Source organism: Herpailurus yagouaroundi, unplaced genomic scaffold (assembly GCF_014898765.1).
Source record: "Herpailurus yagouaroundi ecotype Mexico unplaced genomic scaffold, PumYag 28, whole genome shotgun sequence".
In the NCBI taxonomy this organism is placed as follows: domain Eukaryota; kingdom Metazoa; phylum Chordata; class Mammalia; order Carnivora; family Felidae; genus Herpailurus; species Herpailurus yagouaroundi.
This window is the reverse complement of record NW_024412376.1, coordinates 63,994,696-64,105,829: the sequence shown is the minus strand read 5'-3', so window position 1 is coordinate 64,105,829 and position 111,134 is coordinate 63,994,696. Positions and strand designations below refer to the sequence as shown.

The window sequence follows — 111,134 nt, the reverse complement described above, 5'->3', positions numbered from 1 at the left end:
CACAATGGAATACTACATGGCAATGAGAAAAAATGAAATATGGCCTTTTGTAGCAACGTGGATGGAACTGGAGAGTGTGATGCTAAGTGAAATAAGCCATACAGAGAAAGACAGATACCATATGGTTTCACTCTTATGTGGATCCTGAGAAACTTAACAGGAACCCATGGGGGAGGGGAAGGAAAAAAAAAAAAAAAGAGGTTAGAGTGGGAGAGAGCCAAAGCATAAGAGACTGTTGAGAACTGAGAGCAAACTGAGGGTTGATGGGGGGTGGGAGGGAGGAGAGGGTGGGTGATGGGTATTGAGGAGGGCACCTTTTGGGATGAGCACTGGGTGTTGTATGGAAACTAATTTGACAATAAATTTCATATATAAATTAAAAAAAAATTAAAAAAAACCTGAGAATAAGCTGAGGGTTGATGGGGGGTGGGAGGGAGGAGAGGGTGGGTGATGGGTACGGAGCAAGGCACCTGTTGGGATGAGCACTGGGTGTTGTATGGAAACCAATTTGACAATAAATTTCATATTAAAAAATAATAAAATAAACAAAAGAAAAAAAAAATAAATAAAATGCTTAGAATAAACCTCTGAATGAAACAGTAGATGTAGTGGCCATGGCCCTTCTCACTCTTGTAGAAGTGAATAGAGAAAAATAATATTAAGTCTAGCCCAAATAGATTTCCTAGCTCTATGGAACCACAGTGGATTCCAGATGAGGAAAAAAAAAATGAAGAGTATGACCCTAGATGCTATTTGTTCTAATTTGGTGTTGATCAGTGCTTGGCAAGGTGGTGTTTCTGGACTGTCAAAAGAAATGTAAACAGTGGAAATAGTTGTGGGATTTTAGAACCTTTTGTTTGGTGTATCTATTCTACACGGTCATGGCCCTTTCTGCTGTTTCCATGGTGATGTAGCCTTTACTACAAGGTATATATGAGTTTGGGAGTGGGAATTGACTCCACATCTGGTTCTGTAAGCAGCAAGTGGCCATCCTGCTGTCAAGAGCTAATATTCTAACCTGACTGGTAGCCTTCATAACCCAACCAGGCTTCTTTTTGGAAGGTGAGAGAGGGGATTCTACAATCTTGTTTTCCACGGATGGTTAGCCAGAGAGAGTACTGCTACAGAGAGTTTCACACCTCCGTTTCATTTAACTAGGGGTTTGGCAAAGAACAGGATACTATCTTTCTTTTATCAAAGTTATTTTTAAAGTAATGTACAGTTCTGGGATTGAGGAGTCTGTTAATTTAAAGCTCTTCCAGTCATAGTGACAGATATACAACTGAAACTAGATTAAATATAAAGTAGATTTATTGGCTCTCATAATTAAGTTTAGTGGTGAACCTTCAGGCACAATCTATTTCCCTATCTCTCACTCTGCTTCTCTGTGCTCAGAAAGCACTCCCCAAAGAGTAGCAAAGATGGCCACTGGCAGCCCCAGCCTCAATTCCATCAATTTAAACCCCTGTAGGAGAAGAACATTTCCTTCTGCATAATTACAACAAAAGTCACAGAAAGGTTTCTCCATGCTCTGGCTATGTTATGTTCCCACTCCTAGAGCTCAGGGGGAGGTGAGACCAGCCCCAATTGACCCCAACGACTAAGAGTTGGTCAAGGAGGAATTCTCAAAGAAAAAGAGGGTCTCTAACCAGAGGAGGCAAAATAGATGCCAGACAGACAAAAACAAAGGGTTTTCATTTTTCATTGGTTTGGTTGTTTCTCCTCAACAAGGAGAAAGACGTTTTAGCATTACATGTAGAAGCAACAGAGGCCAGAATATCTGAGCCATTATTAGTCTAGACCTGATGAGGAGAGCAGAAATGGGAAATTAAAGAAGGTAAATAATACAGAATTGGCTAAAACATTGGGACTATATTGAAGAGAGTTGCATTTTGCAGAAAATGATGGTAAACTTTTGGAGGGAGGAGACATGATCAGAAGCAGCTAAAAAAATGGATTATTTAATTGATGTGTTTAATTAAAGTGCTGCAACCACTAGGAGGTTTTTTTTTATTATTATTAGGAAACTGTGTATTAAAATACAGTTCAGGGGCGCCTGGGTGGCGCAGTCGGTTAAGCGTCCGACTTCAGCCAGGTCACGATCTCGCGGTCTGTGAGTTCGAGCCCCGCGTCGGGCTCTGGGCTGATGGCTCAGAGCCTGGAGCCTGTTTCTGATTCTGTGTCTCCCTCTCTCTCTGCCCCTCCCCCGTTCATGCTCTGTCTCTCTCTGTCCCAAAAATAAATAAACGTTGAAAAAAAAAATTTAAAAATAAAATACAGTTCAATGAGTCCAAGGTTGTGGAAGAGAGTTCCCCTTTGCTCTCTTTGTCATGAGAGAAATTCCTTAAGCAGGATGTGGTAAATGGGAATTCAGCACAAGCTAATTGCTGCTATAATTATGCCAAAATAAGTCTGAGACAAGCTCATACATTGTCAAATGTGTAAACACTTTACAAGACACTTTTCCATGCCTCATTTCCTTTTATCTTTGTGAGAATTCTATGGTGTTAGAGATGTTTGAATTTTACAACTATTTCACAGGTGAAGAAATCTGCAGTGTTTCTGGCTTCATCCTCAGCGAAGGATAAAGGTTAACATCGTCCTGGTTAAGGACTCCTAAAAAGGACCCCAGCTAGATTAATGTTACTTTACCAGGATCTAGTGGCCATGGATTCTGTCTATTTAAGGATGCTGAAAGGTCTCTCAGATGTTCGTGTGTAAGCAGGACAGCAGCTAATGGTCCCAGAGCAGGTTTCAAACACTCCCATTTTTGTTCACACTGAGTTCTGTAGCTCCAAAGAGAAGTGGGTTTCCTGGTCCTGAAGCTCCTTTTAAAAATGATCTCAGTAGTGAAGATTTTTGTAAGTCCAGGACTGAAAGAGCTGAGAAAATCTTTTAGACTTTATACCATTTGCTTTTCTCTAGGTGTGGGGTGACAAGGTCCTGACTGACATTTTAGAATTTGGGTGTCTGGTATATATTTGCATTGTTTCAATAGGTGGCAGCATGTCCTCTCCTTTAAAAGGTATATTTTTTAAAGGGCAACCTCAGCAAAAATCTTCTGTTGGGAAAGGAAGACGCACTAATAATATAGGCAAATAATAAATTTTCCCTTTGACCCGCCAAGAATATACTGCTCATGGTCACAACTCAAGTCATTCAACAGGTTTTGATCCCACCATAATATCTTTAGAACACACATTGAAGCATGACATTGCTACTTTGAATTCTAATGCTATTTGGTTCTCCCCTCATCAGTGACTTAGCATACTGGAGAAACTCTGCCAGACAACACTTCCCCACCCACCATTTTGTGGATGATTTTGTTTCCATCCTGGCCACACTGTTCCCTTCTGCACTCTCTTCAGAATGACCAGCTCCAAACAATTTTCTCTTTGTAAAATCAATTTATCTATCAACATATATAAATGTTTTAATTTCATTCACAATGGCATTTCTCCTAAAAGACCATCCAAGAAATGGTTGGTTCCAAGTCTAAACAAACAAACAAAAAAACAAACAAACAACAAACAAATAAAGGGAGACTTACTAGAAGCTTGGAATTCATCAACTGCCCTATATTCTAAGAATATGAATATCTTATTTTCTCAGGGAAAATATCTTCTGTTTGCAGCATGGGAATGATGGCTGCCCTTGGGTAGGGAGTGAAAATGAAGGGCAGTGGTTCCTCATGGTGTTCAGGACTTGGGGTGCACATCATTGGTATCATATTCTTGCCCTAGACAACTCACTCTTTGTGCTGCAAATACATTTCTTTCCAAAACTGGGCTCCTTTAGGTTAAGTGGGCCCTTAAAATTAAATTGTGGCCCCTAAAAGCATAAGAGACTGTTAAAAACTGAGAACAAACTGAGGGTTGATGGGGGGTGGGAGGGAGGGGGGGTGGGTGATGGGTATTGAGGAGGGCACCTTTTGGGATAAGCACTGGGTGTTGTATGGAAACCAATTTGACAATAAATTTCAAAAAATAAAATAAAAATAAATTGTGGCCCCTAAAAGGGAACAACCTATATAAAATATATACCTAATAAATATAACATAATTCTATATAATTCTATATGAACAAATACATCCCAACATTCTTAAAACTGCCTCTGTTTTAATAATAAAATTAATCCTTGCCCTAACCCTTTTTCTTACCTTAGAAAATAAACTTCTAAAAGAAAAAAAAAAATTACTCTTACTGTAGTAGACAGAGTTGGTGCCTGCCCAGATACTCTTGGATCCTTTCCATCAGCTCTATGTATGCATCCTATCTGTGTGCTTTGATGGTAGCTCCAACTTGGGACACTCAGAGGATGGCCATTGGGCACTGGAGTGGCCTCACCTCTGTCCTGAAGTTCCACAGACAAAAAGAGTAATTGTGGAATACAAGAGCCCAGTTCCTGTGTCTCTAGGCAGAACTAACAACTTTGGTGTAATTTAGGCTGCAGGGCACCTTGCAGGATCAGGTGGGATCTGAGACTTCACTTGAATTTACTCCCAGGCCTGGATTTCCCCCTTCCCAACCCTGCCTTCCACACTCATTTCCCACTTTCTCTGGGAGCATTTCCTTAGTAAGCCACTTGTACCACAATCCTTGATTTAGGCTCTACTTCTGGGAAAACCTGACCACTGACCAAGGATATTTACGTTTTGTCTTCTCTTTTCTCCTTTTCTCTCTCTTCTTTTGTAAGTTATATTTGGGATATTGCTTGAATTAAGATTATAGAGGAAAAACACAGCAACACAAACTTTTCTTCTCCAAATTGAAATCTTTCAACCTACTAGGAAGATTGTAACATAATTAGAGCCAATCTAAAAACATAATTTTTAAAATGTGATTTTTGACTGAGGTACCACAATCTAGAGTCTTCTTTTGTGGCAAGTGCTGTTTCTCCTTCCTCCCTAACTGCCTGCCTTCCTTCCTTCCTTCCTTCCTCCCTCTTTCCCTCTCTCCCTGTTATCACTTAGCCAACTGTTTCTCTCTCCATAGCCTTCTGCAAGTTTTTTTATTTCTATAAGTGCCATGTATTGTTAATGTGACAGAATTTTTCTACAAGACCTTTTCTATCAATTATTTTTAATAATTGAATTTTAATTTTATTGAATTATGACATACGTAGAGAAAATGGTATAAATCATAAGTGTACAACTCAATAAATACCTCCCCCTGGGACAAGAAATATAACATTATTAGTACCCCAGAAGTCCCCCTTTATATTCTCTCTCAGGTACTGTTTCATTCTCCTCTCCAAGGATTACCACCATTGACTTTCTAATACTATTAGTTTTGCTTGTTTTGGAGCTTTATATAAATGGAATCATAAAATCTGTATTTTGTGTTTAGCATCTTTTGCTAAAATTGTGTTTCTGAGATTCAGGCATGTAACTACTATCATTTTCTTACTGCTGTGTTGAATCTTTTTATAGGATTATTACATAATCTATTATTCCTCTTTTAAACAAATAATTAATCCTATTTAAAATATCTCCAAGGGGAGCCTAGGGGACTCAATCGGTTAAATGTCCAACTTCTTTTCAGGTCATGATCTTGCAGTTCGAGCCCCGCCTTGGGCTCTGTGCTGACAACTCAGAACCTGGAGCCTGCTTCAGATTCTGTGCCTCCTTCTCTCCCCTCCCTGACTCAAGCTCTGTCTCTCTCTCTCTCTCTCTCTCTAAAAAATAAGTAAACATTAAAAAAAAATTGGGGTGCCAAATTTGGGGTGCCTGCATGGCTCAGTTGGTTAAGCATCTGACTTTGGCTCAGGTTATGATCTCACCATTTGTGAGTTCAAGCCCCGTGTCAGGCTTTGTGCTGACAGCTCAAAGCCTGGAGCCTGCTTCACATTCTGTGTCTCCCTCTCTCTTTCTCTCTCTGCCCCTTCCTTACTCGCACTCTGCCTCTGTCTCTCTCTCTCAAAAATAAATTAAAACATTTAAAAAATTATAAAAAATTTTTAATATCTCCAAAATTATCTTTCTGCTATAAAGAGAAAGCACATCTTTTGGGTGCTATCTTTGCTGTTAGGGCCTCAGAGAGAATTAAATTGTTGTAAAGGGTAATGATCTAGAAAAAGTACATAAATGTACTCATAATTCTGTAGTATATATCATCTCTATCTCCTGGCCATAATATGTCAACATTGCTTTGAATCATTCAGTGGTTCTCAGCCCTGACTATATACTAGAATCACCTGGAGAGTTTTAAAAATATTAATTACCAGGCCCTCAGACATTTTGATTTTATTTTAATTAAATACGAAGTAGTATTTTTTTTATTTTTTTAACATTTATTCATTTTTAAGAGACAGAGGGAGACAGAGCATGAGTTGGGGAGGGCATAGAGAGAGGGAGACACAGAATCTGAAGCAGGCTCCAGGCTCTCAGGACAGAGCCCGACACAGGGCTTAAACTCACAAGCTGTGAGATCATGACCTGAGTTGAAGTTGGACGCTCAACCGACTGAGCCACCCAGACACACACCCCCCCCCAGTAGTATTTTTTATAAGCTCTCCAGATGACTATATGCATGCCAGAGCTGAGAACCACTTGCCATCTTATAGACACTTGTTAGATGATTCATTTGAACTAAAGTCCATTTCAACACTGTACCTCAAAGAGTTCTCTCTCAAAATTTTTATCATCATGTGATTTCTTCTCACCTTTATATTATTCCTCATTTAAGCTCACTGGAAGTAACAAAAAATTCCATTGGATGTAGGTTTTCATTCTAGCTAAAACTTTTCTCCTCATCTGCCCCACACATGCCCCCCAACCATCCCCCTTTCTCTGCTTGTCTTTCTCCAGAGCACTTTATCATCTCATTCAGGATGAATGAATAAAGGAAAAATTTTAAAAAGCGAGAAAAATAAGATAGTTTGTAAAACACATGGAAACTTTCTTGAAAATAATATTTTATTATGAATGAAGGTAGAAAAAGACATTTTTAGAGACTCCAAAGTCGTTGTATGGATATTTTAATTTTCTATTTTTAAAAAAGGAGAAGTGCTATCACTTGAAAAATATAGAAGAGGTGTAGTTACATCTGATAAGAGGATGGGAGTAAATTTGCAGAAGATACAAAATACCTGGAGATCAGGGAGAAGCTATAAGGGAAAAAATTCAATAGTACACAACTTGCATAATAAAGAAAAGGCGAACTATATGTTGGGAAAACCCTGTGGCATAACTCCAATGCCAACTATCCTAGAATCCATCAATTCTTTCTACAAATTTTTCGTGATTTCTATGATCAAGGCATTGTTTTGGGTGCCAGTTATATAGCAGTGAACAAAACCAACAAAAATCTCTGCCCACATTGAGCGTACACTCTGGTGGGGGACAGAGACAATAAACACATAAATTATCAAAATGTATATGTTGAGGATGGTAAGTGCTATGGAGAAAAATAAAGCAGCAGTGTTTGGGGAAGTTGCAATTTAAAAGAGGATGGTAGTCCTCTTTTTTTTTTAACGTTTCTTTATTTTTGAAAGAAAGGGTGAGCAAGCATGAGCAGGGGAGGGGCAGAGACAGGGAGACAGAATCTGAAGGTGAAGCAGGCTCTGCATGGTGAGCACAGAGCCAAATGCAGGGCTCCAACTCAAACTCACGACCCATGACCTGAGCTGAAATCCAGAGTTGGCCACTTAACCGACTAAGCCACCCAGGTGCCCCTGGTAGTCCTCTTTTAAAAGAGATGATAGAGAAGACCTGATAGAGAAGACCTGGTTAAGCAGGGACATGAAGGAGGGGAAAGAATGGACTATGTGGACATTGGCAGGAGACCATTCCAATCAAAAGAAACAGAAACTGCAAATGCCATGGGTGGGAGTGTTCCTAGAGTGCTGGAGACAGGGAAGAGTGTCAGTGTGGCTTGAGTTGAGTAAGAAGAATGAAAGTGAGATTAGAGAAGTAGAAGGAACATAATGACCATGTAGCCCTTGTTGTAGGACTCAGGCTTTCTGAATGAGGTGGGAGCCATTGGAAGGTTTTAAGCTAAGGGGTGATATACTCTGGTGTTTTCAAAGATTATTAAGGTTGCTTGTTGCAAATAAAGTTTGGTGAGGGGCAAGAACAAAACCAGGAAAACAATTTAGGAAAATATTACAATTATCTAAGTGAAAAATGGTGGTGGAGTCAAATAAAGTGGAAGCTGGAGATGGCGACAGGTGATTGTCTTCTAGAGTTATTTTGAAAACAGAGTTGACAGGCTTTGATGATAATTGGATTCAATGGGTAAGAGAAAGAGATGTCAAGGAAAACTTCAATGCATATCAAGGAAAGTTTTAGTGCATAATTATGTATTTTGTATTTGGTCTGACTCAATTTTTGAACATTGTTTTCTACTATATGTTATGTGCTATATATAAGGCACTGTGCAGGCAAGATGCACTTCCTTCTACCAAAGAGGCTTATGTTCTGGAAAGGGAAACAGATGTATCGGTCAATAAATGTGTATATACCACATTAAAACTAATAACCAGAGTATGCTCAAGTTCTAAAAGTGAGAAGAGATTAATACTGTCACAGAGATGGAATGAGATGGTGATGGAAATACTTCTGGAGGAAGTGATAACTAAGTTGAGTGCTGACAGATGCCTGAGGGTTTTTCTGGATGTTGAGGAGAGGGTGGAGGAGTAATATTCCACTGCAAGTACAAAGACACAGAGGCATGAAACAGCATGGTGTGTCGGAACTAGAAGCAGACGTGAATCGCTGGAATGTGAAGTTCAAGGTGAGAAGAGGCTGGGAGCGGAGTGGAGCAGATGATAAAGGGTCTTACATGCCCAGCTTCAGGCCTCAGCTTTATTCTAAAGAAGAACCAGTGAAAGGCTTTAAATAAGGGAAAATCATTATCTAATTTACATTTGATCAGATATAATTCTGGTGACCATGCAGAGATAGATTGGAGAGAAGAGAAGGCAAGAGACCAGAAACCCAATCAAAAGTTATTGTAACCATTGCTGAGAGCCTGCATTAAAATGATGACAGAGTGAATGGAAAAGAAAGGATGTACTTAAGAGATACAAATAGCAAGGCCCGTGGCCAATTGGTTATAGTGAATGAGAGAGAAGGCAGAGTCAGGGAGGCTGGAGATGCATTCCCATTAATTAAGATTAGGGAATACTGGAAAGTAGAGGAGGTCATGGAAGTGAGAAACAGTGACAAGATCAGTTTTGGCATGTTGAGATGAAGGGCCTGGAAGATAAAGATGGAAATCTTCAGGGAGAAATTGGATTTAGGGGTCTGGGAATTAACAGAGAGGTATGGCCTTTATCTGTAGATTTGTGGGTAAACAACATACAAGGGCATGTTTAAAACACCAAGAATCTATTGGACTATCGAAGGAAAAGTTTAAAGTGAAAAGGTGGCCAGGACAGAATCCTCAGGGATATCAACTTCTAAAGGGAGGACACAGGAAAGCAAACCAACAACTGAGATGGGGAATGTGTGGTAAGAGAGGTAAGACAAGAACCTGGAGAAGGAGGACCCTCCAAAGTCAAAGAAGAAAAGAGAGTTATTAAAGGTAGCAAAAGCCATGATAAGATCAAGTAAGATAAGGACTTAAACATATTTGTGAGTTGGGTAATTTGAAGGTATTTTGATCAAAGAAAGGGCATTTTAATACACAGATAGGGTGTAGGATGGGTAGAAATCAGATTATAGTGGTTTGATGTATGGATAGAAGTTGAGGGAGTAGGGACACATGTAGAGACTATTCTTTGTTTTCTTTTCTTTTCTTTTTTCTTTTCTTTATTTTGAGAGAGAGAGAGAGAGAGAGAGAGAGAGTGTGTGAACAGATGTGGTAGAAGGCAGTTTAAGAATTAAGAGACTAGCAGATGATGGCTTTATATATATAAGGATTTCATACTGAAAATAGTTCCAAGGCAATAAAGTCTGACATATGGCCATGGGAATGGGCCACCTGCAGGTGTTTGAAACTGAGGTAGTCAATGTTCTGGCAAGTGGCAGTGTTGGCGGAATCCTCCTTGTGGGCACTGAAGTTACCCAAGATGATGGCAGAAGTTGAATTCAAGGGAAAGAGTATGCCTAACTCCTCTGTAAAGATGGAGGAGAGAACAGATGACAATCACCAATAACAAATAAAGGTACAGAAAAGCTAAATGGGATAAATGTCAAAGCAGGAAAGAGTTTTACACAAGAGTGTACATGTAATGGGCATTGGCAAGGATATCTTCAACTCCTTCAGAACCTGCCATACACTTGGGAGAGCTGCAAAAGGACGTGATATCCTTGAGGTGGCGACAGGAAGTGGAAGGTTCCATTTCAGTGAAAGTATGTAAGGAGAAAAGACTGTCTTAGCAATATACATATAAAAACAATATGCTCCCAGAAACTGAGGATCATCTTTTATTTTCTGCTAAGACTATTGAATTAAGGGTTTCCAGGGAATCACAAAAACAGTTGTACTGACTGGGAAGTATTTAATATGATCAAGTCTTAAATAAGAAGCCATGAACATAAACATTTAAAACCAAATATATAATAAATAATTATTAAGTTATAAAGTACATAGTTTGTATTAAAACTAAATTCTCAGATGCAAGTGTAAATACAACAGAGCAATAATATAGAATAATAATGCTACAATTTTATACAAGTGTCCAAAGAAGACACTTTCAGCTACAGTAGTAAAAATCATGATTAATTTTCCCTGAACTTCCATGACCTACTGCAATGTTTTTCTCCTTTTTTTTTTTCTTTCTTCCTTCCTTTTTTGGGGGGGAGAGGGGAACATTTTCTTTGTTCCTGCAGTGAGTGTTGCTACAAATGCTATTGAACAAGGTTGTTCAACTGAACATCAGATTTACTGAAAGTTTTACTCAGAGTATGGTTAGATGTTCCTATAAGAGTATCCAGAACATCCAGAACTTTAGACGTTCATAGACACAAAAAGCTCTAAAAAAGGTAGAATTGACTTTAGAGATTCAGTCCAACATCCTCATTCTACAGATAGGGAAATGGAAACCCCCCAAATTTAAGCAAGTGACCATGATTTCACAGCCAGCAAGATTTTAGGCCTCCTGTATCACCATCTGTAGGTGAACAGTAATGTTCGTAGGTAAGCCTCTATCTCTTTTGAGGGCTGCTTAAGTCTTGAACACAGAGCAGTGAAGATGGAGCTGTTCATGTCTTACTTCTTCATCTTGTTTATTTCAATGCAGTGCTTTTCTTGGAGTGTTGCTAGGATCTTTACCTGAGTCTTTAAACTCAGTTTAGTGAAGGCTCTTAACCAACACCCCGTTAAATTATTTTTACTCTTAAGGTAGAATCTCTGGTCAAAGGATTAGAACAGAGATTTTAACAGTAAACACACCAAAATAAATATATTATTTTAAATATAAAATCACAGTGTCAAAGAAGTCACCAACTATAAAGCCAAAAACAAGAAATACAGACTTCATCCTTCCCTAGGCAACTTTGTGGCTGCTTTCTGCTTTTATCCCAATAATGTGGGCTGGCACCATTTGACACATAGGTAGGCTCTACATGCATGTTATCATCATTATTGTTTACATGATCCCTTTGTGATAACATTTTAAAATTTTAAGGTAGAATACCGTGTTTTTGATAACACATCTCATTGAGATTTGATGAAATAATTGACAGCTAATATATCTTTTAGAACTATAAATTTGTCTGTACTTAAAAAAAATACTTCTAAGTAGATAATTTTTCTTCTCAGAACATACAGTATTTCCCATCCCACATCCTCTTGCACGTTCACAGCCATTTTAACAACAAGAGATTCTCAAATAGCTTATGACATTCTAGCAAAAATTTTATTTTCCTAGAGTTTTTAATTTCATATTTAAATAAACTCTGCTGGAGTTGATAAGAAATGGCAGTTAGAACAGGTTGCTTACTTTTACTATCCATGGTTGAAAGATTGGAATGTTTATGCAAAAGTCTGTTTTCTATTAGGACAGAAGTCTTGGCCTCTTGATTTGTCTCCTTATTTTGATTTGATACAAGTGATTGAATTTGCCTTATGCAAAGCATGCAAGCACAAAGTGTCTGTCACGTTCAAAAGAAGAAAGAAAAGAAAGGAAGAAAGGTGACAGACATTTGGAGTTACTAGCTCGCTCCCATGTAATCATTATAACAATTTGAGAAGAGAGCTACAAGACTTTGCTTAAAATGCATTTTGTTCCAGAATACCACCTGAATATGTCCCTCTATACGTTTTAATTGCCATTTCCACAAGCTTAAAATGTTAGCTTATAAGGGGACTTGAACTGGGGAAGGTATGTTAAAACGACTTAAAGAAAAAAGACTACAAGAATGTATTCCATAAATACATTCATATCTATAGTATTTAAATATTTTTGATAAATCCCAATAAAGAAATAAGACCTTTTTCTGTAGCCATCTAGTAAAGCTATCTCCTGGCACATAAATAAACTATATATTTATATGTTAGATATTCTGAGATAAAAAATAAACTCTTCAGATATACATTTTTAAACACTCAGTTTCCATTTCCTTAAGAGAATAAAGACCAACATTTCATCTTGACCCTATGCTTCTATATTTCTCATCTTGAATGAAGGTATATAACTTTTAAATTAATGATCATCAGACACCTCATTCCTGTGCTAATCAAGGTCAAGGTTAATACAAGACCACTAAATTCCCAAACCATGTTTTTGGTTAAAAATTTTAAGCTTAAAAAAAAATTTAAGCTTCTCTCTCCATCAAGGAATGCCATATTTGGGCACTAATATAAAGTAAAAATTTTAGAAACCATAGAAATCCATAACATAGGAAATCAGACTTAATTGAGTAGACAGCTTTTTCAAGTTGACCAGATACAGAGCATGTGGATCAAACTGAAGAACTGTATAGTAACTGGGGGGAAATAATCCTGACTTGAAATACTGATCTGAGTCTTTTTCCCCATCACCAATATGTTGTACTCCTCCATTTAGAATACCAAGAAGTGAGTTTCACTACTGTGTTAGAGTATGTAATATAGTGTCCAGCTTCAAGTTAGATCCTCAGGAACCTTCATATCTCATTTGTTCTAGGAGAGATGCTGATGAATCATCTGTGGAAATAGTATACCATGAGTAACATAAATGTAAGAATAAATATGGATAGATAAATATGAAGTAGAAAATTAAATACAATTTCAGTTGCATACCTTTTGGATAAGTGATTTCAATCTTTCTAGGAATTCTTTCGGTGATGTTTTCTCATAAGAATCACATGAGGGGCATATCTAGAAATCAACAAAAAAATTCAACATTTTTCCCATTTAATAAAATGTTCAGTTAAAATATATTTTTTCCAATTAGAGATATAAACCGTGTTCACTGAAAAAAATTTTGAGATGTGCATAAAATTGTTCAAGAAATAACAATGGGAAAAAATCACTTGTAATCCCCATCCTCAGAGATAACCACTGCAATCTTTTGATGCATATCCTCCCAGCAATGTTTTTTTTCTTTGCATTTATGTTATTTACACTGGTTGGTAATTAGCTTTATTTACACTCAACATATACAAGCATTTCCTACCTGTTAACTATTCTTCAAAAATATATGTAATTGTTGTTCTGTATTCCAACGTACCATCAAACTGTTACTATTTTTGGGCACATAGATTGTTCTAACTTTTCACTATTGCATACAATGCAAGAACATTTCTGAATAATTTTTATATAGATCTTTATTTAAAATTTCTAGAAGTACAATTACTAAATTAAAGGAATAAAAATTTTTGTCTTGCTGTATATTGTAAAAAAGTTCCACCTGTATTCATGCGGAGCATTCGTACTATTATTGAGTACTGATAAAAATTTTTTTGGAAAAAAGTAGGATTTCCTTAGCTTCCATTTATTTGATTATAGGAAGATTGAGCAATTTTTCTTATGTGTCTTGCCTGCTTGTATTTCTTTTTTTTTTTTTTTTTTTAAATTCTGGGATTTTCTTCTTTATCCTTATTCCTTTTGAGAACAAAAACACCAGGCCATTGCTTGGTATTCAACGTCTCTAAGCCCATTTGATGTTGTAGTGGGAGCCTTTGACTGAAAGGTAGGAGATGTAAGTTCTAGTTTTCATTCTGCAACTTAGTATTTGCAGGGCTTGGACAAGTCACTTAATGAGGTCTCATTTTCCCATCTACCAAAAAAGGTGCTTAATTAGATAAAAGCTCAGTGCCCGCACTGCCATTTCATAAGTCTTTGCTATTGGGTTTCAAATGCTCCTTTCTTTCTGAGGAAAGTTTTAGAGGGATACTTTTTGCAATGAAACCTGGCTAAGAAATCAAAGGAAATAAAAATCATTTTGATAATGTCATTAAGGTTTCATTTGAATCATATGTGAAATTCCTTAGAAGAGAGAGAACTGATTCAAAAAAATATTTTGGAGAAATTTATCTTATGTGTTATTCCACTGGTTTTGATTAATTCTTGAATTAGTGATGACAGTATCAGCATTGCTTATGAGTTGGCATAGGAAGAAATATACAAGAGGGTCTCAGGGCCTCCTAGGGACTATTAAAATTCTCCAGCCAAATAATGAGATCTGTCCTATTTAAATATAGTGCTGACTCTGTGATTATATAGGACAATAATATTCTTTAAGAGAAGAATGCAAAATATGAGATTTTTCTTGGTCTCCTGTAGGCTGTCTCTTTTCTTATAGGAAAACTAGGCCCTAGCTCCTGTTAATAAGAATACAAGTTATATGTGACCATATGATGAAAGAAAAATACTTAACTCCTAAGTCACAATTAGATTTCCTGCCAAGTGACTTCCTCACCTTGAGAGGCTATTTTAACTTCTTCCAGCTACCAGAGACTGTTAGCAAATTCTTAACAGGATTTCTGGGCACTTTTGAGTCTGTGGATTTGGAAGAGGTGACTTCACTTCTCAAAATATGCCATGAAAGACAGCGTGTAACTGGAAGGAAGGCACTGGAATCTCTGGCTACAAATGTGTGTATAAGTGCGTTATGTACCGTAAGAGATGTAGTTACTAAGTACAAATAAGAGAGATGACAAATGACAGTCTTACTGGTCTGTGTTTCTGTCTTCTGCCTGCGTTTGTGGGAGGTAGTTTCCTCTTCAGCTGTTTAGTTAATACGCTGATTATCTGTTCATTGCCTCCTGTATTTGCTGCCTTTAGTTGGACCTTCTGAAAACATGAAAAAGCTGACCGTTCGCAGTGTCTCTGAAAAAGAAATAATTTATATATATGTAAACAAAACAAAAGTTATTCAGAAAGTAAATGACCTTCCCAGTCCTCTTTTTCTACTTCTACTACAGCATATTAGATCACATTTATTTCAGCAGATTGTGAGGAAGGAGTTCACGCCCTATGCATTTGGGCTCATTAGAAGGAGGCACCTGCAATGTAAAATTTCATCCCGTATTAGGGAAGAGACAACATTTCCCTCCCTACAGGCAAAAGGAGGGATCCTAGCTTTTCCATTTCTTTTTTTTTTTTTCCAACGTTTATTTATATTTTTGGGACAGAGAGAGACAGAGCATGAACAGGGAAGGGGCAGAGAGAGAGTGAGACACAGAATCGGAAACAGGCTCCAGGCTCTGAGCCATCAGCCCAGAGCCCGACGCGGGGCTCGAACTCACGGACCGCGAGATCGTGACCTGGCTGAAGTCGGACGCCCAACCGACTGCGCCACCCAGGCGCCCCTAGCTTTTCCCTTTCTAATGCCATTTTGAGGTCTGGGTAGTAGACAGGATCTTCTAAATTTTCTATAAGTTACACTATGACTGGTTGCAGCTTTGGGTGAGATACGCTGTAATCTGATTAGCAATCTTTTTTATTTGATTTTTGTTTGTTTCTCTCTACAATGTTCATGGAAGCATCTAACAGTGACATGTCTCGAGCAACATCTTACCTTACACAACACCTGGCATCCTGTCTTATTGCTAGTCAGTGCTCAATAACTACGTGTGGAGTCAACAAACAAAGTAAATGAGTTAATGCCCCTACTTTGGGTGAAGGAAGTGGCTATCTACCTCTGATGGCATATTCTACATCTAAGAGTCCATACACCTGTGACAGACTACACATGACTCTTCTAAAATGCTATTCACACTCTTAGGTCACTTAGGGTAGGATTCTGCCTGAACTACCTACTCAAGGAACAGAATTTGAGACTTGTGCAACCAATGGGACGGAGGACTGTTCCTTAGAAACTAAGGATGGTGTCTCAAAGAATGAAGAAGAGGGCGGAACGAGGACCAAAACCTTGTCTCTTGGTTTAGTCAAATAACTAGAGAGTAGTAACTCAAAAACCGTAGAAATCAAACTGAAAATAAAATGGAATATATCAAAAGAACAAAACTTAAATTGACTTATTAAAAACATTTTAATGCTGATCTAAAAACTTGTATCCAAGTTTCTTTTTTCTTTCAGCCAATGTGTGTATATCATGCTATTCTATCCATACCCCACCCCACCCCAGTAGTCGCATCCCTATCTCACTAATGTGTATGGAAGACACAGCCATATGAAACCAGAAACCTTAATTTCTCTCAGTTCCTACAAGGGCAGTTCCACATATAACAAAATTATCTGAGTCTTCTCATGGACAATCAGCTGAAAATAGCATCTGGCCTGCTTTGCATTTTCCAACCCATATGCTTACCCAATATGAATGTTGATTAATAACATGCATCATTAAGACACAAGCCTGTCAGGCTTACTTTGCATACATAGCCACAAGCTGAGAACCAGCTTATCTAGTTTCCTTCTATCAGAACAGTTTGCCTCTCTCATAAGGGCAAGGTAATATCCTTTCCATATGTTTGCCAAAATGCTTATTTAATAGAAACTATTTATAAATGTTAATTATAGCACTTTTTTTTCCTTGAAAACCACATGCTCATGTTTGTTGAAGTTTTTTCTTTTCTCTTCTTTTTGACCACAACCGGCTTAACTTACTGGAAAAAAATAATATTCATATTTAAAGAGGTAAATTTTCCAGCTGAAACTGAAAACACTAACTGCTTCATCCGTGATGATCTGAGAAACCAGCATTTCTCACAGAAGCCCATTTTGCTGAGTTAACATTTACATGGGTATGTTGAAAGAAAGTTACGTTCCAAAGAAGTATAGGGGCCCTACCGAATGAACTCCCTTGGTATTGCCAGGAATGGTCAAGATCAGTAATGAAAGAGCTTATGCCTGAGAAAGCTTTTCTGAAAGCCTCTGGATGGCGTCTGGACACTGACAGGCTGCACTGTCTCATGCCCTTCCTTGTTTACCTGTGTCAGTAGGCGGTGGTATGTTGCTCAGTGCTTTCTGCAAGCAGCAGAGCTGTCCCCAGCCACGTACAGTCCAGGACAAGTAACTGCTGCATTGGGCTTCAGACACACACCAAAGGCAGCCTCAGAGAGGAAAAGAAGTGGAGAAGCTATCCTGACAACTGCCTTACAGATGCACTGGGAAGGGGAGTGGAGATATTAACCTTGCTTCAGGCAGCCATGGATGGCCTGTCACTCCTGGTCTTTACAGAATGAACCCAAACTCATGTGTAGAACCACCATCTGGGAGCATAACAATTATTTTCCTTTGCTATGCCTTGGTGGCAGCAAACTATGAGGGCGAGGCTTTGATTCCTTCATCCTTCAACACATGATAAAATGAGGAGTTGTGTGTCCTATATTATTGCAAAATAGAAGGAGCAGTACGGAAGTCAAAAAAGCAAGAGTAACAAACAGAGAACAGTCAACTGCTGCTTTTGCAAGGAAGCACGCTTGGCTTTGTTGTTTTGCAGCTGAATATTTGAAAATATTTGCCTCCTTATAGCTTATTTTTAACCTACTTTTCCCCCTCACAGAAAGGCCTGACCACTCACACTAGGAAGTCTTGGGCAAGATACCTTTGTCCCAAAGGCAAAGTAGGTTTATATCAGGGTTTCTCAATAGCAATACAATTGACATTTTGGGCTAGATAATTCTTTGTTGTTAGGACTGTCCTGTGCATTCTAGAATGCTTACTAGCATCTCTGACAAGTAGAAAGCACTCCCCTACACACAACTGTGACAACCCAAAATTTCTCCAGAGAATGTCAGATGTTGTCAGGAGGGCAAAGTCATTACCAGTTGAGGATCACTGGTTATATAATTATAAGAAAGAGAACAATGCCTGGCAAGGCCAATAAGGGATCTGAGATAATCACAAAGTATCAACATTTACATGCAACATGTAAATAAATTTATTTTCCTTATTTTTAAATCTCTTATGGATCCTGCTTTGATGCTAGCCTTGAAAAACTTGACATAATGCTACTGTGGCCTTGAATTATTTTCTTCCTAAGTTTGCCTGCCAGCATAGCTTAAAGATCTTTGCTATACCATTACTCACTTGTATCATAGCAAGCATTGTTTGATAAGATTGTCAGATAGATACACTGTCACTGAGATGAAATCTTCTCATTATGATGTAAGGTAAAAAGCCTCTATCTTTAACAAAGCATAGATATTTAATGAAGGAAGTACCCATTGGATCAACTCAAGTTAGAAAATGGGAAATCTTTCTTATTTCTTATTCTGCAAGTTATAGACAGGGTTAGTCCAAAAGGACTCTAACCACAGCAGTTAAACAAAATGCGTGAGATGCTGAAAATGTATGTTTTGATAATTAGGTCATCAATTAAGAAATATTCTCACTTATTAGAAAAGGCTTTCCAATAAGCTGAATGTGCTGCTTTCATTTTAGATGCTGCTTATTAGAAAAAGACCTAGTAAATGAGAGTGGTTAGGTTCAGAGCTAGAGAGTGAATTTTAGAGAAAAGCAATGGTTGTGACTCATTCACTTTCTAAACTTTTACACATAGTCATTTACGATAATTGTTTTCTTTGCAATGTATCTTCATATGTCTCCTCCTCTGTAGTGTCCTAATTACTGGTAGCACTTTTATAGTTATTCTAATTTATGCAGTTAAAGGTCTGAGACAATGAAAACATCTCCCCAGTTGCATTTTTATCCTCAGGGTACCAGATGTGAAGACTAGAACGAAGTTACTAAGGAAAAGACCAGCACGCAGCCCTCTTGAACTATGTGCTAGGTCTTTTCTTCCTCGGACCTAAGGGATTTAAATGGCTTAAGAGAATGGGATGAGTTTTTGAAAAAAGTCCTTTTGAAAGACCTCTCCAAAGGCCAAAGACAAGACTCACTGAGGCCAAGGTATATGGGAATTATATTCTAAAGGACAGCCTTGACTTCCATACTACCATTCTTCCATGCTGTTCCTGTAATTTGTTCTTTCTTCTTTCTCTCTTCCTTCCTTCCTTTCTTTTCTTTCTTTCTTGTTATTAAAAGGTGCATTCTGCTTCTTCCGGTGTGTGTCTATATTTCTTAGGTAGGTTTGCAAAGGAGGGCTCAAGAACTGTCATTCTACAAGGGCTCTTAAAATCTAATTAGTTGGTCATTATTCAGGAACTGATCATAGAATAGATTTATTTTCTAGTTTTGTTATTCTGTCTCAATAGTGCTACTTGGAAGGACTCTTAGAGGTATTGAGAGATAAAAATATATTTTATAAGTTATGTGGTGTTTTTATGATTGGCTTGCTGGTAAATCAATGAATATTTGACCAAAATAGGAATAACTATTTTACCAACTATTAAACCCCCTAATTCATGGAAATTAAGTATATTCCTAGATAATTATGTTAATGGCTTTCTTAATTGGATTTAAAAACTTGTGTCACAAATATTATCACAAATAAATTCAACTGGTCTTACCTTTACGTCTTCTGGAGCTGGCAGAGGTTCAGGTTCCTAGAGCAAAAGAAAATTAGTTCTGGGTTATTTTTATAAGTCAAAAAGCACCTTTTATATTAATTGAAGAATAATATTTAAATTTTGTTGTGATAAGTGTGGCCTTACCAAATAATTCACATAATTTTGCAGCTGATCAACAATATCTATAAGTTGACGCATTCTAATCAAGAGGAGATCCTTCTCTTGGAAGCTTGACTTATGGGCTATTGTCCCCAAGAAGATGACCATCAGGCAGATGACTATCTTCTCCATGTTGCCAGCACTGGATCTCATAAGTGCCAGTAGAGTAAGACCTTGGTCTCAGTTTTCACTGCAGTTTGACTGTGAACAGGTTGTCAGTAAAGCTACCTATTTATTCATCCTTCAGGGAGAGGTAAAGCCCTCCCATTGCAGCCTGGAAATCTTTGTAAAATGGATGAATGTGAGTAACTCTTTTTTCTTTTCCACTGGCTAGGTATACGTGTGCATGTGCTAATGCGTGGGGGGCAGGGATTGATGGAGTCAACGAAATGTGCCCCATCTGCATCTTAGACAGGAAAAAGAGAAATGGGTGAATTCCAATTTTCAGCATGAATCAAGAAGTGTGCATGGTAAACAGTAGGTACTACAAAACTTCAAAGAAGTAAACAAAAACACTTTGATCTCTCTTTCTCTGCCTCCCCTAGCATCTTACCTGTTCCCTCTAACAGTCATAAGGGCACTTCAATAATGAGTAAAGTGGCAACATGTGCTTTCTTGCAGGACTTTTTCTTATAGTAATAACTATGTCTTTTGACTGAAATCATCCAGTATTCCATCGTAAAGGTAGGAGGGGAGCTACATTTTAGGAAATTTTAAATATCAGGGGTATTTTCCAAACTAGCAAGAATATTTTAGGCTTTTAATCAGGTTAAAGAGTTGAAAGTAGAATTTGCTTACAATTCTCCCTGAGAGCATCTTTAAATAACATTAATCTTGGCTCCTAATATTTTACTTAGCAATCTGGTTTTTATGTGTGTCATAAATGATTCTAAGAGACTGTAAAGAAATTCATGCCATCTCCCAATCAGGATCTCACTCTACCTTCATTTAAAAAAACAACAAAAAAACTCTCTGATGTCCATCTCTTCTATACAATGCATCAATTAAATGAATGAAAGGTACTAATTCTCATTCTTGTCCAAACCAAAAACTTTTTCAACAGCAAAATCAAAAATACCCATAAATTATTATGGGGGGGGGGTAGTATTACTTATTTCTTTTAGATATGAGACAAGGGATGAGCAACACATTTCTAACTATGACCAGGTAGAGGTTACAAAAGACTCAAAGTCCATTAGTGGCTTTATCATCTTTCTCTCTGCTGCTGCTTCTGTTCCTACTGCTCTACTTATTTGAGAAAGTTAAATATAATATTCTAACCAGAAGTAGTTTTGTACCACAGTCAGTTAGGTCTTACAAATAAAACTCTTGACTATGGATTTTACTTATTGATTTGTTTCTTCATCTATTTCATTGCATGCTTAAACCATGCTTTATTCTAGGCTGTATGTAGACAAGGTAAATTAGAGTTTGGACTTGATTTGCTTCACTATAATTGTTTTTTTTTTTTATCAGAATATCTATTTAAGACTATACATGTTGAGTGCTTACAAAGTAGATAAGAATTCTTACTGTATGATCAAGAGGCCCTCCCAATAAGCATTAAATTCTGTAAGAGAGGGTTCTATGTAAACCTATGAAATGCATGTGGACTACATGTTGTCACTTGGTACCTCAACATTGCCTGCACAGTCTTTGTACATGCTTTCCTGATCTGCCTAAAGAGTCTCCTTGTAAACACTAACCACAATGGTTAAGAGCTCAATTTCTAAAGCTAAGTGCTTAATTTCAGATTCAGGCCCTAGCAATTAATAGCACATATGACCCCAGGTATGTTATTGCAAAAGGAAGATAAGTGTAGAACTAATCATTGGGTTGTGATGAGGCTTAAATAGACATTCCAGGTAACGGGGGTGAATACAGCACATGATAAAATCCCAGAAAGTTTGTGTACTGATTGTGGATAAGGAAGAGCATGGCAGGTCAGTGGTCAGCCAAAATGCACTGGTGTGACTGTGCTGATTGTAACAAAGTAGAAAGTCTTTCATATTGCTTAGAGAGAACCATTCCTTACAGCCCCAGAGTGCCTCACCAACACCCTACAAATCCCAGTCCCTCTCTGAGACCTCCCAGCCCTCTCTACTATTCATCAACCAGCATGCCAGGATCTCCAGGGTCCTGCTGCAGCATTATGACCTAAGATCTTTCTGAGGTCTTAGAGAAGATGTGATAACAGAAGCAGAGGTCAGAGTGATATGGGGCCAGAAGCCAGTAAATACAGGCAGCCTCTAGAAGCTGGGAAAGGCAAGGAACATGTTCTCTCCTGGAGCCTACGGGAATGAAGCCTACCAACACCCTGATTTTAGTTCCATAAAGCTCATTTTAGACACCCTGCCTTAAGTGGCATATCAGTTGTGAAGCGTTTTGAACATTATCGCTGGTGTGGTAGGCTAATCCCTAGAACCCGTGAATATGCTACCTTTATATATCCCTAAATAACAAAAGGGACTTTGCAAATGTGATTAAATTAATGATCTTGAGATGTGAGATTAGCCCACATTATCCAGGTATGCCTGATATAATCACAGGTGTACTTATAAAAGGAAGGCAGGCGTGTCAGGAGTCAGAGAAGATGTGATAATAGAAGCAGAGGTCAGAGTGATATGGGGCCAGAAGCCAGTAAATACAGGCAGCCTCTAGAAGCTGGGAAAGGCAAAGAACATGTTCTCCCCTGGAGCCCATGGGACTGCAGCCTGCCAACACCCTGATTTTAACCCCATAAAGCTCATTTGAGACCTCTGACCTCTAGAACTGTGAAAGAATAACTTTTGTGCTGTTTTAAGCCACTGGTTAAGGGGTAATTTGTTACAACAGCAATAGAAAAGTAATACACCTATGTATAGAGTTTTTACTCTTGGGAAAAAGGTGGGAAAGAGAGGAAGGGGTAATGAGAGAACCCGTAAAGGTTGGGATTTTGTTTTCTGGGCTTTTGAGGAGTGTACATAGAGGGGACAAGAAATGCTGGAGAAGAGGGAAGGAAGATTAGTGTTGGCCACCACGTGGTGTGGGATGATAAGGACAAAAATGTATAATGAGGACTTTCAGGAAGTCTGGTGTGTATTGTTACAAGTTCTTCCTAGCACCAAGTAGGATTTGCTTAGGATTGACAGTATGTTTCCAAGTTATGGAACCCAAGTTGCATTTCACTTGAATCTATCACTATGTTTAGATGGAATTTAGGGTGGGAGTAAGGGGACTCAGATTTAGTTGAGTTACATATCCTCTGCTTCCAGATAACCCTACTGCTACCTTTATGGCATCATTCCACTGGGGTCTTAATGGCTTTTTATTCTTTAAATTATAATCATTTTTATAACCTAGATTTTAGTCAGTCCTGCTTTAATGCACGTATCAAAAATGGGAATTTATTCCACTGATTAAATATACCAGGGAACAATTTGAGTATAGCAAGAATTTTGTGTTTGCCTATGTGTGATTTCATCTTTGAATGCAGAAACTGCCTCCAGCTGACTTGAACTGTATAGGAATGCACACAAATGCTGCAAACATCCTCCAGCTGCCTTGATTCACCAGGTATATCATGAGCCATACTCATCCACTTCGGGTGTTATAATTTTCTGTGCTCAAAAACCCTCTGTTGCCATTTCTTGATAGCTCTCACACTCACCTCCATGGGCAAACTTCAGGTCTTTTTCTAGGTAAGGTGCCATATTTATTGTAGTGTTTATGTATTTCCTAACTATTTAACATGTGTAAAACTGCTACCCTTTTTATTAGGTTCCTATTGTCTTTTTTAAGTGTCAATGACAACATTTTTTGAGTATTGTGCCCCTAATTTCATTTTCCCCGTAAGCTCTGTGGTTGTTATTGTGCAATGTTGTACAGCGCAATGATTTTTAGGAAAGTATGTGTCACATTATACCAGAACTGACTGTATTTTGTCTGGAAGAGGTCACATTTAAGCCTCAACAGCAACGAGTTATATCCTAGAGCGAGTCTAGGATATAGGATTTATTCTTGAGGGGGAAGAAAAAAGGGAGATGATGGAGGAAAGGAGAGAATGAAAAACCAACTATTTCTTGTTTTATACTTGGCCCAACTGAGCTCAGGTATTTTAAAACCCTGGTGCCATTCCTCCCGTGGTCCTTCCCCATTAGCACAAGAGAGTTTTTCTTGGCATCTATGGACATCCCCTCGCCCCACCGTCCAGGGACCACTATCAGTGTGTTTCAGAGGACCATAAACCTCCTGAAATTATTTGCAAACTTTAACATTTATGTTTGTGGGAAGAGGAAAACCTTAAATTTCACCCACTTCTCAAAGGAAATACCAGACAGCTGCTGTTTTTGTTTTTCAGGCTCCAGAGACTACTGTGAAGGACAGAGTGATCCATGCTTCTTTTGTGTACATACACCACTGTGTGAGTGTGGGGCGGCTCCAGACTTTCTATATGGGAAAAGCTGAGGCGCAGCAGTCTGGCTGGACGGCATACTTGTATAGCAAGCACACTGCTTTTACTTAGCTTCTGTGTTAATGTGGCGCCTTGCAATGAGGCGGTGGGCTCTACTACATGCGTTCTTTCCAGGAATATAGCCCAGGTCATCACCACGAAAGCATGAAGCTCTAGTCACCCTCCAAGGGGATTTATGGACATATTTTCAACATTTTATCTAATGGTCTGTGCTTAGAGACTTCCTGGTCTGGGTAGGAATGAAGCCTGGGAACTGAAGGAAGGCTTCCAGCCAGGAAGAACAGGCTGAGGGTAAGAGGAATAAAAGAAAGGAGGACTTGAAGTCTGAAAATGAATGCTGCTAGTTCATGGTTTTGCGAGGACAAAGCTGTGCTGGATATTATTTGGTCCAACTCCCTTGTCCTGTCTTGCAGCCTTTCCTTGTGATCATCATGTGTCAAATACTCCCTGTTTTCACTTGCTTTGTCCCCTCATGGTAGAATTAGATGTTTTCCACAGCAAGCTCTGGGAAGGGAGGCCTCCATTGTTTCGAATAATATTAAGGTATTCTAATATGTAGCACTCCTTCAAACTAAAGGTATTTAGACAAATGGCTCATCCCTAGGCTGGTCTCTAGATAACTATGACACCCATAGGCTCAGTGAGGCTAGAGATCAGATGTCCTTCACTCCATCAACCAAGCTCCACCAGCCTCACATCAGGAGATGTGATAAGCTCCACCAGCCTCATGTAGCATCCTGTCTAATGTCTGTGATCAAGGAAACACTATTCTCTTCCTCTCTAGAGTTATGGGTGGCTATAAACATCTTCTTTCTTGGCCCTGCAGCCCCTAACACATGATCATAAAAATTTTTTAAATGCGATATTGGTCTTCACTGTGTCCTCTTCTTAGGGTGTCTACTGAGCCCATGTTAATCACCTGAATAGGAACCACCCCCCCCAACTTTCTCTCAAGGGGCAACAGCAGGATCTCATAGAGAGAAGTCTGCAGACTGAAGACAGGCCTCATTTTGGACAGTTACTTCTGTTTCTGGGTATAAGGATCATTTTTGGAAAATTACTACTTTTCATCTTCTAGCTACAAAAGTAATACATCTGTGTCATAAAACAAAGAATTCAAAGTACATATGTATGAAGTAAAAAGCAAAATATGAAATTATTCCCTTTCCTTCCCCAATTTTCATTCCTGGGACACTCTTGAGAGTTTACTATGTATCATTATAGACTTATTTTCTATGTACATAGAATATCAAAGGATATAGATATATAGATATTGAATAAATTAGAATTATATATGGAGATAGAAGTATATGGAAATAGAGATGCAGACATAAAAAATGTTTTTTAATAAAAATTTAATCATACTATACATATCCTACAACTTTTTTTTTTTTTTTACTTAACAATACGTCAGGGACAGCAGCCCATACAGTATTCATATATGGGGCTATCTTATTTAAATAGCTGGATTAATATTTCATTTTATGGCTGTATACCATAATTTATTCATTCATAGCCCTACTGACAGATTTTTTTGTTGTTTTCAATTTTTATCTCCTACAAATAATGCTGCAATGAACATTCTTAAACATCTATATCTTTTTTTTTTAAGCAATACTGAAGCAAATTTACTTTTTATTTTTTGTTTTGTTTTGTTTTTAAAGTTTTTGTTTAAATGCTAGTTAGTAACATATAGTGTAATGTTAGTTTCAGGTGTAGAGTTTAGTGATTCATTACTTACATATACCCAGTGCTCATCACAAGTGCCCTCCTTAATGCCCATCACCCATTTAGCCCATCTCCCTCCTACCTACGCTCCAGCAACCCTCAGTTTGTTCTCTGTAGTTGAGAGTCTCTTATCATTTGCCTCCCTCTCTTCCCTCTCTTCCCCTATATTCATCAACTTTGTTTCCTAAATTCTCCATATGAATGAAATCATATGGTATTTGTCTTTCTCTGACGGACTTATTTCATTTAGCATAATACACTCTAGCTCCATCCACGTTGCTGCCAATGACAAGATTTCATTCTTTTGCTGGCTGAGTAATATTCGATTGTGTGTGTGTATGGTATGTATAGATAGATAGATAGATACATAGATAGATAGATAGATAGATAGATATTTACACCCCACATCTTCTTTATCCGTTCATCAGTCGGGCACTTGGGCTCTCTCCATAATTTGACTATTGTTGATAATGCTGCTATAAACATCAGGGTGCATGTGCCTCTCAAATCAGTATTTTTGTATCCTTTGGGTAAAAAAGTACCTAGTAGTGCAATTGCTGGATCATAGAGTGGTTCTACTTTTAACTTCTTGAGGGCCCTCCATACTGTTTTCCAGAGTGGCTGCACCAGTTTGCATTCCTACCAACAGCGTAAAAGGGCTCCCTTTTCTCCTTTTCTCTGCATCCTCGCCAACATCTGTTGTTTCTTGTGTTGTTAATTTTAGCCATTCTGACAGGTGTAAGGTGGTATCTCATCATGGTTTTGATTTGTATTTCCCTGATGAACATCTATATCCTTAAGCATATGTGAAATATATCCCTTTAGGATACATATCCCACATTTCATTTTCCAGTTGGTAAGATTATATCCTTTTAATAATTTGATAGGAACTGCCAAATTGCTCTCCAACATGCCATATCAATTTACACTCCCACCAACAACAGTTTCCTTTGCTCCTCCACTCTCAAATACTTTATGTTATGAATATTTTAATACTTCCCAATATGCTTGGGCAGAAACATAGTATCTTGTCATTGGTTTGTCTTTCCTTGATCAATAGTTAAGTTTGGCTTATTTTCGTATCTTTATTATCACCTTATTTCTTTTTTGTGAACATCCTTGTTCCTATTCTTTGCCATATATTGGGTTGTTTCTTGTTTGTAAGGCTCTTTTTCTATTAAAAATATGTTAAACATGTTGATATTATTTCCTTTATGGTACCTTTACCATATAGAAATTTAAAGTTTTTATGTTATTACATCTGAGAATCTCATGTTTTACGACATGAACTCCTATTTAATATCAAAAATGTCTTACTTTCCATAATACTAAATGGTAGTAATTGCTTTAGTGTTCATCTTGCTGGTGTAATTCCAATGCCAAGGGGGTCCCTATGAACTCAGGAGTGCTTTTAAATGAATTTGCACATAATTAATCATTAGACAAGCTATATACTTTTTTGAAAAACAATACCCGTATGGTTGAAGATGATTTAGCCAATCTATAGACAATGCCCCCTGTATAGATGGATTCATGGATTCATTTTTATAACAAGTATTAGACATAATCTATAATTATTTTGTACATTTAAATCCAGTCTTAAAGCACACTCAGGGGGACAAGGTTCTCAAGAATCCTGAAATGGCATCTGGGGCATCAAAACCAGTATTTTTCAGTGCCATTTTAGTGCTGAATGTTTGGGACAGTTTCCGTACTTTAGTTCTTTAAATATCAATTTTCCATGTACAGTGTGTACAGCTCTAATAAACAAGAGTAACTGAGGAAGGAAAACAGACTCTGAGATTTTGTCACAGAAAAAGCTCAGGGCTCAAAGTCTCAAAGGAATCACCCTTTAAATGGAGAAATAGTCACACCTGAGAGATTCTTCTGCTGCTAATAAAGGGGGAAAGGGTAGCTCCTGTTAGGAAGAGACCTTGGACCAATCAAAAAAATAGTAATACTAATAATTATTAGAACAAACACTTATATAGCTAAGTGCTTTACAGACATGACCTCATTTAGAGCAACACTGTGAGTAGTAGGTGCTCTGATTATCCCTCCTTACAGATAAGGAAATCAAGACACAAAGACTCTAGTGAAACATTGAACAATTGGGTGAACTGCCTATAGAGCCTGACCACTTCTCTCCACAACAGGAAACTTCCTTCATTGCCAATAACACTGGGTTATAGCAGAACAGTCTGTGCAGTTCATGATACTCCATGAAAGGACTGGGCCCCAGTGATGATGCTTCAAACACATGGATTTGGGATAAGGTGGGGTAATGAGTCCTGTTGCAAAATTATTCCTGGTGGCATCCAGAATGTAAATGTATATCTTGTCTGGGTTAATTAAATAATCAGCTTGCAATCTGGGTTGGAATAACCAGTTGCCTCTCTTTGATTTATTAATTATTTAGTCCAATGAAAGACTTGACAATAATTTGCTGGTGTTTTATATTCACAAAAGAAGAAAGAAAAAAGTGAATAAACTCCTACAATCATTTGGGTCTTGAATAGCATAGACAAAATCAATCAGAAAATCAGCTATCTTGACAGTTTCATAGCCAAAAATGTAGCTAAATGATTTACATCTATTTAATTTTCCACATTATTCAAGCCTTCTCATGGTAATGAGAGCATTAGAACACTCATCTACTCCAGTTATCTCCCAGAATTTTATTTATTTTTATTTTTTTTTCAACGTTTTTATTTATTTATGGGACAGACAGAGACAGAGCATGAACGGGGGAGGGGCAGAGAGAGAGGGAGACACAGAATCGGAAACAGGCTCCAGGCTCCGAGCCATCAGCCCAGAGCCTGACGCGGGGCTCGAACTCACGGACCGTGAGATCGTGACCTGGCTGAAGTCGGACGCTTAACCGATTGCGCCACCCAGGCGCCCCTCTCCCAGAATTTTAAAATAGACACCAGGGGGAAATCAGTACAGAGGGAGACAAAAGAAACGTGCCTATAGAGAGAGTTAGCTAAAAAGGGATCGTTCAATGGTTGTGGATATCCACAGTTGAGTCATCACAGGTCATGTCAGTGTATTTAACAAAAGTCCTGTTACTTCTGCCATCTGTATGTGTATCATCAACTGGAGGCTTAAATGGCATGACAGTGATGTAGGACTCTGGTCCTTGACTTGATTTTTACCCAGCTTTCAGAAACACTGCTCTGATCATTGCTGCTGTGTTTAGAGAATAACTTTTCATGGAGTTGGTGTTCAGATCAACATTTAGAATGGAGACCTTAGAAAATAAAAACATTTAAAAAATTATAAAAACGGGGTGCCCAGGTGGCTCAGTTGGTTAAGCTCAGGTCATGATCTTGCGGTTCGTGGGTTCAAGCCCTGTATTGGGTTCTGTGCTGACTGCTCAGAGCCTGGAGCCTGCTTTGGATTCTGTGTCTCCCTCTCTCTCTGCCCCTCCCCCACTCATGCTCTGTCTCTCTCTCTCTCTCTCTCTCTCTCTCTCTCTCGCTCTCGCTCTCTCTCTCTCGCTCTCAAAATTAATAAAAACATAAAAATTATAGAATGGAGACCTTAGAAATATAAGGATTAAGGCACTTGAAGAAGGTCAACAGTAACCATTGAGAATGATGACCCCCAGATGACCACAACCCAAATGATCCTACCAGCCCAGGAAAGCTGAGTGTTCACCTCCTTCTCCTTTGACTCTGACTCACTTTCTCTCTGGATCTCTCTATTCTTCCTTTCTCTTCTGTTTCTCACTCACTCCAGATTTCTTGTTTCTTCTCCTTCCCCAGATTGGTTTGCGTCCATCCTAATTTGTTTCTTGTTCGATCCTCATACCCTGAAACCAAAATGTATTTTAATTATAACTGTTTTATTAAACAAAGCTTTCTAGTTTCTAAGTATTAAATTTAAATGACTAGAGTGCTATATTCTCTTTTAGGAGCAAGGAAAGCTCTTTTTCATGACCTTTGGTATTTGATCTTTGTCGTTTTTCCCCCCTCTCTCTCATGAGTCAATGACACTTTTACAGAAAAACAACACTTTGCCTTTTCCTGATTTATAAAAATATAAGTCACGGAAAGCTGTAAAAAGGCACTATCTGCTTAGCATCGGGGAAAAGATAATTTGGGAGTATCCTTGTTTACTTTCTGAATCTCTAAGGAGCTATTTTAGAAAGAGATCTCACCTGTGTTAATTTTTCCCTGTTCGAAGCTCTCTGAGCTGCTGCAGTCGTGGACCTCTGTGGAAACCTCTACACTGTTAGTTCCTACTTTGCACGTAATACACCCCAAACCTGAGAAACACACATAAACACACACACACACACACGCACACACACACATCATCATCATCATCCAGCAGGTACCACCAGGGAGAAAACAATTTTACGTGAGTATTTCTGTTTTATTTCCTTCACCTACTAAGTTTTATGTGGATATTCCAGGAAGAGAAAGCTATTTGTTTATATGTTTCCCATATAATACTTGCATATCATAATTGCTGTACAATAATAGTTAATTAAATTACATTTATTACTGGGTGGAAGTTTCCTGCGACAGGGCTCAAGGAGGGTTTTATGAAAAAGGTATTAGAATAAAAAGTCCTTGATAGCTGAAAGCTATGTGTAGAATAAACGTTCGACATGTTGTGCATTCTGAGAGCATTAAACTACATCTGGTGGGGATTGTGAGGTGACTTGGTTGAGATGGAAGGACGGTCTCACTCACATGAGAGTTTAAGGGAGATTAAGGGAGTTTGGAGACCAAACTAGAGGAAAAGGAGAAAATAGATTGAATGTATGTTTTGTCTACATATTTAGTGAACATATTAAATGTTAATATGTGCCACAAATAAGGTGACTTTCAATAAGGTAAAATTTGACAAAGCTTGGAGTAATTGATCACTAAACACCTGTAGAAGTTTTAGGAGATGCATTATCTTACTGTGTTAACAAAGCAATATTGCTGCCCTGGCAGGGATCCTTGGAGAGGTTGCCCTGCAGGTGAAGGGGAAGGAAGGTGGGCAGCATTTTGTACCCCTCCACCCCCATTTTAATGAGAAAAAATCCTCTTTTATCTGTTTTACACATTGAGTCCTGTTAAGAGTTAGTTTAGAAACAAGGTTTACCCTTTAGGAAAAAAAAAAAAGTTTTAAAGTGACTGATTGAGCCCCCTAGTTGCAGAGCCCAGGGTAGTGGAGTCACCTGCCCATGTCCAGGTGTTCTGCCTTGGGTGAGGAAACCGCGGCATGGCCCACAGAGGGTTTGGAAGGCCTACTGTTGCACTGTGGCCCACAGGTTGCTAATAGATAATTACAGTTAACATTTACTGGACACATACTCTGTACCAGGCGTTATTTCAGTTTTGTACGTATTCTACATTTCAGTATCCTTAGACAACATATTCCATATATTAATATATCACAAACCAGGCTGCCTCTTACAGTGGATGACAACTTAGAGTCAATGAAGTACAACAAGCCACCTAACCCTCACCTTTATAAGGTAACTATTATTTTCACTCATTTTAGAGATGAGAAAACTGAGTCACAAAGAGTTTAGGAAACTTGCCCAAGGTCACACTTGTAAGTGCTAATGTGATCTGCTAAAACACCAAGATTGCTATTGGCAAGGTGGAAAGAGGCCTAAGATGATTCCTGTTAGTACTAGGTATAGACAATTGAATATGGGAACCAGTGACAATAAATCACTGGCATAATATGAAATTATATGCAACCTGCTAGGAAAAGGAAGCCTAAGACTTATATTTCTGTGTGTTTCTATCAATTCTGCCTTCTCTCACTAATCGTATTCACAATAAAAATCACCAGCTTTTTAATAAGACAGATGTCAAGAAATGTTCTGCCTTTAAAGGATATATGTTAAGTCCATTAAAACTGATCCTTGCACATAGCAGGGACCTGTTAAATGTTAGTTCCATAATTTTTTCAGGGGTCAAAAAAACCCCACTTTCTCGTGGATCATACTTTTAAAATGTCATACTGGTGGCTGCCACATCTGATGCTAATTTATTTGCTAAATAGGCATTGGAGAATACTGTGGTTAGAGCTTTGACAATTTCAGTTGATTTCTGAACAGATGATTTCTGAACAGATTTGTCATATGTAAAACAATTTTCCTGACTACTCAGGAAATAGGAAAGGCCTTCAACTAAAGGAGGATCATCTATAACTGTGTCCTGTACGCTCACTGGAATACCATGGAGTAAAGGTGAAGAGAATTAAAAATGAATAGCTCTGATCAGGTGCAGAATGTCCTGATTGTTAGAATGATGAATAAGAACAAGACCCATAGGGGAGCTCAGTATACTTCCGCTTTGTGTGCACGAGGTGGGGAAAATACACGGTTTCCCTGTCACCTAGTGAGAGCAAATGGGCAAATGACGTGAAGGTAGCATACGTCACCTAAGAGGTCTGTGGCTTAGGAACATGCTGAGTCAATTTGCTACTTGCGAATTTACATCACCTTGATGGTGGACTTCCCCAAAAGTGGAATTCTAAGCAACCTCATATCCCTACCTGGGGAGAGCAGAGATTTCCTTTTTCCTCTATCTCTCTGACAGTCCAAATCGTGAGGTGGATACATAGCAGACCCTGTTCCCTCCACCCACATTTTCCTTTACATAACAACAGAAAAAGGGTTTTCCTACAGCTTAGTCACTGGCAGATTAAATAGCATTCTGAAAATAAGGAGGCAAAGTGACAAAACTGCTTTCAAGGAATTTGTTTTCAACCTCTAAGTTGAGGAGTCTTGAATTCATTATTCAGCATTTACCATAAAAATGTACCAATCTGAAAGATAAAATAAGTTGCTACTTAAAACAATAAATAGGAAGCATTACATCATCAGAAAACATTTCTTGAGCCTGTGTGTACTTGGCATTTCTTTAGATGCTATCAGGTCACTGCTCTGTGAAGACACACGGCAACACTTAATGACACACGTGCTTGAGAAAATGAAAGCACGCCGGCCTTTATGTGTGAAAATGACACTAAATACGATCAGACAAATGTGCATTCGAGGTTTGTTTTTCAGTCGCACTGAGGTTTTTTTCCATGATTTCTATTCACATTTAGTGCTGCCGACCCGTGTTATGATTTTAAGATGATTAGCCAGAGTTAGAAGTATCGTCTTTGTTCACAAAAGGTTTTTTGTCTTTGAGATTTCATAGGAATTAAAATCATGAGCAAGTGCCTAGCACCATACTATGAAGCTTCAGTAAAAATAATCTGGACTTCCATGAATTTGGGACTAGGCTAGTAAAACACATGTTAGTGTAAGACACTGGTAGGGTATGGAAGTCGTGACAATATTAGTTATATCTGAATTAATCTGATAAAATTAGTTGGGTGAATTATGAAATAAAAATTTTACCAATTTAACAAGTCGGTGAGGTTTCTTCACTAGGCTTAGCATTAGAATTCATCTTGATAATATTGGGTTAAATTCCTTGGTCATTTTTTCCCCCTTTTTAGGCAGAAAAACCTCAGATAACTGCCTCCTGCCACAGCATAAAGACTCTGTATGACTGCCTTGCTCACTGCTTTCTCTTCAGGGTCTGGCACAATGCCTGGCACAGAAAGGCACTTAATAAGTATTTGTGACTTGTCTACATTAATGATTGATTGATTGGCTGATTGAAAGACTTAATTCATTAACTGATTATTGGCATATACAAGACATGTAATTGGATGTAGTAGGAAACCAATCATCTACTCAACCTTGATTCTTGCAAGTAGAATGAGACTTAGCAGGCACCAAAATGAGAGAGGCCGCCTATGCTTAACCCAAGCATCGCAAAAAGCAGATAACTCAGGTTCTAGAAAACAGATGGTGACTTCCCTGCAGTGATAGCCACCCAAAAAAGCATGAAGGTGTAGCCTAGATAAGACAGTTTCCATTTGTGAAACAGAAGCATTTGTTAATTAACACAGAAGCGGTCACTTGAACAGAAAGCTAGGCAAATGCCTTGAGCCGTTAAAAAAAAAAATTTCCTTCAGAAAAGCATTTCTTTTGATGATAACTTTAAAAAATAATTTATGTAGTTTCTTTTTCAGTAGCCGTGCTCGATCTGTATCGTGCAGCATTATTAGCATTTGTTAACAACAGAAGTGGTAAGGAAATTACTCACCACAATTGTTAGATTGGGTTATTAGAGGCAAAGAGAGAAGAGTGGCCTTCAGGAGTACTCAGTTCAAATCGCTACAGTCAGCAGAGGTGTGGGCCATAGTGGGGGAGGATGTGAGAACGGAGGAGGGAATTGGCTTGCCTCAGTTTCTGGTGAAGCATTAAAATTTGTAATGCAAGCCACTGAGCTTGCAAACGCAATTGGTTTCTTTTGTTCTAGAAGAGAAAGGTTGCTGGGGAATAAATTCAGATGAGGAATAAATACAGCTCTAAACTTTCTTTGAGTTTGTATTTCATGAAAGCCTCACTTATAGAAGTAAGGTGATGGCTCAGGAAAGTAGTATGTGTACTTTTTTTGTTTGTTTGAGACTGGAAAATTAGATTGTATCAATCTTTTCTCAAGAATGATTTGGTGCCATGGATTAGGTCTCCAGTGACAAATTTGCATGTCTCATGTGCCTTGGTCTCTGTGTGTCTGCATAATGAAGGCATCTTTGTTCATTCAAAATTCATTCATAAAAAATTCATTCAACAAGTTCAAGTTATTGAACATCAACTAGTCATACTTTGTCCTCTCTCTTTTCTGTGTGTGAAAAAATAGAATCCAACTGTTTTTCATTGCACACAACTTGCAAATGTTTTAGCAGGGATTTCCTAGCATATATAGTACTTTTGTGAAAATGAAAAACAAAAACAAAAACAGCTCCCTCTCTGTGCAAAAGAATTATTTTCAAAAGTCCCTGTTCCTCTGAGTGGAGGAAGCCCTATGCCCTAGCTGAGAGGAGTGCATTCTGGATTTCAGCCCCTGGCTGGGCACCATTTTGCAGTACACAAAAGTCATACCTATATGTAGAAGCTAGTCTTAGGTAAAGCCTTACTGGGTTTTGTCCAATTTTTGATGATTTGGACCAAGTGTAAGGAGAGTTCCTTCAATCTATGTTAGACAAAGAATCTCTACACCAAAGACTCTGGTCTCACTTGTTCATCCGCCAAATGAGGAAGTTAGACTAGATTCCTTTTTCTTCCCCTAAAAAATATGCATTTTGGTTATATAGTTGGGGGGACAAGAGCATGGGCTTCAGAGTCAGACTACTTGAGTTTGAATTCTGGCTCTATGATTTAAGAGCAATTTGATCTTGGAGAATCTCTTTGACCCTCAGTTTCATTTGTAAAATGGAGGTATAGTGCCTAGTACCTAGTTCATAGAGTTATTATGAAAATTAAATGTGATATAGCATGCGAACACTTGGTACAATATCTGGAGTAAGTATTCAATAATCATTAGCCATTACGATGATGATGATGATGATGATGGTGATGATGATGTAGACGATGACAGTGTGATTCCACATCTCAAGAAAACGAAGGGCAGCCAATCCCATCTTTTGCCTAACAGAGTTCTAGCATCAGTAATCTCACTAACACTTGTTTATCCACATTTTCCACTCAGCCAATTATAACACTTTCTGGGTCACTAAGGTAAATAAGGACTTTCATTTTGTAAGCCTTGATAAGGCTACTGCCCTCTATCATCTAATACTAATACTACATCATGTAATATCCCTATAGACACTTGCTATCTTTCTAGGAGAGAGTCAAGTAGCAGGCAGTTTTGCCTGAATCAAATAATTTGTGTTTGATTCCCAAAAGCAGCCTCTAGAGATTCTTAAGAATAATCCATCAAGCAGAGGAATTCCTGAAACACCAAAGAAGGACAGTGTATCAGCCATTACTGTATAATGAACAGCCCTAAAACATAGTGGCTAAAAGCAACCACCATTTATTATTTCTCATGAGTCTGTGGGATGACTTAATAGATCTGCTGATCTGGGATAGACTTAACTCATCTTGGCTGGGCTCACTCAAGTGTCTGTAGTCAATAGCATATTGAGCTTGGCCTGGACACTAAGTTCTCCTTACATGGCTCCCGTATCCCTCCAGCCTAGGCATATTTTGATGATGGTGGCAGGGGTCCAAAAAAGAAAGGACGTAAGTCTTTTTTTTTAAGTCTCTGCTTCTGTCAAGTTTACTACTATCTCATTAGCCAAAGCAAGTCACATGGCCAAGTTCAGAATCAGCATGGAAGGATACCACCAAAGCATATGGATAGAGGGGGGCATGAAAACTGGGGCCACAAGTACAATCTACCACACACAGTAAATACTAGTTTTAAAGATTTCTAGCTTATACATTTATCTAGTAGTCAGCTTCGTTTTAATATTCAGTCACACATACACACACACACACACACACGCACACACACACCGCACACATATTCATATACTTTTTCTTGCTTTATTCACAAGAAATGTCTTGAAAAGCAGTACAAAATCCAGAAAAAGAAAATCCAGACAAAGAACAGAAAGCTTTAACATTTGAATGTTAAAGATTGAGCAAAATCTTAAGTTCTCTTCATGAACTTCCTCTAATTTGTTCTTTTATTTATTTTTTTTAATTTTTTTTTTAACGTTTATTTATTTTTGAGACAGAGAGAGACACAGCATGAATGGGGAGGGGCAGAGAGAGAGGGAGACACAGAATCGGAAGTAGGCTCCAGGCTCTGAGCCATCAGCCCAGAGCCCGACGCGGGGCTCGAACTCGCACACCGCGAGATCGTGACCTGAGCTGAAGTCGGACGCTCAACCGACTGAGCCACCCAGGCGCCCCTAATTTGTTCTTTTAGAAATCAGTTAGCAAAATCCTTCTAAGGCAAATAAAAAATAAAAAGGTAGGGTGAATTTATCCCTGCTAGGGTAAAACTGAAACATTGGATTATGCAGTATAGGAGACTGTCTTAGGCTAGACTAGCCTTGAAAAGGGGAGCTAGCTCCACTAGCCTGTGGAAAGAGGAAGCCTAATCTAGCTTCTCTTTTTCATAACAATTAGGTGTTTTAGCTCCATAGAAGCCACTCAGAAAGAGCAGACAAGCACCCATCAAATAGCTGGTTCCAACTGGCTTGCAAAATCCTAGTTACTATAACCTGCACGTCCTCCAAAGTATAGAAGCTGCCTGTTAGAATTCTCATTTGGATCTTTGCTTTAGGATGTGCAAAAATACTCTCAAAATTGGCACATACACCTCCTAATTTAGTTTATACCTCCAAATTCTGTCATAGCAACACAATGGCTCAGACCCTTAAATAAACCTCCACATATTTAAAGACACCATGTGGTCTGCTGTCCTCTAACTTATTAACCAAACCAGTTTAACATTCCCTCATAGGACCTAGTTTCCAACAATATCATCATTTTGTTCCCTGTTTTTCTCTAGACCTTGCATCTCTTTGCCACATCTTCTCTTAAATGTGGTGACTGGGCTGCCCAGGGTATGATAAATGGGGACAGTTCCCAGGCCCTACACCTTGTGTGTCCCCACCCCACCCCAACTGCACCGCATGCACATTATAATGACAGGTGGCTAGGAAATGACTCAGGAAGTGGAGTGTGGAGGAACAAGAGGAGATTTCCAGCACAAGTGTAGAAAAACACTTGAAGGTTTCATATATAAGTGTACTCCATCAATAAACTCATCCTTCCTCATCACAGCAGATAGTAGCAGAGTCCTTCCTTTTTACCACGGACTCTTTTTTTTTTTTTTTTTTCAACGTTTATTTATTTTTGGGACAGAGAGAGACAGAGCATGAACGGGGGAAGGGCAGAGAGAGAGGGAGACACAGAATTGGAAACAGGCTCCAGGATCTGAGCCATCAGCCCAGAGCCTGACGCGGGGCTCGAACTCACGGACCGCGAGATGGTGACCTGGCTGAAGTCGGACACTCAACCGACTGCGCCACCCAGGCGCCCCTTTACCACGGACTCTTTAGGATGCAGGTAACTAAGATTCCTATCTCCTTCCAAGTTCATCTTTATTTTTTTCAATCTTTATTTTTGAGAGAGACAGAGACAGACAGAGTGCGAGTGGGGGAGGAAGAGAGAGAGAGGGAGACACAGAATCCCAAGCAGGCTCCAGGCTCTGAGCTATCAGCACAGAGCCCGAAAGGGGAGCTCAAACTCCCCAACCGTGACCTCATGACCTGAGCCGAAGTTGGACGCTTAACCAATTGAGCCACCCAGGTGCCCCCCCGAGTTTATCTTTAATATTTACTGTAATAAAAGGTCATCTAAACTAAAAACCAGCCCCAAATGATGTGATTTACCCTCACCTGTCTGCACCAACCATTGTTAGTAACCACCATTGTGGGTTATCACTGATAAGTGACCCCAGGTACCCAAAATCTATAACTCTAAAAATGGTAAACAAAAAAAACACCACCCCAAACTCTAGCTTTTATAAGTCATTCTTTTTTTTTATTATTTTTTTTCAACGTTTATTTATTTTTGGGACAGAGAGAGACAGAGCATGAATGGGGGAGGGGCAGAGAGAGAGGGAGACACAGAATCGGAAACAGGCTCCAGCCTCTGAGCCATTAGCCCAGAGCCTGACGCGGGGCTCGAACTCACTCACGGAGCGCGAGATCGTGACCTGGCTGAAGTCGGACGCTTAACCGACTGCGCCACCCAGGCGCCCCAAATCATTCTTCCAACCATGCAGCCTGATAAGTGTTTCTCTTCTGATCAGTCCTCTTATGCTCACTATATTCATTTTGAACTACTACAATCCCTGGTCTTTTCCCCCTTGTGCCTTTCCTTGTTTTTTTCCTTAACTACTCAAATCCTACCATTTTCTCACAAAAGTAGCAGAAATGGATTGGCTGAGTGCATAAAGAAGAGAGTTATCTCTACAGGACCTGCTTTACATACTTGCCTCTTCCTTGTGGAGCATTATGTGAGACAAGTCCTACAGGATCCATTCTGAGAACTGTGGCCTAACTTGTAAATGCATATCCCCAGCACAGACCTCGAGCATCTCTCCCAAGGGAAGCAGCTGAATAGAACAAGCCTCTCTCATTCAGGTTTTCCACCTAGTCATTGAGTCCCAGCAGGCTAACTTCAGTGGCCACCACTCAGAGGCAAATGGGGAGATAACATAAAATACCCTTAAAGTTCTCTTTGTTAGTAATCTAGCACACAAGTAGGCATTTCTCCCACTGATTTTCCGAATCTAGAGTTTAGGATCATTCATTCAGTCAACAAAGATTTGAATACATGTTTGGTACCAGGCAAATAGACCAAGAATGCCAGCCCTCATGGAGATTATGTTCAGATGGGTGGAAACAGATAATGAACAGAGATAATAGCACAAAATGTAAGGTATATCAGGCACAGATAATTGCTTAAGAGAGAAACAGTAGAGGAAGATAGGGAATGCGGGGGGCGGTAAGAGGTACTGTTTTTCATAGTGTACTCAAAGAAAGTCTTAGGAATGAAAAAGTGAGGAAGTAAGCCATGTGAACATCTGCCAGAAGAACATCCCAGGCGGAAGGAATAGCCAGTGGAGATGTAAAGTAAGCAGTTAGATGTACAAATTTTGGAGTTTGAGGGAGAGTTCAGGCTTGGAAATCTAAATTTGGAGTGATTAGCATGCATGTGGTGTTTAAGCTGAGGAGCTGGTTGAGATCACCAAAGGAGTTAGTGTAGATGAAGAAAAGAGGAGGTGTGAGAATTAAGGCTCACAGTTTAAACTTTGGAATGATGAGGACCAATCAGCAAAGGAAACTGAAGAAGAGTGCCCACTGATGAAGGAGAAAAACTCAGAGTGGAAGCCAAATGAAGAAAGAGGAAGTGATCTACCCAACAAAATGCTGATAGATGAAGTAAGCTGTAGGCTGCAAACTGACCTGGATATAGCTGTGGGAGAAGTCATTGGTGAACTTAAAAAGGACTATTTCAGTGAGTTGGTAAGGACAAAAACTGGGTTTAAGAGAGAATGGGAAGTGGGGCATCTGGATGACTTAGTCAGTTAAGCATCCGACTCTTGATATTGGCTCAGGTCATGAGCTCACTGCCTTTAGATCGAGCCCCACGTTGGGCTCCACACTGACGGCACAGAACATGCTTGTGATTCTCTCTCTCGCTTTCTCTCTGCCCCTCCTCTGTGCACACACACTCTGTCAACATAAAAAAATAAACTTAAAAAAATAAAATTTCTTTTGAAAAAAAGAGAATGGGAGGCAAGAAAATAGAGTCAGTGGGAAGAGATCATTATTTCAAAGAGTTTTGCTGTAAAGGGGAGCAGGGAAATGAAATTGTAGGAAGAGAGGGGTGAACGGTCAAAACTATTTTTACGATGGTAATAATAGTAGTCTGTTTTTATGCTAATGGAAATGATCTACTAGAAATGAGAAAATTGATGATAATGGAGGTGGGGGAAAACTTGCTGCAGTGATGTCCTTGAGTGATTGAGTGAGGGGTGGGACCTAGTGCCCAAGTGGAGGGCTTACCCTTAGGAACACAAACTGTTTGTCCAGTGTAACAGGAGAGAAAGCTGAGTATATGGACACAGGTATAGCTAGGTAGGTAGATAGAGTGGTGAGAGTATGAAGAAGACCTCTTCTTCTTTTTTTCTTAATTTTTGAGTTTTTAAAAATTTATTTTGAGAGAGAGAGGGAGAGCACAAGCAGGGGAGGGGCAGAGAGAAGGAGAGACAGAATCCCAAGCAGGCTCCGCAGCATCAGTGCAGAGCCTGATGTGGGACTCAAACTCACAAACTACAAGATCATGACCTGAGCCAAGATCAAGAGTTGGACACTTAACCGACTGTGCCACTCAGGCACCCTGAAGAAGTTCTCTTCTGATTGTCTCTATTTCCTCAGAAAAAAAAAAAAATGGCAGCAAGGTCATTAGCTGAGAATGCAGATGGGGAAGGAGGAAATGGAAGAGAGGATAAGATATGAAATAATCATATGAGAGTGAGAGAGAGTGAATGACTGGGGGAATTTTGTGAGATTATCGGGTATCTCTGTGGCCCATTTGCAGTTGATGGTTATGCATTTTTAGTGAGACCAGTTTGCATAGAGGCATGTTTCTCTCCAGCCAAGCTCAGCTGTGTGCATGTGAGCACATAATAGGTGTAGAGGTGGATTTAACCATGGTTGTACTTTTGCTACATGAAGACAGGGAGTGAGAAAGGGGATAATAATGATGATGGATAGGAGGCAAGTGATGACATGAAGATGGAGTAGGGGACAATCCAAAGTTAGTAGGGTCAATAAGTTGCAGGTGGTGACATGGAGGATAGTTGGGGTCGGGGCACTAAAGAGAATCAGCTGGAAAGACAGGAGGTGGTGGTCAGAAGTGGGATGCTTGGAATTGAGGTTATAAAGGTATTGACGTGATCGATAATGACAAGGTCTAGTAGGATATGACCATGGAAGTGAGTGGCAGAGAAATTATCTTTGACAATCTCAGGCAAGATCTTTGAAAGACATGAGGTCAAGGAACTGACAGGCCAGAATATCAGAAGCATTATCTATGTGAACATTTAAATCACCAAGAATTGTCAGGAGCAATGTTGAAGGAGGTGACCGTTAGCTAAGGATTAAAATTTCAAGGAATGAGGGAAAGGGACCTGGGATATGTTTTTGAGGGGAGCAGGGGCGGATAACACACAGAAACAAGGAAACTAGTGGTATGGGCCTTATGGCATGCAATTCAATGCAGGTGTTTTGTTTTTAGGGTGGAGGAAGCAAGAGTAATCTGGAATTAGCAATAAGGAGCAAGTCATTTGCCATCTTGTTTTCTTTCCTCTTCATCTCTTGCATCTCCTATAATATATCCTTCCAGTTAGGTATTTTAGAGGCATATTGCTTCTTGACTTTCTTTACTCAAATGTTTTTTCTTATTGTGGTCATTTAATGCCCTAGGGATCTAATGCTTGGCACTGACTGAACATTAGAATCACCTGATGAGATTTTTGAACATTCCAATGTGTACACACAGGCTGTTTGAGCTATACTGATTTAATTTTTCTGGGGTGGGGCCCAGGCATCTATAGTTCTCTAGGTGATTCTAATGGACAGACAAGTTAAGAACCACTGCCCTAGGGAAAAATGTGAAAAGGTTTGAGTGTTTGTAGGCATATACATTTTCATAGAGAATGGTCCGTGGTTTTCATCATATCCTTGAAAATATTCCTGACTCAAGAAGATTAACACTAAGCCCCTTATTTTTCTAATGAAAAAACGTAAACTTCATTGATTTTTTAAAAATCTTTTACATTAAAGATGGAGATGGGACTTGAGAAAAGAGAGAAATCTGGGAAGAAACATACCAATCTATGTAAAATGATGGTGTCTGTTCCAAAACATCAGCAGGAATTTGGAACATCCATGAAGTGGAATCCATGAGGCTAGCCCACTACACTGTACATCCAAGATCATCTCTGCCCTTCCTTCCTGCCCTCTAAAAATGTGAAATGTACCTAGGTAACTGACGCTGGGGCTCTCTCACAGATGGTTTCTGCGTAGGAGTGTTGCACACACCAGGCTCACTTAGCACCTGCGTTTTATGATGTGAAAACTGCACATCCATCATATGAGCATCACCTCAAATTGTATAATTTTTTCTCACAAAGTGGAAAAAAGAAGTTTCAGAATATGCATTCAACTTCTTCTGGCCTGCTAAAGGAACAAGATGGGTCAAGAATGAGGTCACAATGTTGGGGAGCTCTGGAGGCAGAAGCCCTCTCTGAGGCTGTGATGTACTTTGCTTGCTGTGTCCACACTCTTATTGTCCCTTCACTGCTGCAGCAGGGCCAGCCATCAGTGTACTCAATTTTGTGAATTTACTCACATATTAATATGCTTGCCAATATTAACTTGATGGTTCTGGTTCCTTCACCACAGGCCTTAAATCTTTGACAAGGAAGACAGGAATGTCTTGGAATCCTGTACTTTAATTATAATCATAATCTTTTCTTAGCCATCATTTATCTATTCATTTGGGATTCTGAGATGCCCAAACCAAGCTATGACATTTCTAAGCAGTTAGCAAAAGGATGATAGGGAACTATTTATAATTTGTTAGAAAAGAAAGATGCTGGTGAAAGTAGTGGCCAGAAGAAATTCCTAAATATATGTTCCCTGGCCATGAAATTGCCCATCTCTAGCCTAGTGAGCATTAACGCCTGCTTGTCCCCACACATATTGGGGGGGAAAGATTGGCAGATAGAACATGTCCATGGATGCACTGGGTAAAAGTGCAAGTGGCTTCTCCTTCTTCCCTCTTTTCTCTCCCTTTGTTCCTACGATTGGCCCTTTTCTCTTTCTGCTTGTAGTCCTCTACACCAACCTCACATGCACAATTGACTCCTACCCCCACATGTCATCCACTGACTCATGCTCTCATAGTCACCCACACAGTTGCTCACTGTGTGCTCCTTTCATGTCCGTTTCTGTCCAGATGCCTTGGTTTTTTAGCTTTTGCCTGATTCTCATCAGGAGAATCCTACAGGTCTGTAGGCCTTTGGAGTCCAAAGCAGCTAACCCAGCCACAGGTTGACCTGTGATTCTCCCCACTCCTCCAGTATTTAGATCAACTTTTGGAGGAGTCAGTGATAACACACATAAATCTAGAGAAATAAGCACAATGTCTCTAGAGTAAAGGCTGCAAATTAGCACCCCTTAGAGGACTCTGATCAGTGTTCTCTTTAGTCTACAAAGGATCTTAAAAATATTGTTAGGGCCATGTTATCTTTAGCAAAAATATTGAGTGAACATTTTAAGTTAGAAGATATTATAACTTTTATGTAACAGAGTCTACATTCCAGCCAGGCAATCATTGGTTACAGTTGATTCACTCCATGCCCCTTAGACAGGGTTTAAGTTTTCCAGTTTCCCCCCACCACCCCTCATCCATCCCAACCTCCTGCCTCTTCACTCATTTATGGTACTTGTCCAGCTCATGGAGGCATTTGTGCTGGGCATCTTCTCTACAAATACCACAAATGGAATCCAACCCAGGAAAACAAGATCCCAAACCCAAAAAGATAAACCACCCTGGTGGTTGTGAAAACTGAAAAAGAAGACCTACCCCTAGCTCTTTGGGCATCTGCTTTGGGAACAAAAGAGCATCTGCTTTAGAAACAAATACTCCCAGGTCTAAGTCCAAGCTCAACTACTTGCTAGTAGTTTAACTTTGGATGATTCACTTAGCTGCTACAAACTTACGTTTTCTTTTTTATCAAATTGAGGTGTTGGTTGAAACATTACTGTGAAATAATTTATGTGATAAAATACCTAACACATTAAATGCTAGCTGCTATTAGTATCTACTTACCCTCTCCATTCTGGCCCATACACATTCTTGAGTACTAATGAGTACACATGAACAGTACTTATGAACATGTCAGCAGGGGAGAAAGGGTGATGCCAACAATATTGGCCAGTGATAATGAAGCCAAACAAGAGTATTCCTGAGATTTCTGGGATGCCCACAGAGAGTTAGATGGGCAGAAGCTCTTATCATAGTACCTACAAGCAGGACCCTAAAATTCATCAAATGTTTTGTATCTCTGCTATGCTGATAGATCAGGAGAGAGAGGCCAGGGATCTGAACTACAACAATGATAGAAGAGAAGGAAAGAAAGGGACATATTTAAGAAAACTGTAAGAATTAAAATTGATTGGTATGTAAGGATTACATTGATTTTGTACTCTGTCAACTTTACTAGTTGTAATTACATTTCCCAGAATTTCCTTATCTGTACAGTTCTGGGTCAATGGTGGTCACACAAGGCATTTGGCCATGGTTTGGAAGGTGGAAGTGAAACAGCAGCAATCACATTGTCACTGATCTGCTGACTCACCTGAGCAGCACCTGGTCCATACCTTGTCTAGCTATTGTCCATATCTTCCTACCACCTCTCCAAGTACTGGGCTGGGCACACAAACAGCTGTCAGACTTATGGTAACAGCTTTTCCTGCTGGTCTTCAGGATTAGATGCAGTGAGAGAGAGACATGAGTTCCAATGTTTCCTTGTGAATTCTAGTTTATTCTTGGATCCTAGTTTTTCCTCACTCTTTTCCACATATGTCCAGCTCTCCTTCCTGACTGCCACCCCTCCTGACCAAGAGTGACCCCAGGCCCACCATCAGATGGTTCACTGGGATTCACAGAGACAGTTGCCACAAAGAGCCAGCAACCTTCCATGGACTTCAACATCAGCCTTCATAGTTGCATTCCAGCAGCCCATTAGTGATTTTTCTCTGATCCTTTCTTGTCTTTATTTCCTATAATTGCATGATATATAATTCCTACAATGAATTCCTTAGTCCTTAATTTCCACAGTGGTTCTGTTTCTTCAATGGAACCTTGACCAAAATGGGGAATAAGGGAAGAAAATGATGGAAGATTTCCAGGTCACTAGCTTGGAAGATAAACTAGATGAATGTATGTGAAGAATGTCCAAAAGACAGCTAATGACATACATCTGAAGCTCTTGGAAAGACTCCCCTAATGGCTCTCAAAAGAATGGAAGAAGCATTAGATTAATCTAGAGAACCCAGGTCTCTAGGGAAGCTCTCATTCCCAATTCAGGACTCACTTGCATCAAGGCTTCCATTTCTAAATCAGATTTATCCACTTCACTACTCTGGCTGTGCATACTCTAAATTTTCTTTTTTTACATTTATTTATTTTTGAGAGACACACAGAGAGAGAGAGAGAGAGAGAGAGAGAGAGAGGACACAAGTTAGGGGCTGGGAGGGCAGAGAGAGAATGAGACACAGAATCCAAAGCAGGCTCCAGGCTTTGAGCTGTCAGCACAGAGCCCAATGCAGGGCTCGAACTCACAAATTGAGAGATCATGACCTGAGCCATAGTCAGATGCCCAACCAACTGAGGCACCCAGGCACCCCTGGTTGTGCATATTCTAGAGATGAATCTGTCTTTGGGCATATCAGATGCTATCCTTAAAGAAGTAATGGCCATACTATTCATCATAGATCTATCAATATAATTTCTTTATAATCCACTTTTATTGGCTTGGTATTTTTATTTTTCTTTCTATATACCAAGCATACACAGCCCTAACAATTCTGATAGATTGAGAAGATTTGCATATCAGGATAACTTTGTGACCTTAAGGAGAATAAATTTGATTATGCATTTTGGGAGAAGAGGCTGCATTGGAAGGAAATTCTCACCATCCTGATATTGCTCTTATTGAAAGTAGAGAAAATTATGAAGAAGAAATATACAGTTTATTTTCAGAATCCATTTTGAAGGCATATCATGATGGTCTCCGTAATTTTCTCCTACTGCTCATTAATTATGCTGTCTACCACATTTATACTCTTCTATGGTTGGAAAGAGAGGGAGGTTTGAGATATGTGAAAGAAAGAGCAACTCTGCACTTGGTCTAATCTCTAATTTAGAACTGGATTTGAGGCATAACTCACAATCACTGTGTGTTTAAAGGTATTTTTTTCTGACTGGATGGGAATGACCTTATAGTTTATGAGCATTTTCTAAATATGCAAGATAACATAACTTTGTTCCTAGAATATTAGAAAGTTGTTTAATCAGCTGGTTGTTATCTGAGAATCAAAATTGTTTTTTTATATCTAGAGGAAAGCTATAAAGTAGGTGGAGTAGTAGTTCACCTCCACTACTACAGTCTTGCCCAAGCCTACATCATCTCGGTCTGGAGCATTACAAGAGACTCCTATGTGCTATACCTGCTTCTACCCTCCCCTCACAACACTCAGCAGCCAGGGGGATTCTTTTAAATATGTCAGATGATGTCATTCCTATGTTCAAACTCCCCAGTGGTTGGGTTTTCCCTTAGGATAAGTGGTACATCTTTGCAATGGCCCAAAAGACCCCACATGATCTGCTGCCCCTTAGATCTCTGACTCTCACTCTGCTCCAAATACACTGGCCTCCTGGCTATCTCTTCAGTATGCAGGAATACAGCCTCCCAAGGGCCTTTGCATTAGTTGTTCCCTTTGTTTGGAATATTTGGCCAACTTCCTCACTTCTTCAAGATTTTGTACAAATCTTACCTTCTCCATGAAGTTACCCTGACAGCTTTATTACATAGCAAACTGCCACCTGCCACCTCACTTCTGACCCTCCTTATTTTTCTGTTGTAATGATCACTTTCTAATATCCTATATAATTTACTAATATTATATGTTTATTATTTATTCTCTGTATTCTCCCACTAGAATGTAAGCTCCATCCAATGGGCAGGTCTTTGGCTTTTTGTGCCTTGATACAAACAAAATACCAAGAACTGTGGCACATAGTAGGGGCCCAAAAAGTAGTTGGAGAGTTGAGTTGAATGCTTACACTAGATAGATACTATTATATATATTCATAATCAGAAACAAATATGCAGAAAAATATGAAAAAACTTGGTTGTAAGAAGGTGTTGGTCACATATGACATGATATAAATCAGAGTTAATGTGCTTACAGCTTTTGGGTCCAGATGTGATGCATGTTATTCAATTCCACACCAATATCACAGCCACCTGTTGTCCTAACAATCATAGAAACAGCTATCTCAAAATATGAGAAGAGGCAAACAAAGCATGTTTTATAAGGAATACTCAAATACTCACATGTGAAATCACTTACCCCTTGTGTAACATTTAAGGACATGGAATTTCCAATAATTGAGATATTTTAGACTTTAATATCTATTGCATGCTTTCTGTGCCTTAACCCTTATTATCCTTCCACAAGCCATCAGGTAGATATTATCATTTTGCAAATGAGGAAACTGAGATACAGAAATGCTATGTGACATCCTCAAGTGTCATACAGATAGTAAATGAATTCATCTGTACCAGGCTACCTTCTGAGACTGGTTTCTGTGGCGAGCATACATATGAACAAAAAATTGCAAGGAATTTTTGTTTTCTTTTTTCAAAAAAATTTTAATGTTTATTTATTTTTGAGAGAGAGAGTGGGGGCGGGGCAGGGGCAGAGAGAAGGAGGGAGACACAGAATCCAAAGCAGGCTCCAGGCTCCAAGCTGTCAGCACAGAGCCCAACACGGGGCTCAAACTCATGAACTGTGAGATCATGACCTGAGCCAAAGTTGGTCACTTAACCGACTGAGCCACCCAGGAGCCCCAGGAATTTTTTGTTTTCTTATTTGCAGTTGCGACATGGACACTCTCACTCTGTCCCCCTCACTCTTTCCCTCTAAAAGAGGATTCTTTGCTTTCAGGAATGGTTCCTGAGCTCTGCTTTGTTGTAGGAATACAAATACTGAGAGGATAGGAAAGCTGAAAAGACAAAGGTTAATAGAGATTCCCCATAATAAAATTCTGATCAATGAAGAGAGTGACAAAAGACTACTCAGCTTGAGTTTATGGTACACCGTTTTGAAAAGATCTTGAAGACAAATTTTGGAACTAATTTGGTATCAAGGCAATATAGAGGATAAGATGGGGAAATGAGATTTTAAAGATATTTAGCTAAGTATTCTGAAAGTAGTCCCCCCCTCCAGCACATTCAGGAGAGACTGTTGTAAAGGATTAAATAGTGTGTATCTACTTTTCAGTTGCCAGACAGCTGTTTCTTTGAATAAAAGTCTACATGGGATTGGATCACAAATTAGCTTGTTTGTATGGATTATGTTTTGAAAAGAAAGAAAATGGATAATTAGCTCTATCATCACCGAAGTTTGAAATCATAAAATACTCTGATGCCTCCTTTAGCTATCTGTTGTTACACAGTAAATCATCCCAAAATTTAGCAGCTAAAAACAATAATAAGCACTTACTACGTCTCACAGGTTCATCCCCATGTGGATCTCCCTGTAGGACTTTTGAGTGACCTCACAACATGGTGGCTGGCCTCCCATAGAGTGGGCAAACCAAGAAAGCAGGTGGAAGCTGCATTGTCTTTTATGACCTAGGCTTGGAAGTCACATGCTGTCACTTGTACCATGTCCTACTGGTCACACAGGTCAGCTCTAATATGAGAGGGACTCACCAAATCATGAGTACCAGGAGGCAAGGAACACTGGGGAGGGAGCTCATGTTGAAGACTGGTAACCATACCTCCCTTTTTTTCTTTCTCGCTAAATTCAAATAGTCCCTGAATCCTAACTGTTCTTCCTCCCTGCCTTTTCCCATTTCCACTATCTCCACTCTTCAACTCCTACACCTTATCTTGATTATGCCCTGACTAATGCGATGGCCTCCTAATTGGTTTTCTTACCTCCAGTCCACTCCATATTTTTTTTTACCATATCTATCATTTTTCTTTAACAGAGCTTGTTCTGTAATTATAGGTAGTTTTATACATGTTTATCCATTTATTTCCCAACTAGGTGTATACCAACAGGCTTTGAAAGTAGTTACTGTTGCATACATTGGCATATCTCCACAGCTCTTAAACTGTGCCTCAGAGAGGTAGGATAAGGGGGAAAGCAGTGGAGCCTACTGGTTAAGCACAGAGTCAGACAGATGCTGAAGTTAAATCCCAGCTCTGCCACTTCCAAGCTATGTGATCTCAGGCACATTATTCAACCTCTCTGAGCCTCTGTTTTCTCACTTCTAAAAAGCAAGTTATCATAATTATTAATTAATAATTATAATAATTGATACACGTATTAATTATTAATAGAATAATATAGTAACTATTATAATAGTTAATACCTGCCTTTCAGATCGTGAGGATTAGATAAATGATGTGTGCAAAGGGCTTAGCATTATGTCTTGCACATACTAAATGCTTAATAAATTGTAGCCATTAATATGTCACATAGTTGCCATTTAGTGGTTTTTTAATAAATTAATATTGGGGAAGGAAGTATTTGGACAGAAGGCTCTGACTCTGGCAATTCTCCTTCTTCCACTTTCAGGGCCTTTCTGTGGAGTTCTGGACTGTCAGCCTGCGGTAGAACTCTCTGCAGTGGTGGAACTAGTCTATATCTGCACTGTTCAGTGGGGTGTCTATTGAGCACTTGACATGTGGCTAATGTGAGGAAGTGTGTTTTCAGTTGTATTTAAATTTAAATAGCGACATGTGGATAAGCAGCAACCACAGTATGCAGGACAGTTCAATAATCTGTATTTCTCTAGTTCTCGAGTCTACCTAGTTCTATAGGAACACTTGAAACCAGGATTATCATGATCCAAAACCTTTTTGTCAACCATTCTGTCATACTGCCTCATTCTTTTCATAGTGTGTTCCTCACACTGCTTGCTTGGTTTTGAGTGTCCATCTGTAATCTTATTTTAATTGTACAATTACATGTGTTTATTGGAGGAAATTTTTAAAATTTAGAGAAGCTAGGGTCGCCTGGGTGACTCAGTTCATTGAGTGTCTGATTTTGGTTCAGGTCATGATCTCATGGTTCGTGGGTTCAAGCCCCTCATCAGGCTCTGTGCAGACATCTCAGAGCCTGGAGCCTGCTTCAGATTCTGTGTCTCCTTGTCTCTCTGCCCCTCCTCTGCTCCTGCTCTGTCTCTCTCTGTCTCTTAAAAATAAATAAACATTAAAAAAATTTAATATAAAGAAGCTAAATAAATAAATAAACATGTATTAGTTATAGCCCTGTTGACCCATTGCTAAGAGTAATCACAGAACATAATTTACTACCCAGCGTATCTCCCCTAGAGAGAGAGGGACAGCTCAGTGTGAATTTCTTTACAGGGTCAGTTCTTGCTATCTTCTCACACACACACACACACAATAGAATGTCAGAGTCTGAAAGAATGTACTGATTGCAGATGATTTTAGGCTGGTTTCCTCAGCTGTCAGAGGAGAGAATTAGAGGCCCACAAGTTTGAATAAATTTCAGTGATAGTTCTCAAGAAGGTAAAATCACTCCTCACAGAGAAAAGGCAGCAAAGCATTCAGAAACTCCTCCATGCACATACAGGCTATGTTTCATTTTATGATATTCCTAAATCCTTTTGTTCATAAATTCAGTGACTATCTATAGGCAGCCACTACTGCCATCTGTTGGTAGTGGCCAGAACTGATGCATTTCAGCATAGGTGCATAAAATGGTTCTTATCTAAGTCTGTAAGTTGAATCTTGTCATCACAGGAACCTCTGTATTCATGAAAAAAAAAAAAAACAAAAAAAACCCAGTATGTGGAATCAGATAGACTTGGGTTCATATCGTTGCTGTGCCTCATGTGAGAAGTGTGACCACTGTCATTTTGGGTTTTCCATTTGTTAGATGGGGATAATACCTAGTTTATAGGAATGTTGTAAGAATTATGTAATGAATGAATATTAGTTTGGGTAGATGCTAGTCAGAATTTCAGTGGCCGAACACAGTCTGTTGTTAACTTCATAGTGTCTTGCTCATAACACAGTTCAAAATGGGTGCTCTGAATCATCGGGCAGCTCTCCTGAATCACAGGACCAAGCGCCTTTCATCTTATGACTCCACCATCTTCAACTCTGGCCTCCAAGGTCATCCTGGAGCCCAACATCCACCAGCAGAGTAAGAGGAGAGGGCATGGAGGTATGTGAGGAGGTTTTTATGGGCAAGACCTGGAGCTACATACATTACTTCAACCCCCTCCCGCCCCCCCCCACCCCCCATTCATCAGAACTGTCTCACAATTGCATCTCACTGCTGGGAAGACTGAGAAACATGGCCCAGCAGTCTCTGTCACAGTCGCAATTTTAAGTAATGAAAACATAAGCCTCACTCTAATGCAGTTGTGAATTTTTCTTTATGTATTATGTAATACTATTTATATTTTTCTCAGTTATTAGTATAACACAGGTACAAAACTAAAACTAAAAGGCAATGTGATGAAATGAGCAGTGGTCTTGGAGATGTGGCTTCTAAATCTGTGTGATCTTGGACATGTCACTCAGCCAATCTGAACTCCAGTCTTTATTTGGAGACTGACAGTGGTAGAGCCAACCGTGTATCTGTGTAGTCTGTTCCCACCCTATATCCCTAGCTCTAAAGGTTTACAGCTTTTTGTATGGAAATAGTACAAAGCAAAACAAAACACGCTGGGACTCTCGGAGTAGATAAGTGATAGAATACAAGTCTTGGATGGGCTTAGATGGGAAGGTTTCTAGAAGAGAATCAGCTTTAAGCCCATTCTTGGAAGAGGGGATAGTCCTGAATAGAGGGAATGAGGTATGGAATGCCATGCAAGGAGTGCATAAAGAAGATCATAAACAAGAATTTAGGGGAGGGGGGCATGGCAAGGAGAATAGCCAAGCAGAGAAGGAATGAGTAACAGTGGGGTTGGGGGCAAATTTAAGAAGTAGTTTGAAGGGTGCCCGGGTGGCTCAGTCGGTTAAGCATCCAACTCTTAGTTTTGACTCAGATAATGATCTTATGGTTCATGAGATTGAGCTCCATGCCCGTCTCTGCACTGACAGCGCAAAATCTGCTTGGGATCCTTTCTGACCACCCCCTGCTTGTCACACTCTCTTTTGGAATAAATAAATAAGCATTTAAAAAAAAAAAGAAGTAGTTTGATATATAGAAGGAAAGAAAACATTAATGATAAGCTGCTAGGCTTAGGAGGTCATATTTAATCTAAAAAGATCCCAGAAGAAAGCCAATTATGGGTTTTATAAGGGCAAGTGACATAATGATAATTTGTTAGTCATTATGAAAAGAAATGTGATTAGATCATAGCATTTGACATGACAGTACCTTCTATTAAACTGCGGAATGTCTAAAGGCTAAATGCTCCATAAATATTCTTCCGAATATGTTGGTTATCTGAATTCTATACCCATTTCAAGGAAAAAAGAGTTTTACGTGGTAATGGAGAAAAGATGAGGATGTGGGAAAAATCAAATAGTTTACATTGAAAGACAGCCCTCATTTTTCTGTTTTATTTTGTTTTATTTTTGTTTAAATCAAGGATAAAAATGTAGGTAAGACATGAGTCAGAGCAAACTCAGAAAGTACCTAGAAGCCTTCAGCATTTGAAGCCTGCTGGCTAGTTTCATGTGGGTGAAGTTTGGTTTTCAGAAAGACAAACTGAAAATAGAACCTGTTTGTTTAGATTTTGTCATTTTCTAGGGGACACACAAGAATGTTCAATGAACGATGAGGGGGAAGAATTTCTTCCTGGGAACTGCCCCAGAGAGCCTTGTTTGGAGAGAATACAGCCCTACAACAGCCCCTGAGTACACTGCAGTTCCCCTCTGGATCAAGTCTGAGGAGACACAGTCTTGGCCAAGGCAAGCGTGAGCAGGAGTTCAATCCATTTCTCCACACAGGTTTCCAGTAAAGGCCTCTGTCACACTCTCAGAAAACATGAGAGGATTGAAACGTTCCCCAGGAAAGCTGTTAACAACATCCTTGACTCTTCTTCAGCTCCAATAAGCTCTTGGGAAGCACTATTTTTGTTTTTATTTTTAAGAAAAAGGTTACCTTTTTGATGAGTAACTATGTGTTATTTATTACACACCAACTTTTTTTTTCACAAATGAAATATTCTACTATTAATAACCACATGACTGTGGCAAGACACAAGTCTTCTCTGGGCTTCAGGCTTTGGTTTTCTTCTGTATAAAATATAGAGACTAGATTATATAATCTCTGAGGCCTCTTCCTGATCTGAAATGATAAGTTCTAATTCAAACAACTTCCTCTTTCTGGTGAAGTAACATGAAGCCTGAGGTTACTTTATCACATTGTTCTAAATCTCTAGTGCTCTTAAAACGTGTAGGAAAAAGACGAACAGCCCACTGAGCCTGTACTGCGGGAAGAATCCTGTATTCAGCGCAACAGTATGTTGGTTGGGAGCACTGAGCTCAGAGCTACTTCTCTCCCACCCCCATGACCAGGGGGAGTTGACATCTTTAGACTTCTTAGAAACACCAGTGTTTTTATTGTGGCTGTTCAATAGATTCTCTGGCTGCACTTTCCAGTTTGGCAATAGTTTATTTGCCATCTATTCTTATTCTTTATTCCACTTCCATGTTTTTGGGTTCTACTTCTTTCTCAAGAGATAATTCCCTCTGAAGAAAGATCATATCCTAAATAAAGCAATTTTATATACAGTGTCCAGGACAGAATATGAGATGATAATGTGACAGGTCATGATGATGAGAGCCAGAAAAATGCAGGATTTCAGAGCCAGACTTCTATGGTAGCCATTAGCCATGTGTGGCTTTTTAAATTAAAATTAGCTAGAATTAAAAATTAATTTCCTCTGCCATACTAGCCCCATTTAAAGTGCTCAACAGGCACATGTGGCTAGTGACTACCATTTTGGACAGTACAGATATATCACTTTTTCATCACTGCAGAAAATGTTTAATTGGATAGTGCTGCCTTAGACTAGTCACAGAATCATATTCTTAAGGGATGTCAGGGAACTTGGAAACCACCTAAGACATTCTTCTATCCAGGATGGTTCAGATCTTTCCAGTACCAGAGAATTTATCACCTTACAAAGCAGTCTACTTCATTTTTTGAAAACTTTATAGTAGACAGTTCTTCCTTAAGCTGGGTCAAAATCCATATCCCTTTAACTTCTGCTCTCTCCCAAACACAGGATAAATGAATGATTCTTCCACCTGGAACTTTATGGGAGCACAGGTACCTCTATTGTATCTACTTAGACTTCTCTTTCCCAGTTAGACTATGCCACAGGTGAGGCAGCTGAAGCTTGGAGCAGTCCTGCCTCATGATCCATGGTGAAGCTAGGACTGAATGCAGGTTTCCAGTTGGTGTGTTCCAGTCCAATCTTACTGCTTCCAAGTATAGCAACTATGTCATTAAAGAATCTATGTATATGAGTTTATGGAGTTGAAGTTCTTGGTCTTTTTCTTTCCATTTTGTTGTCGTTGTTCCATTTTTTTATTTTCTTTTTTCACTGCATGCTTCCTAAGAGATTCGAGGTTATTTCTTCCCCAATAGAACAAAGAGTACATGAACTCTGTGTGAATATTTCAGAACATAAATCAATGGCCGCCCCCCAAAATAACCTCAGCTGTCAAGCACAGAAATCACACCAAATGGCTTGCTTTCATTTGCTAGTTTCAAACAGTATGAGGATAGAAGAGGAAGCTAGAAGCACTAAAGATAAATGACCTACTTCCAAATGGTGTCTAGAAGAGAGAATGCCCTTGATGACTATTCAGTAAGAATAGATGTCTTCATCTACCTCTCCAAGGGCTCTGTATAGACTTTGCCAGTGAGCTATTGTAAATGCCAGTTACAGCTTCAGATCTTTTCAACAAGCACTCAAGGAGGTGGTGGGGTCTGTGCTAGGGCACCAAAAATAACTGAAACACTGCCCTCCACTCGCTGGCAGGGAGGCTGGGTGGAGTCAATAAACAGTCAATTACCACTCTAGACAACTCCATCGAGCACGTCCATAGGTGTGTTTCAAAGAAACCAGCAGATCAGTCTTGAAGCCCAAATGGTCACAGCAGTTGCTATCACAGCAGAAAAACTTCTGAGAGTCAGTAAATAGTGGGACCCACAGACCAAGCTTCCTAGGAAAGAAGACTCTGCCCAAACCAGTCTGGGCCCAACAGAAGATCTGACACTACTGTATAAACAGCTATCTTCTCTAACAACAAAAAAACTGCTCCCTGATTCACTTCATTAAATTTGACAAATGATCAGAAATAATAATGTCACTAGCCTCCACCACCAGCCATGCCCTTTAACATTCAAATCCATAGTTAACTATAGATATAGATGATATAGATATAGATATGGATATAGATACAGATATAGATATAGATATACATATAGATAGATAGATAGATGAATATATATGAATATATGTGTGTGTATATACATACATACGTATACAAACAACACATATAGATAGGATAGATAGAAGTTTATGTAGAATTATTTCATGTATGTATGTATACATATAGCTATATGTGTGTGATTATATGTTATATTTTTTACATTTGAATGTTCTTATATTTGTATATAGAGGTATATTTATAGCATGCATTATTTCTGGTTGTGTACACTTATAAATACATATAATATTTTTATAAAGCACAATTATGTATCTCACACACATACACTAAAGATGTTTCTGGAAGAATACACAAGAAATTTTTCATGGTGGTAACCTTGGGAAAGCAGGGATAAAGATCTTGGGCTGCAGTAAGGAAGGATGCATTGTATTTCATTATATAGCCTTTATGTATTTTAATTTTTTTCTGTCTATTAATTACTTTTAGAAAAACAAAAACATTTTTGTTAATATTTGGTTATACTAAGGACACCATCATCTATCTTCACTCTGTTTTCCAACATGAACTCCAAAGTGCAAATAGAGTTAAAAGACCTTGTCCCAGGCTGGGCTCCTCCAGGTACTCTGTCTTGGATGACTTAAGTTGCTATGGTTTTTCCCACATGTGCTGACCTGACATAACTAGGCCCAAATTAAGATTATATGAGATGATATATGTGACATTGTGACAGTGCTTTGCAAACTGTAAGCTTCAACAGGCACGTCCGTAACACTGGCTTGTGGAAGAGTGCCCAGAACAACCCACCTTGACTGATATTATCTGGGTCCTGGTATGTGTGTGCGGCAGGCAGGGATGGTTTATGACGTAATGACAGGGAAGGGAGGGGGGCAGGAAGAAAAGAAATGAGAAGGAGGAGTAACAGAGGCTAGGATAGGAGAGGGTAGATGGGAGGCCTTCAGGAGTCCTGATGTAATCCAGGTACCCTTGCAGAAGGGTGTTGTACTCTGTCATAAGGCCTGAGCAACCCTAATTTGCCACTATTCCCAGCTGATACATGAATATCTTCGTTGGGACAATGATGTATCATTCTTGATAGTGTCATTAGAATATGGTGAATTCACGTTTCTTTGTCCAAAGGCTAAGCCTCTTCCCACTGTCCTCTGCCAGAGTCCTTTATTAACTCTCTTAAATCCTCGTCTTTAATTATTAGTTCAACCAACATGTATTGAGTTTCTCCTCTATGCCAGGCACTGTGCTCAGTCCTAGGGATGTGGAAAGAATATAATACTGTCCTGGCCATCAAGATAGTCCCTGTTAATAGTGGGTAAGGATACAGAAATAACAGTTGCAATCCAGCGTGCTGTTACAGCAACGAGATGTTCAGAACACTATGATGGTGACAATGCATATGGAGGAGGAAGAGACACTGAGGGATAGGAAGAAGTTTGCCAGACAGACAGATTTTGAACAGGCTTGAAAATGCATGAGAGATTCAGAGGAAAGAAGAATTGGATTTGGCTGTGATATAAAGTGAGGGCAAAGTGACAGGTAAATCTGGAAAGACTAAGCTAGGTCAGCTGTAGACGGCATTTTGTATAGCGCTAAGGAGTTTGCACTCTGTCCAGTCAGCTTGAGTTCATTTGATTTTATATCTTTTGTGAAGGAAAACTTACGTAACTATATATTTACCTTTAACAAAGTAGTACTTTATTCATAATAAGAATCTTCAACCTACTTATTTCATTGCAAAGTGCAATTTGTCATTTATACTCTACTTCTCTCAAAGAATTGATTGTACACTCAATATTATTGGGCTTAAAGCACAGAAGAAAATTTAACCTGTTTGTGAATCAGAATCCCTTGTTTAATGACTTGATACAAGCTATGATTTTCCTCCCATAAAAATGTAGATACTAAATATTGCATATAATTTCATGGACCTCAAAAATTCCTAAGTTCAAGGTAGACAATTAAATGGCAGTTTTGTTTTGACAGGGGTTTTTTTTGGTTGTTTTTTTTTTTCCAACATTTATTTATTTTTGGAACAGAGAGAGACAGAGCATGAACAGGGGAGGGGCAGAGAGAGAGGGAGACACAGAATTGGAAACAGGCTCCAGGCTCTGAGCCATCAGCCCAGAGCCTGACACAGGGCTCGAACTCACGGACCGCGAGATGGTGACCTGGCTGAAGTCGGACGCTTAACCGACTGCGCCACCCAGGCGCCCCTTGACAGGTTTTTTAAACAAGGAAATTATATACAGAATCTTAGGTACTTACCTAAAACCTCATTTTGGATTTAATAATGAATTCAGAATCTTATTTCAGTGATAAAATTTGAGGTCACCTTCCAAATACATGTTGAGTTATTTTGAAATCTGAATAGACATCCAAATAGAATGTTGAATTATTTTGAAGTTTTCTTGATTAAATGAACTATAACTCACATTTTATTAATACAGAGAGGGTCATTAAGTTATTTTAGGATGCCCAAACATGAAATAAGAAATAATTCTATAAAATAGGATGAAAAACAACAATTCCATCAGATATCAAATTTCTAAAAGCCTTCTTTTTATGCTACCACATAAATGCTACAACGAGTCTAGCTATAAATGAAGATCTCTCGATTATTAAGGTTTGCTAACATTCAGAATACAATATGACTCCTTTATCGATTTATTAACCTAAGAGACCCTTGAAACTGCAGCTCCTTTTGCACATAGAACAAGGATAATATCTTTTGGAAATGTATTACTGGACTTTCCTATTTGGAACCTGAAGAAAAGGCCAGGGGAAAGGGGAGGAGGTGGAGATGGAAGGAAGGCTGTGTGTTTGAACCTTTTGTGGCAGGAGTGCAAAGAAAAAGATTCACTATTTATCTTCTGCGCCCCCCCCCCCCGACAAAAACCAAAATAGGAATTTTTTTCTGAATTTGTTGGAAAATAAAACACTGTTTCTAAATTCCTTATTGTCCTATTAACATGGGGAGAAGCTGATCCAGTGACTTGATCGTGAGGTTTGGAGTAAGGAGGGAGGATTAGAAATCTGGAAGAGAAATATGGAAGGAAGCTGTGAACGGGTACAGGTGAGGAAAGAGGCAGGTGAGGAAAGACGGAATGCTGGCTTCCTCCTCTTGGCTGAAGCGCCAGCAGGGACAGATCTGCTAGATAAGCTGAACAGCTCTACTCCTGTATGGGAGAGCACTGACTTGCAGTGCATGCTGGGCTACTACACATTTAGGCAGAGTATGAGCTAGCCCTCTTGATCTACCCTTGGCACTCAGACAATGCAGTGAGTTCTGAAGTTTCTGCTGGCAGGAGGAGGGCTGCAGAAGGAAGCAGATGGTGTTGGCTGTCCAACTTGGCAGAAATCTCTAGGCAAAGCAAAATAGCTTTGAAGCCAGGTTGCAGCCAGCCTTCAGGAACCAAGTCACCAGAGAGAAACCTTGGCCTCAGACTAACCTGAAAGAGCAGCCTCACACTTCAGGAGCAGCCACCAGCAAGATGCCCAGGGGCAGAAGCGGGGGAGCCAGAGTTCAGAGGACACCAGCCAGTGCATGGCCAGGCAGGCCACAGAGAGCACAGTGAAGCCCTTCATGCACCCACTTGCTACCCCAAAGGGGAAGAAGCATTCTGAAAGTCTGAGCATTCACTGAAGGATGGAATTGCCCAAAACAAAACATTAACCAGCTGTGATTGATGGTCTCACATCATACATGAATAGATTGAAATTTAGACCAAAAGGATACTCTTCAAATGTTGGTGCGTTGAAATGTCCATTCTATCCAGCAGGATGGAGGCTCGTAAGGAGAATGAAATCAGCCATAGAGAAATGAGGGAGCTGCATTTCCTTTGCACATGTAAGTGTGCTGGGAGTGAATTTGGAATCCCGCTACATCTTTTTCCTGCCACACAGTTCTATCGCAAATTCAGCATTATATCATTATTACCTTCTTTGAAAAAATGAGAAAACATTCAAATTCCAGTTAGCAGGGTTTATAATTTTAAATGCACTAGGCAGACATCATTATATGTGTTTAACAAATCATTGACTCTTCCGTTACACAGACCATATATTTTGTATGTGCGCATGTGTGTGTGACACATACATGTGTATATCTTAATATTGTCTATTTCCTTTTTTTTGTTACATTTCCTGTGTGCTGAGCTGGGGTATTTATTCTTCTGAATGATGCAATGGGTTAACAAGATAATAGGAAGGAAATCTTTTAAGGTACAAGGACCTTGACACTACAGTTTGTTTCGGTTTGATTAAACAGATGGAATTCCACGCAAGTGGAAAGTTGTGAAGGCGGACACACCTATAGCATACACACCAACAGTGAACAGAAGTGGTGGGAAGTCACTGAAATGAAAGGCGGCAGAATGGTTTCTAGCATCTCACCTTTTACCAACAATACTCTGCTGCTCTGAGCCTTCTTCGTGTTCAAAATCCAGATTTTGTTAACCATAAGAAAAAGTGATGTTTTTACTTGTGAAATGCTAAATCCTAACCATCAGACAATGGAGTGGGTGACTGCCTGGAAAACGACTCATACATTCCTTGAACATTTCTCTCACAGAGTAATTCTTTTATGAACAGGTAGAAGACGCCCTGGGAACTACAGTAAATGTGGGAGTTTTTTTCTGAATAAAACTATTGAAATCTATGATAAGAATTATTCTTCATTTTGTATATACATGTTATGGAGACGGCAAAAGTCAGCCAAAACTTTAAGTGTCATATTTTAGAAGGTTTAGTATGACCTAATTTTAGTTAACCGGAAATATTTCTAATTAAAAATGAATATATGTGAAGTGACAGAATGCTGAAAGGACACTTTCTTCCCCACTAATTCTGTAATGTTGAAGCAAGAATTAATGAAAACCAGTAATATGAAGATCCAGATTTAACTTTCTTCATTTTTAAAAAGTATATAAATCTTGTCAATTTAACTAGAATCTATTTTTTTTTTTTCTGCTTGGTTGCATTTTTGTAGCACACAGAGTTGGAGAAATTATCAGCACGACAGTAAATGTTTTAGCATCATTAGTTTTAGACACATTATTTTAAATGAAAAATAAATATCCAATTTAAAGCAGAGGCAATATGCTTAACGTTAGTAGATGTATAAGGTATGCTCTTTGTAAAGAAAACAATGAAAGGAATGAATATGTCTTGGGAGAGTATTCACCAAGAGGGCAAACTGAGAAATCATGATTTTTGCCATTTAGCACTTGTACCATTATTGTATGCTTGATTTCCCTTTGTTTCTTCTTCTGTTTAGTGACACAAATGGTTTGTGGCCAAAGTTCAGACTGCTTAAATTACGTGCCATCACCCATACTCACCAGCACTCTGAGAAACAACAAGCCGCTCAGTGATGGTAAACAACACTCACGAGGAAACCACTTCAAAAAGCTCAGGTCAGTGTTCACAAGGGGACAGTTTTCCTGCAAATGTAAAATGTGCCAATTACAGTGCCATGTAAAATGAATATTGCTTCTACACAGAGGAGAACTTAGGGAATAACACCATCAAGGGAAGAGGGCACAGGAAGAAGACTACATAAATGCAGGGGTTTGGAGGACTGATTGCCTGGGTTTCAATCCCAGTTTCAATACCCGCTGGGAAAAGTCACCCAAGTTCCCTGCACCCCTATCTTCTCACATAGCAATTGGGAGGAAGGATACAAGCTTTAGAAGACTGCAGTCAGTGTCAAATAAGTTAAACAGATAAAGTGCCCGGACTTTAGAGGAATGTATCAGGCTCCCTTCCTAGTATTCCTACTTACATTAATGCATAGGTATATGGTGATTAAATGCTCTAACATCATCACCTCCCTGTTCACACGTGCACACATGCCACCCTTGGGCTCTCACCCTGGGTGAACATGCACTGATGTGAGGACTCATTAGGCCCTACCCCAGCTCTAGAAGTCTCATATCTAGAGGCTTCCTTGTCCCACCTCCAGTTGTAATTCAGACAATTCAGATGAATCTGCTGAGCTATATCAGTTTTATGATTATGTTCGGCTCATCCAGAGAAAATCAAATGTTTTTTCATCCTTTCTAGAATAATTTAGAAATAATCCACAGAGGGCCCTCCTTTGACTTTAATTTCCCTCACCTCCTTCTCTCATTTAATGTTGATAGTAATGGTAACAGTAAACACAATGACAGCTATCATTTAATGAAGGCCTGCTAGTTACCAAGAACTATGCTAAGTCCTTTGTGTTTATAACAATTTCAGTAATTCATAATAATCCACATATGGGTTTCCTGATAGCAATTCATTCCAAGAAAACATCCCTGAAATATTTTGGACTCCCATAGAAGCAAGGTTTCTGTACATTCTGGTTCTGCAGAGGGTTCTTTAGGCCTTTGTGTCACCTTGTTCTTAGCCCAGAGCTCCAGAGCAAGATCCTTGACTGTCCTCTTGACTCTCTCTCCTCCTTCCACCATGCGTTTTCACTGTATGTAACATTATTGATTCCACACCTCCCTAAACTGCAGCAGTATAGACAATTCCCTCTCTGTACCAAGCACTCTCACATTAAATAACCTCTCATAATAATAATAATAATATTCAGATATTATAGATACAGCCATGACTGAAGTGTAAAGATATCAAATAGTTTTGCCTAAGATGACTGTGGTAGGGGCAGCTAGCACTAGGATCTAGATCTTTTGACTTCAAGTTCAGGCGTTGTTATACTATGCTATTCTGCTTCCTGATCTTGTCAACAATTAATATATTTTCTGGAATGTCAGAAACAAGACAGTATCCCTTCATATATCATTTTGATACGTAATTCTATGAAAAATGATGATCTTATCATGCTATTTAGCAATATTCATATAAAGTAGCATTTAGAAAATATGTTAAATGTTGAGTGCTAAAGAACATTAAGTTCTTAAAACATCTTAAAAGAGTGATTCACTGCCATTACTCAGAAAATATGCAATGAAGATGATTCACTATAGAAAGTTTAAATGAGACTTTGAAGTAGACAATGTTCGAATCATAAATTAAAAAAATTTTTTAAAGAGAGGGAGAAAAGAAAAAAAACCTTTGTGGTTGCTTTTCTTACAACTAAATATCATTTTACTAGAAAAGGGCTTGGTCAACATATTGATTCATCCTGGACGGATGCTGTTTTTTGTTTTAGATTTTTTTTTTTTAGACCTATTGTTCATTTCAATAATTTCATTTCTTTTTCTTCTCCTTCTTCTCATTCTTGATCTCCTTCTCTCCTCCTTTTCTTATCTTCTACCTCCTCCTTTTCCTTTTTTTTCCATTTTTTGGAGCATTAAAATTAGTTCATACAAAGAAATCACATATTGTACTACAAAATTGACATCTATCAACATGAATTTTATGTTTGGCTTCATTTATTGTTTCTCCTTGTCTGTAGATAATGTCTATTATTTTTTTCCAAGGGAGACAAAGGTATTAAAATGGTCTGTTTCTAAAAGTAGAATGGGGAAGAGTCAGTGTTGAGATATTATGAACTCACTCTTCAGGGAAGTTCTGTAGGACAGGGTATTAGAAAGGATTCTCCGGAGAGTAAGAACCAACAGGATGTATACATATTTATAGAAAGAGAAAATTTTATTTTAAGGAATTGGCTCCCATAATTGTGGAGGATGGCAAGTCCAAAATCTGCCAGATAGGCTGACAAGCTAGAGACAAAGGGAAGAGTCGATGCTACAGTTCAAGTCTGAAGGCAGTATGTTGGCAGAATTCCTTCTTATTCAGGAGTCAGTCTCTTTCCACTAAAGCTTTCAACTGCTTGGAAGAGATTCACCCACGTTCCAGAGTACTGGTAATAGGCTTTACTCAGTCTGCTGATTTAAACGTTAATGTCATCTAAAAAAATACTTTCACAGAAACATCTAGAATAATGTTTGACCAAAATTTCTGGGTAGCGTGGCCTACCAAAGTTGACACATAAAATTAACCACCATACATTGCCAGATACTCCCTGTAGAGAGATAGATCATTGTCCCATGTCCCATTTTCAACGTTATCAGAATAAGTAGAGTGGTCTCTTGATAAACTGCATCAGATACAACTCTTCTTTCTCTGGATTCACCAGAAATGTTTATGTTTTTACAAACTAAAACCTGGTTCCCTACATCTATAAAAATTCAGAAGGGAAACTGTTACCTCAACTCCAACTGGAGTGTGACAAATCAATAGTAATTTTCATAGCTGGCAAAATTGGTAAAATTCTTTCCTCCATGCTCCAAAGATTTAACCATTTCTTCCCTACTAGTTACTGTGAACAGTGGTATAAATCTATGGGATTATTAGAATCACTTTCCCAGAATGTCATAATTCCAGTTCTCCATTCCTTTAAGTTTCTAATATTAACTCATCCCTTACTCTATTCCCTATCACGTGTAAATGTAAGAATCGCCCAATGGCAATTGAGTCAGACCTGGGGAAAGCAGGGGGACATGTGGTTCCTGACTCCTCATAGTCCTAAGTAATCCTATCCTCCCCAGGGCTTGTACCTGAGGAAACTGTTATTCCCTACTCCAACCCCTCGCTGTGTGTGTGTGTGTGTGTGTGTGTGTGTATCTTTGAGGGATGGAGATCAGAATTGAAAGAAAGATGCAGAAGACAAAGAATAAAGAGGGAATTGGAATTTTTGTGTTTTCAGTTTATTGTCCCTAAGTGCTTAAAAAATTAGGACTGAGAAGGTGTAGTAAAATTTAGAAAAGAGATGCTCATTGTGTTGTAAAAAGTTCCTCTAAATCTTTCTCCATCAAGATTGGCCTCGTTCAGGTGCTGTGAAGAAAGGGGTGTAAAAGAGGGAATTGGGAAAGGAGAAAAGCACCCCAGACCAGGGAGCATGTGCAAGCAGCAGTGTTTGTGAGAAAGTGGCCTGACCAGGATGGACAGCAGTAAGAAATGAGGTTGAATAAGGAGCACAAAGCCACATTTTGGAGTGTGTTGGAAATCCTCCTGAGATAAAACTTGTCACAATTGTGTTGTGATGAACTGAGAAGAGACATGATGAGAGGGAGGAGCAGGATGAAGAGGAATGAACAGAGGGCCTCAGAGGGAGCTTTGGGAAAGCCCCACTCCTAGAGGGTGAGTGGACATGTGTGTATCTTGTCTCATGACTGATTTCCTCCCTGGAGTTCAAGGGAGGTCACCCAATGATGGTAAAGGCAAGAGGTTAGGATTGAGGGCTTGAGAGGACATTGTTCAGTGCAATTGCATAAGCTGTTTTTGAGCTTCTGCTCTGGACTGGCTAGAATGCTAGGTGTTAGAAATACAAGAATGAGGGGCACCTGGGTAGCTCAGTTGGTTGAGTGTCTGACTTTGGCTCAGGTCATGATCTTGTGGTTCGTGGGTTCAAGTCCCACGTCTGATAGCTCAGGGCCTGGAGACTGCTTCAAATTCTGTGTCTCCTTCACTCTCTGACCCTCCCCTACTCATGCTGTCTTTCTCTCGCTCTCAAAAATAAAAAAAAAAACATGAAAAAAAAGAAATAAAAGAATGAATAAAATATGTCCTCTCTCATCTAGACTCTCCCAGTCTCTCAGCATCAAAAATAAAATAAAAAAATTTAATGAGCTAGCAGCACAAGCCAGACTTGATTTCCTACTTGACTGTGAGCATTGAGACTTGGCACTCTAGCATGGGGTGGGGGCATCTTAAAATGGAGGCCAGTTTGGGGTTGACAGATCATGTCAGAATGAGCTGATGACTAAAGCTGGATGATTAAAGGTCCCAGGTGAAAAGCAAGTTCCATACATGCAGGGAGTTAGGAGAGGCTCATGTGTAAGGTGGTTGTAGCTTAAGATTCAGTATAAATTCTGAGATCTCACAATGAGATCCAGGGAGTGAATATGGAGTTGTGCTGCTGCTCTGTAATTGAGATGGAGGTCAAGAACCAGACTAGATGTAGATCCTTGAGATCCAAGAGTAGGGTGAGTTGTTAATGGACAATAACTTTTGTGCACTTGTCACAAGGTGAAATCGCTCCTCAAACTGGGTTGAGAGAGTACTTCTTTATATCTTCATAAGGCATCTCAATTTCTTCATGACTGCATCCTCTAGAAAATAGGGGGAAAACCCTAAGTATTAGTTTAGTTTGTAAGTAAACTTAATACATTGTAATAAGAAGAAACAGCTATGTAATTTTCAGGACTCAGCACAAAGTGGAAATGTAGTCGTCCTTATTAAAAAATTAAGAACTTCAAGATGGCTACAGTAGAGTGCTAAAGCAAACCAGGGATGCTTCTGGTCACACATTCACAAAGCTACACCTGCTAAGGAATTAAACAATCCCTTTAGGTTACTCTCCATCTCTTTAAAGTGCTCAGGATCTGATTTCCTTTCTCTCTCTCTCTCTCTCTCTCTCTCTCTCTCTCTCTCTCTCTCACACACACACACACACACACACACACACAGCACATACACACAGAGTTTTATCTCACATATGGCCATCAGTGTACTATAGCCAGCTTGTACCAGCTTGAGAGAGTCAACAACTATGCACATATCTTCCCAGCTCTGTGTTTAGTGATATTGTGTGCGTAACTTGAAATCAGCCAAGGTCGGAGACTTTACAGCATGAAATTTGCAAGTACTAGAAAGCAGAGCCTTTTTCTTCAGAGAACCAGTTATTAAACATTTACCAGAACACTACTGTATATACGTTCTTAAACAAACACTGCCTTTTTTGTTCATTTGCTGTATTCCTAACATTTAGAATGATGCCCAGCACATAGAGGACACTAAGTTGTTTAACATATGAATAAATATCCTTCTCTGTAGGTTCATGACCTAGATAGCACAGTAGAGGTATTATTTCTGCCTACAAAAGAAATTCTATCATTTGAAAGCTAAATGAATATAGAAAACTCTTTTAATAAAGGCTTTCTTTTAATAAAGGCTGGCTTCAGCAACTACTGTCTTCTACCTTAATCCTCTATTAGATATTATAAACTGAATATTAGTGTTTCTGTTCTCTTTGCATTCCTGCTAGAACAGTCCTAAACTTGTTAGCCAAATAGATGCATCTGGAAAAAGACTTGGTGGAGTGGTCTGTACACAGGGATGCAAAAGGCAAAATAGTTCAAAAAATATTATCTCAGATACACATTCATTTTCTCAAAAGCCTAAACCAAAGGGAAGACACCATGGCAGGCAATTGTAGACACTGACGAAGCCAGGATGTCTTGAAAGGAGCCAAGGAGGGAGATTATGTTTCTATCAGGGACATGCCTTGGAGTCGTTCCAATCATTTCACAAAGGTGGAGGTCTATTTCTATAATGTAAAGGGGAACACTATAGTCTTCCTGTGTGTCTCGTGTCTCTTCTGTACTACTCACACCGAACACTTCACATCTGACACTTCTGGTCACCAAATGTGTAAAGATTTTTCCCCCCAAGCAATCTTATGAGATAATACCTGGTGTCCTACATTTCAATTCAGTTCTGACACTAACTTAAGTTAGCCCAGGACCCACAGGTGAAGGGTTCCATCCCACAAGACTGCCCCACCCCACTTCAGACACCAACCACAAATTGTAGGCCCCAGGTTACCTACCAGCTTGGCTACAAATCACAGGTTCTGATGACCTTTCTCCTTGAATACAGTCATTTCCTAGAACAGCCCACAGAATTTAATGAAACACACTTTCCAGGTTATTATGTAATAATAATTATATAATTATTATATAATAAAGAATGTCATAAAGGATACAGATGAACAACCAGATGAGAGTTAGATAGGGTACATACGATCTGGAAGGGTCCTGAATACAGGAGCTTCTGTCCCCATGGAGTTACCCACCTGGTATGCAGATGTGTTACCGGGTTTGGTTACCAAACCCGGTGACACATCCCTACACCTCGTACTTCCTTCATGGAAGCCTGATCTATCATTAACTCCATTTCCAACCCCTCTCCCGTCTCCGGATAATGGGGAATGGGGCTAAAAGTTCTAAGCTTCTGATCCTGGTTTGGTCTTTCTGGTAACCAGCCCCCATCCAAGATCCCATCAGGAGTCACCTCATTAAAACATAAGATATTCCTGGGGCTCCTGGGTGGCTCGGTTGAGCAACTGATTCTTGATTTTGGCTCAGGTCATAATCTCATTATTTGTCAGATCGAGCTCTGTGTCAGGCTCTGCAGTGAACATTCTTTGTCTCTCTCTCCCTCTCTCTCTCAAAATAAATCAATAAATATTTTTTTTTTAATTACACCTTTTTTGCTTTTAATTCCCTTGCCTTTGGGGATGTGTCGAGTAAGCGATTGCTACGGCTGAGGTCAGAGAGGTCTTTTCCTGCTTTCTCCTCTAGGGTTTGGATGGTTTCCTGTCTCACATTCAGGTCCTTTATCCATTTTGAGTTTATTTTTGTGAATGGTGTGAGAAAGTGGTCTAGTTTCAACCTTCTGCATGTTGCTGTCCAGTTCTCCCAGCACTATTTGTTAAAGAGACTGTCTTTTTTTCCATTGGATGTTCTTTCCTGCTTTGTCAAAGATGAGTTGGCCATATGTTTGTGGGTCTAGTTCTGGGGTTTCTATTCTCTTCCATTGGTCTATGTGTCTGTTTTTGTGCCAATACCATGCTGTCTTGATGATTACAGCTTTGTAGTAGAGGCTAAAGTCTGGGATTGTGATGCCTCCTGCTTTGGTCTTCCTCTTCAAAATTACTTTGGCTATTCGGGGCCTTTTGTGGTTCTATATGAATTTTAGAATTGCTTGTTCTAGTTTCGAGAAGAATGCTGGTGCAATTTTGATTGGGATTGAAGTAAGCCATACAGAGAAAGACAGATACCATATGTTTTCACTCTTATGTGGATCCTGAGAAAATTAACAGAAACCCATGGAGGAGGGGAAGGAAAAAAAAAAAAGAGGTTAGAGTGGGAGAGAGCCAAAGCATAAGAGACTCTTAAAAACTGAGAACAAACTGAGGGTTGATGGGGGGTGGGAGGGAGAGGAGGGTGGGTGATGGGTATTGAGGAGGGCACCTTTTGGGATGAGCACTGGGTGTTGTATGGAAACCAATTTGACAATAAATTTCATATATTGAAAAAAAAATTACACCTTCCTATCATCCAGGCAATTCCAAGGGATTTAGGAGATCTGTGCCAGGAACTGGAGACAGTGGCCAATATATATTTTTTCTATTACTTTATACATAAGCAGAATCAGTCACACTTCTTCGTATGTGTGAGGCCAAAATCTCTTTGCAAGAAATGCAGAATTAATGCTCTTTGAGTTTTTAGATAATGTACTAAAAATTCAAAGCACAAATGCCATGGGTCTTACCACTACTTGTCTTCTTTTTCTCCCTACTCCTCTCCTCTTCTTTCTCTTTAGATGTGCCCCTCTCTTCTCTCTCTCTCTGCTCTTTTTCATTCTCCCCTTTCTCATCTGTACTTCTCTCTTGGGTGCCTCCCTTCTATAGGCAATCCACAGTGAGGCAGATTGCTGAATGAAAGAAAAAATAAGGAAATAGGACCAGAATTCTACCTCAGTGCATTTTACATTCCTGGGAGTTGAAGCACTGGGTCCTCTGGGTGGGCACAGGCACATCTGCAACTATTTCTAGGTGTATTATACACTTTGGAAAATTTTATATTAACTTTTTTTATGGAAAAAAGATTAGTCCTGACATTTTATGCATCTTTAAGTGACTCTATAATTTAACTTTCGCTCATACCCTTCCTCACATGGCAGAAAGAGTCCTGTGTGTTTATCAAATCTTATTTCACTTTCTTCTTCCCTGACACATAGAAGGACAATATTTTCCACCTATTTTGGAGCTCGGTTGAAACTATTTTACTGAGTTTAGGCCACTGGATATAAAGCAAACCTAGCCATACAAAATCCACAACTAACCATGTTCTCCTCCCCTTTTGTTTGCCATCACTTGCTTAAAATGACAGTATACAGGATGCTAGATCACTTAGCTACCACTTGGAGGGGTACCCTGAAGGGGAGCCTCCCCCCCCACATTAAACTGACATCAGCTAGAAATAAACCATTGAGATTTGATATTTGTTACTGCAGCCGAGTCAATCCTATCCTGACTCTTTTCTCAGGAACGCCCTCACAGCCCTAGGATTCATTCTAATTGTACATACACAGGTCATATAACCATTCCTGAAACAATTATTATGGTCAAGGAAGATTTGGCACATTGAACAAGCTTGGGTCATATGCTGTTCTCCACAGGTTGGACATAGAACCTTGGCAAACAAATGGATTGATATTGAGGTAAGAGTTGATATGCCAGAAAAAATCACAGAATTAGTTTTGTTTTTTGGGTGTTTTGTTTTGTTTTATTTTGTTTTTTTTAAGTGAAGATGGCAAGGAAAGACAGGGAATAAATGCTGGAGTCCAAAAACGTCATGGGCTTTTAGGAATTGTAATTAGGCTATTTTTATTTTATTTTATTTATTTATTTTATTTATTAAACATTTTTTTTTCAACGTTTATTTATTTTTGGGACAGAGAGAGACAGAGCATGAACGGGGGAGGGGCAGAGAGAGAGGGAGACACAGAATCGGAAACAGGCTCCAGGCTCTGAGCCATCAGCCCAGAGCCCGACGCGGGGCTCGAACTCACGGACCGCGAGATCGTGACCTGGCTGAAGTCGGACGCTTAACCGACTGCGCCACCCAGGCGCCCCATATTTTTATTTTAATAATCATTAATGTTAAGAATTAGTTGTAGGTAAGTCTAAAAAGGCAAATTAAATGCAATTTTAGAAATTCCAACCTGGAATACAAGATAGGTCACCTACTCCTTAAAATTTAGGGAATCGTGTATTTTGTGAGGTGGGAAGTTATTTGATGTGTTTAATGAGAGCAGTTTTTTTTTTAAAGAATATTAACTTGATAATGGTATGCAGGATAGATTAAGATTGAAAAAAAACTAGTTGAGAAAATTACAATCCAAAAACAGAGTGATAATAGATAGTAGTGGCGGTGGAGGAGGGATGATAAAGAATTGACACATTGAGTTACATGAGAAAGGAAGAATTGACAGGTTTCCATGTCTGATGTGATGTGGGGAGATAAGGAGGAATCAAAGATGATTTAAAGGTTTAAAACTTGCACAGGGAGATTATATTTGGGCAAGATGATGGACTTTAGTACATTGAGTCTGAGATGCCTATTAGACATTAGACGTTCAAATGGTGGGTGAGCAGTTTTGCAACTGTAATATGGGAAAATGATCTAATGTAGAGAGAAAGATTTAGAAAGCATCTACATAAAGATACTTGTTGATAAGATTCCTTAGTGAGAGTAGAGATTATGTAAAGCAAAGGTCTGGGACAACTTGGGCAGTTGCCACCATTGGGACAGAGTTGAGGTAGGACAAATCAGCTGAAGAATGAAGAAGAAACAGAAGAGTAAAAGGACAAGTAGTGTGTGTCAAGGGAGGGGAAATCTTAAAATTGCCCAATGCTACACAGTGTGACACTGAGTCACTGAGGATCTTGAAGTTTCAACAGAGCGAAGATGAAGTTTCAGAAGAGCTAAATTTTGAAGTGTTAATGAAATGGCAAATGGTAAGGAAAAGGTGTTAAAAGTCAGGGAGGAGATAAAATGGTAGATTAAAGGCACATTGTAGTTGAACAAAGGTTTCCCCAGGACTGAGCAGACCTGTGCATTTTTAAATCAGAGGAAAGAATACCAGAGAAGAGGAAGAGATTTTGTTGTTGTTTTGTCGGTTTGGGTTTTTTTGTTTTGTTTTGTTTTGGCTGTTTTTAGTTTTTTCAGAATACTAGTAATAATAATGATACCTTTTATTGACACCTAATATGTGTCAAGCACTATGGTAAGTACTTTTCAGTTATATTTTTCCAGTTATTATACTCATTTTACAGATGAAGAAGTGAAAAATCAGAAAGGTTAAATAACTTGACAAGATCAGTCAGCTGTTGAGTGGTGGAGCAGGATCAATGTCCCTTGAAGTGAATTCACTTTCAATGATACCCTACAGTCTCTGAAGTTCCCAACAGTGCTAGCATGATATAATCCATCAGAAAGTTCTCAGAGAAAGAGCCTGGGTATATTATGAAAATCTTCCAGGGACTTCTGACAAGGACCCATGAGTTTACCTCAGCAAAGCAAACAAGTGCCCTGTCTCTGGAGCCTTCTCTTCTGTACCCATTTACTAAAAACGGTAATATGTAGTTAGTTACACATGGTTTGAATTTTGTATCACGAATGAATCTTTGAAGGTAAACAAGCTTCCTTTCTTTTATTAGATAAAAATTATATAGTTCTTTTGCATTTTAAATTAAGAAAAGCTGAGAACCAAATTAAGAACTCTGCTGAGATAAGAGATCAACCCAATTACTTGAATATATCTATTCCCTAGTGGCCTTATTCTTTCAGTTGTTGTTTTATATTTATTTCGAATTCTTTCAAGTCATTTGGATATCCTTTGGGAAAGTAAGTGGTGTAGATGTGGATTTATGCTGTATATACTGCTTTGTTGGTTGGCAATCCTTCTCTCTGAAGGATAGGTAGGTTTTCAGCAGGAAGACATGTTGGTGAAAAGGACATTCCAGATGAAAAATAGCAGAGGTAAATAAGCTGAGGCAAGCAAGCTCATTTCAGAACGCAAGAAATAGTACAGTTTGAGGATGTTGTAGAAACACAGAATAAAATGTGTAAGTTAAGAAGTTGTTGGGGCTCCTGAGTGGCTTGGTTGGGCATCTGACTCTTGATTTCAGCTCAGGTCATGATCTCACGGTTTGTGAATTCAGTCCTGAGTCCAGCTCTGCACTGACAGTGCAGAGCCTGCTTGGGATTTTCTCTCTCCCTCTCTCTCTCTGTCCCTCCCTTGCTCACTCTCTCTTTCAAAGGAAATAAATAAACATTTAAAAAAGAAAAATTGATAAAAGTGAGTACTTAAAATGAATTTGTATATATATATAATTATATAAATTTATATTAAATTATTTATGGATGGAAAAGTTATTTTTTTAAAATGGAGAAAATATATAAAACTCCAGAAGCATTCTGGGCTCAGGATGCTCCAGATATCATTCAGGTCTTCGTCCACTTTAATTTTTTTTAATGTTTATTTATTTGTGAGAGGGAGAGAGACAGAGTGTGAGCAGGGGAGGGGCAGAGAGAGAGGGAGATACAGAATCTGAAGCAGTCTCCGGGCTCTGAGCTGTCAGCACAGAGCCCAACACGAGGCTTGAACCCACGAACCATGAGATCATGACCTGAGCTAAAGTGGGTCGCTCAACCGACTGAGCCCCAGGCACCCCAGGTCTTATTCCACTTTAAAGAAACTGAAAGTTCAGATCATAAGGTGGTGCAGCCTGCATGTAGTGTAAGTAAGGAGGCACTTCTGATCTCCACCAGAGGACTAGGCCCTGGCCCTATATTGCATGTGGCTGCCCATGCTTCACAGCAAGTATAAACTATTAAGGTGTGTTAACAGTATTTTCTGTGATTCCGCCTTTTAACTGACTTCTTCAATTAATCACTTAGCTATGGGTCAATAAGGAATCACTGGAGATTTTGACATAAGGAATTGGCATATTCAACACAATTACAGTGGGATTTGTTCTATTTAATAAACATTTTCACCTACCTCTCAACATGAAGTATTTTAATACACTTGCATTAAAAATTTAGCAGCTTGCTGTATGGGTTAAATAGAATTTCCTCCATAACTGAACTTGATATCAATGTACAAATGCAGGACAATGTCGTGGGACTAAAGGAAGACTAATGGGTTCAAGTCCTGGTTTTACCACTTAGCAGTGCATGAGTTTGAACAAGGTGGTTGTCCTTTCCTTGCCTTAGGTTCTTCATCCATAAAGGAGGATAAGAATGGAACCTCTCTGGGCTGAGATTAGAGAAATACTCATTCCAGAGACTCAAGAGTATAGGATACTTTGCCTGATATAGGAAGATAAGGATTTTGGTGAATTTGTACTGTACCTTTCTTTTTTTTCTTTTTTTCCCTTATTTTTAAATTTAAATTTTAGTTAACATACAGTGCAATACTGGTTTCAGGAGCAGAATTCAGTGATTCATGACTTACATACAACACCCAGTGCTCATCACAAGTGTCCTCCTTAGTACCTATCACCCATATAGCCCATCTCCCACCTACCTCCCTCTGTCAACACATAGTTTGTTCTCTATCATTAAGAATCCATTGGGGCACCAAGGTGGCTCAGTCAGTCAAGCCTGACTTCAGCTCAGGTCATGATCTCACGGTTCCTGAGATTGAGCCCCACATCAGGCTCACAACTGTCAGCACAAAGCCCACTACAGATCCTCTGTACTCTTCTCTCTGCCCCTCCCCACTTGTGCTCTCTCAAAAATAAACATTTTGAAAAGAGTCTATTGTGGTTTGTTTCCCTCTCTTCTTTCCCCCACCCCTTCCCATATGTTCATCTGTTTTGTTTCTTAAATTCCACATGTAAGTGAAATCATATGGTATTTGTCTTTCTCTGACTGACTTATTTTCTTAGCATAATAGATTCGAGCTCCACCCATGTCATTGCAAATGGCAAGATTTCATTCTTTTTGATAGCTCAGTAATATTCCATTGTGTATATATATACCACATTTTCTTTATCCATTCATCAGTTGATAGACATTTGGGCTCTCTACGTAGTTTGGCTATTGTTGATAATGCTGCTATAAATATCGGGGTGCATGTACCTCTTCAAATCTGTATTTTTTTATCCTTTGGGTAAATACCTAATAGTGCAATTGCTAGATTGTAGGGTAGTTCTTTTTTAGTTTCTTGAGGAATCTCCATACTGTTCTCCAGAGTGGCTGCATCCATTTGCACCAACAGTGCAAGAGGGTTCCCCTTTCTCTGCATCCTCACCAACACCTGTTGTTTCTTGTATTGTTAACTTTAGACACTCTGACAGGTGTGAGGTGCACTGTACCTTTCTAAAATATTACTAGAAAATAACTCTACAAGGTGAACACAAAATCCATAAAACTACTACTTCATTATCTTGCTGCTGAATTATATGCCAGCGTGGCCAATTGTCAGCAATTCTGAGTTCATGTGTAAGGATAATCTAGTCAATTGGGAGTCTTCTGTATGACAAATGAAGCCTTCCCTCAGCTTTATATACTGGGGCCAGTTTTCTCTCTACACCTATTTGGATACAGATGTGTTATATCAACTTCAGCTCAGAAGGAAAGTGTTTCCTAAGTCAAAGGCAGTTATTATAATCTCCCATTGGCTGAAGATCATGTTATAAGTAAGAAGCAAAATTTTTCCACTGTACTACAAGCTTTCTACAAGGCAGACTGAATATCAGATATAACTCTAGTAAAGATATAAAACGCAACATATCAAAATACTAATTTTTCTGAGGACCCAGTCTTGCTATGATGCTCTGAGACTCTGAAAAATTTCTTAAAAAGATTATGTGTATGTATGCATATACAAACCCCGAATAAAAGATATGCAAAATTCAGACTCCCTTGCATCCTTAAGAAAATATTCTTTTTTTTTCCTTAAGAAGGTATTCTGAGTCACACTTCTGGCCACTTTCATTGTTGTAACAGCTTTTATGAATGTCCCTGAGCTATATAGATGCCTGTTACATTCAATCATGGTCATTCTGACCAAGTTTCACATAAATAGTAATGAAAAATTTTAAAGAAAGGAAGAAAAAGAGAGGAAAGGAAAGTAGAGATGAAGGCAGGAAGAAAGGGAAAGAGAGAGAAGGAGATTCATTGCCCATTGTTGCCATAAGTGAAAAGGAAGAGAAACTATAAGTGGAGATAATCTTTCTGGGACATTCCTGCATATAAACAATTCCCCAAATACCATCATCTCCTTTTGGACATGTCTCTTTTTCTCTTGTTCCCTACGAGCTGAGCTGGAACTCAGCTCCAGGAAAGCCCCGGCGGAGGGAGGGCAGAAAGGGTGTAAGGCAGCCAACTTTTCCATTTCCCCTCTTGGGCTGTTTTTCCATCTTACAGTTTGCCCTGATTCAGAACGAGAAGGTGAAACCATACAGAGGGAGATGGCATCAGCCACTTTCCCTCTGTGACCAAACCACATAACAACCAAGGCTTAATATCAAAGAGTCCATGAAAGCAAGGCCTGGCCATTCAAGACAGGCTTGTTTCAAACCCTGGTCCAGTTTTGCCCCATGAATTTTGGACTTTCCCAAAGGGAAGCATTTGGAGCAGTTGTTGAACAAACTTCCTGGCAACCACAGAGGCATTGGATTCTATAATGTGCACTTACAGCCTGCCCTCACTAACACTACCTCCACCTGTCCTGACTCCCCTGTATCACTAGACACTGCCAATGATGCAGGTGTTGTTTCCTTTCACTCATCAGCACCCAAATCCATGGGGTTGTGAAGGGTTAACAGCCTTTCTTATTAATAAGAAACTGTTAGGTCCTGTGGTCACAGAAGCAAAATGAATCATGATTAGAAATATCCATCTCCCCCCCCCTCCCTTGATATGATGCCATTAATTAAACCATAAATATGGAAAAAATCTCTCCAGTTTGTAAAGCCCTAAAAAGACAAACTGAGTTTGAAATTATCCTTAATTATGCCAGTGTTTAACAATAAACTTTGTAGTGTGGGAACCTCAGCTCACTACCCAGTACATTCATGGACTTTCTGTTGACATCAGAAGAAAACTGTTTAAACTTTCTTTAATTAAACTTTCTTTAATAATGCCAAGGCTTTGGGGCACCTGGGTGGTTCAGTCGGTTAAGTGTCCAACTTCAGCTTAGGTCATGATCTCGTGGTCCATGAGTTCGAGCCCCATGTCAGGCTCTGTGCTGACAGCTCGGAGCCTGGAGCCTGCTTTGGATTCTGTGTCTCCCTGTCTCTCTGCCCCTCCCCTGCTTGCACTCCATCTCTCTCTCAAAAATAAATAAACATTGGGGCGCCTGGGTGGCGCAGTCGGTTAAGCGTCCGGCTTCAGCCAGGTCACGATCTCGCGGTCCGTGAGTTTGAGCCCCGCGTCAGGCTCTGGGCTGATGGCTCAGAGCCTGGAGCCTGTTTCCGATGCTATGTCTCCCTCTCTCTGCCCCTCCCCTGTTCATGCTCTGTCTCTCTCTGTCCCGAAAATAAATAAACGTTGGAAAAAAAATTAAAAAAAAAAAAAAATAAACATTAAAGATTTTTAAAAAATAATGCCAAGTCTTTGGGGTGCCTGGGTGGCTCAGTCAGTTGAGCATCCACACTTGATTTGGGCTCAGATTATGATCCCAGGGTCTCATGGGATTGAGCCCCACATCAGGCTGTATGTCTGTCTGTCTGTCTGTCTCTCTCTCTCTCTCTCTGCCCCATCTCCCCTACTTGTGTGTGTCCTCTCTCTTAAAATAAATACATAAATAAAAATATGCCAAGACTTTTATATTTATAATCGAGAATCACTATTCAATATATTTACTGATTATGTTTTTAATGGTTAAAAGATTCAGTTATAAGCAGAGAATGTTATTTATTAGAGTTAAATGTTACTTTCTGCAAATGTCTGAAATTGCTACCCCTAGGTTGATAGGAATCTTGCATGTTAAAGTATCACCAGTTTGTGGGATGAGTGGGAAGAATAGACACTTCTCCCTCACTCCTGCACTTTATCAATTCCCATCTCACTGCTGGCCTCTCTCTGCCCTTTTCCTCATGTGTGTCAAGAAAGGAGGTAGACATCGGGGAAGACTGTGGGGTTTTTTTTATTTTTATTTTTATTTTTATTTTTAAAAAAATTTTTTTTTCAACATTTATTTATTTTTGGGACAGAGAGAGACAGAGCATGAACAGGGGAGGGGCAGAGAGAGGGAGACATAGAATCGGAAACAGGCTCCAGGCTCTGAGCCATCAGCCCAGAGCCTGATGCGGGGCTCGAACTCACGGACTGCGAGATCGTGACCTGGCTGAAGCCGGACGCTTAACCGACTGCGCCACCCAGGCGCCCCTGTGGGTTTTTTTTTTTTTAAATACACACAATATTTATTTGTCTATTATATCTTTTTTGTTGTTTTTGCTTTTTTATATTAAATATAATTTATTGTCAAATTGGTTTCCATACAACACCCAGTATGTTTTCACTCATATGTGGCTCCTGGGGAAGATTGTTTTAAAAGTGGTCTCTGGGTGTCTAACTCTTGGCTTTGGCTCAGGTTGTGATCTCATGGTTTATGAGACAGCCCCATGTGGAGCTCTACACTGACAGCACAGAGTCTTGGGATTCTCTCCCTCTCCCTCTCCTTGTGCCCCTCCCCTGCTCTTGCTGTCTCTCTCTCTTTCTCTCTCTTTCTGTCTCTCTCTCTCTCTCTCTCTGTCTCAACTTTAAAAAAGTGTTCTCAATAATTTCTCTCTCCCCAGACCCTTTATAATGTGACTTAGCCACTTCTTCCACCCAGAGGTGCAATTAATTTCTCTGCCCCTTCAATCTTAGTTGGCCTTATAATTTGCTTTTGCCGATAGGGCGCCGTGCAAGTGATGGGTTGTGGCTTCTGAACCTCTCAGCCTTGAGTGGCCTTGTAGCTTCTTCTCTAGCCCCTTGTATGTTGCCACTACATAATGAAGCCCAGTATTTGTTAAGGCTACACTTCTTAACAAAGAGAGAACACATGAGAGAAAGGCCCAATCAATAGCCAAAGCCAACCACCAAATGTGTAACAGTGCTCAGTTTAGATCATCTAGCCCCAGTCAAGCTGCAGATGACTGCAGCTACATGTGTGACCCAGACAAGACCAGCAGAAAGATGCCCCACTGGGTCCAGTGCAAGTGGATGTCCCATGGTATTTTTTAAACTGAGATGTAAGTTACATATAGCATTGTGTAAATTTAAGGTGTACACTGTGTTGAATTGATACATTTATATATTACATTATGATTACCACCACAGCTTAAACTTATACCTCTATCATGTCACAAAATTGTCATTTCTTTTTTGTGGTGAGAACATTTAAGATAGAGTTTCTTAGCAATTTTGAAGTGTATAATATGATATTGTTGACTATAATCACTATGCTGTGCATTAGATGTCCAGAACCTATTCATTTTCTAAGTGCAAGTCTATGTCCTTTAATGACATCTCCCCAATTCCCCTACACACCAGCCCCCAGTAACCACCATTCTACTCTATTTCTACAAGCTTGGCTTTTTTGATTCCACAGATAAGTAATATCATACAATATTTGTCTTTCTCTGTCTGGCTTACTTCATTAAGCACAAAGTCCATCCATGTCAGACTACAAATGGCAGGATTTCTTTCTTTCCCATGGCTGAATAATATTCCAATTGTATATGTATTCTACAACTTCCCTATCCATTCATCTACTGACAGACACTTAGATTGTTTCCATATTTTGGCTATTGTGAATAATGCTGCAAAAAACATGGGAGTGCAGAGATCTTTTCAGAATCCTGTGTTCATTTCCCTTGGATGCATATGCAGAAGTGGGATTGCTGGATCATATGATAGTTGTATTTTTAATTTTTTTAAGAACTTCCACACTGTTTTACATAGTTGTTACTCCAATTTATAGTCCCACCAATGGTGCACTGATTTCCTTTTCTCCATCTTCATTAACTCTTGTTATCCCTTGCCTTCTAGATGATAGCCACTTTAACAGATGTGAAATGATACCTTAAATTGTGGTTTGTATTTGCATTTCCCTGATGTTGAGCATCTTTTCATGTATATATTGGCCATTTGGATATCTTTTTTGGAAAAATGGCTACTCATTTCTGTGCCCATTTTTAATTGGTTTGTTTGGTTTTATTGTTAAGTTGTATGAGTTCTTTATATATTTTGGATATTAAGAACTTATCTATATGTCATTTGCAAATATTTTTTCCTGTTTCAAAGGCTGACTTTTCATCTTGTTGATTTTTGCTTTTTGTTGTTTCTTTGTTAGTTTGATATAGTCCTACTTAGTGACTTTTGCTTTTGTTGCTTGAAATTTGGGTGTCACATCCAAAAAATTATTGTCAAGACCAATGTCAAGGAGATTCTTCCCAATGTTTTCTTCTAGGAGTATTCTTCTAAGAGGTCTTACATTTAAGTCTTTAAATGATTTCAAGTTAATTGTTGTGAGTGGTGAATGATAGGGATCCAATTTCATTTTTCTGCATGTAATTATCGAATTTTCTTAGCACCATGTTGAAGGGATTATCCTTTCCCCATTGAGTGCTCCTGGCTTCCATATCAAATATTAGTTGACAGTATATGTGGGGATTCATTTCTGGGGTATTTTGTTCCATTGGTCCATGTTTCTATTTTTATGCCAATATCATTCTGTTTCAATTACCACAGCTTTGTAGTATAGTTTGAATTCAGGAAGTACAATGACTGAAGATTTGTTCTTTTGGCTCTTTGGGGTCTATTCTGATTTCATACAAATTTTAGGATTGTTTTTCCTATTTCTGTGAAAAATGTCATTGGAATTTTGATAGGGATTGCATTGAATCTCTAGATGGCTTTGGGTAGTATGGACATTTTAACAATTTTAATTCTTCTTATCCATAAACACAAGACCTTTCTAGGTGTGTCTTCTTCATTTCTTTCATCAAAGTTTTATAGTTTTTTTATGTATTTTTATTTAGTATTTTATGATTTTTGATGCTATTGTGAATGGGATGGTTTTCTTTACTTCTTTTTCAGACATTTTGTTATTAGTAGGTGGAAGCACAATTGATTTCTGTACGTCCATTTTATATCCTGAAACTTTACTGATTTCATTGATTAGTTCTAGCAGTTTTTGGTTGCATTTTCAGGATTTCATACACGTAAAGTTTATCATCTGCAAATAATGACAGTTTTACTTCTTCCTTTCCTACTTGGATGAGTTTTATTTGGTGGACTTCCAGTACTATCAAATGAGAGTGGGCACCCTGATCTTGTTCTTGATTTTGGAGAAAAAGCTTTCAATCTTCCACCATTGAGTATGATGTTAGCTGTGGGTCTGTCATATATGGCTTTTAAGGTGTGTTTCTTGTATACCCAATTTGTTGAAAGTTTTTGTCATGAAAGATTTTGTGTGTTGTCAATGCTTTTTCCACATATATTGAATTAAACACATGGCTTTTATCTTTTATTCTATTAATGCAGTTTATCACATTTATTGATTTGTGTGTGTTGACCCATCCTTGCATCCCAGGGATAAAGCACTTAATGTGCTGTTGAATTTAGTTCACTAATATTTTGTTAAGAGTTTTTGTATTTATATTCATCAGGGATATTGTTCTATAGGGTTTTGCTGTTGTATTAATTTGTTGTTGTTGTTGTTGTTGTTTGTAGTATACTTATCTGGTTTTTGGTATAAAGGTAATGCTGGCCTCATAAAATAAAGAAGAATGAAAATGCTCATGCCTTTTCAATTTTTTTGGAAGAATCTGAAAAGAGTTGTTGTTAATTATTCTTTTAATATGTGATATAATTTACCAGAGAAGCTGTCTGCTCCTGGGCTTTCCAGTGTTGGGAGGTTGTTGATTACTAATTCAATCTTCTTGCTTATTATTGGTCTGTTAAGGTTTTCTTTTTTTTTTTTTTAAGTTTCTTTATTTATTTTGAGAGAGTGAATGTGTGTATGAGCCAGCAGGGGAAGGGCAGAGAGAGAGAGAATCCCATGCAGGCTCTGTGCTGTCATCAAGGAACCCAACAAGGGGTTCGATTCCACGAACCATAAGATCATGACCTGAGCTGAAACCAAGATACAGATGCTTAACTGACTGAGCTACCCGGGCATCCTGGTCTGTTAAGATTTTCTATTTTTCCTGATTCAGGCTTGGTAGGTTGTATGTTTCTAGGAACTTACCCATTTCTTCTGGCTTATCTTTTTTTTTTGGTCTACAATTGCTCATAGTAGTCTCTTATGATACCATGTATTTCTGTAATCCCAGGGGTAATGTCTCCTCTTTCATTTAAGATTTTATTCACTTGAGTTTCTCTCTTTTTTTTCTCTTAGTTGGTGTGGCTAAAGTTTTGTCAATTTTGTTTACCTTTTTTAAAAAACCGGCTTAGTTTCAGTGGTCTTTTCTAGTGTTTTTCTGGTCTGTATTTTATTTATTTCTGCTCTAATGTTTACTTTCCTTCACTGTGGGCTTAGTTTGTTCTTCTTTTTCTAGTTCCTGGAGGTATAAAGTTAGGTTGTTTATTTGTGATCTTTCTATTTTCTTAGCATGTATGTGTGCATTTATCACTATAAACTTTCCTCTCAGAATTGCTCGTGTAGCATCCCATTCTCATTTGTTTTGACATTTTTTTTAATTTACTTTTTATTTCTTCTTTGACCCATGGACTGTTCAGGAGTATGTTGTTTAGTTTCCACATGATTATAAATTTTCCAACTTTCCTCTTGTTGATTTCTAGTTATACTATTGTGGTTGGAAAACACTTGGTATGATTTCAGTCTTCTTAATTTGCTAAGACTTGCTTTGTGGCCTATCATCTGATCTATCTTGGAGAAGGTTCTGTGTGCACTTGAGAAGAATGCATATTCTGCTGCTCATGGACAGAACATTCTGTATATGTCTGTTAGGTCCATTTGGTCCAATGTACGGTTCAAGTTCAACATTTTCTTGTTGATATTCTCTCTGGCTGAACTATCCACTGCTGAAAGTGAGGTATTGAAGTCTCCTACTATTATTATATTGTTGTCAACTTCTCCCTACAGAATTGTTACTATTTGCTTAATATATTCTGGTGCTCTGATATTCAGTGCCTATATTTACAATTATTATATCTTCTTGATGATTTGACCCCTTAACAACATGGAACGCTTCATGAATTTGCACGTTATTTTGCACAGGGGCTATGCTAACTTTCTCTTTATTGTTCCAATTCTAGTGCCTGCTGAAGCAAGCACAACCCATGGTACTGTGAACAGATAAAATTTTTGTCCTTTTAAGACACTAAGCTTTCAGGTGACTTTTAAACAGCAGTAAATAATTGATAAAGACTTAATCTGATTGATGGGTCTAGAGAAGTTGAGGGGGCACATCCCAGCCTCTTTCTCTTATTCTTCTTTTGGGAGTAAGTAACCCACTGAGAATTCATGTCCTTTTTTTGTCATCCAGACCATAAATCTTATAGGATTGAGATGCACTGATACATATTTTTTCCAAATGCTAAAGAGCCAGGAGTTAAAGTCAATATGTGACTGAAATCAAGACCAATATCAAATATAAGAGGAAGAAGTAGGAATCAAGAATACATCTGAAAATAATTTTGAAAATTAATATAGTAAGTTTAGTAGTCACAAATTGAAAGATGATTAGTGAAATGAAAATGTTTTAAATATTTCCCATTTTCCTTTCTCTTTAAATTCTGTAACATCATTTCTGTTACAGAATGTAATTACATTCTGTAATATCATTTCTGTTATTCATTTTTATATGAATTTAGTTCTCCTGATTATCAGAAAGATATCTGTTTTAACAACAGTGTTTCTGTGCAGTGTTAAAAAAAATTTTTTTTTAATTTTTTAAGGTGATATTTCTGAGTTGTTTTTGGTTTTTTGCTCTATTGGTCTGGCCCACTTTTATCTGGACCCTCTCTTTCCTCCATCTATGTTGTTTCTTCCTGATCAATTTTGATTTAGCCCCTCCTATTCCATCTGAGTGTGAGCCCCTGTGGAAGGTGGGAAGGTGGTGCTGCTAAGCGATCAGCCTGACTTACTGCAGGACCCTTGCCTCATCTGCTAATCCAGGGATGACTCCCTCTCATTTCTGCGGTTGCTCTTACTGGCCACTGTGCCTCCCCATGAGTATCTGGTGGCCATTTTAGGGTCTCTTATTGTCAGGTTGTGAATCATCCCGTAGCTTTTCTATGTTTTCTCTGAAACAGGTGCTGATGATGCGCTGATCTTGTGGCTCTTGCTGGTTTGCATTTTGGGGGTTCCTGGAGTACCTTGTCACCTAGCTTTGTTGTAAATGCTGTCCACTGTCTCTTTTACGTTGGAATTTGGGAAGATCTAAAAGCTATGCCTCTTCCACCACTGTCATCTTCACAGAATTTGATAAGAAGAGTTTTAACACAAGTTCAATCTTGAGCGCTTGGCCATAATTTGAAAGTGAATACCCAGATATTTATTTAGATTAATGATAGATCAAAATGACATCTCTTGTTCACATCTCTTGTTTGTGTTACTGCCACTGCTACACTGATTAGCTGTGATGGTCACCTATAATATCACATGATCTCTGATCACCCACAAGTTTAAGATGTGAGAAATGCTGTGAAAGTAGGCATCTGTCATTTGGACCTTCTGGCAAAATAGCAGGGTTAAGGTTGAACTTAGGTGTATCCTTATATATCAGTGATATATGTGTGACTTGGCTGCCCTGGCACTGGATGGGTACATTGAATCTTGGGCTTCAGTATCAGGAAGCCCACCTACACCCAGATATACACCATGTTCTCTAGCAGAGCCCTTACCAGTTAAAAAATTGTTTAGGTTTTACCTCCAAATGCTAATCACTTTTTGATTACTTCAAAACTTGGACAGGGTGAATTTTTCTCTCTATTATTTGAAAAGGAAACTAGGAGAAAATATTGGAGAGCACTTTAGCACTTGCATCCTTAACACGTGAAGACTGAGACATCTGGCAGGGCTGGCAAGTGTAACTTTAAGTTTTGGTGGTTCTTATGAAGTGTTACAGGTTGAATTGTGTCCCCCCCAAATAAGGTATGTTAAAGTCGTCATTCTCAGTACCTCAGAATGTGACCTTATTTGGAAATAGGATAGTTGTAGATGTAATTAGTTAAGAAGAGTGGAGCCCTACTCCAACAGCGCTGATGTCCTTAGAATATAGCCATGAAGACAGAGAGAGAATGCCATGTGACCACAAAGGCAGAGATTGGAGCTGTGTAGCTGCAACACAAAAGATTGCCTACAAACCACCAGAAGCTAGGAAGAGGCAAGGAAGTATTGCCTGACAGGTTTCAAAGTGAATGCAGGTCTGCTGACACTTTGATTTCAAGCTTCTAACCTCCACAACTGTGAGGCAATAACTTTTGTTGCTTTAAGCCATCCAGTTCATGGTATTGTGTTATGGCCCCCTAAGCAACTAATACTTTAAAGGCTAATGGGGCCTTCTTATCTTCATAGTGGGTAGCCTGTATTCAGCAATGCAGCTGGCTTTATAGTCACAAAAAAGTCACAATATACAAAGAATCTCACTGAGTCTGTGGTGGACACAGAATTCAACACCCAAGAATTTGGAAGCATGGAATGTCGACCAACATCTTTAACAGACAATCTTTTTCCTTTAATTGAATGTTTGCTAGCCACACCAACTAAGAAAAGGCTTATTAAGCTCCAGTTCAACATCAAATTACAGTAATCTGTTACTTGCAGTGGAGAATATACTACGTTAATACGGTGTAAAAGAGTTTGAGGACAATGTTGGGGGAACTATACATTTAAAAAATCTCCCACCACCCGAGAAAAATTCTCCACAAAAGGAAAAGGGGAAAAACAGTTCTATACTGAATAAGCATTAAACCAGAATGTGATGTGCATCTCAGACAATCCACTAAAAGACTGCAAAACCAGAAAGAAATCTCACCCTTTTATAAAGCCAGGCAGATACAACACACTCCCTATAAGTTGTCAAAATAAACAGTAACTATTCCTCAAATAAGAGGACTTGACAGCACCATTTGTCACACACAGCTCCCCCTAAATTTAAATCTGATCATTGGGATGACCATCTATGTTAGCTAATTGGCTTTATCCAAAGGAAAACAAACTTGTCATATCTTTATGATAGGAGATCATTTTGTGATTTGGAGCAAGGTGCCCGCTCAAGTTAACATCCTACTTTCCCACAGAAACTGGAAAATAAGGTTTTTTTTTTTTTTTTTTTTTTTTTTTTTTTTGACAATTACATCTCAAAGAGATGACTTCTTGGTTTTTAGGAAACATCATACTTTCAAGTAAATTATTGCAGTGGCTAGATTCAAATGAAATACCATTAATTCTCCTTTTTGTGCTTCTGGTACCTGTAAAAGAATGGTTTAGTAAGTCAGTTTGCCAGTCCTAATTTTCAGACTCTTCCAATGGATTACCTTGGACATTGGTTCTTAGCAGTTGAGAAAATAGTGGCAAAAGTAATTAATTTACATCAACACTTTCACAACTTTATTTTGTGACATGCTCCATGAAGTAGAGTTTCATGGTTGTGTCAGAGATTGTTCATGGTCCTCTGCTCCTCTTCCTCAAAAACAGAATGTTTAACCAGGCATGTGGCTACACAGAATAAAGATTACATTTTAGCAGTTTTTCATGTAGATGTGGCCATAGAACTAAGTTCCAATCAATAAGATATAGTCAAAAGTCGCTTTCCAACTTCTAGGAAGCATCCTTGATAGGTTAGGGGATTCTCTTCTTTTCATGTCCTCCTTCATGCTGCATGGATTGCAGATGTACTGATTGGAGCTGTAGCAGCCATATGATACCATGAGGTGGTCTTAATAGTGGGAGACTGAGCCATGATACCTTAAAGGGCCAAAGTAGCTCTGGCCTATACATCTCCAGAATTTTACTTAAGAAAGTAACAAACTTTTATCTAGTTTAAGACATTAAGACACTTATATTTTCATTTTTTCTGTCACTACTAGTTGAACTTAATCTTAATACAATAGTCAGATATATCTGGGAAATTGTACATATCTTATCTCTTGCTCTACTAGGGGATATTGGCATAAGAAAAGATCCCAAAAAGACCTGCAGCAAAATATTCTGAATTTTGTTTAGTCCTCTACTCCCAGTGTTTTCTTTTCCTATTAAAACACTACAAGGAGAGTTAATTCCCATGTTATTAGAACATAATAGAGGGCCCTGCTACAAATAGAGTAGATTTTCTATAACAATACAACTTTGCCAGTCTTGTTGCCATTTGAACAACTAGGATCTCCATATCCCTGAGCTGTATTCTGATGGCTATTTAACTCCATGCTTTGTTCAGAGTGGTTTTTCAAAACTACGTTATATCACTTGAATATTATGAGCAAAGATGGGTGGGTGGGCAATACTTCCAGAGCCTGAATTAAGTTGTTGCTTAAGTGATTAAGTCATCTATAGACATTTCAGGGCATGGCCCATACTTACTGAATTCTATTAACACTCATGTCAGGAGTTTATAATGGAAAGTATGCATTCATTTCTATAACAAGCAGTCTCACTGTCTAGGATCTATTCTTCAGTCAGACTTAGTTCACTCAAGAGGAGTCATTGGAGGACTTTATCATGAGCTACAGCTATAAGTCAATCTTTTCACATGTTATCTAAGAGACCTATATTACAGGGTGGAGACTTAACCTTAGTTCTTCAACAAATATAACTTTAAACGTAGCTTAAGCCTGGCCAACAATGTATTTTATTTGTGTAATTTTAATATCTGGTGTTAACTGAGAAGAGTGGCTTTAATAGTTCCACAGCATATCAATATTACTATTAAACAATACGAAGGCTCCTAGAGGGCCAACACTTACTTTTCTTACAGCCCCTTTGGTGACAAGCACAGGGCACATGTAGGAATTGAGGTTATTGATAGATGAGATATAGGGAAACCACTGGGGTTACCTTAACAGCACAAACGCAGTTTTGCAGACGTTATATTCCAGTAATTTGCTCTAACAATGCCTCTTTTTCTTTGCTGCTCATGAAACAGTTAGGGGGTTGTTGGTTTGTTTGTTTTTTTTTTTTTTTAACAACTTAATAGAATCTATTTTAGTTTCCCAATATTTGAACTAGTCTGGATGTACACATTCAGACATGAGAGGCAAGAAAGTTTTAAGTTTTGCTGAAGTCCAAGTCTTCGGTAACCTAATTAATTTGGTTACACTGATATTTTTAGAACCTTTAAGACCAGAGCCACATTAAACATGCTCCAGAGCTCAAGTGTATCTGGCCCCAAAAGCTCGTGAGTTGCCCTGTGCCTTGCACAGTTTGCCACCTTGTATTTTTCTGTAAGGATAACGCTATTTTCTGTCTTGAAAAAATTTGTTTGGCTTCTGCAGAATGGGTGGAGCGTGGGCATCTTCTCTATTAGAACTAGTGTTTTAAATTCTGAAACATCAAACAAACAAAATATCACGTTTTCTTTGTTAATTGTAAAATTAATAAATCCCCATCAGAGAAGGATTCTGACTTTAATTCTTCCCTCTGAAGGAGGAGCTTCTTGGGAGGGATTCTGCAGCTATCACTCAAAATAGCATCACAGGAAAAGCCTCGCTGTGCTTGAAGAACCATATGAAAGCATTCTCTGGTAGTTGCTTTAATTTTTTTTTTTCAACATTTATTTATTTTTGGGACAGAGAGAGACAGAGCATGAATGGGGGAGGGGCAGAGAGAGAGGGAGACACAGAATCGGAAACGGGCTCCAGGCTCTGAGCCATCAGCCCAGAGCCCGACGCGGGGCTCGAACTCACGGACCGCGAGATCGTGACCTGGCTGAAGTCGGACGCGTAACCGACTGCGCCACCCAGGCGCCCCCTCTGGTAGTTGCTTTAAATGAAATACAAGATAATACTGCCAAAACTATACCAGCATTTGAAGCCATTGCACCAAAGATATGCAGTATAGTTCCCTATTAAAATTTGAACTAGATCATAGTTGTAAGGTTTTCTTTTCTTGTCTCATTTAATTCATGTTTTGCCTCCCTTTTTAATAGCCTGAAAGTATTTTTGTGACTCTGGAACAATGATTTTTAAACCTGAGTGTGTGTGAGGCTCAAATTCACAGACCGATTCAGTAGGACTGGACTGGGTTCAGGAAATCACTTTTATAACAAAACCCAGATATTTCTTTCTTTTCTTTTCTGTAACTGATATTGCGGCCTGCATCTGGCCATTCCCTGTCACTGCTCTATCTCCTTTCTTTTCTCACAACCATCTAGAGACAAACGAAGCAAGCTTGCCCTCTACCTTTTAATATCTGGCCCTCCATAAAAACTCTAGAGTATATTTGGCCAAGTCTGTTCCTTGATATGCTAAATGGGAATTAAGATGGTGGCCGTGATTTTACTTAATACATTAATTAATAAGGGAGCCAGTAAAATAAAAAACTGGTTCAAAATCTTATATATCTTTAGGAATGCTGAAAGAAATTTGTAAGCAGATGGAAAACTGGTCAATATCCACAGAGCTATAATCAATTATTTTCCACATGAAAATAATTCATTTGCATTAATATGGGCAAAACTAATTTGCATTACTGTAGATTTTCTAAGACTTACAGAGGTATAAAATAGCTCAAAGACTGGTCTCAGCCCCCTTTAGAACTAGTTGACCTGGAAGGGTGTGCAAGTGATTTATTTTTTCCCATTTGTCTTACAAATTTTTCCTGACACAGCCAGAAACCTAAATTTCCTTATCAGTAAAATGAGAGATTTGGACTAGTGGCTTCTGAGACCCTTCAATTCCAACATCCTGTTATTCTAATTTCTTGGCCGTTATCTATGTACGTGCATACAACTCATGGAATATTTTTGTAAGAACTATTATAGTCATTTTTATTAGTCAAATCAGCCATAGCTATGAGTACATCCTCTTGCAGTCTCTGTCTAAAAATAAAATCAGGGGTGCCTGGGTGGCTCATTCTGTAAAGCAACAGACTTTTGATTTTGGTTCAGGTCATGATCCCAGGATCATGGGATTGAGCCCTGAATCAGGCTCTGCACTGACAGCATGAAATCTGCTTAAGATTCTCTCTCTCTCCTTCTGTCCCTCCCCTGCTTGCATGCACTCCCCCCGCCCCCGCCTCACCTCTCTCTCTCTCTCTCTCTCTCTCTCTCTCATAAATAAATAAATAAAATAGAATAAAATAAAATAAAATAAAACATAAATTCTGCCTTTCTCCCAGTTACTTTTAGGCTATGTGTTTGTATGTGTGGGGGGGGGGGGGTGTAAATGAAAGCAGGACCTAAGTATAGGTATTTTCGGCATATTTGTTCACTGTCTTTTCCAAATGCTACCTACGGAAGACACTGGTAACTGGGTAATTGTGACAAGACAGGACAATATTGTGTACATTTTATAGATGGTGAATCTTTGAGAAGGAAGGAATCAAGATTTCTCTAATTTTGCAGACTTTCCTGTAGGGCAAATACAGCAGAACTTTTTTAAAGATTGTTTTGTGATGGCAGAGGTGATCATAGCAGTGTTAGGGGTGTCAAAACTTGGTGGAGCTGGTGGAGGCCAGTGTTAGGCAGTAGAGAATAAGAAGATACTGAAGTATGATTTTTTTTTTTTGTTTGATCACTTCATTTCTCCTCTATTAGAGGAGCTTTATTTTTTTTTTAATTTTTTTTTTCAACGTTTATTTATTTTTGGGACAGAGAGAGACAGAGCATGAACGGGGGAGGGGCAGAGAGAGAGGGAGACACAGAATCGGAAACAGGCTCCAGGCTCTGAGCCATCAGCCCAGAGCCCGACGCGGGGCTCGAACTCACGGACCGCGAGATGGTGACCTGGCTGAAGTCGGACGCTTAACCGACTGCGCCACCCAGGCGCCCCTATTAGAAGAGCTTTAAACTAAACTTTACAGCAGTGGAGAAGGACAGAGCCTCTTCAGCTTTGTAATTTAACAAATGTTTGTTGAAAGAATATCCGAACTACCTTTCTTTTCTGGAAACAGAGAGCCCAGGTCTCCTAAAAGCTCTCAAACTATTGAGTTTTTTAAAATTCTATTGTATTTGAAGGTGTGAAAACATGCATTAATGATTACATTCAGCTGATATTTTAGGAGGATAAATATTCTACTTTGTAGATTTTATCAGGTAAAACCCCATTCAGTTTAGAAATCATCATCAAAATTCTTTTTTATTTAAATTTGTTTATTCTCATTTGAATGGTCTCACTTTAACTAAAACAATATTCTTGATGGTAAAACATAAAAACAATCACATTTCTTTGTTTCAATCTTTCTTTTCTTTCATCCTAGTCATTTCTGTAAAAACAGAGACCAAAATGACTGGGTAGGATTATGGAGGATTTCTGGTAATAATACACCTACACAATGTGCTGCAGGAAGTAGAAAGTCCATACTTGATGCCCTCAGTAACTTATGACTCATATGAATCATATAAGAACATAGGACTATTACTACTGAATGTTGAAGATTTATGTCCCAAGCATATTTTTCTACACCAATAACATAATATGGATTCAAGGGGCAAAAATATCAAATCCTAGATCTTCTATACACACATATACATTTATATCTGTCTACATAAATATGCACAAAAGCGGTTTCAAGTAAGGTGCAGGAGGTGGATGTGGAGGATGGGATGATTAAAAAAATAACAAATAGTAATTAACACATTTTATAAGGGAGCCAAATGACATTCATGCATTAATTTTAGCATCATAATAGCCCTGAGAAATCATTTCTAGTAACACCATTTTACTGATGAAGAAAATGAGACTCTGTAGTAAGTAGCAGAGCTCAGATTTGAAACAAGTTCTGCCTGATTCTAAAACAAACAGGACGTACAGTAAGACTTTTCCTGTTGTCCCTAAACTGCAGCTAGGGCGCCAAACTAAAGTCAAAAATCACTGAGTATGTCCACAATTTAAAATCAGAGAGTTACCAGCATCTGGAGCCAGCCATATTCTCTTATTGTTCCTACAACCAATTGTTCCTACAACCAATTCTATGCACCTCTCACCTCTGATTCCCTCCCTGAAAGGACTGAGAGTGAAAGAGGCGTAGCTTTCCCTTCCCCAAAGCTAATGAGAAGGAAAAAGGAAAAGAGAGAGAATTTTTTCTAAAGATTGCAGTACCTAGAAGAGGAGGCCAACATTTTTATCCTCACACAGGCTTTGTTTCAAGAGTGGACATGTTGCTTGGCCCCCATGTGATCTGAATAGGGGCAGAAATTTGGGGAGAGAGAGGGCAAGGTGAGATCCAAGGACCACTCTGCCTATGATCTGTTGGTTTCCATTAAAAGATGGATCCCATGTGTCCCTGCTGACCTCACAATTTGCTAAAAGATGAGAACCAGGGCTATACCTTTGGGCAATGTAAGCTCTCTCTCTCTCTCTCTCTCTCTCTCTCTCTCTCTCTGTGTGTGTGTGTGTGTGTGTGTGTGTGTGTGTGTGTGTTGGGAAGCAGGATGGAGGCAAAGAGGGCCCCTCCCCTGTTACTTGTGAAGATTGTTGGAGCCTTCTTGTCAGCCTGTGTAGACCTTGAACAGAAGTGCAGTCATGGTTAACCAAGAAGAGGTCTGCAACTCAGCCCCTCCTCCCCAACCCCAACCTCCACTTGAAAAACATCTGGAAGAAGGATAAGAAGATGGACACAGATGCAACCACGGTCCCTCCACTCAGATCTAGTCTGAGTGGAGGAAAGAGAAGAGTGGAGGAAAGAGAAGATTACTTTGAATCATTTTTGAGAAAAGGAGTGAATCTTAAATGCCAGAATTAGACTGTTCAAATAACCAAAATGAGCTAAAAAATTATTAAACTGGCCAACATGTTGTTAAGAAAGTATATACTAGAGGAAAAGGTTTGGGGGAGATGGTCATTTAGCACAAATGTCAGGAGAGTTATGGAAAATATAGAACCTTTTTATTTATACACTGCCCCCAAAAAAGTTAAGCATAGTCACCAAACCAATTATTCTATTATTCTTTTCTCTATGTAATCCCGATAAGAGTAAGGAGCCAGAGGCCTATCTCTAGCACTTAGAGCCCTTTTTAAGACTTTCCCAGAGATGCCTGCGTGGCTCAGTCAGTTAAGCATCCATTTTCCGCTCAGGTCATGATCTCACGGGTTCCTGAGTTTCAATCCTGTGTCAGACTCAGGCTCCAGAGTTGATGGTGCGAAGCCTGCTTAGGATTCTCATTCTCTCCTCTCTCTGCCCCTCCCTCACTCATGTTTTCTCTCTCTTTCATAATAAATAAATAAATATAACAACAACAAAAAAAGACTTCCCCAATTAACTGGGACTCCTACCTGATTGGAAAGTTCTTGACTGATTGATTCTATTTGTCTCAGCTCCAAGATGAAGGATGACTTCAGCTTTCTCTGCAGGACCAGTGGAGCAAATGCTTTAAAATATTCCCAGATTTTAATATGGGAATTAAAATTCCCAGATTTTAATATGGGAATTAAAGACTTAAGACTTTAAATGGCAGGTTTAAGCATTGTGCCTTTACAGAACATGCCATTCACAACCTTGCCATGCCCTCCTTTCCCTGATCCTTAATTCCTATGTACTCACAGAGACAACTGAATCTTCAAGGAGTAGTATCTAATTTAAGTTTATGGGGCCAATGATCACTGTGGTAGATTGCATCCTTCGTTCTAATTCTCTGCCCCTTCCAGTGTCCTTGCCTTTTCCCATCGATCTTGCAATCCTACCCACTAAAGGAGCAGAATATATTTCTCCACACTTTGACTTCAGCTTTAGCCATGTGACTTGTCTTAGGCAACAGAATGAAATGGAAATGACAATGTACCATTATAAGCCTGGGCCTCAAGAGGCCTTGCATATTGCCTCTTATGGACATGCAAGTCATAGCTTTTGTTTCAACCACTACATTTTGGGATGGTTTATAATGCACTAAATGATAATTGATACAATAATTTTTCTAGTACAGTGAATATATAAATAGAAAAAATTGCTATTATTTCAAGAATAATTTCCACTTTGATTGCATTTACTAGCTTAATAAGTGATTACATTAATTTGTGTTTGTATTATTTGCTGAAATATATGTATTTCCTGGCATAGTCTAAGAAGAAAATGTATCTACATCTTCATTCTATAGAACTCTGGGAGGACTGTCCAGTCATTGCTGACAAGGCATACTCCTGCATAAACCATCACAGCACAGGGGGCATGCACAGTTCATCTGAAAAGCAGCTAAATTTGCTTGATGTGTTGCAGTCCAGAACTTCATTTATGAGTCACTTATTTAGAATTCATAGACACAATATTTTCCCATAGAAACACAGTATTGTAATATCCTAGGGCAAATGTACAAAAGGCCACTTAGCCCCATAATAAAACTAAATATCAATAATGCCACAACGCACAAAGAAGAACACTTTTTCTCCCACTGCTCAGGTTTCCCTCTCTGCTTTGCCCACCCCCCCTTCTTTATTTGCTCTTTCCAAAGGAAGAGGGGCAGCTGATTGGTTAAAGCCTATGGTTTGTTGGGCCACCTGTCCTAAGTGACCAGGATCACACTGTTTGAATGGTGATGAGAACCCTCACTATCCCAGCTCTGTCATCCTCCCACAATTGTTTGGCTTCATGGACTTGGATGGAGTCCTCTCTACAGTCTCTCTTTCTCTCTCACTCTCACTTTCCCTCTTTCTCTCATTCTCTCTCTCTCCTCCTTCTCTCCCTTCCCAGACATGCCTGAGCCTACAGTTCCCACATTTCATATTTGCAAAGGCAGCAGGAAATCCCAGTTTAGTCTCGGGCCGAAGATGCGTTTTCCATCAGAGTAGTCCAAATTCATTAATCGGGGAGTTTAAAAAATGCCTGTGCAGATTAATAAATCAGTGTTTAATTTCTCTTATTTGGCTGGTTGTCACTACTAAATACATCATCAGTCAGAAAGCTGAAGGGCCAGGGATAGCTGGCATTTAGAAGTCCTAAGACCCAACTCTTAATGCTCCTTATTCCTGTGGGAAAATTCTTCCCAGGTTCCAACTGAGGAAGCTGGGACACATCTCAAATGCAACCTCCTTTCAAGTCCTGAGTGGAGGACCACCCCGTTTCACAGTGATTCATCTTTTGGACGAATCTCCAGATCTGTTGTGGAAGAGTACTGGTCATGTTTTGTTACAAGAGGGACATAAAGTTGATTTTAGAGAAACTAAGAGAGGTAGTAGAAAGTATATGTGTGTTCCATTTCTTTAAAAATTGCATAAAAATGCATTAGCTCATCCTTCTATGTTCAGAATGCAGAGATTTGGCTGTTTGCTAACCTTAGTTTCAACTGATGCAAACTTATTCTAATACAAACTCTCAATGTCATTTTTTTCAGAGAACTCTGGCATTCTTCAATAACATCACTATTTCAACTAATATTTTTTTATTCAATTAGAACTTTATTATTAATTTTGTCTCACATTTTGTACAAAATCAAATGATTTATTATAGACATGTGACCTTTCTGTTTATAACCAGAACTTTCTCCTTAAATTTATTCTGAAAGCCATTTCTGTCCATAATCTGTTTCATAAGAGCCTCATGTACTGGAAAAAATAATTGAATTGCCTTTGAACTGTTTTCCCTACAAATTTTATAGCCAGTAAAACGTTATAGATAATCATATATTTTAACTATAAAAATTTAATAACATTATTAAAACTTTCAGATTTTTCTAGCCTTCATTTAATATAGCTGGTATGTAAAAATGAGTTTGAATCTATGCGTCGTGTCTTCTACACAGTTCAATACTTATAAAGGTCATTGTGAGACTTCGCTTCTAGATAACAGGTGACTTGAGCCCAGGGCTTAAAGACTAAGCAAGGTTACCTTGTGAATTAATTCTGGGTACCCAGCCAAAGCACTTTAAAAACTCTCTCTGGAGTGCCATATTCTTCCTGTTGAGTGACCCACCCAAGGTGGACCAGGGGGAGCCGCCACCCCTACCCAGGTCAGTTGCATAGATCCTGCCTCATCACTGTGGTAGATAGAGATGGGAGGCATTGGTGTAGTGGGCAGCTGACTTCTCCTGTGCAGAAGAAGTTCTTCTGTGGAAGAGCACCAACATTCTGTGAGAAGCAGGGACAAGCAAGGGGAAAAGAGAGAGCTCTGGCAGGATTTGACCTTGGCTTCCTGTGCCCAAGGGCCAGATGCATCCTATGCCTCCCATGATTATATGAATGACTCAATTCTCTTTAAAACAGATCAAAATACTCCTCTCTTTGAATTGCAAGCATAGAGATAGGTTTAGAGCCTGGCACTACTTTTGGCCACTCCATGAACCCTCCAGTGAGAGAGCTACCAGCTGTCAGGAGGCCAAAGTCCCAGGGTTAGCTTCCCATAGAGAACAGGGGCAAGAGTCACACCCTTTTGAAATGTCCCTCTTTGTAAGCTTTGGAGGAAGTGGGGAATGCCACCCTGGTCCTAGTACCCAACAACTTTCTCCTAAACTGCATGGAGTGTTTCTTTTAGAAATCATAGCGAAACTACTACTGGTAGCAGTTCACATATCTCTTTTACAAGAGACTTTAGTTTACAAAATCTCTTTCACTAATTACAGAATTTGGGATGCAGCATCATAAATATAAAGAAACTATCAACTAACCTATACTTCAATGTTAAACTAAGACCTTATAATTAATTTTTTTAACGCTTGTTTATTTTTTGAGAGACAGAGACAGAGCATGAGCTGGGAAGGGGACAGAGAGAAGGGGGGTCGCAGATTCCCAAGCAGACTCCAGGCTCCGAGCTGTCAGCACAGAGTCCGACATGGGTCTCAAAATCAGGAACTTTGAGGTCAGACCTGAGCCGAAGTCGGCCGCCTAACTGGCTGAGCCACCCAGGCGCCCCAGACCTTATAATTATTACTATCAACCATATTGATAAACAAAAGTAAAACATTTTGCTCCTTGGGGTTTCAAGGACAAAAAGCATGCATCCAAGGAAGCAAAACAATATCAAGAAACTGTAGATATGAACGATTTTGTTTCATGAGTGTGTGTATATGCATTATGTATACACATATAATAACATACATACACTAATCAAAAATGTAATGTAACAATTGTATACATAGGAATGTGTGTGACATAGGAATTACAAGCATATGATTTATTTTTAGTATTTAAGGACTTAAGAAGGTGGCTCTTCATGTTAATAGCTTGATTGAGGACAACTTGGGGAGAAATTTTACCTGTTAACAGGTTTTATACTTTTGCTCCGTTTATGTAGCTCCTTCCTTCCTTTCAGGACTTGTTTCATAACAAATAACGGCAGAATTTACTCAGTGTTTCTAAAAAAAAAAAAAACTATTGTGAATTGTGAGAAATGAAATAAAGAAAGTTGGTAAATGAGCACTAAAAAATAATGAATGGGAGTTAAAAACAGATTGAAGAGACGGGTGTGTTATAGTAATAAGAAAGGTTTTACCCTGGTTGGATAACTTCCTTAATTCTCTCACTTTGACCCTGTTAAAGGAGTTGATGAATGACATGAATTTTAACAGGTTACTTAGTAACGTCAAAAGAGGTGTCCCAATAATGATCATACTGATGTCTCAAATTAATTTCTAGCTATAAAAATGATGCTTATTTGCCCTACTATCTATGTATATATTCAAAACTGTGAGATCCCTTTTATATAGAACAGCTCCAAAGGAGTTGAAATTAAGGTTGTGGCCATCAAAAGCCCAACAACCTGACATAGAGAAATGTTCAGGTTTTCCTTTGAAGGTTGCAACCACCTTCAAAGTCTTTTCATGTGTATTATGTATATTGCTCAGCAGTGTGGCATAGACACAGTCCTTCCTCCCTTCATAGAGGGAAGCATTATAGTGATTTCTTGATATTTCATGCCAAAGATAATGGTAGGTTATCCAAAAATGGTCTTGAGTCTGAGAGAAATATTCTAAAAATTCAGAGTCCTTGAGATTAAATAATAAAGATCTAACGCAAGAGGAACTGTAAAGCTATTCAACTGCCCCGTGTTGACTCCTGGTCAGTGAACCTCCCGCCCCCCCCCCCCCACCAAATAATGCAGGGAATTCTACATAGCACAAAGTAGACAGGTATTTATTGTCTCATCACTCAGAGAGCCACACAAATGTACAGGATTATTCATAAGTGGTCGCATGTATTAATTTTTAAATATTTTTCCACATCCTGCTGGCTTAAACAAGCACAATGTTATAGTGATAAGAACAAGAAATGGATAGATTTATGGGCATGGAAAGAGGGAAGAAGGGACAGTGAAGGGAAAATGGATTCGATACGACATGCAAATGTCAAGTTCCCTAGCTAACACCAATGAAGCATTTAAAAAATACATATAAAGGTATGGCTTGGTACTTTTCCATTAATTTTTCAAAGGTCTTGACCTCCTAAAGAAAAATTTCTGACTAAAAGGGGTTTTCCTCACCAGTCAGTTCCTTCTTCTACTGGGTCCTACAGAGAAAAAGTGCTCTTATATTTGGCCCTTCAGACAGTTGCCACGGAAATGAGAGCTGCAAACACTTTCAGCTTTCTGGCTTCGCTGCGGGATCCAGCAGAGACCATGATTAAGCTGTCAGAGAACCTCCCTAAGTACAGTTTTACCTGATAAGTAAGAGTTTCCAGAAAAATGGTGACACATACAGGAAGGAAAATAGATTGTTTAACTCACTCTGAAAAATCCCTTTGATTCATAGACTGTCTCATGATTGAAACCATCTCTTTCTCTAATCAGACTCTTCTCAATTCACAGACGAGTACCTCAGGGGGCAAGTAAAATGCCCCCACCTTTACAAGAGGAGGTACCACATTAACAAAAGGAACCCAGAGTTCCTGACTGCTGAAGAAATAAGAAAGCAAAATGCTAAAAATGGGGGGAGGACACAGTGAATGAGAAGGGGAAAATCAAATGGCGTTTAAACCATTTTAAGGAACATTAAATATCTGATTTGAAAAAAAAGAAAGAAAGAAATCACTGTGGATGTCAAAGAACGTTGGCTTTTCACACCTGGAACCAGAGATGATTGGATCATAAGGGGCTCTACTGTAGTAGACTTGAAATTTTATTGGTTATCTTTTGTTCCCAGCAAATGAGACCTGGATTTTCTGGGAAGGAACTCTAGCTGTCACTTTGAATCCACTGAGTGTTTCTGCTCCACATCATTGACCTAATAAAACTCTATTGATGGAGTAAGGTCAGTGTTTTTCATATTGGGATTAGAGAAGAGAACACACCAGTCCACGTGGTACCATGGCCACAAATGAAAGAACTGGTTGGCAGAAGCCGTTTGGACAGCTACTTGGAAGAAGACTTTCCAGATAATGGTGGAATAGGAAAACGAAGTTGCAACTTGAAAAGATTGTACCTTCTATCTTGGGGCGCCTGGGTAGCTCAGCTGGTTTCAGCTCAGGTCATGATCTCATGGTTTGTGAGTTTGAGCACCGCATGGAGCTCGCTGCTATCAGTGGAGAGCCTGCTTTGGATCCTCTGTCCTTCTCTCTCTGCCCATCCTCCACTTGCTCTCTCTCTCCCTCAAAAATAAGTAAACATTGAAAAATAATAATAATAATAATGTCCTGTCATCTATTTACTTCCGGTGGTTGTCTAAAATATTGCAACCATTTTGGAGAGCAATTTGGAAAAACCTAGAAAAGTTGAAGATGTGGATTTCATACAAGCTAGCAATTTTACTCTAGGTGGATGCTATGGACTATACTGTGTCCTCCCAAAATTCCTATGTTGAAGACCTAATGCCCAATGTGACTATATCTGGTGATTGGGTCTTTAGTAAGTAATTAAGGTTAAATGATTTCATAAGGGTTGGGTCCTAAACTGATAGCATAAGAAGAGGTAAATCTCCCCCTCCCTCTCTCTCTCTCATTCCCCCTCATTCTACCATGTGATGCCATAGCTAGAAGGTGACTGTCTACAAGCCAGGGGAGAGCTCTCACCAAATCCAATCACATTGGTACCCTGATCTTGGACTTTGGCTTCTGGGACTGTGAGAAAATAAATTTTGGATGTTTAAACCACCCAGTGAATGTTACTTTGTTACGGTAACCCAAACTGACTAAGACAGTGACTATCCCAGAAAATGTAAGGATGTTCATGATAGTATTTCTCTGAATAGTACACATATGGAAACAATCTAACTTCTTGTAGAAAAATATATAAACTGTTCACATAACAGAATTGTATAGAGCAGTTGAAATAATTGAACAATAGTAGCATATATCAATGTAAATGAATCTCAAAAATATAATGTCAAACAAAAAATCAAGCTGTAAAGGATATTTATACATGCTATCAAAAACTTGCAACAATAGTTTATAATTTTAGGGATACATACTTGTATAGTAAAAGAACGAACATATGGCTGGAAGTGATACACACCAACTACTTCTGAGAAGAAAAGGAAAAATGATACTGAAGGCAAGGGAATGCCTTTTGCTCTATCTGCCTTTTGCTTTATTTCTTAATAAGAAATGAGATTTGTGGGCTCCTGGGTGGCTCAGTCGGTTGAGCATCCGACTTCGGCTCAGGTCACGATCTCGCGGTCCGTGAGTTCGAGCCCCGCGTCGGGCTTTGGGCTGATGGCTCAGAACCTGGAGCCTACTTCCAATTCTGTGTCTCCCTCTCTCTCTGCCCCTCCCCCGTTCATGCTCTGTCTCTCTCTGTCTCAAAAATAAATAAATGTTAAAAAGAAATGAGATTTGTGCAAATTTCAGCAAACCGTCTGCATCTTTTAAATCTAGGTGGTAAATGCCTAGTGCCTGTTATATTATTTTCTGGATTATATTTAATAAGCAAAAGATGTTTTCCCCTGTCATCTGGGTTTTCAGCAGTTCAGTGGTACTTTTTAGACAGACAGTTTTCTTATCCACCTTTTATATATGCTGCAATAAGAAGCCCAGAGAGTTAGGTGGCATGGACAAAGTGTCCAATCTAGTTAAACAGTGACTCAAGGACTAGAAATGAGTTGTCTGTCCATAGCACACTCCATATGTCTGTTAATTTTCTGCTATAGAGACAATGACACCAACTTTGTTTTCTAAGCCAGAAAAAAACACAAATCCTGCCCAACTGTGGAAGAGCACATTTGAAGCCATTAGACCTTTTCTGTCCCCCAAGTCATACTCCACAGTTGATGTGTTACATATTTTGCTTACTCACTGAGCATCAACACTACTTAGGAGAGTTCAGTTTTTCTACTTTTGAAAAAAAAAAAAAGGATCTAAGGAGATGGGACTAGTGATCCGCAAATTTTCTGCAACAATTGAGAAGTTGGCAGAAGCTTTGTTTGTCTGTCTGTCTGTTTATTTATCTTTTTATTTAGACAGAGAGCACATGAGCAGGGGAGAGGGGCAGAGGGAAAGAGAGAGAAAAATCTCAAGCAGGCTCCACATTCAGTACAGAGCCTGATGAGGGGCTTTATCCCACGATTCTGAGATCATGACCTGAGATGAAATCAAGAGTCAGATGCTCAACCAACTGAACCACCCAGGCACCCTTGGCAGAAGCTTTAAAAATGGTGGTTTTACTGATTATAATTAATTTTGGTTATATTTTAATTAGGAAATATTCTTTGCAAGATAGATTTTTTAATACTGTTCAACATATTTTTACAGCATGAGAACTAGTAGCCACTTATACTGAGTTTCCCAATTAATTCAAGTAATTGAGTTTTCAAAAAATAAATGACAGGAAGGATTTCATGACATAGTATTGAAACAATGGGTAGGAAATACACAGGGACATTAAGAATAAGTGTTTTTTCTGCCAACATCTAACATATTCAGACAAAAATAAGCATTGTTTAACCCACTTTCTTTATTACGTTTTACATAGTTGGGGCAAGAAATTTTGGCTTTGTTAATTAGGTAGTGTCGACTCATGTTACATAACTGATAGGATTCTTTAACCTACATTTTGTAAAAATAAATAAATAAAAAGGACTTGAAGGAGGACTGAACTTATTTTGAGAAATAATGACTAGATATACAATTATGCATAATTTCATACTAAAATTTATCAAAAATACACAGTTGGGGAATGGGGATATTATTCATACACGGTAGCTGCTGCACACACACACACACACACATACACTACCTGCTCAACCAGGCATAGGTAAGAAAATGGTCTCTACACTTGCTCAAATTAGATAGCTGCTTTCTTCCCATTATTTGTGTTTTGCTGACTCCCTAGTGTGTACCAAAGTATTCTCATCTGTTGTTTCCATCATCAGAGCCCTTATCGCTATTTGCTTATCGGACTACTCAAAATTAATTTTAAATCCTATCTTGATAAGTAGTATTCCTAAAATATTCTTACTTTTCAACATGCTTGGCAAAAAGTTTGTGTGCCCTTTGTCCTCTGGCCAAATGCCTCGGTGATGTTCCCCTATTATGTTGATAGAAGGGATATTTTAACTCTAGTCCTTTGGGCAGAAACATTTTTGATTGAATTAGTAGTAAAAACATGAAGCTACGACATTTCTTGTGTCCAACCCTTAAACACTCCCAAGGGCACAGCAGTTCAGGGATGTTTAGTAAGTGATAGCATGGGGTTGCTACTCACATTTATAGGTGTTTAATTCATTATTTTTATACGGTTTGATATGTGACTTATCTACAGCATTTCCAAAAGAAGTAAAAGGTACTTACATATTTCTAATAAAAAGACAGAAATAATGTAATACAGTATACTGATTTTTCATTCCCTTAACATTAATTTAAGATTAATTTAAAGGACCTTATTTAAGAACATCATTTATTTTGACTATGGGTGTTTCTTTGTTTATATAGAGTTAGTGCTTTTGTGCATGTCAGTTTTTCTCAAACTGAATTCTATAGAACTGTGTTATAAACTCTTAAGTGTGAAGAAAATAAAATATCAAATTCTCAAGTAAACTGGTATATTTAGGGTTAGAACAAATTAAATAAGTTTCATTTTTGAAGGCCTCAGAGCCTATATGTGACTATCCATTATGCAAAACAAGAGATGTGAAAATATACAGTATAACGCTCTTCCTTTCTGATTCTAATTGTAGAATGCCTATTAATATCACTTAGATGTTATATTTATTCATATTTAGGCAGATTATATAAACTTGGACTTACATTTCTAATTAATTTTTGTATTGGCATCCTAACCCAGTTTTTAAATGCAACTAAATATTTTTACTTTTCTAAATTTAAATTATAAAATTTATGTTTATAAGAATTCAAACCATATATAGATATGGTGAATAAAAAGCAAATACCTTTACTTCTCTTCCGTCAGAAGTAACCACTGTCAACAGTTTGGTAAGTCTTTTTAGTCATTTTTACGTGAAACAAATGCATTCCTACTTCTTAGAGAAAAATGTCAAACATCTTCAAAATTGAATTGAAGGGAAAATATTTTTTAAAAATCTTCAAATATTATAACTCCTTCTATAATTCCATGGCTTACATTTTGAATAGTGTTAGATTTGGTTTTAAGTGCAATTCTTGACTTTTCATTAATGTGAGTAATTAGTTACCATGAAGGTGGGATAAAGAATAATAAAATTTCTGTAAATCTTTCCCCTAATTGTGCTAGATAAATTACATCTTTAATTTCGATCTTTCTTTAAATTCTTCTCTAATTTATGTCAGACTATCAAAACAAGCGTAAATCAAACCACACCTTTATTCACCAAACTGAGACAAGACCTCAACGCCCCCTAGTGGGGTGACCTCTATCCTCCATCCTGTGTGACCAACCCCCTGAGTAAGATGAGGTACCATTAACTCTTAATGTTAAAGTTGTACTTTCCTCTTTCACTCATCCAAAAAAAACTTAAATGTGTACTTTAAATTTTCTGGTTAAAATGAGCCATCACCAAAAAAACAAGGGAAAATTATTTGTGGAGGAAATGTCCATATATAAAATATTAAGCAATAACTTTCATCACTATCAGTCTCTGATCTTCCAAGTTATCCACTTGCCTTGACTGCCTACTCTTGGCCACCTTACGACTCTCTACTTTCATTTAAAAAAGAAAAACAGGTTCATCTTTTTCTTTGGTTTCACTTCTCTGGAGTTATCACTTTCCTAAAGCATTAATTTCACTTACTTTTCCAAACAATAACAAAAAGTGCTCAGGAACCACTGCATCCATTTTTTCTCCTTTTCTCCCTTTGGAATATGTGCTATCAATGTCCCCCATTTAAAAGATCACACCTGTTGCAAGGAATGATGAGAGCACAGTGGTGGAGTCAGCAGGCCTGACTCGAAGTCCATTTAATGTCCATGTGATGTTGAGATAGTCACTTAAACTCTCTGTATCTTAGTTTTCTCGTCTGTAAAATCAAAATGATAATAATAGTGTCCAATAGGCAAAGGATTTAAGAAAGTCCGTGTAAATGTGGTAGAACAGTGCCTAATTCAGTAACTGTTCCTTAATATCACTCTTTCATCAGAGTCCTGTGAATGAAAATAAGAAAGCATGAATGAAAGATTTGAATTGTACCTCTTTTTTTCCAAACCAAATGCAGCTATCTATTAGGTCCTCACCATCCCTTCTTTAAATGACTGCAGTAGCCTCTTAACTGGCCTTTCATCCAGCAGTCTCTCCCAATTCCAGTTCAGGGTCATCAGTCAGATTTATTTTCCTGAAAATAATATTGGCATTTTTAGCTCAGGATATAATGAACTTATCTTCCTGCTGAAAACAACTATAAAAGCTGGTATATGAAAACACTGTGTGAAGGAACAGGCAAGTACCCAGTTCAGTTCAGTTCAGACAAGATTGGAAAGGAAAAGTTATAATCCTCGAGAGAAGAGAAGCACTGGAGGGGAGTGCCACACTCATCATGACTTTTTCCCTGAGGGGATTTTCCAATTCAAAAAATAGGGGAAATATCCCTGATGATGAATGATGTTGAGCATCTTTTCATGTGTCTGTTAGCCAATCTCTATGTCTTTTTGGAAAAATGTCTGTTCGTGTCTTCTGCCCATTTTTTAATTAGATTATTTTTTTTAACGTTTATTTATTTTTGAGACAGAGAGAGACAGAGCATGAATGGGGGAGGGTCAGAGAGAGGGCGACACAGAATCTGAAACAGGCTCCAGGCTCTGAGCTGTCAGCACAGAGCCCTACGCGGGGTTCGAACTCACGGACCGCGAGATCATGACCTTTGCCGAAGTCGGCCGCCCAACCGACTGAGCCACCCAGGCGCCCCTTAATTGGATTATTTTTGAGTGTTGAATTTTATAAGTTCTTTAGATATCACCTCACACCAGTCAGATGGCTAAAACTAACAACACAAGAAATAAGAGCTGTTGGCAAGGATGTGAAGAAACAGCACTGTTGGTGGGAATGCAAACTGGTACAGCCACTCTGGAAAACAGTATGAAGTTCCTCAAAAAGTTAAAAATAGAACTACCCTACGATCCAGCAATTGTACTACTAGTTATTTACTCAAAGAATACAAAAATTCTAATTCAAAGGGATGTTTACATCAGCATTATCAACAATAGCCAAATGATAGAAAGAGACCAAATATCCAACTGATGAATGGATAAAGAAGATGTGGTATACATATGTATACAATGGACTATTACTCAGCCATAACAAAGAATGAAATCTTGCCATTTGCAACAATGTTGATGGAGCTAGAGGATAAGCGAAATAAGTCAGAGAAGGACAAACACCATATGATTTCACTCATATGTGTAATTTAAGAAACAAAACAAACAAGCAAAGGGAAAAAAGAAAAGAGAGCCAAACCAAGAAACAAACTCTTAACTATAGAGAACAAACTGATGGTTACCAGAAGGGGAGGGAAGTGGGGGGATGAGTTAAATAAGGGATGAGGATTAAGGAGGGCACTTGTGATGAGCACTGGGTATTGTATGGAAGTGTTGAATCACTAAATTTACACCTGAAACTAATATTACACTGTATGTTAAGTAACTGGAATTTAAATAAAAAAAATAAATAAATAAGCCCCAAGCAGAAAGGCAGGAATCTTACTGAGCTGAGGAGAAACAGATTGGAATTTGGGGATGCCAAAGTAGCTAGCATTTGGGAGGAAACATTATAGAGATACGGGATTTAAAGTAGATTAAACTGAAAAACTGTCCAAATAGCCTACCTCACTGGCTAACTCCTTAGTTACACATGCCCTGGGTGAGACCCTAAAAACCCAACAGAAAACAGCATCTAAGAGAACAAAGAACTAAGTGAAAGTGTAATTAAATAGCTATGTGATGCTGCAAATATTAAAATTTGATTTTAAGCCCAGGTAAGATGAAGGGAGGCAGAGATATCAGTAGATACCCTGTGCTTTCAGTCAACACAAAAGTATTACATCTGGGAATAAGGACAAACATGAAACAGAAAATCCTTAATTATGACTAAAGCTGTTTCTCAAAAGAATCAAAATTATCCTCCTATATTTATATACCTGCTAGAAGAAAACTTAGACTTCTGTGAAAGAAGATGACAGCATTTACAGTCTCTCTAATTTTTCATCCACAATATCTGGCTAAAAAAAAAAAAAAAAAAAAAAGAACCAGATAACTAAAAGCCAGAATTTAAAAGAACAACAAAAATAGACCTAGAGATAAGATGTTAAAGTAATCAGTGACTTTAATATAAAGATAATTCATGTGTTCAATAAAACTGAGGAGAATATGAAGAATTTCAACAGAGATCTGGAATCTGTTAGAGAACTTCTGGTAAACTGGAACACAAGTCGGTAAACTATATATAAATTTGAAGCACAGAGAGAAAAAGGGATAGAAAACACCAAAAAGAGTGTGAGAGATATATAAAGAACAGTGATAAGTCTAACATGCATGTATTTAATTGGAGTTCTAGAAAGAGGAGATGATGGTTCAGAAACAATATTTGAAGAAACACTGGCTAAAAGTGTTTCAAAGTTAATAAAAATCCATTAAACCACAGAATCAAGACACTATGAATCTCACGTAGATTACAAATGTAAGGAAAACCACACCTGGGTAGATCACAGTTATATTGCTAATAACCAAGACAAAGAGAAAAATCTTAAAAGCACTCAGAGGGAAAAAATCCCACACATTTCCTTCAAAGAAGCAACAATAAAGCTATAAGCTTACTTTTCAAAAGAAATTACAAAAATCAGGACATAATGGCATGACATTAAAATGCTCAAAGTGTTTTAAAAATGCCATCCTACTATCTCACCTGGGACTCTATACACAATAGAAATATTATTCAAAAAAAGAAGGCAAAAATTAAGGCCTTTTCAGACAAACAAAAGCTGAGAGAATTTATTACCAATAGATCTTCACCATAACAAATACTAAAGACTTATTCAGCCTGAAGAAAATGATTCCACATGGAACCACAAGCTTGCATAAAGGAATGAAGAGAACCAGAAAGGGTATGTAATTAATCTAAGTAAAATAGACTGGTTTATAAAAGACAAATATAAAATAATAACAATAATAATATCTTATATGGATTTGATTATAAATAGAAGTAAAATATATGACAATAGCACAATAGATCAGAGAGATAGATAAAGTTAAACTGTTGTAAAATCCTCTAATTGGGGGAAATTGTAAACGTGCCACTTAAAGGTAAACTATAATAAGTCTAGGATGAATGTTGTATTCTATTGTTGCTCAAAAAACTACCCCAAAATGTATTGGTTTAAAATAATAACATCATTTATTTTGCTTGTAAATCTATAATTTAGGCAGGGGTCAGTGGGGTCATCTTGTCTCTACTCAGAATCAGCTATGGTGGCTCAAAGGCTGAATACTGGAACCATCTGAAGACTTACTAACTTATCTGTCTGGTAGTTGGCACTAGCCATTGGCTGGAATCTCCTTGGGGCTATGCCCAGAATACCTCCGTGTAGTCATTCCATATGGCTGCCTAACATAGCATGGTGGCTGGATTCCAAGGTTGGGTGCTTAGAGAATAGAGCCAAGCAGAAGCTATATCACCTTTCCTAACCTATCATCAGAAGTCATGCAGTGTCACTTCCACTACATTCTATTGGTTTAGAAGCAAGTCACTATGGACAACCCACATTCAGAGGGAGGGAAAGTCGAACTCTTCCTGTTGTTGGGAGGAATATCAAAGAGTAAGTTTTAAAAGCACAAGTGTAAGTTTCAACAACTTTCAAGTTGTATATTCTACATACAAGTGTTTAGTCAGGTGTATTTATTGAAAATATCTTTTTCCGGGGTGCCTGGGTGGCGCAGTCGGTTAAGCGTCCCACTTCAGCCAGGTCACGATCTCGTGGCCCGTGAGTTCGAGCCCCGCGTCGGGCTCTGGGCTGATGGCTCAGAGCCTGGAGCCTATTTCCGATTCTGTGTCTCCCTCTCTCTCTGCCCCTCCCCCATTCATGCTCTGTCTCTCTCTGTCCCAAAAATAAATAAATGTTGAAAAAAAAATTTTTTTTAAAAAAAGAAAATATCTTTTTCCAATTAGTAGCTTATGTCTCATTCTCTCCTTTCATGAAGAGAAGTTCTTACTTATAATATAGTACACTTTATCATGTTTTCCCTTAAACTTAATGGTTTTTGTGTGTCCTAATTAGGAACCTGACCCCAAGGTCATGATGATATATTCTTACTTTTCATGTCTTGATCAACAATAATTTAGAATTAATTTTTATGTATAGTGTGAGGTTGGGATCCAGTTTTCTTTTATTTATTTATTTATTTTTGGATATCCTATTGACTAGGAACAATTTATTATAATGAAGATGTCCCACTGTAGAGTTAACCTGTGTCTTAAATCAATGGCATATACAATGAGTGTGTCTCAGGACTTTCTGTTCTATTCCATTTGTCAATTAGTCTATCCTAGTGAACACTATGCTATTTTTTTTAAGTTTATTTTGAGAGAGACAGAGACGGCATGAGCAGGAGAGGGGCAAAGAGGGAGAGGGAGAGGAGAATCCCAAGCTGATTCTACATTGCCAGCACAGAGCCTGATGTGGGGTTCAAACTCACAAACTCTGAGATCATGACCTGAGCCTAAACCAAGAGCCATTCGCTCAACTGACTGAGCGAACCAGGTGCCCCAACACTACACTATTTTAATTACTCTGACTCTAATAAATCTTGATAGTCCGGTAAGCTAGCCTCTCACCTTGTTCTTTGTGTATCAGATCCTTGGATTTCCATAGAAATTTTAGAATTAGCTTGTCGAGTTTCACATAGGTTAAGATTTTGATTGCACTATAGCTATAGATCAATAAAAAGAGAACTGACATCTATGTAATATTGAGTCTTCCAATCCATGAACATAACATTCCTCCATTTATTTAGGTCTTTAATCTCTCTCAGTACTCTTTCATAGTTTTTGATATTGAAGACCTGTGGGTCTTCATTAGATTCATTCATAAGATTTTTATATTTGTAATACTATTAATAGTCTCTTAAATTCACTTTGTAATTATTCATACCTGGTTTGTAAAAATATCATTGTGCTTCTATTTGTATTTGCATAACAACTTGCATCCAGCAATCTCTAAATTCTTTTGAATACACTATGGATAGATGTGTCATCTGCAAATGGAAAGAATTTTATTTCCTCCTTTCTGGTCTCTGTTTTCTGCTTGCCTTAATGTACTGACTAGCACTTCTATACAATGTTGAATAGAAATAGTATTAAAGGACATTCTGTATTTGAGAGAACTGGGATTGATGAGGAGACTTTTTTTTTTCAATATATGAAATTTATTGTCAAATTGGTTTCCATACAACACCCAGTGCTCATCCCAAAAGGTGCCCTCTGATGAGGAGACTTCTATTTAGAACTCTGAACTTGTTCATGTGTATTTTTAAGTGTATTACCCACTTAAAATTATAAATCATTTAACAACTTAAAGGCCATAATTTTCACTTATGAAGCATGTTTAGTAGTTATATTTTTCTTTAGTATAGAAGGAAATGCTGCATAATTAGGAATTAAAGATTCTGTGGAACACTTAATGAGCATAAGCATAGATATGCCATTCCAGCACCAATTTAAAAAAAAACTTGTGTTGACAAAAGAAAATCGAGTCATTTCAGTGAGCTAAAAATGAACTGAGACAAAGTTACATTTTCTGTAAGCCTGTCTTGCTCCAAAGACCATTACTTAGGTTTAGGAAGTGTGGGTGTCCAGCAAGTGGCATCTGTTGCCTATTATCAGGAGCAGAAATCTGAGAGCTTCTGCCATTGCATCTTGGTATCAGTTTAGTTGCCAAGGAAAACACAATCCAGTCAACTACTTGATGGAACAATTCTTCACTCATATGAAGACCAAGTAGTATCAGTTTTAGTAGTGAATGTCAGTTTTCCATGCAAGAGGTCCCTCCCAGAAGCCGATCTAGGGCAATTGGCCTGTACGGACCCATCTTGTTGTTTAGCAACCCTTGCCAAAGGGTATATCCTCTTTCCAAAGTGGAGTTGGCCAGGTGTCATATTACATACACAGGCACTATAACACACACAATGCTTAAGCAGAAAAAAGTACACATTGAGTTTGAAGTGGAAAGATATTCAGACAATTCCAGCACAAGCTATAGAGACTATGTCTCTTGGTAAGAAGTGTTCTGGCCCAAGACCCAGTCTTGTGTGACCCAGTGGGGAATCAAAAGACTGTATTTCAGACTGCCTTTCTCAATAGATTGGCTCTTTCATAGAAAACAAAGTAAAATTATGAGAGTCACAATTTTAAATGAGTTAGAAAATATATAATTACCCTGAGAGTTTTTATCCATAGCAAAGCTTCATAATGAAGCATAAGGATACAAGATTTATAATCCATGTTTTATTATCTATGAGCAATTGAGCAATTTTTAAATTTCTCTGAACTTTACTTTTCTTGTATGTAGTAAAATGGAGCTAATACCACCAGCTTCCAAGTTGTAACATATTAACTGAGATAACATATGTAAAATCCCTACCACCTCCCAAGACAGTCATTAAATGCTCACCTGCAGGGTCAAACTTACAAGAAAATCTGGGTAGTATAAGTGCCTTTCTTTATAATAAGAAAACTAGCAAATAAAGTATTACTAGGCAATTTTATTTAATACTTTACATATCTGAATAACTGATTAAAAATCAAATGTTTAACAGTTTTTAAAGAGTTGCACAAAAGGAAAATAATGGGGAAAGTAATAGCCTGTTTGCCAAATTCAATTGGATGTGGGCTCAGTTTCATTAAACCTAAAAAAAATTCTAAGTCTTTAGATGCTGAGACTCCAAAAAGTAGCAGTTGGAATTAATACTGGTTTTGGATTCACGATTCACAGAAATCATTATATTTCTTTCTTGATGCTGTAGATGTTTAACAACATGTTGACAGAAGCCTAACTTCTTGCATGGATTACACATCAAAACACCAATTTGCACAAATAAATTAGAAATTGACAACAAATACATTCAGATATTATGGAACTGTATAACAAATACAAAGTTATTAACTTTCCAGAGGGATTTAAAAAAGTATTAAAGAGTGGTCTTTTTCATCATCCTCAAAAATTCTTCCTCACTTATTTCTCCATCCCTATCAGGATCAGCTTCATCAAGCATTTCCTATAAAACAAAATGTAAATACAGTATGTGAAATCATTAAAAATGAATGATATAATATTCAAATATATATATACAAATTTTATTTTGAATGTATTTGAGTCCATCTAAGGAATATAATTGTAAATTATATATATAAATTACAATTGTATATAATATATATAAATTACAATTGTATATA

General features: G+C 38.6%; 2 protein-coding genes and 1 pseudogene across 4 annotated transcripts in view; all 3 read right to left on the bottom strand.

Moving 5' to 3' along the window:
- Positions 1-12,782: 12,782 nt before the first annotated feature.
- On the bottom strand, positions 12,783-48,931 carry IL21 (interleukin 21). Of its 3 annotated transcripts, none has more exons than XM_040474628.1 (5): positions 19,892-20,256; positions 19,748-19,783; positions 15,045-15,200; positions 13,170-13,247; positions 12,783-13,073 (listed from the first exon to the last, which is right to left on the bottom strand). In XM_040474628.1, the coding sequence occupies exons 1-5, from the start codon at positions 20,057-20,059 to the stop codon at positions 13,050-13,052; spliced, it is 462 nt and encodes a 153-aa protein (XP_040330562.1). In that variant the 5' UTR covers positions 20,060-20,256; the 3' UTR covers positions 12,783-13,049. The 3 variants fall into 3 exon arrangements, 1 of the variants encoding a protein (XP_040330562.1); XR_005790066.1 differs by lacking the exons at positions 12,783-13,073; positions 13,170-13,247; positions 19,892-20,256 and adding exons at positions 29,751-29,904; positions 47,533-47,598; positions 48,852-48,926 and having other exon boundaries at positions 15,129-15,200; XR_005790065.1 differs by lacking the exons at positions 12,783-13,073; positions 13,170-13,247; positions 19,892-20,256 and adding exons at positions 29,751-29,904; positions 48,852-48,931 and having other exon boundaries at positions 15,129-15,200.
- Positions 48,932-82,493: 33,562 nt separating this feature from the next.
- Positions 82,494-82,592, bottom strand: LOC121040317 (uncharacterized; annotated as a pseudogene).
- Positions 82,593-110,094: 27,502 nt separating this feature from the next.
- Positions 110,095-111,134, bottom strand: part of LOC121030055 (centrin-4-like) — a 4,051-nt gene continuing 3,011 nt past the window's right edge. Inside the window, exon 5 of the mRNA XM_040474611.1 lies at positions 110,095-110,956. Within this exon, the coding sequence (XP_040330545.1) occupies positions 110,870-110,956 (87 nt within the window). The 3' untranslated portion in view covers positions 110,095-110,869. The remainder of the gene's footprint in view (positions 110,957-111,134) is intronic.

Excerpts from the sequence above, each read along its gene's own strand:
- IL21 (XM_040474628.1), bottom strand. The coding sequence starts at position 20,059 with ATGAGATCCAGTGCTGGCAACATGGAGAAGATAGTCATCTGCCTGATG. Across the intron at positions 13,248-15,044 it reads GAAGACAGAAACACAGACCA|ATATGCCCCTCATGTGATTC; the intron begins GTAAGACTGTCA and ends GTTGATTTCTAG. Across the intron at positions 13,074-13,169 it reads TGAAATCACTTATCCAAAAG|ATGATTCATCAGCATCTCTC; the intron begins GTATGCAACTGA and ends CTATTTCCACAG.